Genomic DNA, 127,043 nt, shown 5'->3' on the forward strand with positions numbered 1-127,043 from the left:
AATTAGGTGTTTGTGCCAGGGTTTCTGCAGGTATTATGAGGGTAAATTAAAGACTTATTTTGCAATATCATTTTAGACCAACTAAAAATTTAAGTAAAAGGGAAAAACAGAAAAACCAATATGTTGAAAACTATGTCTAGAAAGAGCACATGAAGTGATGTATTATACAGATTCGAATGTTTTACTGGATTGAATGGACGTTATCAGTGGTTATCAGCTGATATGGGCCATTAGAAGCCTTCTGTGTGTACTGGTAGGCTTAGAAGGCTGTAATTATCCATCCACATGGTTAATCAGCTATGCTAATAGAGAAGACTCCAGATCCAGATCTGCTTTTACATTACTGTGAGGGTTGGGTTTAGCGTTGTGGTAGGGGTAGATGTTAACAAAATACAATTAATGGGAAATGTGTCTCACTTTAAAATGAAACATGAGGAAATAATTCCTTATGAAAATGAATCTTGTTATGAATTTAAGACTTCCTGCTCTAATTTAAGTTCTTTTTTTAAAGGCCCTAATTCACAAAAAAGAAGTGGAGTCAGTAGTCAACAACCTGTAACTATTCAGATTTTTTTCCTGTCTTGTTGACTTGTTATACTATACACTACCTGACAAAAGTCTTGTCGCCTATCCTTGTTGCTTAAGTTTTAGGAACAACAAATAATTGCTTGACTTCTAGTCGATCATTTGGTATCTGAAGTGGCTTATATGAAAGGCAAAGGCCTCTAGATTATGCTTATGTGACCCAAATAAAATATGATCATGCCTTGATTTTTAATTATTAATTCGGACAGTAAGGTCTGACTTTGCTTAGACAAAAGTCTTGTCACTTAACAAACAGAAATAATGTACAGCACACTCTCAGAAGTAAAGGTAAAATCTGTCACTGGGGCGGTACCTTTACAAAAGGAACATTTTTGTTCCTGACAGGTCCCTAAAGGTACATATTAATATCTAAAAATGTACAAATGTGTATCTCATAGTACTTTAAAGGTGCAAAAGTGTATCTTAAAAGTATGAAAGTGGGCCCTAAAAGTACTTTTGTACACCCCAGTGACAGATTTTGTACCTTTATTTCTCAGTGTGCATAGAATATAAAGTCATGGTGCAGTGGAAAAAGAATGAATATTGTGTATGACTCCCATGAGGTTGGAGGACTGCATCCATACTTCTCTGCAATGACTCAAATAACATTAATAAAGTCATCTGGAATGGCAAAGAAAGTGTTCTTGCAGGACTCCCAGAGTTCATCAGGATTATTTGAATTCATCGTCAATGCCTTCTCCTTCATCTTACCCGAGACATGCTCAATAATGTTCATGTCTGGTGACTGGGCTGGCCAATCCTGGAGCACCTTGACCTTTTTTGCTTTCAGGAACTTTGATGTGGAGGCTGAAGTATGACAAGGAGCGCTATCCTGCTGAAGAATTTGTACACTCCTGTGGTTTATAATGTAATGGGCAGCACAAATGTCTTGATACCTCAGGCTGTTGACGTTGCCATCCACTCTGCAGATCTCTAGCACGCCCCCATACTGAATGTAACCCCAAACCATGATTTTTCCTTCACCAAACTGGACTGGTTTCTGTGAGAATCTTGGGTCTATGTGGGTTCCAATAGGTCTTCTGTAGTATTTGAGATGACTGGGATGCAGTTCAACAGATGATTCATCTGAAAAATTGCCCTTTTGCCACTTTTCCAAACTACAAGTCAAGTTATAATTTGTTGCTCTTACAACTGGGATTGACGACAAGACTTTTGTTAGGTAGTGTAGACCTATTAACCAATGCATTGGCCAGACTGAAAAAAAATGATTCATTGGATTTACTAATTTTTTTAATGTAAGTGGTTGCAAACAATTTACATGGGCTGAATTTAAACAAATAAATTACATGTATTAATGTACTTAACGTAAACTTAATTTGTTTGTTTAAATTCAGTTTATATAAATTGTTTGCATCTACTTACCTTAAAAAAAAATATGTAAATCCAATGAATACTTTTTTCAGCCTATGAACGGTCAGCGTTAACCAGCAAAAAAGAGGTTTTTATCTGGATTTTAGTTATTCTGGATTATGCAGTTATTCTAAGTGCCTCAAAACTGTGACGATGCTTTGACAATAACGAGTCGTAATTTCACTTCTCGCCGTTTCTCTAAACGCCCAACGCATTTACTTCCTCTGCTGGAGGAAGTTTCGCCATTAAATCCAAAGAATGCAAAAAAAAAAGAGGCTCCAATTCACTTGGCCGGCCAAAAACCCTGCCTTGGCTTCGGCAGATCTGCATGTCTGCTCTCTCATTCATAAAAGGCTTGTCTTTACAATAATACCCCAGTGGACTGCAAGGACTTTTCCATAAAGCAATTTCACGGGTGTAAATTACTTACTTTTATATGACAGTGACACCCTCCACCCCTCCTGCTGGAAGTGAGGCCACGCTGGGTAAAGGGTATCTGAAAGGTAGCTGCTATTATGGAAGGGATCCAAGTGATTTAACAGAACTGAAGGACAGAGGGCCTGGCGCAGAGAGAGAGAGAGAGATAGAATGAGAAAAGAGCGGAAGTGGAGAGAGAGAAAGAGAGACAGAGAGAGTGAGAGACCATCCTGCAGGCTTGCCCGAGGCTCCAGGAGAAGGCAGGCAGATTAAAGAGGCCGTATTCCTTTTAAAGCCTCCAAAAAGCAGCCAACGACTCCTGCACCGGAAAATAAAAAGAGGGATACAGAAAGAGAAAGAGAGATAGAGAGCGCAGGGTGGGGGAGGGAGAGAGAAAGAAAGGGGTGGCTTCATTACCACTAAATCAATAACTCAAGCAGCAGCCTGATTGATTTAATGGCAGCGTAACTGAAAGGGGGTTAAAAAATAAGCCTCACCTGTGCAGACGTGGTGCCGGGCCGAGCTGAGCTGAGGGGACCTGCACATCAAATGCAATGCAGATTAGATCGGATTGTCAGGTTTAAAGGCAGGAGGGGACGTCCTGGAAACTAGTAGACAGTAGATGGTTTAAAGGAATCGCTCAGCCTTGTGTGCGTGTGTTCACAGATTGCGGCATATATGTGTGACAAAAGTACAGAAATTAATACTTAGTAAAAAAAATTTGATATGCGATCATTTGTTTTGCTGTGATTTATATTGCGATATGTATAAGTAAATTCCCCAGATAGCTTGAATAGCTCTGTTTAAAAATAATTCAGTAAATTAGACTGATTGGGATCATTTTAGAGCATTTTCTGGGATACTCTTAGTTATCATTTTCCCGGTGTTTGATTGCGGCTTCAAGGGCATCCGCTGCACAAAACATATGCTGGATAAGTTGTTGGTTCATTCCGCTGTGGAGACCCTTGATTAATAAAAGGACTAAGCCGAAAAAGAAAATAAATAAATGAATGAATTATTGTAAAGATAAGAGGAAAAGATTTAACTTCACAGTATTCCGGTATACAGAAATTGAATAATCAAATGTAATATAACGCAGTAAAGTTGAACAATTCTGTAAATGCATCTTTATTAGAGTTACAGACAGTACAATTTCACGTGTGCGAATATTATAAACTCTCGTGCCTGAATGCTTATACAGGCATAGGCCTTAAAAACAGATGCAAATGGTAAACTTTGACTCAATTATGGTTAAACTCTTCAGTGTCTCAAAATCTCCATCTCCATCTTCTGTGTTTTGTGGCTCCTGGTAAACTATAATCCCAATATATAAACTCAACATTGCACTTCCTGCAATGTGACTATTGTGGATGTGCACATTACGATATTGATGCTCAAACGTTACATTGTGCAGCCCTAATATTTATTCTGTCTGCCTCTCTGTCTATCTGCTGTAAAAAAAAATATATATGTATATATATATATATATATATATATATATATATATATATATATATATCTGTAAATGATCAGTTTTCTGTGTTCTGATTAATTTTTATATTTTTACATTTTTATTTATGCTTTTGACTTGAGTTATAGGACCTTTATCTTTCTTCCAGCAATGTTTAACCTTCGAAAAAGACTTTTATTAACATTGGTAATAGTTTATAGTGACATGTTGTCTGGGTTACACTGTAAAAATCCGTAATTTTACAGTTTGTTTCCGGCAGCTGCTAGATTACAGAAATTGATAAAACATTGAAAACCATTGTAGGAAAAACAAAGGACAACAATTTTCATAATATCTTCTTTTGTGTTGAACAGAATAAAAAACTCAGGTAATCAACATTAATATTAGTTATCAATATCAGTTATTAATATCAATATCAGTTATTAATATCAATATCAGTTATCAATATTAATCAGTTATCAATACCAATATCAGTTACTAATATTATTATCAGTTATCAATATCAGTTATTAATATCAATATCAGTTATCAATATTAATCAGTTATCAATACAAATATCAGTTACTAATATTATTATTAATATTATATAGTGTTATATATTATATAATTATTAATACCAATATCAATTGTTAATAACAATAAAAGTTATTATTTAGGAACAAGTAGTATGTAAATGGTGACAGTATTTTTATTTTGAGGTGAACTATCCCTCTAAGGTAGTATTTTTAGATAATATTGACAACATCTCTCTATCTATCTATCTATCTATCTATCTATCTATCTATCTATCTATCTGTCTGTCTGTCTGTCTGTCTGTCTGTCTGTCTGTCTGACTGTCTATTTAATCTTCAATTTATCACTATGAGAATAAATAAATATTTCAAATTAAAATGAATTAATCAGCCTCTATTAATATAGCACCTTAAGGCCTGCCCAAAGTGCTTTACAACAATAAAACAAAATTACACAATTAAAGCACATAGAAAAGTAAGAACTTAATCAAAACAAGCATGCCAAGAAAACAATTATGTTCATTTCTTCAATTAAAGGGACAGTTCGTCCAAAAAAATAAACATTTACTCAGTATTAATGCCACATCAATTGATTCCAAGCACAAAAGAAGGTATTTGGAAAAGTCAATGGAAACTATCTATCTATCTATCTATCTATCTATATATCTATCTATCTGTCTGTCGGTTGGTCGGTCGGTCTGTCGGTCGGTCGGTCGGTCTGTCGGTCGGTCTGTCTGTCTGTCTGTCTGTCTGTCTGTCTGTCTGTCTGTTTATCTATCTATCTATCTATCTAATGAGAAATAATTCAAAATAAAATCAATCGATCTGTCTTTATTCATATAGCACCTTATTACAACCAAAGAGCTGCCCAAAGTGCTATACAACAATATACCAAAATTATACAATTAAAACACTGTAGACAACTAAGAACATCATCAAAACAAGCATGTCAAGAAATCAACTATGTTCATCTCTTCAATTAAAGGGACAGTTCGTCCAAAAAAATAAACACACTAACACACATTTACACACTATTTATGCCCCCTCAACTGATTCCATACCCAAAATAAGATATTTGGAAAAATGTTGGAAACTGATAACCAATGACATCCATAATAGGAAAAACCAAGGAAGTCAATGTTTACCCGTTTCCAACATTTTTCAAAATATCTTATTTTGTGTTTGGAACCACTTGAGAAGGCATTAATAGTGTGTAAATGTTTGTTTTTGGATGTTTTAATTCAGTAATTCCTCTTTTATGGCAAAGAATAGGATATTTTCATCACTATTAACATGCAATAACTAAACATAAACATTAGAGGCTGAGAAAAATACTCATTGCATAAGAAATTCCAGATGCACTTCATATCTTATGTGTTTTGTCAGATTTGGAACAAAGGGTAAGAAAATAGTGACAGAATTGTCACTTTTGGGTGAACTATCCCTTTAAAATAATATTTTTAGGTAGTATCATGAGGTCTGTTGGTTTAAATGTGATATTTTATTTTCTATATACAGCTTTCCAACACGTTCACTTAGATAAATTTGATAAACCCCTCTATAGACTCTCAATACAAGGTAAACAAACTCAAAGGTTACTCAAGGGCATGCCCACTGGCCACAGCGAACAAGTCAGATAAACAACTTTCAGCTTTTTGTCTCAATGTTCTGAAGTTACAGCTTAGTTTTACATTTATTGGTACAGAAAGCAGTCTGTGAACTAAAGTCAATTATCAGAGCCTTTGGGACGGCTTCTTAAACAATGCTATTAGTCTGTAATGATTTTAATTACTAGACTTATTCTTATATAAATCATTCTTCTCAATGGACTCTTTTTATGGAAATGGCTATTTGTAGCTGTAATTAAACCCAGGATCGGAATTTACTGCCGTGCTCGGATTGCGACTGTTTCTGTTTTGCAGGAAAAATGATTAATGCAAATTCATATTATTTGAGATCGCCATTTAGCGCTTAATTTAGCCAAAATTATGGCAACTGCCACAGTGTCTTCACATGAGTAGGTCCAGACAAGGACACGATTACAAAGCACTTATCAAATAGTCACAGCGCCCTCTGCTGGTCCTTTGATATGAATGATGTTTAGTGTGTAAGAGTATCTCTTTTAAAATAAATAAAAGCATAGCTTTTAGCTTTACCTGGTCAACCAATATTAGATGTTATATATGAGTATATGTGTTATTGTAAGGGTCACCCGCTTTTATTGCCAGGCTTATACCCAGAGAATCAAAGTGTACAAGTAATTATAGTCCTCAGCTTGCTCTATGGAAAAAAGTGTAGCTTTGTTTTGGACAAGGATGCAAAGAACAAATGCTACTCAATGGATAAGACGGATGTTGTCAAACCTTCCATTAGAAAAGATAACTTACAGTGCTCAGCATAATTGAGTACAGCCCATATTGAAAATAAAAATTGTTATCCATTTCTCATAGGCAATGTATTTTGGTGGATTTAAACAACACAGATTTATTAAACAGATATATTTTTTTCAATAAAATTTTAGTCACCAAATATATCTAGAAACTTCTTTTTTTGCTTCTCTTGATTTGAAATTTGTTTCTATTATTTTTCTATATCATATAAATTTGGCTGTACTAGTTTTTGGACCGTGATCATAACTTATTTTGTTTAAGCTCCAGATTTGGTATCAGTACTGACTAATCTAATGTATATGCACAAATATAATATTGTATAGCTTCCTATTAAAAATATGAATTTAAAAGAGAGATTTGTGAAGGGTGTACTTGTAATGCTGAGCACTGTATATACTAAAAGCCAAACCGCATGTATTTGAAAATACAAAAAAATGAACAATGTAGTTCCTATCTGGCAGTTTTGTGCTGATTAACTCATCAATACTTATTTGTTGTCACTTTTAAATACATTACCCTGAAAAGAAAACGATTCAAAGATGATTTACTTTTGTTGTTGTTGTTGTTAAATGTTTGTAAACAATTTATTTGTTTTGAATTTAAACAAACAAATTAAGTTGAATATCAATAAATTTTATTTGTTAGTTTAAATGAAACCCATATAAATGGTTTGCAACAATTTTGCAGACATCATTATCACTAAACCTGTTATATACTTAATTGAATTTTTTATTTTAGTAAATGCAACAATGGTGTGCTTGTTAATTGATTTGTATGATTGTAAAAGACTGTTTAAGTGTAAAAACTGAAAACAAAAAAATGGTGTGTCAAAAAAAAAAAACAGGTCCTTTTTTAAAAACATTCCTGTGTAAAGGTACACTCTCAGAAATAAAGGTGAGGTGTCAATGGGGTGGTACCTTTTCAAAAGGTACACATTTCACATTTGTACCTTATAAGATCCATAATAATATAATATAATATAATATAATATAATATAATATAATATAATATAATATAATATAATATAATATAATATAATATAATATAATATAATATAATATAATATTTAAAATATTAATATAATATAATAAAAAATAATAATTACAATATAATAATAATAATATAATAATAACAATAATAAATATAATATAATTATAATTTAATATAATATAATATAATATAATATAATATGATATGATATGATATGATATAATATAATATAATATAATATGATATAATATAATATAATATAATATAATATAATATAATATAATATAATATAATATAATATAATATTAAGTATTTACTCATTTTTGATTTTTTTCAGAAATTCTCCAGAGCAAGTAACGTCCTACGATATCGTTATCCGGGCGGAGGCAGTGGCTTCGGGGATTCTCCTTGCTAGTTTAGGCTCTATGACTTAAAGAAGAGGTGTTGATTTTATTTTACAGATGTACAAAATGGCAGTTACCGTGACAGAAATACTGTTGAACATGTGAATGTTGTTTATATGCACTATGTATGTTGAAAAGACGTTAATAGCAATGCAGTTAGATACACAAACAACCTCAAATGAAGTGACAAAGATCAAAATTGACACTCCATTCTAAAGTAATTAACCTAACAATACATTTACAAATGTATTTATTTACATAAAGTCAGTAAAAAACAAACATTGAGGTAGTTTGACTGAGATGGAAAATGGCATCTGGAAAATTCTTCAGTGACTGGGATTCATGAATTTCCAGATGTTGGGAATAACACCACCAATATGGACCCGTTAAGTACAAATGTAATTGTAAAATGTTACATTTATCAAAGTCTTAATTTCCTCTTCTGTTTTTCCTCTTTTTCTTCCCGTCTCTCCTCTTTCTATAGTGCTGAATAAAGGTCAGTGTGTGACAAAGTATTACCGCTGGATTCAGAAGAACGGAGGTTATATCTGGATCCAGTCCAGCGCCACTATTGCAATCAACGCCAAGAACGCCAACGAAAAAAACATCATCTGGGTCAACTATGTGCTCAGGTATACTTGATGGAAATGCTGTATCTCAAGACTTCGTTCAGTCCCACACTGTAACCAAGATGAAGGTATTTCCCACTTGTGAGACTTAGCAATAGTCTGTTCTGCAAGATGACGAAGGCCAAACACGGCAATCTTCTCAAACTGCAGTGTGATTTTGGGTCTGTGTGTACGGGCTTAGAGATCATTAGAATGCTCTGTGGTTTGAGCCGCAGTGAATCAATCAGGATGTCTGGAACGTTCTAGAGAAGAGAGCGAAGGATGTTTCACACGGCTGTGAATGATTCTCAGCTGGCAAAGTGAATGACTTGTATCTTCTAAATGTGTCTTTTTTTGTGCTCTCTCTTTTTTAATGGCCAGTAATCCCGAGTACAAAGATACACCCATGGATATTGCACAGCTGCCTAACCTGCCAGAGAAAGCATCAGAATCCTCGGAAACATCCGATTCTGAGTCTGACTCCAAGGAGAACTCTGGTAAAGTACCACTGATCATCCAGTTTCATTGCAAATATGGTACTGTATACTATAAAACAGTACTGAATTAAAAGAAAGGCTATTCTCCATTAGTAAAACCAGTTTATGCAACAGTATCTGGATGCAGCCTTTATGATGCAAACTGAGATTGCATCACTTAGCGATGCAATCTCAGACACAGTGCACTCAATGGAGTGAGTGACGTCACTGTGACGGGTAGGGTTTGGGGTGGGGTTTGGGGAGCGCATTAAAAACCATTAGATGCAGCTGAGATTGCACTGCACTAGGTCTGCATCCAGACCCCTCTCAGTTTATGTGGCATCATAGTTGTTGTGTCGGTTTACGGGTACCAGGCAGCATTGGATAAATTACTTTAAAAAAGTAATTAATAAGTAATTACACCATTAAAATTGTATTTAAATTACTTTTAATTACTGTGTATGAAAAATAACTCAAATACTCAATAAGTCATTTAATTACATTACTCCATACTATTTAAAATCCTTATAAATCTACCCAGCATGCACATAACATCATAAGACATTAATATTTGGTTAGATTTAGGTGGTGATGTCAGATGACCAAACTTCAATGCCTGGCCAGTGTCTAAGTACAGTGGTTTTTTGACGTCCAATAACAATGTCTAATTGCGTTGATGTTTGGTTAATCTCGTGTTGAAAAGTGACCAAAATCCAACGTCTGATAGACGTCATAGTGATAACGTCCACACAACGTCAAGGTGAAATATGATTAGACATTGATATTTTGTTTTTAGGTTGGACGTTGGACATTGACGTTGGCCTGACATCGGGTTCTGATATTAACCCAACTATCACTTCCAAACAAAACCTGCGACGTTGGGGTATGTTGGGGTACAAATCAATATGAAATCATGTTGATGTCCTGTGCCTGCAGGCTAAACGCATAGATAATACAAATCAAAAGACCCACCCCTCTCTGACAAAGTCCAAAAGTTGTCCCATACAGGAGCTCATTTGTCCTACTTTGACTGCTACACCATCGTAAATTGTGAAAATCGTGAAATTGAGAAAGGCTTTAAGACCAAGCGGAATCCTCTGTTCGCTGCTGTGACTTCCGTTAATCGGTTTTGGCCAATGCAAACAATTCTTTTTCATGAGTCCAACATCCAGATGTGCAAGAAAACACACAATCTGACATGTGTGAAGTCATCTTTCGCTACTGACCAGCTGTATCGTTGTTAAATAGAAAAAACATTTTACAAGTAATTTTTATTCCAAATCTTGGACCTCCTTCTTAAAACAAAAAAAATGACCAATAAAAAGGTGTGAAGCACCAAAAGTGGCCCATATTAAAATTAATTTGAATACAAATTAGGCTATTGTTGTTATCTATGAATAGTTTTATTATAATGTTTTATTATTATTTAAATGGCTCAATTCTGACTGAGGACAGTTGATTGTGCTGGTTGGTTTGTTATTTGCCTAACAAATGACAATAGACTACGGTTTTTAATTTAAAACTTGAACAGATTCCTATTTTTTCTAATGATATTCATTCATTCATTCATTTTCTTTTCGGCTTAGTCCCCTTTTCTAATGATATATGATTTAATACATTTGTATTTAAAAAGTTTTTTAGATTTCTTTATTCTAAATCTTTAGGAAATATTTTTGGTACACCAAATAGTGTGGTTATGATGACAAGCTAATCTTACAGAGCTAGTCTACAAGCTTACAAGCTAATCTAGCTAAAGAATAGTGCTTAAAATGTTACCTAGCTAAAGAATAGTGCTTAAAATGTTACCTAGCTAAAGAATAGTGCTTAAAATGTTACCTAGCTAAAGAATAGTGCTTAAAATGTTACTAAATGCAGCATTTAAATCTCATAATTAAATAGAAAATGAGGCGAAGAACTGCAAAAAGGTCCACATTTTAAGAAAAAAAAAATTTTAATTAAAAGATTTTTAATTAAGACTAAATTTTCCATTAGTAAAACCAGTTTATGTGGCATCATAGTTGTTGTGTCTGTTTATGGATACCAGGCAGTGTTAGGTAGGTTACTTAAATGAATTAATAAGTAATTACATTTGTAAAATCGTATTTAAATTACATTTTAATTACTGTGTAAAAAAAAGTAACTCAAATACTCAATAAGTCATTTAATTACTTTACTTGATACTATTTATTTTTATTTTTAGGTTAAACAGTGAACTCAATTTCTAAATAAGTAATTGAATTTAAAATCTCTGTAAATCTAAATGTGGTGGCACTGTAGCTCAGTGGTTAACACTATTGCCTCACAGTAAGAAGGTCGCTGGTTCGAGTCCTTGATGGCTCAGTTGACATTTCTGTGTGATTTGCATGTTCTCCCTGCGTTTGCGTGGGTTTCCTCCGGATGCTCCGGTTTCCCCCACAGTTCAAATACATGTGTCACAGGTGAATTAAAAAAAACTAAATTGGCCGTAGTGTATGAGTGTGCATGTGAGAGTGTATGAAGCATGTATAGGTGTTTCCCAGTTCATTCTGCTGTGGCGAAGGAAAATGAATGAATAAATGTACATGCGTAGATAATACAAATTAAATTCTTTTTATTCTTTAAATTTTTGAAGCAACATGACCTATTAGCTTTAATAAAAATGTAAACTTAAAGAATATTAAATATGATATATATATATGATGTACTGTATATCCAATCTTATATCTAAGAATTTACATTATATATCATACATACTGTATACTGTGATTAATTTTTCAGTCAATTCATTGTTTCTTAGGCATGTTCAGTCTTTTTAATAAATGTAACCTTCTTTAGCTGAAAAGTATAATTATTCTGCTAAATATATGTGTATATATTTATTACTCCGCTTTTCTGTATGTATTCAACCAAAACTGTTGAATTTATTTTAGTATTTAGGGCAAGTGCATTGTACAGTAAGTAACTGTAATTCATTCATTCATTTTCCTTCAGCTTAGTCCCTTTATTAATCACGGGTCGCCACAGCGAAATGATCCAGCATATGTTTTACACAGCGCATGCCCTTCCAACTGCAACCCAGAACTGGGAAACATCCATACACACTCATACACTACAGGCAATTTAGTTTATTCAATTCACCTATATCGCATGTGTTGGGAAACCAGAGCACCCTGAGGAAACCCACGTCATCACAGGGAGAACATGCAAACTCCAAACAGAAATGCCTACTGGCCCAGCTGGGACTCGAACCACCGACCTTCCTGCTATGAGGCGAGCCACAGTGTCACCCCAACTGTGAATCTGACATCACATTCCACATTTTGAGTGGTTTACAATACAGTAGTACTGCACACACACACACACGCGCACACACACACACACACACACACACACCGTTTTCTTTTAACCAACTGCAGATATCTCATCTGAGGGTTCTTACTGTGTAAAACATCTTAATTCCAATAATTACTGGAAATTATGTAGGACAAGGAAATGTGGTGCTTTCGGTGTGTCCCTAAAACTGGTGTAAATAGTCAATTAAAACTCCACAGCCAGTTGGAGATATTAATTATACATTCCGAAAGAAGATGAAGTGAGATTCCAGAGATGGTGGAGGCTGTGAGTGAACAAGGCCGGTTGACAGTCTGGGGAAAGCGCCAACATATTGGCCCCTGGGCATCTCTGCCTGCCGAGCCTTTTGCCAGCCTTCATCACAAAGGTTACAGACAGTGCCAGCTGCAGCTGGACCAAACCATGCCCTCTTCTCCTCTCACACTCCCTACCTATCTCCATACCCCTCCTTCCCCTTCTGTCTTTCTCTGTCTCTTTATCTCTGTGTGTTTCTTTTCCAATGCAGACATGTTTTACCTAAGGCCAATATTTCCGAATTCCTATGAGATGCATATGTTTGACAGTTCAGATTCACCTTCTGTCACTTATAAGTCTCTGTGCTTTAAAAAGATTGAGCTTGTGTTGTATATAAGCACTCATATATATATATATATATATATATATATATATATATATATATATATATATATATATATATATATATATATATATCATCAAAGATATATAGAATATCTAAGAGTACTTTATGTCCCTCATGTAATTGTGTCCGGCTCTTAAAAAGCCTAATATATCCAACTGGACCACTTCCATCTGTCTACAATTTAAATGAATATCCTAAATGAAAAACTATGATTATTGTGCAAGGAATCTCACTTTGCCTTATGATGTATGAGGAGCCTTGTCCTCTAAACCTTTTTCCTTTTTCCCAGAAGACAATGAAAACTCCAAGTCAGATGGCAAGGGGAATCAGTCTTCTGAGAACAGTGAAGATCCAGAGGCAGACAGTAAGAAACAGACGGGCCGGCCGCCAGAGCAAGAGATGAGACGACAGGAGGAAGGGGACAGTTCCAGCAATCCCGAAAGTCAGGACAGCGATGACAGTCTGGAACCTTCCGACTGTGAAACCGACCACAAGGAGGGTCGTCTGGGGGGTTTACACATAAAGGTGGAGCATTATGGTGATGGCGAGATGGAAGGTCTGCAGGACTCGTCCTCTTCTTGCTCCTCTGAAGACGAAGAAGAAGATGATGTGGAAGATATTGTGAAGGACTGCAACAGTGGAGGAGAGCTGAGCGGGCCAGCGATGAGTAAACACCAGAAGAGAAAGAAGAGGAGAAAAAAGCAGAAGTGGGATGGTAGCCGCCAGCGTCTCCGTCTGTCTCCCTCAGCCGCTGCCACCCCCAGCCCTGGCAGTCTAGACCCCACCCTGGGAGACCAGCCGCCCCTCCTGCTTCCACCCTCCCCGACAAGTTCCTCCGTGCTGAAGATCAAGACTGAGATGTCGGAACCTATAAACTTCGACAATGACAGCAGCATCTGGAACTACCCACCCAACCGAGAGATCTCTCGCAACGAGTCCCCCTACAGCATGACAAAACCCCATGACACCTTCCCATCCCCCCCGCCAGCCGGCCTGCAGGTGTCCATTCCCGATTCCGTCCTCACTCCACCTGGTGCCGAGAGTGGAGGAGGCAGCAGAAAGCCAAACTTTAATGGCAACAGTAGCAGCGGCAACAATAACAATGCAGCCACCTCCGTGTCCAGTGCAACTTCGGGCAGCTTGGTTCCTCCTTCCAGTTCCACCACTGCTGACCCGCTTTCCCCACCTCTCTCGGCCTCACCACGGGACAAGCAGCAGGGTACGCCAACCTCCTCCGGTTCCCTGCTCTACACTAGTGATCTGGAAGCCTTGCAGAGGCTACAAGCGGGGAATGTGGTGCTTCCATTGGTGCACAGAGTCACAGGTACGCTTGCCGCAGCCACCAGCACAGCTTCCCCACGAGTCTACACCACTGGAACCATCCGATACGCCCCGGCAGACGTCAGCCTGGCCATGCAGGGCAACCTCCTGCCGAACGCCCACACCGCTGTGAACTTTGTGGATGGACCTGGCTTTGGCATAGACCCCAAGACACCCATGGAGATGCTTTATCATCATGTGCACAGGCTCAACATGTCCACCCCCTTTGGGGGTGCAGTTAGTGGAGCCGGGCTAACGCAGATGCCAGCTGCTAACGTCTTCACCACAGCAGAGGGACTGTTTTCCACGCTTCCATTTCCCGTCTACAGCAACGGCATCCACAACACACAGACTCTGGATCGCAAGGAGGATTGAAGCAAAACATCGAGACCATATTACTGTGTTCAACTGTGTTTAAAAGACTCTTCTGAGGCAAAAGACTGTGTATCAAAGTTGGGGAAAAGTGAGATGTTCTAGCACTTTGAATTTTGAGCAATTGAGAGCTTGTGTAATTGACATGAATGGTTTCTCTTCCTGTGTCTTTCTATCTTTCTATCTCTTTCTCTTTCTTCGTCCTCGCCTCCTCACACAAGTTCTTGATGACGGTTTCTCTAAAAGGACTAAACAGACTCATCTCTATTATAAAGAGTTCCTTCTGAGCCACAGGGAATTCATAGCACTGTAGCGTGTGTTTTCTCTGCGGTGAGCTTATTTGTCCAGAGTATGTAACGTCCTCGTTAGGATGTCCTAAAGGTATTGGAAGAAGAAAATTGACAAGAAAGGAAACTGTTCATATTTCTAACGGTATCTCGATGTAATCGAGATCCATGCTGACAAAAGGATGTTACCCAACTTGATGTAGTTCAAAGGGTTTTAAGGTTCTTTCTAAAGGGGGAATAGTATTTTACAAATAACGCTTTTTCTTGGTTTTTTATAGCTCAACTTAACTTGCAAATCATGCATTTTAAAAAAGCAATTTTAGCCGGGTATTGACCTGTGAATAGAATGTTATTACAAAATCCCAGGACATGGAACAGGTCAGTGTGAGATTTTTCCAGTTCCATCTTCTGTTTGCAGATCCATGGTGCTATCATTGAGTTACCCTCACTCAGCTGGCTGATGTAGGTACTGTTCCGGAACTCCAGAAACAAAATGGCGGCTTCAGAGCTTTTCTACAGAAAAGTCAAACCTCTAACAGACTTGATTTGTTCTCATTTTTATTAGCATTACGTTGACGGAGAGCATTTGAACTCAATCTGATTGAGTCCGGAAATGGATACCGAAAAGTTGATTGTTTCTTTCTTTTATGTTATCTCTCAGTGCAACTGAGACTAATTTTGCATCGCAAACTTGAAGATGAATGTTAAACTCCACCAGGCTTTGCTCAGAGCTTGTCTCAATCGTTTGAGAGATTTTACTATTCATTTTTTGGGCTTAATCGTTTACACTCCCTCTTTAGCTTAAAAGCCTGGTGTCCTTTCCGAAATCAGCTCCCCTTCATCCCTTACCCCTTAACTCTCTCTGAAAAATCACATATCAAACGGAGATTGTAATAAGGACATGCATTTTCAATCAGAAATGTGTTTTGAAGATCCACATTCCTAATTTTTATCCACTGTTGCCAAAAAAAAACTTTGCTCTCACAGTTTGGTGTTAAAACACTGTGATTTGATGTTTTAAAAGAAAAAAAAACTAAGTAATAATAAAACGGAAGAATACTGTCACTTCATCCTTTGACAGCCGTCCATCAAGTCATCTATTACGCAGCGTGATAACCGTAAACTTGTACAATGTGTAAGTGTCATTGGCTGTCAGTCTCCATAGCAACTTAAGTGTGTGTTACTATATGCAGTATATACTGAGCTAATGTAGCTGTTTTGTCCTTTGTCCTCTCTGTGCTAGTCCGGGTTTGTGTTGGGGAAACTTCCGGCTTCTCCTTCCGGCCCCCTTGCAGTCTTAGTGAACCAGTGGAGGTTAGTGGATTTTGTGTGGTGGCCTTCCAATGTAGTGTCACCTTTTTTGCTGCTTCCTTTTTGTACGTATTACTTTTTTCTGTTTCCGCTATTGCTTTGCTGTCGTGTAGTCTACAGACCTCTCTTTCTCTGTCTTCTCAGAGATAAAAGACTCTAAACTAGCTCAAAGGTTTAAGGAGCCATTTTTTTGCCACTGAGGAATTCTGGGATTGCAGTTTCCAGCTCATGAAGCGTGATGAGGAATATATATAAATATATATATTAAAAAACAAACCGAAGTAGCATTTAGCCGAGACTGGAACCTTAAAAGCCTCAGATGTGAAACATTCCCAGAGTCCCTTGTGCTTCTCTTGTGCATTGGGTGTATTTCATTGGTTTCCACCAAACCTGTTGACTTCAAGGACCCTGCAACTCACAGGAAATAATAATAATAATAATAATAATAATAATAATAATAATAAAAAGATGACGGTAGTATTTCAGGACAATAAACAATTTTAAAGATTTCTAAAGAGATGACAAAATATTTCGCACTATAAAATCTATTTTTATAGGTGTTTTGGAAATGCATGTTTACTAAGTTGATCGTTCGGTTTACTTGATTTTGTGTTCGGTCCAGCGGCTTTGTCGATGTTTAGTGTTTTTTAGTCTGTCCAGCAAAGGGAAAGGGGGAAGGGGGGCCTTCGTCTTTTTACCTAAATCAGGCTTTCCCCTCCCCCGACATCAGGAAACTTGTGTCTGTGGTTTCTGTGAAGACGTGTTGTTACTCAAACCCAGGTCATGATATCAATGTGTTTTTAAAAACGACGGGAACGGTTGCAGGTGCGCCGCTGCTCCAGGTTAACAGGATCCTAGATTTTAGCATTTTGTACATAGAGCAGAGGGTTTGGGGGAAGCTCCAAAATAAAATAAAAAAATAAAAAAACAGACACTGTGGACCAGGAAATACACCCATATGTTACTAACAGAACAGCCGGGCGAGCTGTCTCAATGTATCTGTGTTGTGTCAAAATGATTGCTGGTGATTTAATCTTAAACTAATCTCAGCTGCTGTCAGATAAATAGTGTTTAAAATTACAATATGAGAAATCACTTCATTACCTGTGAAGACTGTGTCTGTGTTTTTAACTATTTCTTGTACAATTATACAGATTCTTTTATGAGGAACTTGGTGCCAAGTAGAAGAATACGGGCGAACGGGGATTCTCTTAGTATCAGTGTTAACAGTGTTATAAAATTCTAAGTACGAACAAATTAAAGTATTAAAAAAGAGACAAACTATGGTACATTTTGATTTTGTTTTTATTTGTTTTGTTTTCCCAGACGAGAAAAAAAAAACGACTAACTGAAGCTAACTTTGAGTGCCTGGCTTATTTTCCTTTGTTCATTTATTTACCATGAATAATGCTGCAATTCAAAAATGTACATACTTCATTTTACAACAGGGTTATTTTATACTTTTGTAGGTTTTCATCAGTTAAAGCGACATGTCATACATGGTTGTCTTTCTGTAACACGGTTTTTTTACCATCTTACAGGTGCCATATTCATAATAAACTTTTCTTGGATTTGTTACTATCTGGCATCATTTCTTTTACATTCTCCTCATCATAAGTGAATGCCGAACATCAGTGCTTATTCTTTGCGTTCTTTCTTTTGTGTTCCTCTTTCCCTCCTATGTTTGTGTCCCGGTCTTTCTATGATCTGTAATCAAAGCCTTTTTTTAGTTACGTACAGGTTTCAGGTAAGGGAAATATTCCCATGTAGCCCTGCTGACTTTTGCTTCCACATACAATAAATGGCAATCCAGTGCACTTGTACCAAGGCCTTTGTTTTTCTGACATGTTTTGGCGGTGGCTGAGTGAATCTCCTTTACTTTGGACAGATTCTCACGGGTATTTCTGATATGTTTTGGGTTTTTTCCACCTCACGGTATCTTCACCAGGTTTTCAATTAGCAGGAATATTTCAATCTGTGTCTTCTATTATACTGATCTCACTGTAACTTCCTACGGCAAAGCTAAATAAAAGGGGAAAAATGCTTCCTTTTAAAAGTGTTTTACTTTAGATGTTTTATTTCTTGATCTGTGAAATCAAAGGGCGATTTTATTGATCAGAGATTGGTTAAGTAGCATTTGAGATCTTTGGTGCATTAATCCATTGGGAGTTAATCAGTCAGTGTGAATGCTTAGGATGACCAGCAACGGGGTATAAGCATAGCTAGTGTTTTTCAGCCACTGATAAACTAACAGTGAAAGCTTAATGTGACTATTTTCAATTTCATAAGGTTCCTTTTACAGCATCGATGTTGTAATGTAATTACAATACATTCAGTGAAATAGACTTAAGCATTCATTTAGTTGTTCAAAAAAAATGTGTAACCACTAGTGCCGTCAGGAGCAGCAAGCAAGCGCAGAAACTAGATTGAAATTTCTGAGAAGGGTCAGGCTGCAGAGTTGCGCTTGCATCTTCAGGCTTGCACTCTCGGGCTTGCACACTCAGGCACCCACGCTTCCTATGCAAGTGAAGTCATTTACAATCAACACCTGCACCTGTCACATCACTTGAAATCAACACACATAAACCAAAAGTAAGTTCAAGTTCATTTGCGTTTTCAGTGACGACGTTGTCAAATTATTCTAAGTACTTAAGTTGTACACCATGACAGACCACCAACTTCAACAGTCTCTACATGATCCCAGCCCAGTTTAATAGGTCTTCCAAACATAATGTCGAGATCGACTCGATAAGGGAATGTCTCGACTCGCTTAACGGAATGAAAGCGGCACAGATGATAGGTAACATTACTGCAAATCTGTTGTAAAGCAAGAATTCGTGGTTTGTTTCGATCTGTTTACATAACTATAGCAACTGTGGTGCCCGTTGCCGTATGTTGCCAGAAACTACAGTGAAACACTTAGAAAAAAAGGCACTTTAGTAAGGGTGACAGATAAGAAGTTCGTTGCAACGATCTTAATGAAATTTTTCCGCCTCTGGGACACCCTTAAGTTAAATTACCGAAGTACTTTCATGCAATCGGCCACAAGTGGCAATTGTAAATGATGTCACTTGCAGAGGAAGCGCGGTTGCTTGAGCGTGCAAGTCCGAGGGTTCAAGCCTGGAGGTGCAAATGCAAAACTGCAGCCAGACTCTATTGAAATTACTGGAGCAAAATCTTTCATATTTTAAAGACATGGTAGGGGGAAAGGAAATTTAATGCAGTGCTTCTTGTCCGGTCAGAGACACACTTCATATCATATATCTATCAGGCATTGAAGATCTCTGATTTTTAAAGAAATCAAATCTTAAAGGTCCATGAACCCTCCTCTTTTGGTACCTCAGAATCTTTTCAAAAAATGCTCCATGATGGGCGTGGAGCTCTGCGAGCAGAGCGAGGAGTGGGTGTGGTCTGCAGAGCAAAGGGGAAAGACGAGAGCAAACAACTTTTGTCATTCATCTCACAAAATGAGACACAAACCGTGAGGAGACCCATGATTTTACAGTTTACAAAGTTAAAATGCAAAAAAAAAAAACACTAGTTTAATGCCCTGCTACATATGTTATTCGTAATCTCCAATACACCTAACCACAATTTGTTATATCATTATAAAGATAATCAAATGAGGAGGTCTGAATGCAGACACAGTGGATATCAGTGCCGCAGGTCTCTTGCCCTGTCTAATCCAACCATTAACCCTGCAGGTAATCCGGAGGATTTTAAACAAATAGGCGAACACAGCAGCACGGACGTGGGCAATGTGTCTGAATGGTAACAAACTCAACTGATAAAAAACAAAGTCTGCCATTCTCCAATTCTCGTACAGCTCTCTCAACAAAAATGCTTCCAGCAAACCAACAGCTTTGCTGTATCGACCCTGACTGCATCGCGAGAAAAGCCATGCAACAAACCATGTGAATCAACAAATACATAACGTTACGACCCTTCATGAACGGCTAAATACTGCATGCCGTGCGCGGACGCAGTCTCACTCAGTCATTGGGTCTCACAACTTGGCAGGTCTGCCTTGCTTCAGAAAGCACGCGCTCTCATAAATAATTAAGAAGCAGGTTCAAGTCATGAGATAAGAAGTCTCAGCTGTGAATAATAAAGAGAAACCGAAGCGTCATCACTCCACTAGCAGATTCGCGAGATGAAAGGTGAAATTTGCTGACAAAAGCTCAAATTACCCACCATTAAAGCTAACAGGTGCTAACGTTGTCCTAACTGATGCTCAATACACACAAATCTGTAAAAAAAAAATTTAAGTACTCAAAGGTGTCTTGAACCTTTAATTGTGGCAATTTTATAATGAAAAGACAGCTCTCTAATTAATTGCTCCCAATAAAGGCCCTTTCACTTTGGGTGTGATTAAATAGTGCAAATGTGCAACACAATGGAGCACTTGAATAAAAACTAGATTCCTAATGGAGCGATTCACACCAGGCACGATCAGTCATGGCGCAACAAGATATTTTTGACCTGTTGATATTTCATTGCCCTGTGATAAAATTTGAAAGACAGATTTGAGTTTTAGATGCAACACAGGCTCATTGAGAATATGTACCCCTGTCTACATTTCTGGAGATCGCAAATCAAGTAGCCAAAGGTATGTCTGACTTCATTTCGCCTTTAAAACCAATGCTACGAGGTTGTATGATGCTGCTTCCGTTCCTTTTAGTGCAACCGACTGACCGCTTACCTCCGTATTTGCGGTGTTACCAGTTTGCCCAGTGGCTCGCAGTGAACTAGAGTTGACTGCGACGATGGGGTTCGTATCCAGCAAAAAAGGTTCTAGAAACTTGATAAAGCAAAAGCAAAATCTAAAAAAAGTAAGCAACAGGCTGAAAACATCAATACTTTGAGAAGACCTCAAGTATTTTAAAGTGTTCATGAATATTTGCATTACTATGCTGTTATATAAGCATGATATCAGGGATTCTCAACCGGTGGGCCACGGCCTCAGCGATCCTGCGAGATAGCTTAAACTTAACTTTGTTATTGTACTATAATTATTTGATTTCATGATTAAAGGTGATTTATATAAAAATCATTGGTGTAATGGCATTTCCCTTTTTCTGTTATTGATTACTTCGGAATCTGCAAAAAAAGCCTCACTATAAAATACAAACTTAACCGTGGCTGCACTTCCAACCGCTGCACGTCAACTAGGACAACATGCTCAGCTGTATTAAACGAACTGTCCATCAAATATAAAGGTAACAGTGAACAGTTCTAACCAGTTTGTGCATGCCTCACGTCCAAACTAGTGTTCCATAATGCAAGTGTGAGTGTTTTATAACAGATGCGCGCCCACATAGGAGAATCTAGCAAGACTTCAACCCAGGCTCATTCTGAAAACGTAGTCCATTGGACGTTTCTGGAGACTGCGAAATACATCCTGGGAGATATGTATTTGTGCAATTTTTGTTTTCGCAAATCCAAGAGAGGCCGCTGTGTGTGCTTTTTCGTATCTCGAACATCTCTCGCGACTGCCGTTTGCGCCCGCGCTGTTCTCGCGTCAACCCACCAGAGGCCACTGTCTTACTGACCGAATGATTGACTGCGCGACCGGCCAATCGGCTGAACCACCCTCCTCCTTCCCTGAACCCAACCAGTTTTATCGATTGACCAGCCCGCCTGCCCGCTCACTTCCCTAAACCCGAGGAACAATTTAGAAAAGCTGTCTAGAAAAATAAAAACCCTCATCTGTTTTTTGTTTTTTTTACCACGAACTCGCTTTATTTTTTGGATTCTGTTTTTGTCTTACCTGGTTTCTGGAACCGCTCTTCCCCGGACTCGAACCCGGACGCCTTTGTCAACTCCTCCTCTCTGCATCTGAAGTCCGCCAACGCACACGATTAGCTGACCGGACAAACTGACTGCAGTGGGAAAGCCCTCCACACGGAGGTAAGTGGTCAGCCGGCAAGCGCGAAAGGGAACGGCGTCACACCGCCCCGTAGCGTTCGCTTAAAAAAATGAAATTCAGCTATACGTACCTCCCGGGACATATTTCGCGGCCTCCAGAAACGTCCACTGGACTACGTTTTCAGAATGAGCCTGGGTTGCAAGACTTGGTGGTCAGATAGATGTGTTTCAACAGAATTAGAGTGTTTTTTCTGTATTTTACTTTTTTTTTTTTTTTTTTTTTGGATACGATCATTAGATGAATAGTAGTCCATAGTGTCCAATTCAAAGCAGCAGCTCTTTTTTTGTCATCTTTGTCCTGTACAAGTTAATTTATTAAAGACAAGGCCCAAATACTATAATATATATATATATATATATATATATATATATATATATATATATATATATATATATATATATATATATATATATATATAAACTTGTTTAGTTTTTTATCAAATGCTGTAGAAAAATAAGATAATAATAGTATAAGCAAAATATTATTTTTGCTAATAAATAAAGATTTAAAATAAGGATGTTCTCTAAACAATCAGTTTAATAAATAATGTCAGACGTGCGCCTTCAAAAAATTTTCGAAGAAGGAGGTGGAAATGAAAAAGGTTGAGAACCCGTGCATTATATAATCATGCAGTGACATAGAAATGATCTCAAAATGAAAATAATATCGCTGATTGCAACAATTTCTGTGACAATATATCGCACAACTAAAATTCTTTATCGTGACCGGCCTACACAGTGCGCCACTCCACTCCAAACAACACTGCTTTTTTGTTCAATGCTATAAGTAACACTGCACCTCGCTCTTCATTTCTTACTTCACCGTCTCCTATACACCTTTCCTCTTTGCCCTGTTTTTCTCTGCTGCATATCTTTCTCCACTGACTTCAGGCACTGAGGGGGAGGTCACTGAAGGAATCCAACCAACTTTAAATATTTCACGCAATTTTAAATGAAGCCCATGAATGATAGATCACAGGACAGAGATAGAGAAAGAGAGAGAGAGGAGGAGGAGGTGAAAAAGCCCAAACCTGAATCCTCCCTAATGATTAGGAGCTGTCCATCTTTCCTATACAGTCCTTATTGGAAATCAGGGTGTGTTTATATAGCAAAGAGCCTCTCATTAGGGCAACCTTCTGAACGCCTATAGGAATATGACATATGAACTGTCTCTCATCTGCAGAGGGCTGTTCATACACTGTTCAAAACTGATTTACACCTGCTTTTGATCAGACGGAGACACACTATTATATGCATTAACAATACAGAGACAGACGGACAGCCAGACCGATAAATAAATTAAAATTGACAGATGAATAGACAGACAGACAGACAGGGATGGATGGATGGATGGATGGATGGATGGATGGATGGATGGATGGATGGATGGATGGATGGATGGATAGATAGATTCAGACAGACAGACAGACAGACAGACAGATAGATAGATAGATAGAGATAGATAGATAGATTCAGACAGACAGACAGACAGACAGACAGACAGACAGACAGACAGACAGATAGACAGATAGATAGATAGATAGATAGATAGATAGATAGATAGATAGATAGATAGATAGATAGATAGATAGATTCAGACAGACAGACAGACAGACAGACAGACAGACAGACAGACAGACAGACAGACAGACAGACAGACAGACAGACAGACAGACAGACAGACAGACAGACAGACAGATAGATAGATAGATAGATAGATAGATAGATAGATAGATAGATAGATAGATAGATAGATAGATAGATAGATAGATAGATTCAGACAGACAGACAGACAGACAGACAGACAGACAGACAGACAGACAGACAGACAGATAGATAGATAGATAGATAGATAGATAGATAGATAGATAGATAGATAGATAGATTCAGACAGACAGACAGACAGACAGACAGACAGACAGATAGATAGATAGATAGATAGATATATAGATAGATAGATAGATAGATAGATAGATAGATAGATTCAGACAGACAGACAGACAGACAGACAGACAGACAGACAGACAGACAGACAGACAGACAGACAGACAGACAGATAGATAGATAGATAGATAGATAGATAGATAGATAGATAGATAGATAGATAGATAGATAGATAGATAGATAGATAGATTCAGACAGACAGACAGACAGACAGACAGACAGACAGACAGACAGACAGACAGACAGACAGACAGATAGACAGATAGATAGATAGATAGATAGATAGATAGATAGATAGATAGATAGATAGATAGATTCAGATAGATAGATAGATAGATAGATAGATAGATAGATAGATAGATAGATAGATAGATAGATAGATAGATAGATAGATAGATAGATTCAGACAGACAGACAGACAGACAGACAGACAGACAGACAGACAGACAGACAGACAGACAGACAGACAGACAGACAGACAGACAGACAGACAGACAGACAGACAGACAGACAGATAGATAGATAGATAGATAGATAGATAGATAGATAGATAGATAGATAGATAGATAGATAGATAAACAGACAGACAGACAGACAGACAGACAGACAGACAGACAGACAGACAGACAGACAGACAGACAGACAGATAGATAGATAGATAGATAGATAGATAGATAGATAGATAGATAGATAGATAGATAGATAGATTCAGATAGACAGACAGACAGTATTTGTATATTTGATGTAAGTATTTGAGAGGGGGTTTGATTTTTACCTCGGTGTGATCTGGGAACCGCAGGAGCTTTTCATTAGACCTGTAAAATTCACCGTGTGGAAAGAGTGACATCTAGTGTTTGTAGCCAGATTTAACGTCTATATAACTTTTGTTTGTTTCACATGGATCTTCTATACATTTGAGATGAAGAAAAGACACCTCGTGTGAACACTCGTAAGTCTCTTAGTCTCTTAGGGCTTTTTGATTTTCAAGTGACATATGCACATTTTATTTTTTGGTATTAAAAACAATTAAATTATTATTTTTAAATATTTAAAGAGTATTGATATTTAATATTATACACCCGACACTAGTATTATGGTATTACAAATTATTTCAATTGTAAGCAAAAACAATGGTCCCAACGTATTTCCTGTTTTACATATTTAACTTCTATAGTTTCCGACAATCAAAAGAGCCTCATATTGATAATATTATTATAGCTGTTTCACATTAAGTTATGATTGAATTGCCTCTGTTACACTCATGAAATAGTTTGAGAACTATTTATGGACCAATGACATGACCACATTGAAATGGTCTATATAATGGCCGCAAAAAAGTTTGGCTTCTGCCTAATCGCTATTAACAAACAAGGTTAAAGAGATTTTGTTTAAACTCCTTCACAGAATATATCCTGCCATACTTTATTTAACTAAATATAAAAAAAGATGAGATGTAGAGATGCAGAGGCCAGAAAGCGCTGTTGATTTACTTTGTAATTGGCCTTGTGTGTCTTTTTTGGGGGCCAAATGTAATTGGCTTTTAGGAATTTCTGAAGCTTAGACAAAAAGTCCCATACATTTTTATTATTTTCTTTATTTTAATGGCCAAATTTCGTATTTACAAATGTAGGATTTCAGGTAAAAATCAAAGTTTAAAAATTAAGTAAAACATTATATTGAGTCCAATATACCTCAAAAAAACTATTTGCATTGTACAAGCCTGTGATATTGTTTAATATATTCCTGTGATATTGATTATATCTTGCCCTAGTCTTTGAAATGTTCTTGACATTTGTTGTACTTGAATTGCATTGTATTTTTTGACGTTATTCAATAAAAAATAAAAAGGGGAAAAATGTTTACTAGAGAGAGAAAGTACTCAAACAAGACTGTAAAAGAAGAGAAAAGAAAAGAACTTACAAGAATAGAAAGAACCATAAAAATAGTTACAGCAAACTTGTTGCTAGAAGAGATACAGCTGTGGCCGGAGGTAAACAACAATTATTCATACTATTTATTGAATTATCTATTAATTGTATTTTATTAATGTCTCGGGTTTCCCCCACAGTCCAAAGACATGTGGTACAGGTGAATTGGGTAGGCTAAATTGTCCATAGTGTATGAGTGTGTGTATATTTATTTATTTACTTGCGTTTTAATTTATTTATTTTCCTATTTATTTATTTGCTTGTTTATTTATTCACGCAATTGTCAGTATTCTCACGCCAAAAATCCACTTTTTCACGCATGCCATTAACATTTTCCCAAAAATAAGCGGACTCTTTTAGCTGCAGCACAAACTGCTGCGCGAGGAGAACTGGAGGATTATTCTGCGTGTGGAGCGCATCTTCTTCGGACCAACGCGACGCGCTTTATCAATCACATCAGGAAGGCAGTCGCATTTTCTGCCAGTAATTTCTGATAAACACAAATTATTTTTTTACTCAAGTAAGTTACATCTAAAATGCAATTTCAAATGCGCCTGGAGGGCCCAAAGTAATAATGGTGACAGCTATCAATAAGGACATCACAAGCAGCAGAGCTAGCCGACGTTTCCGAATTAGCGGGCATTTCTTTTTCATCATACAATTCTTCCTTTTCTCATCAGCTGACATGTCTCCTAATCGACTGGGATGAGTGAAAAATACTTAACATACAACTGAGATGCAGAATGAAAATAACTGGGACCGTCATGTTGCTTAAAAGTAACTTTGTTGATGGGAGTTCTCTTTCATCATCTCGTGTTCGAGATCCACCTATGGGAAGGCATCCGTGCCGGACCTCTGCAGAAGCATCCAATTGCACCAAGTCTGGCTTGACAGACAGAAGCGCGTGCCCAATGGCAGGTAAAGAACCGCCCCTTTACCTGTGCGCATAAATCATTCTGCACGCGCTGCTATTCCTCAGTTAACATTCGCTTCTCGCTGACTCTGCAACTCTACAGCTCGGTTGGATTACTGCTGCTCATTTACGTGTCTTCAGGAGGACATATCTTTCGATCAGCCTCCACCAGACGTGACAGTCTGTTATCCGACCAGGTTAGTTGTGGTTTTCGCATCCCGAGCTGCCCACGCTCCTCTTACACCTGTCCCTGTCCACGGCTGCCCGCCTCGGATATGTCACTTTCTAAATCTGCCGCTTCTCCCGAGCACTCATCACGGGCCTGCCCGGCCGCGTGTGGCGCGCTTATTGCTGCAAAGGACCCACACCCCTTCTGTGTTGTCTGCTTGGGCCTCAAGCACGCTCAAGAGGCGTTGGAAACCCCGGAGAATTGCAGCCATTGTCTTAAATTACCGAAAAAGCTTCTGCGGCGTCGTATGAAAGTTGCAGCGACTCAATGTGTTGAATTTTCCGATTCGGATGGGGGACATGGTGACGACAGCGCGCAGCCGGGGGACTCCCGGGGCGCTATGTCTCTCGACTGGGCTGACCAGCCCAATCCTGCGTTCCCCGAAGAGGACATCTTCGTGGGTGTTCCGCCGTTCGCTGATGAACCGGCCGGTTCTGGCGACGATGACGACGCGGGTCTTCTGGGTGTTTCAGAGGACGAGGAGGCCATCCCGCCCTCTGGCGCTCCCCAGATTCACACTCCCGCGACCGTACCCCAGTCCATCCTCCTAGATGTGTGTGAGCGAGCGGCCGCTCGCCTCAACATCGAATGGCCAGCTCCACAGAGTGCCACCGACCAGGAGAGGGACATTTATGATGGGAAGTTGCTGGGGCCTCCACCAGGCCCGAGGAAACAACTTTTTCCCGTCCTCCCAGCGTGTGCGAAGCACATGAAGCACTACTGGGGCGACCCGCTCAACCTTAAACAAGGTCTCGCGGGTCTGGAGGTAAAGGATATGGCATCGATCGGCATGGGTGACCCACCCGTTATCGAGCCATCAATCGCTCGACACCTCAGCCCCATTCAGGGCGGGCTACTCGCCCCCCCGAAACCGGTCCTGCCAAACAAAATGGACCGCTTTTCTGCCTCTTTTCACCAGGCCGCCTATAGGTCCTCAGCCGTAACTGTGAGGGCTCTTAATGTCTCCTCGCTCCTCTCCGCTTACCAGGCGGAGCTGTTGGATGACTTGGGACAGCAACTGGACAAGGGAACCCCTTCCCCATCACTGTGGAAGGAGATTCTCACAGTTAACGACCTCGTTCTCCGTAACGCACGTCAGGCCGTCCAAGCCTGCGGGCGTTCCTTGGCGCTTTCGGTGGTAGGAGAACGCGCGCTCTGGTTGAATCTGTCGGGCCTCCCTGACAGTGAAAAGAGGCGGATTGCGGGCGCCCCGGTAGAGCCCGGACAGGCTCTCTTTGGCCCCGCTGTTGCATTAATGCAACAACGCTGCGACGACAAAAAGAAGGAGGATGAAGCCTTCAAATTATGTCTTCCTAGGAAAGCGGCTCCACGCCAGGTGCCCCCAGCGCGCGCCCCTATTCCCCCTGCCACAGGGCGGAATTTCCATCAGGGCAAGGATAAACCTCGCACCAGACCCCCTCCGCGACAGGGCAACCATCCTTCCGCAAAACCTTGGGGAAGAACAACGCCCGCTGCCGCAGGAAAACCCCCTGCCCAAACCCCCTCGGATCCGAAACGCAAGCGGCCGGCCTGATGTTCAGCCAATGGGGGCGCCGAGTCTGTGTTCACGGGCCACAAGCCCTACAGACTATTTTCCTGCCCCAGAGCTTCTGTCCAAAAGACGGAGAATAGCTCAAAAGGAGGTCGTTCACCCCATGTGTTCAGTGGACGTTGTGTGTTCTCGCCCCAGGTTCAAGGGGTCTGTTGTGAGGAAAAGTGTTCAAGCAGTGTCACCACACCGTTCAAACTTTGTTCCCCTCACTCAAATAAAGGCTCCGGCCCATGTGTTCCCAAACACAAAACACACAAAATACACCTCAAAACAAACGAATCAAATGAATTTGTTCCCAAAAGAGCACATTTCTGTGAACCCCTGCATGTCACCCCTAGTTTGTCCACTAGAGGGCGCCATTGCACCAGAAATGAACAAACCGGCCGAATTTGCAGTAAGCAGTTCTCCGGTGTGTGTGGGGTCACTTGCGAATCAGGTAACAGCCTGGCAGTCTGTGTCAGCACCCGAATGGGTAATTCACACAATAACCAGGGGATACAGGCTTCAGTTTGCCAAAAGACCCCCGCGTTTCAACGGAGTTCTCTCTTCTCAAACAGAAGAGAGCTCTGCTCACATTCTGAAAGACGAAATCTCCTCTCTCCTGCAGAAGGGGGCGGTTCGAGTGGTACCCCCGCACCTGATCGGGCAGGGGTTTTACTCTCGTTATTTCCTAGTTCCAAAGAAAGACGGCTCTCTTCGTCCTATTTTGGATCTCAGAGTGTTGAACAAACATTTGAGGAAATACAGCTTCAGAATGTTAACACACGGTTCTCTCTTACGCTCAGTAAATCAGAACGATTGGTTCACATCGATCGATCTGAAAGATGCTTTCTTCCACATAAGCATCTATCCTCCACACATGAAATTTCTCCGTTTCGCTTACCAGGGCGTTTGCTACGAGTTCACAGTTCTTCCGTTCGGGCTCTCACTAAGCCCGAGGACGTTCTGTCTGTGTGCGGAGGCAGGGCTTGCGCCGCTGAGAACAGCTGGTCTCAAGATCCTGACATACATAGACGATTGGCTGATCATAGCCGATTCGCGAGAGAAAGTAATTCAAAATACTTTCCGTGTGCTCACTCACATCAAAGCACTCGGTTTCCGGGTGAATGTGAGCAAAAGCAGTTTCACTCCATCCCAAAATGTGACTTTTCTGGGACTGGAGCTGAATTCAATTACGATGCGCGCGCGCCGGTCGCAAGAGCGCATTCTCTCTCTTCTGAATTGTCTCTCACAATTCAGGGAAGGAGCAAGGGTACAGTATCGTACATGTCTCAGACTACAAGGTCTCATGGCCTCGGCTATTCATGTCCTGCCACTAGGCCTTTTGAGAATGAGGGCGTTCATGAAGTGGGTTTTATCTCTTCATCTCAGCCCGTTATGCGATCTCTCCCTGTATGTCACAGTCTCGCGCGCGTTCACAACAGCGCTGCGCCACTGGAGGAACGCAGAGTTTTACGCTCATGGGAGCCCCCTCGGGGCTGTCATGATGCGCAAAGTGGTAACGACAGATGCCTCGCTGACAGGGTGGGGCGCCACACAGGAGGGCAGGATAGTGAACGGCGTGTGGTCCCACACACTTCACTCAGCCCACATAAATTATTTGGAGCTTCTCACTGTGTGGAAAGCTCTAAAACATTTTCTGCCCCGCCTGCAGGGGCATCATGTGCTAGTGCGGTGCGACAACACTACAGCTGTAGCACATATCAACCGCCAAGGGGGGATGCGATCCTCCAAGCTCCACGCCTTAGCTCACAAGCTTTTAGTATGGAGCAGGCAACATTTTCTGTCGTTACGGGCAACCCATGTCCCAGGCGTTCTGAACAGGGGTGCAGACCTTTTGTCAAGGGGGAACCCACTCTACGGGGAGTGGCGTCTCCATCCTCAAATAGTGGGCCTGCTTTGGAAGAGATTCGGCCAGGCAGACGTCGATCTCTTCGCCTCGCGCGAAAACGCCCATTGTCCTATGTTCTTCTCGCTACAGGACGAGGATGCCCCCCTCGGCGTGGACGCACTGGCTCATCCATGGCCCAATGTGCTGCTCTATGCGTTCCCTCCTCTTTGCCTAATAACCCCAACCCTATTCAGGGTGAAGGAACAAGGCTTGAGACTGATCCTGATAGCACCGAGGTGGCCCAGGGCTCCATGGCTGGCAGAGATAATCCCTCTTCTGCATGCACAGCCATGGCCCCTCCCATTACGTACGGACCTCCTGTCCCAAGCGAATGGGGAAATCTACCACCCTCGTCCAGACAGGGTGGCTCTCTGGGCTTGGCCCGTGAAAGGGCAAACCTAAATACACTGGGGCTTTCTCCACGTGTTATTGCAACTATTCAGAACGCTAGAGCCTCCTCCACACGGTCCCTTTATGACTGCAAGTGGCGCGTGTTTGAGGAATGGTGTGAGGAGCGCAGACTGATTTCATATCAGTGCTCAGTCGCTGATATTTTGGGCTTTCTGCAAGGCCTTATGGACTGTGGAAAATCATTTTCTACAATCAAGGTCTATCTAGCAGCCATCACTGCATGTCATGTAGGGTTTGATGGCAGCACGGCTGGGCAACACCCTCTTATTCGTAGATTTATGAAGGGTGCCCGTCGTTCCCTTCCAGTCACTAGAAGAGTTGTTCCTGAGTGGGACCTCTCCATGGTGCTGGATGCTTTGACTCACCATCCTTTTGAGACCCTAGAGGCTATTTCTCTGAAGCATCTGTCTTTCAAGACAGCTCTGCTGCTGGCCTTGGCTTCAGCTAAACGTGTCAGTGATCTACATGCACTCTCTGTTCACCCCTCGTGCATTAAATTCTCCCTCAGTGGAGAAAAGGTTTCTCTCAGGCCTAACCCGGCCTTTATGCCAAAATGCTTCCCTAATTTTTCTTGTGAGGGGGTAGAGCTTTCCGCTTTTCACCCTCCTCCATTCTCCTCCACGGAGGATCAGAGGCTTAATGCTTTATGTCCTGTTCGAGCTCTGCGGGCCTATATCAACAGGACCAGCTCTTTTAGAAGAAGTGACCAACTCTTCATTTCTTGGGCCCCCCCAAACAGGGGGAATCCCATTTCTAAACAACGCCTCTCTCATTGGCTTGTGGAAGCCATCTCTCTGGCATATGAATCTAAGGGAGTGCGGCCTCCAGGGGGCCTCAGAGCACATTCCACTAGAGGCATGGCTGCTTCTTGGGCTCTATTTAGAGGGGTTTCCTTGCAGGACATTTGTGCCGCTGCAAGCTGGGCTTCTCCACATACATTTGTCAGATACTACCGTCTTGATGTTACTCAGACTCCGGTAGCTCATTCTGTCTTAGGTGTGGGCTCTTCGTAGCCCTGTGCCGTATGCTTTTTACAACTTTTTGAGCCTAGTTGGTCTAACTTGGCTTAAATTTGTCCCTAGTGTTATCATACCCTCACCTGACACAAATTATATACATTTTATATGTACAAATACATATATTGTATATTGCATATATATATATGCTCTAGCATATTGTGTTTTCAGGTGTCCTTAAACGCATGTTACCACATGCTTTGTGACGTGTCATGCACCGCCTTTCAGGAGACCGTCCGCTGGCTTGGTGGGCCTCGCTGTGAGTGTATTGGGCAACCGGGGAGCTGTCCATATCTCCCATAGGTGGATCTCGAACACGAGATGATGAAAGAGAACAATAGGTTACTGTCGTAACCCCGGTTCTCTGAAACATCGAGTGGAGAGATCCACCAAGTTTGCCCCGCTTGCTGCACGAGAAGCGAATATGCTCACTGAGGAATAGCAGCGCGTGCAGAATGATTTATGCGCACAGGTAAAGGGGCGGTTCTTTACCTGCCATTGGGCACGCGCTTCTGTCTGTCAAGCCAGACTTGGTGCAATTGGATGCTTCTGCAGAGGTCCGGCACGGATGCCTTCCCATAGGTGGATCTCTCCACTCGATGTTTCAGAGAACCGGGGTTACGACAGTAACCTATTGTTATTGCTTTCACTTATGCTCACGACCCCTTCTTGCGTTACTCCGTCTTCAACGCATCTCATGACGAGATGCTCAGCAAGTTCCATCTGCATTCTTTAAAGCTCTTACTCTTCATTTCAGTCGTGTCGGTTCTTAAGGTGTTGCTGTTTGTACTTGACCAAGGTGAGTTCAATACCGATGGTACTAGTGGAGCCACGCCAATCTCACGAATTCCACTTCGTGAAGCTTCACTCGGGCCAGTCTGTGATGTAGTTTCTCGCGGTTTGCATACATAAACGCAACATCGTGAGGAATATTACATGTTTGTTGCTTGAAATGTGCCGCCGAGCTACATTCCGGGTACTCCAGCACGGACTGGCGCCCGGTTGGCTCGTGCACTCCCTGGGGCGAGGCAGCCGTGCTCCCTAGGCAGGGGGCAATACAGACTCTGAGGACCCTCACGGAAACACGGGAGGCCGGTGCTTCACATATCTCACGAAGTCCGCTTCATGAAGCTTCACTCGGGCCAGTCTGTGCTGTAGTTCCTCGCGGTTTGCGTACGTAAACGCAACATCGGGTGGAATATTACGTGTTTGTTGCTCGAAATGTGCCGCCGAGCAACATTCCGGGTACTCCGGCACGGACTAGCACCCGGTTAGCTCGTGCACTCCCTGGGGCGAGACAGCCGTGCACTCTAGGCAGGAGGCAATACAGACTCTGAGGAACCTCAGGGAAACACGGGAGGCCGGTATAGTGGGACCTGCTACGAGCGTTATGGTGGATGGGAGCAGCGTGGCCCACTTTAGCTTCTATTTTAAATTATAGTTTTAAACTTTAGTTTACTATAGTCTAAAATAGACAACAGGGCCTTTGTGTGAACTGTTGAATGTTTTGTTTTGCAGCTGACCTGTGTTGTTGAGCAAAGAAGCCTTTCAGAACAACACACAAGACACACGTGGATTATTTGAGCGTGCATTATAATGGTTTCTCCGGTTTCGGTCTTCCGGTTTGTTATTTTCAGATAAGTTTGCAAATCAAACACAATAATGTTCTCTTTCTAAACACCTGAATTGTGTTTTTATTTGTCCTAGAGTTCACTGTAGCCTACATTGTCAAAACATTGAATGCATTTGGTTGACAATAATAAAGTGGTCCAACAAATTAGTTACAAATATACCTCCATTTCTCTCCAGAGTATTAAAACGCTTATTAAAATAAATAAATAAGGTTTTTGAAAAATGTTATATGTAACTTCATCAGAATTACACGTGCTTTCTCCTGGGATATCTAGCTGTCAATTGTAGTTCTAGTTTAGAAATGTGTTTACCATAAGCTACTGTTTCTATAAAGGAAGCCTGTCAAGTGTTTAAGAAATGTCAATAATCTAACCAGTGAGGTGAATGCATTCACATTAAACTACATAATTCTTAGGAAGTGACGTTAAATCTACAATTAAAGTTGATAAGAAAAGCAGGAAGAACACAAACAGGGAAAAAATTAACTGCTTACCTTCAGGTGAGGTTGTTCTTACAGTGTTTCACACACATTTAATGGCTATAGTTTTACTCGTTTTTGTGACCTTTGCTAGCTATGAAATTTGAAGGGAGCTACAATATATGCTTTAGGCCAATATAAGCTCAAGACAGAGTAAATGTTAATAAAACTGATAATTAATTAAAACTATGAGGAAAATATGTTTGCCCTAAAACGCAAACCGAGTCAATATATCACTGTAGTATAGCAGTTCTTATGGTTGACCACGAGGGGGAGATCTTATGCTGTGGTTGGGAATACTGTTTACTAGAAAATCATCTGGATTAGACAACTTGTTAAATATCCAGCTTCTATTTGCAATATGATTCCCCTTCATATTTTATCTAGTTTGGGTGGCATAAATATTTTTTACTCGTAATTTTGATAACAAAATACCTGTGAAACTTCCGTCATTTCACTGTCAAGCTTTTTTTAGCAGCGAATTTGATTTACAAACGCAATTTTTCACTACATCGTTACTTTGTTTGGAATAACAAGGACATTTTATATGAACAAAAATCTCTCTATATATAGTTTGTATTTATTTTTTGATAACTGGTTTGGAAATACCATTGTATTGGTAAACCAATTATTTAATTCAGGTGGTCTTCTTTTCATATATGAGGAATTCTTAACTAAATATAATTTTCTCAGACCACCAGAGGAAATTACAATGGCTTTAGCACAGTCTATCCTAAAAGATGTATGTTGTATAAACATCAAAACAGATTAAATGATCAACTATTACCACAATTTGAACCCAGTGACTCTCTGGTAGGTCAAATGTGCTTTTCCTATAGTTGTAAGAATAATAACAGATCAATAAAAGCTCTTTTCCAAAATGATGCTGCATCAAAACCAAACGCAATAACATACTGAAATCAACCTATGACTAATGTTGTTTGCAGAAAAGTTTGGCTTCTGCCTAATCGCTATTACAAACAAGGTTTAAAGAGATTTTGTTTAAACTCTTTCACAGAATATCCTGCCAAACTATATTTAACTAAATGTAAAAAAAGATATAGATGTGAGATGTAGCTTTTGCAAACAGAGGCCAGAAAATGCTGCTCATTTATTTTGGTATTGCCCTCATGTGTCTTTTCTTTTTCTTTTCTTTTTGGCTAAATGTAATTGACTGTTGCTGTTAATACTGATGAAAAATATTACTTTACATTGGAAAGGTGTTCTTTGAGGAATTTCTGGTGCTCAGACAAAAAGTCCCAGACATTTGTATTAATTATTTTTATTTTAATGGCCAAATTTCATATTCATAAACGTAAATTTTTAGATTAAAAAATTTATATATTGAATCCATATATTATACCTCAAAAATATCAAAATCTTCTGTGAATTGTACAAGCCTGCATATCATTTAATATATTCCTGTGATAATGTTTATTTCTCCCCCTGTAGCCTTTGAAATTTTCTTTACATTTGTTTACTTGACTTGCCTTGTATTTTTGACGTTATTCAATAAAAAAATAAATAAGAGGCACAAAAAAATGTTTTCTAGAAATCACTTAAATAAGAGCCATAGACTGTTAGAAAAACAGGGATAAAGCTGCCAGAAGTTAATGAGTTATTTTGATTATTTATTAAATTATCCATTAATTGTATTAATGTCTATCCAGAACCCTAAAACAAACTCTGATAGTAATTAAAAATCACACTTATACTGAATAATACTCATATTAGTCATTAAATTACCCAATGAATTGTATTTTATTAATGTCTACCCCAACCCTCACAGTAACATAAACAAATACGTTAACTATTGTTATATAGTGTACAGTTGTGTATCCTGATATTTAGAGTGTTTAGTAACACCTTCCGTAGCCTTCAGTATGATATTTTTATCATATTTATCATAAGATATGATATTCTTAGTCCTTTTATTAATCCGGGGTCACCACAGCGGAATGAACTGCCAACTTATCCAGCAAATTTTTACGCAGCGGATGCCCTTCCAGCCGCAACCCATTTCTGGGAAAGATATTTTTCATAAAATAATAAAAATGAATCTGCATCATTAATCAATATTTTTAAAGCTATATTTTCTAGTTGATTTTAAAAATTAGCAAATAAATTAGTCCCTTTATAAGAGAAGGTTTGGGAACCCTTGGTCTGAAAGTCCAATAAGCACTTACACTAACACACAGGTGTCAAACTCAGCTCCAAAAGGGCTGCAGCTCTGCACAGTTTAGTTCCAACCCTGATTAAACACACCTGATCAAACTAATTGAGTCCTTCAGGCTTGTTTGAAACCTACAGGTAAGTGTGTTGGAGCAGGGTTGGAACTAAACTATGCAGGGCTTCGGCCCTCCAGGAATTAAGTTTGACACTCCGGCACGAACAGAATAACGAGGACACAGTGACACCTAGTGTTAAATCATGGCCAAAGGAACAACTTTATTTCTCAAACAAAACAACATAATACAAACAAGTAGATAATCATTGAAAACACTTTCATATTGTTTAGTTTGGCCATTTCATACAGTCGAACACCTCAGTTTGATTACAGTACACGAACCAAACTGCTCACACACTTCAAGATAAAGATCGTATCAAATTCTGTCAAAGAAACATTTTATAAAGCTGTAATATTTACTGAAACAACGGTCAAATGATATTGATCCAAGGGTGTGTTTGAGCAGCATTGCTGACCTGCATGCAAGCTGATTAAATGCTCACACTGGGACTGAACAAATATAGCAATATCATTTGACTAAGTGCTTTTAAAGACCTCTTTGTGAACACAGTACAGAACGACTCCATTTGAAAGAGTCTCATTCAACATCACAATTATAAAGCATCTATATATATATATACACAACTTCAAGTCAACTGATCATTTCAAACATCAATCAGTGTTCATCACTTGCGCAAAGAACGATAAAATATGTGCCAAAAAACTGCAACATAACAGCATATAACAACTCGGGACGTCTATGAAAAAAAATATCCATAATGCTTGTTGACATTTCTAATGCAAATAAAAACTAGTGTTATATTTCTCATTTATTCAATGTCCTTTAAATACATTCTCTAGACCGTATTCGCTCTCTTTAAAAAAAAAAAAATACAAACTTAATTACAATAAACATCTAATAGTATTAAGATTCTCACATTTCTCACAGAATTGTCTTTATATTAGCAGCGTGTTATTCAGACGACTCTTCAATGAGTTTTAAGGACTGGATTCAAACCAAGTAAATCACAAAAATAAAGTGAGGGGGAGAGGTACCATTAGTGCAACAAGCAATGCAAAAATATATTAAAAAAAGAAAGAAAGAAGAATTCCTCTCCGAGACGGGCTTGTGTGTTTAGACGTTAAGATGATGAACCTTCCTGTGAGATGGCTGAAATGTAAAGATTTGAACAGTTAGATATTTACAATCAGACACAGCTATGAATACTACTCATTTTAGCTGAACCAACCAACCTGTGAGATATTTTCTTTTTGCTTCAGCTCTTTCCTCTGAATCAAAGTACCACACAGTGATTGCATACCTGTAACACAAAAACACACACTTTTACATTATGCCAAACTATTCCTACAGCTACTCTACCTGACAAAAGCCTTGTCGCCAATCCCAGTTGTAAGAATAACAAATAATAACTTGACTTCTAGTTGATCATATGAAAAAGTGGCAGATGAATAATCTGCTGAACTGCATTCCAATCATCACAAATACTGCAGAAGATCTATTGGAACCCTCATGGAGCCAAGATTCTCACAGAAATCAGTCAAGTTTGGTGAAGGAAAAATCATGGTTTGGGGTTACATTCAGTATTGGGGTCTGCGAGAGATCTGCAGAGTGGACGGCAACATTAACAGCCTGAGGTATCAAGACATTTGTGCTGCACATTACATTACAGACCACAGGAGAGGGCAAATTCTTCAGCAGGATAGCGCTCCTCATACATTAGCTTCCACATTTAAGTTCCTGAAAGCAAAGAAGGTAAAGGTGCTCTAGGATTGGCCAGCCCAGTCACCAGACATGAACATTATTAAGCATGTCTGGGGTAACTGCACGTTCACACTGAAAGCGGCGAGAGCGTGAAAGTAGCTGGAAGTCAGCGGCGACAAGCGGCGAGGAGCAGCGCGGCACGTCTTCACTGGTGTGGGCATCGGGGAGAGTTGAAATCAAGTTAACTTTATGGTAATGAGCTATGAAGCGGTTCAGCGGCAAGCAATCAGAATGAAGAAGTCCACCGCTTGAGAGGAGTCCAGAAAACACAATCCTGTGAACTTTGGTTCCGACCACAGTTGTTCCCAAGCGTTTGATTATTGCGGTCGCCGGATTTTCATTCATTCATTCATTTTCTTGTCGGCTTAGTCCCTTTATTAATCCGAGGTCGCCACAGCGGAATGAACCACCGCCGGATTTTCAATTATTTCCTATGTTTTGTTACAGGAACATAATTTAAAAAGTTACTGGTGAATTAATGATGTTTTTTCTTTAAAAAAGCGGGAATGTCATGCAACAATACAAAACAGTATTGCTGCTTCAGGATATTTCAGACATATGGACACATTGGATAATTAAGTGGAGCAAGGCCACACCACATGCAACTTGATCTTCCATTGTTAAATGAATTTGATTATGAGTGTGCAACATTTTCCTGCTAGAAAGTATGTTTTTATGCGGGAATGTAACTGATATAATATGCTGCAATGGCCCCTTTAAATACGAGATCAATGTAGTGACCTTTGACTCTCTCGCCGCTTTCGGTGTGAACGTACAGTAAGATGAAGAAAGAGGCATTGAAGATGAAGCCAAAGAATCTTGATGATCTCTGGGAGTCCCGCAAGAACACTTTCTCTGCCATACCAGATGATTTCATTAATTACTGATCTGAATCATTGCAGAGATGTATGGATGCAGTCCTTCAAGCTCATGGGTGTCAGACACAATATTCATTCTTTTTCCACTGCAGCATGACTTTATATTCTATACTCTACATTATTTCTTTCAAGTGACAAGAGTTTTTTCTAAGCAAAGTTAGACATTACTGTCCTTATTAAATCATTAAGAAATCAAGGCATGATCATATTTTATTTTGGTCAAATAAGCCTAATTTAGAAGCCTTTGCCTTTCATATAGGCCACTTGTGATACCAAATGATCCACTAGAAGTCAAGTTATTATTTGTTGTTCCTAAAACTTGGATAGGAGACAAGACTTTTGTCAGGCATTGTACACTGTAAAAACAACATTGGGTTCCACACTATCTGTTTATGTTGGGACAAAATGAAGGAATTAAGTTAACTTATTACAGGGGTGTCCAAAGTCGGTCCTGGAGGGCCGGTATCCTGCTGATCTTAGCTCCAACTTGCTTCAACTCACCTGCCTAAGAGCTTGATAAGCTTGTTTAGGTGTGTTTGATTAGGGTTGGAGCTAAAATCTCCAGGACACTGGCCCTCCAGGACCGAGTGTGGACACCCCTGACTTATTAGTTTTTACAAATGTAAATGAATTAATTGAAAAACCGTTAGGTTGTCACAAAAAACTCAAGAATTTGCTTCAGCTCACTTTAAATAATGATGATAAGCCTTTATCTGTCACAACACTTACATGTAGAGAAATTGGACCCCAACGACCATACACAAATCTCACACATTTCAAGGTAAAGGTTAAGTGTAAGACAACTAACATCATTTATTGTGTGTAACATGAAAGCTAATGCATTCACCTTGTAGCATACGACGGCTGAACTTCATGAGGATTCCTTCGATCTGACCAGAAAAGCAGAAGCCGGTCAAATAAAGGCTCAATATCGGCTACGTAAGGTTTCCCTTCAGGAAAGATCCTCAGCAATCCCCCATGTTCCTAATAAAACACAGAGTGACATCTAATTATTAGTCATTTATAACATTTATAGATTTATACATCATATGAACGCTGAATAAAAAGGCTTTCCATTGACGTATGGTTTGTCAGGATAATATTATCTGAGATGTAACTATTTGAAATATGATTTGAGCGTTAAAAACATCTAAATATTAAGAAAATCCCCTTTACATCTGTTCAGATTAAGCTCTCGGCAATGAAAAATATGTTTTAATATAGTTACAGTAGGAAATTTACAAAATAGCTTTATGAAACATGATCTTTATTTGATATTCTAGTGTATTTTTGCATAAAATAAAAATAATTTTGACCCATATGGGCTACCGATGTGTTTTATGGTTATTTCCAGACATATATACAGACTGGATTTGTGGCCCAGGGTCATACATTTAAACTAATTAATCAATATATACTGATGTTTTAAGTTTAATAGAATTTCACATTAGTTTTACCTCTAGTTTTCAATTACCAATGTCAGCTGTAGTTTTACTTGTAGTTCTTTTTACTGGGAATTCAATCCAGCCACATTATTACCACAGGCTAGTTATAACTATAGATTAAAAAAACATAGTTATTTTTAATTCTTACATAAATTTGTACAGTTAAATGATTTGCAAATGGTGTTGAAATAAAGTAAAAAGTACCTTGGCATTCCAGTTTTTATTCAGATAGTAAATACAGGTGACGCAGCGGCCATCAGCATTAGGGTTATCTACATGTTTCACATATCCAGCTCCATTTCCAGGATAACAAGCCACCATTGCCTGAAAAACAAAACACATGAAACTAAGTTTGATGGATATTTTACATTACAATTTATAATTCAGTTATAATCCAGATAGCCTATGTTATCTCTTTGTTGCAATCTTTTACTTTATTTCAATTTATGTATTTGATAAATCAGTGGCTAGTAAATCTTTAAGGCTCTTTTTGAACAACTAAAAAACACAAGTAAGTTTGTAAAGTTGCAGTAAACAGTAAAGTGGCCCATTAAACAACACTAGATAAATCTTGTACTTCAAATGTACAATGTGTAATTTTCGCCACTAGATGACGCGTTTTCACAACAAACCAAGGCGTAGTTTGATGACGCCCGTGAATGAGTGTGGAATCATAGGAGTTGTGGTCTTCATTAAATACAACAGGACAGGTGCAGAAATCACGAGCTAAAGTATTCAACACTTTTATCATGGTAGTTTAAAGCAGGGTGAGGCAAAAAGAAGATCGCTGAAGCCACTGATAACGAGAGACGAACGCAATGTGTCACGCAGTGGAACTTTTATTATGCCGCAGTCCACGGCTTCCGGTTTGGTGTTTTCATGTTTCCCTCTTGGTTAGCATGGCGAAAAATATCTGGATTTAAACATTCTTGGAAACATTTCGGGTAAATGTAAGTACATAACTCATCAAAGTACATAACAGTGTTCTACTGTTTTTTGTATATGTTAATGAAAAAGTCGTATTGTGCCTTTAATCTATTTTGTTGGTTGTTTTAGTCTAAAATAAATGTATAATGTCTAAATATATCGGCTCATGTCACAAAATATTAGTCTGTTAGTGGATAAAATATACATTAGACTAAAATTGTTTCTAAAATGGTTTCAGTTGTAAACAAATTACACACACACACACACACACACACACACACACACACACACACACATACATATATATATATATATATATATATATATATATATATATATATATATATATATATATATATATATATATATATATTAAATCTAAACAACAAAAGTTTTGGGATCTTGTGACCACAGCAGGTGACAAACTTATTTTAAATCGTTTGCTTTTAATTAATTTACTACGTTGTAAACTCATTTCTCCAATACCTTTGCTGGTCAAACAAATGTTGAACGTAGATGTTCAATAGTTGTTTAAACAGTTTTATTGTTTAGACTTTCAAATATTTCTGTCTGGTCTATTTTTATCGTTAATAAGATATGCTGCTTTGTTTACAACTGAAATATCAGATTTTTTTGTTTGTTTTTACACTTTAACATATTTGCAAATGTTACACTTTGTAATTATGTATTTATATACAATCAGTGTATATACTTTTAGTGCTTTACAAATAATATACTTTTGATAATTCCCAAAATATAAACAAAAATTTATAAACAAAAAAGTCTTTCTGTGTGTGTACTACACACACACACACACACACACGCATACAGTTGAAGTCAGAATTATTAGCCCCCTTTGAATTTTCTTTATATTTCCCAAATTATGTTTAACAGAAATTTTTTTTTTTTTTCTTCTGAAGAAAGTCTTATTTGTTTTATTTCGGCTAAAATAAAATAAGTAAAAAAAATGTATTAACTATTTTAGGGTAAAAATTATTATCCCCTTTAAGCTATCCCCTTTAAGCTATATATTTGTTCTATAGTTTACAGAACAAACCATGATTCTACAATAACTTGCCTAATTAACCTGCCTAGTTAACCTAATTAACCTAGTTAAGCCTTTAAATGTCACTTTAAGCTGTATAGAAGTGTCTTGAAAAATATCTAGTCAAATATTATTTACTGTCATCATGGCAAAGATAAAATAAATCAGTTATACACACACACACACACTACCGGCTTCTCCTGCTCATCAAGACTGCAATTATTGGATCAAAAATTCAGTACAAATTGTAAAATTGTGAAATGTTTTTTGCGCTATAAAATAACTGTTTAAATATAGTTTATAATTTTATTTAATAATTTATTACAGTGATTTTAATGCTGAATTTTCAGCTTCATTACTCCAGTCTTGAGTCACATGATCCTTTATAAATCACTCGGTTAATTAAAATTGTAATAAATATTTAACAATTTAACTTTTTTTTTTTTTTTACATACAATAAATGCTGCCTCGATGAACGGAATAATTTTCTTAAAAAAAAAAAAACATGAAAAAACCTGACCATAAACTTTTGACCGGTGTGTGTGTGTGTATATATATATATATATATATATATATATATATATATATATATATATATATATATATATATACATATATATATACACACGTCTATTCTTAACTTTTGTCAAGTGTACTTCACTATTACAGATATACAAATACAAAGTTCAAAGTGAACTCAGTTCTTTATAATGTGTATAATTTCAATTGTCAACAAAGCGTTACTTTAAACAGATCACAAATACAATGCAGAACTCAACCAACAATAAAAGGGTTTAGAAACATTAAACATTTAACGAAAACAGTATTTCAGTCACATCAGTAAAGACTAAACATCTGTTTCACTAGCAAAAATATTTAAGAGAGGAGCTTTGTGTGCTTCATTGTAAAAAGCTAATTCTTTAGCATATTCTAATACAAATAATAATAATCATAGTGCAAAATCTGTAATTTACCATTACAAATAAAATGTTATAGTGCCCAAAACTAATGCACTTGATTGTCTAGTATTTTACATATCTATTATATAGAAAACAATATACACTGTAAACAAACCAAAAAGCACAATGCAATGTTTTGGCCTTGACGATTGGGCATTTAGACAGTCTAAACAACAATAAAACTGTATAAACCAGCAAACTATTAGAGCAAACCGTTTCCGACTCACTTCCATACATCCTGCATGATTGTTTAACAATCAAAAGTATTTCAAAAGTGAACATTCATGTTAAATTATTAAAATCTAATCACGTTCAGCTTGATTATTATCAACAAAAATGCAATGATTATTAAACAAAGAACATAATATCTGCAATTTACCATAACAAATATGTTCTTAAAGTGTTCAAAAAAAGCTCTTGATTGTCTATATCCTCTAAACAGATACTAGGTAGCCCTTCCCAATACGAACACACACACTCACACACACACAATATGGGCAACAGTCACCGGTGCCCGTGTTTACATTTCTGCAGAGCAGTCTTTATCACAGTCACATTTCCACAATAAGAGCGCATACGCAGTTTGTCGTCACAGTCATATGTAAACATGCAGCAGCAGAGCGCGCAGGAGGAAGTGTGTGCGTGAGTGTGTGTGTGTGTTGAAGAGAGTGAATCTGGCCATAAGCCAGAGCTCTGGGGGTTTAATGACAGAGCTACGTGTTGCGCGTGAGTCCACAGACACACACACACACCATACAGAGCTCTGATTCAGCACCATTTACTCCCATGCACTCACTGTCAATGTGAAAGCGTTCCAAAACACTGGCTTAGCAAAGATCATTATCACTGGAGAAACGAGATTTAATCACAGTTGTAAATGAGACAGATACACTTATAAGAAGTTGGTGTAGAATCCACTGTGAAACTTATACATTTGATTAAAGTGACAAATAAATCCAAAGGAAACACTGAATTAGAGCATTTATTTTGAAGTGAAATAGTAAACTACAGACGTTTTCACTCGGAGAAGTGGATTTAGTGCTTGATTCTGGTCTAATTGTTTATATAATGTACAATACTTTTTTTTTTTTTGCTATTTTTTAACATTTTTTCTACTTCAAAATGAGAAAAGTACATTGACAAACACTTTAATGCATTTCTGCTTTACAATTTAAAGATTAATTCACTGTGTTATCTGCCAATTATTTGTATTGTTTAGGATAAATTTTGTTTCTAAATCTGTTTTTCTTGTTAATAATGCTTTAAATGAATACATCTGTTATTAATATCATTATGTAATTCAGTTTATTTCAACTTTTTTATGTACCTAAACTACTCTGCTATCTAAAATACAATATTTACACTTTAGTAAACTACTAAAAACCTCATTTAGGGGATTATATTTAATTAACCATGTTTATTGTCTTACTCTAATCACTCCCTATTTTTAAAATTATCTTAATATTGTAATCATTATTATATATTTATACACTGTAAAACTTAATAAGTTAAGGTAACTCAAACCATTTGAAATAACCGATTGCAACAAACCATTTCAGTTCAAAAACTAATCCTAATGAGTACTTTGAACTTGATCCATTGAGTAAATGAAGCGGTTTTAGCACAGTGAAACCAAATAAATTAAGAAAAATCCAACCGTTTGAGGAAACCGATTGCTACAACCCAATTTGAGTTACAGTTAGTAAACTAATCTATATGAGCACTGTGAACTTACTCCATTTAAGTTGAAGTAATGAGGTATTTAATTAACTTGTTACCTTCAACACTGAGTTCAAAACTCTTTTCAAGTGAGTTGAATTAACTTCCAGTAAATTTTGTGTTAACTATTTCATTTGATAAAGTTGACTGTTAGGTTTTACTGCGTGCGTGCGTGTAAACACAAAACATTTATATATATTAGGCATGGGCTGGTATAGGTATCTAGTATGGTAACCTTGGATAAAAATATTACGGTTTCACAGTTTTCATGTTGTAAAATAAGTTCTTTTTAAATGTTTGGGAAAAAAAAATTCCCTCCATTTACCACAATATATTTCATATTATAAAACATTTATGATATTCATGCGTTTTTTTGCAGAATATTTTACCTTGACTTTTCCAAACCGCGATAAACCTTGAAACCAGTTATTGTCTCATGCCTAATATATATATATATATATATATATATATATATATATATATATATATATATATATATATATATATATATATAAACAATAAATTTTTTTTTACATAAATCATATAAATTACATAAAAATAAAGTGATTGAATTAATAGTTCTGTAGCTCCTGGTCAACAATAATTGATGTGACTATGCGGATGCGCACATTGCGATATCAATACAGAAACGATATATTGAGCAGCCCTTATATATATATATATATATATAGACAGACAGACAGATATATAGATAGATAGACAGACAGACAGACAGACAGACAGACCGATCGATCGATAGATAGACAGACAGACAGACAGACAGACAGACAGACAGACAGACAGACAGACAGACAGACAGACAGACAGACAGACAGACAGACAGACAGACAGATAGATAGATAGATAGATAGATAGATAGATAGATAGATAGATAGATAGATAGATAGACAGACAGATTGTTATTATTGTATGTGTGATTTTAAATGTGTTACTATTTCATTCAAAAAAAGTGTCTTTTTAACACAAACATTATACATTATATTTACATTTATTTAAAGCGACTTTAATACAATTGATGAGGTATTCAGCGATTCACTAGAGGAGGCAATACACACAAGAAGTGCCTGTTATATAAAGTAAGAAGTTTTTTTTAAGAGAGTGAGAGAGAAAAAGTGTTTCAAGATGTGGTTTTGATTTTATTTATTGGGGTTCAGGTTGTTCTTGGAAGGGATGGGTTTTAGATGTCGTTTGAAGGACAGCAGTGAATCTACAGTCCAAGTGGGAATGGGAAGATCATTACAACAGCATGGAACATTGACATTGGAACACTATATTAGGGCTGCATGATATTGGAAAATCTGATATTGCGATTTTTTTTTTAAACATTTTTCTGTGATAAATAGTGTTATGTGAATACAGTCTTAGAAAATGGTGAATAGCTCTATTTGGTTTTTCTAACAGTAATTAGGTACAGAAATTTGATAATCACAATGCAAAAATGCTTCTCCTACTTTGTTTTGTCTTGTTTCTAGTCCAAATATCAAAAAGAAAATCTTAGATCAAGTAAAAATATTGTTTAGTTTATCACCATCAAAAGAAATAAGTCAAAATCAAGAGTTTTAAGGAAATGATCTTGCAGTGGGGTTAGTGAAAAAATCTTGTTTTCGCTTTAAAATTCTAAGTAAGAACTTTTTATTTCCATAAATCTTATAAATTCCATATAAATACAGTAATTAAATACATTTCTGTAGCTTCTGGTAAACAATAATTTACATGGGACATTGCATATCTTTGCGATGTGATTATTGCAGATGACCACATTGCAATATCAATGACGAAACGATATAGTGTGCAGCCCTACATTATATCAACTCAAGTGTACAAGTTATGTTATTATTCCCAGATCTGCTTTTGTCAGCTGCTATTAAACCTGCAATATTCTACGAAAATAACCGGCTGGATGTACATTATACCTATCCTAACAAATGGAACTTTTGATTTTAATAATATATGAGCAAATATTGAAATTATATAATCGTATTAATAATTAATAACACTTTTTTGCATTGCTGTGTCATGTTAACTGCTAAGTGTTAACAAACAGACCTTATTGCAAACCATCATGTTACCGTTAATGAGGAAACCGGTGAAACAGAATCAGAAAATAGCCTATTTGTTTCTCAACTCCAGTGCAACTCTTGTATGCGCAGCTGACTAGAGTAAAAGTGTCTCTTCCTGTGGCTCCAGTGCAGTGAGAGCAGTCACGTATACTGTTCACAACAGCAGAAACTCAAAGCCTATCTCTGCCATTCATCACCAGCACAGTAAAGACAGTGTGTGCCAAACGCACTCTACTGTAACTGATCAAAACAAAGAGCCAAACAAAGACACAAACTAATGCCTGATGGACTGAAATCCTGCATTCACCCCAAAGAACAAGCAAACTCTATGCTGTGAAAAATAAACACAAATTTAAATGTCCATCCTATTTCAATTAGAGAATACTGGGTTGGTAAACTTGAAAATAAACCAATATTTTTATTTTGTAAATATGCTGTAAGTTGATCAAAATCGACAGCTTGCATTGTTATAAAGATTTCAGGCAAATTATGTTTTATTTTTCAAAGAACCCTAACAAACAAGTGTTATATGTGGAAAATAAATTTTAAAACTACTTGGGGTTTTTCCAGCCTGATCTCACGAGAAAACATAAGTATTTTATGTTTTGCCAGTTTAGTGGCAAATTTGTACGAGTTCAGTCGTACGAAATTGTACGATTTTAAAAAGTAGGCGTGGCACCTAACCCCACCCCTAAACCCAACCGTTATTGAGGGATGAGAAAATCGTACTAAATTTTAAGAATTAGATCTTACGAATTCATATGAATTATCCACTAAATGAAAAAGTTACGAATGGCTGTGAGACTGTGTTAGGTTTTTCTGGATTTACTAATTTAGCAGGTATGGGTTTGAGTAAAATGTTAATATTTTTATTACTATATATAGGTAATAATAGATTTATGTTTCACATGTGAAATAAAAATATTGCTATTCATTACTTTTTGTTTGTTTGTTTTAAAATGACAACTGGTCAGAAGAATAACAAAAGTTTTTCATTTGTTGTGAGTAAAAATCTGAGTTATTCCACCAAATGTTGACTCTTTACTTATTGTTTTGAAGTTATAACCAAGTTATAACATGAAAGTCTGAAAATGCGACCTTTTTTATTGTTTTCTACCACAGAAAGTTAAATGAAAATGAAATGGAATCAATATCAGTAGTTGTACTCAAACCATAACTCTTTTTTTTCTTATCTGCATGTATATGTTTTTATAAAAAATAGCTTATTGCTAATAGCATTGTTTTGTTAGTCATTATCAAACTTTTAACACTTGGTATGGGTAATTAACAAAACATAATGACATGTTTATTTATTTATACTTTATATATGTTTGTATATATGAATCCTAGTTTTGCAACACTTAAAACTATGAAGTTACAATAATAATATAATGTTTTATGTTCCAATTTTATCGATTAACAGTTGTTAAATAGTAATTGATTTAATTACTGATATATGATTCAAATTCATTTACAAATATATTTTCCAGCTGATAAAATATGAATATGAAAGTTTTATTAATCTTCAAACTTAAAGTTATTAGTCTTATAATATTTTATTTTTAATTGAAATCAATTAACAGTTGTTAAAATATTCAATTACTGATATATGATTCAAATACTTTTCCAGTTATGGGTTGCAGCTGGAAGGGCAGCCGCTGCGTAAACATATGCTGGATAAGTTGACAATTCATTCCGTTGTGGTGACCCCAGATTAATAAAATTACTCAAATACATTACAGACTTTTTATTTTCCAGCTGATACCTTTGTATTTTATGTTTGACTGTTATCGATTAACAGCTGTTAAACAGCAATATTCAGTTACTAATATATGATTTAAATACATTAAAACTTTTTATTTTCTAGCTGATACTTTTGCAAACACGAGGACAGGTATGACGATATGAGTTTTATAACATAAGTTATTACTCTAAAAATATTTTATGATTAACTTTTATCGATTAACAGCTGTTAAACAGCAACATTCAGTCACTGACATATGATTCAAATTCATTTCAAATATATTTTCCAGATAAAATAAGGATGCAAACAAACATGAATCCAAGTTTCATAACAGGACTGTTAGCGATTAACAGTTGATAATTGGCAATATTCATTAACTAATGACTAAAACACATTAAAACCCTTTTTCTTTTCCAGCTGATACTTCTGCAAACATTATAATATGAATCCAAGTTTCATAACACTTCAAGCTAAAAAAAGTTACCAATCTTATAATATTTTATGCTCGACTGTTATCGATTAGCAGTTGTTATACAGCAATATTAAATTATTGATATAACTGAAATACCTTAAAAACTTTTTATTTTCCAGCTGATACTTTTGTAAACATGACGATATGAGTTTCAGAACGCTTCTAAAAGTTACTAATCTTTCTTATGTTCGACTGTTATCAAATAAGAGTTGTTATACAGCAGGGTTTTTCAAAGTCTAAGACAGTGAGCCTCCCTTTTGACACAACTTATCCATTGGCGCCCCCCTCCTCCCAAACACGCACGCACACACACACACACACACACACACACACACACACACACACACATATATATATATATATATATATATATATATATATATATATATATATATATATATATATATATATATATATATACATAAAGACACAGACAGATGTCAGACTGTTAACTCACTTTTATCATCATTTGCATGAAAGTGCAATTATTTACAGAGTAATAACAAGTATTTTAATATAACGTTTTTAAAACTAGGATGATGGTTCAATATGAATAGAACAGTTCCAAGAACTGTCCATCCCAGTCAAAATAGTGGAAGTTTAGTGGGTCTAATGCTGTCATTAGCCAAAATATTTTGACAAACCACACATAAAGGTGGTTCATCAGCTGGTCCTGTCCACATAAATCATAAACTCAAATACTGATCATCATATCGTCGTCTTTTGGGTTTAAGCCCTGAATTTGAAAGCTTTTGTGGCGAGGGGGCGTGGCCGAGCGCCGTGGGAACGGAGTGAGGCCACCGCGTAAGTGGATACACTTGCGGTGCGCACCTGCCTCAGATCCCACGGAAGGAGCTCTGGATCATAAAAGGAGGAACAAGGGCAGAGGAAGCCGAGGGAGGACCGGACCCGGACATATTTTACTTTTGCTTTCAGTTTGACGGCAGTCTCCGTGAGGATCTGCCGTCCGTTTGTTTTGGTTTAGACGGAGCTGCCGTCACTGTCATTAATAAATCACTTTAAAACTGCTTCGGTTCTCCGCCTCCTTCCCGGCGGCCAAAGGGCCGTGAGCTTCATTACAGCTTTGAATCGGGGTGGGTCTCAGAAACCGACCCATTGTATTAGCAGGCATATACCTGTATTCACAGAAGCGAATTCACAGCTATGGCCTTCTGGGTAAAAAAGGTTTTCTTATATTTGACGTATTATTTTTTCTTTGTTTAATTAAAACGTTTAAATATAATAAAAAATACATATAATAATTAAACTTAATAATTATATTTTTATTATATTTTTTTCCCGCGCCTCCCCTGACATGCTCTGGCGCCCCCCAGGGGAGGCGCGCCTCACACTTTGAAAACCCCTGTTATACAGCAATATTCAATTACTGATTTGACTGAAATGCATTCAAAATTTACATTTTTGCTGATACTTTTGTAAACTTGTGAATCCAAGTTTCATAACGCTCTCATAAAACAAATCTGCCTACTTATATTTTATGTTTGACTGTTATAACAGATGTTAAACAGCAATAAGCCTATTTAATTACTAATATATGATGCTAATTAACTTAAATATATATTTTCCCAGATAGGCGACTCAGTGGTGCTGTAGGTAGTGCTGGCACCTCATAGCAAGAAGGTCGCTGGGTCGCTGGTTCGAGCCTCGGCTCAGTTGGTGTTTCTGTGTGGAGTTTGCATGTTCTTCCTGCATTCGCGTGGGTTTCCTCCGGGTGCTCCAGTTTCCCCCACAGTTTAAAGACATGTGGTACAGGTGAATTAGGTAGGCTAAATTTTAAACTGTACGAGTGTGTGTGTGGATGTTTCCCAGGGATGTGTTGCGGCTGGAAGGGCATCCGCTGTGTAAAAACGTGCTAGATAACTTGGCGGTTCATTCCGCTGTGGCGACCGTGGAATAATAAAGGGACTAAGCCGACAAGAAAATGAATGAATTTTTCCAGCTAATGTAGGGATGCAAACAAACATGAATCCAAGTTTCATAACAGCACTGTTATCAATATTCAATTACTGATATGATTGAAATACATTACAGCTGTTAGGTTACTTTTGTAAACATGACAATATGAGTACAAGTTTCATAACACTTCAAACTAACAAAAAATACTAATCTTATAACATTTTATGTTAGACTATTATAAATTAACAGCTGTTATACAGCATGATTTAACTACTGATTTGATGGAAACACATTTAAAATGTTTTATTTTCCAGCTGATACTTTTGTAAACATATGAATCCATGATTGATAACACATGTAAAAGTTACTAATATTATATTTTATGTTTGAATGTTATTAAACAGTTGTTAAACAGCAATACTCCATTACTGATTTGACCAAAACACATTAAAACTTTTTATTTTTTAGCTAAAACTTTTGTAAACATTACAATATGAATCCAAGTTTCATAACACAAATCTGCCTACTAATATTTTTAGTTTGACTGGTGTAACATTTGTGAAACAGCAAATAAGCCTATTTAATTACCTATAACCCTAACTCTAGCCCTGCTGATATGATCCTAATTAATTTTAAAATATATTTTCCTAGCTAACGATGGAAACAAACATGAATTCAAGTTTCATAACAGGACTGTTATTGATTGACTGTTGATAAACAGCAATATTCTTTTACTGATTTGATTGAAATACATTAAAACCTTTTTATTTTCAAGCTGATACGATATGAACGATATGACAAAACACTTCAAACTAAAAAAAGTACTAATCTTACCATATTTTATGTATCACTCAATTAACTGTAAAACAGCAATATTCAATTACTGATATAACTAAAACACATTAAAACTTTTTACATTTCCAGCTGATACTTTTGTAAACATGACGATATGAATCCAAGTCTCATAACACTTCCAACTAACAAAAAAGTGACTAATCTTATATTTTTTTATGTTTAACTGTTATCAAATAACAGTTCTTAAACAGCAATATTCAATTACTGATATATTAATTAATTCATTTTAAAAAAATGCTAGCTGATGGTATGTATGTAAACAAATACGAATGTAAGTTTCATAACACTGACTAATCTTATAATATTTTATGTTTAACTATTATCGATTGACTGTTGATAAACAGCAATATTCAATCACTGATGACTGAAATACAATAAAACTTTTTATCTTTTCCAGCTGTTAAGTTACTTTTGTAAACATGACTAAGAGAATTCAAGTTTCATAACACTTCAAACTAAACAAAACACTAATCTTATAATATTTTATGTTCGGCTGTTATCAGTTAACAGCTGTTATACAGGAATATTTAACTACTGATTTGACTGAAACGCATTTAAAGCTTTTTATTTTCCAGCTGATACTTTTGTAAACATGACAATAAGAATCCAAGTTTCATAACACTTCAAACTAAAAGGAATCTGCCAACTGCACACTTATATTTTACGGTCGACTTTTATAACAGTTGTTAAACAACAAGCCTATTTAATTACTGATGAATGATGCGAATTAATTTTAAAATATATTTTCCCAGCTAATGTAAGGATGCAAACAAACAATCCAAGTTTCATAACAGGACTGTTATCGATTAACAATTGATAAACATTCATTCATTCATTTTCTTGTCGGCTTAGTCCCTTTATTAATCTGGGGTCGCCACAGCGGAATGAACCACCAACTTTATCCAGCACATTTTTACGCGGCGGATGCCTTTCCAGCTGCAATCCATCCCTGGGAAACATCCACACACTCATTCATACACACACTCATACACTACGGACAATTTAGCCGACCAAATTCACCTGTACTGCATGTGTTTGGACTGTGGGGGAAACCAGAGGAAACCCACGCAAACGCAGGGAGAACATGCAAACAACACACAGAAACGCCAACTGAGCCGAGCCGAGGTTCGAACCAGCGAGCTTCTTGCTGTGAGGCGACAGCACTACCTACTGCGCCACCCCAATTGATAAACAGCAATATTTAATTATTAAAACACATTAAAACCTTTACATTTTCCAGCTGTTAGGCTATACTTTTGTGAACATAACGATAAGAATCCAAGTTTCATAACACTTCAAACTAACAAAAAAAAAACAATTTTATAATATTTTATGTTCAACTGGATTCACAGCTGTTAAACAGCAATATTTAATTACTGATATGATTGAAACACATTAAAACCTTTTTATTTTCCAGCTGACACTTTTGTAAACATGAAGATATGAGTTTTATAACCCTATATTCAATTACTTATGTAAGATTTAAATTCATTTAAAAATAAGTTTTCCATCTGATGGTAAACAAATATGAATCGAAGTTTTATAACACTTCAAACTGAAAAAGTCTTGTAATATTTTACGTTCAACTTTTATCAATTAACAGTGATATATGATTCAAATGCATTACAAACATTTCATTTTCCAGCTGATACTTTTGTAAACATGACAATATGAATCCAAGTCTCATAACAGTTATCTTATACTAAAAATAATAATCTTTTAATATTTTATGTTTGACTGTTATCGATTAACAGCCGTTAAACAGCAATATTCACTAATATGATTTAAATACATAAAAACTTTATTTTCCAGTTGATACTTTTATAAACATTTTATAAAACAAAATATGAATCAAAGTTTCATAACACTTCAAGCTAAAATAAAAAAAGCCTCTTTTACTCTTATAATATTTCATGTTCGACTGTTTTACGAGTTTTTGAACAGCATTTTTTAATTATGATTGAATGATTTTCCAGATGATGCATTTGTAATAACTTTAAAGTGACACTTAGCAGCATGAATCTTACCTTTGACCTCGCACGAATGCTTTTTCCCAGTCGTCCCACACACAGAGAAATGAGTTTGTCTATAAGGGTTAATAAGAAGTTGACGGCTTCGGTTCCCCTCTCGGTCCCATTAACCCACGTTATTTTATCTCCTCTGATGTTCCTCCGGCAAACTCCACTACTTTGCCCTGCCAGCTGCCCGTCGTTGAGAAGCCCACAGGAATGCATGCGTTTGACCTGCCCCAAAACCATATGTCCTGCAATGTCCCCCAAAAAATGGTCCACGTAAAAAAAGCCCTGATCCAACAAAGCCGGGACAACCTGCGCAAAAGCCAAACTCTCCAACTGCGTGTCCAGATCGTGCTGAAGAAACGGCATTTTGTCCTGAGGCTGGTGCATTCAAATGAAACTTTTTGTTTTGTTTTGTTTTGTTTTGTTTTGTTTTAAGAGAGAGATGTCTAAATTGTGTGTGCTCGTCCTTTGAGAGCCGGGCAAATAATGCCAATGTTTTATAGGGACTCTGAATGCGCGTCCATGAGCGCCGGAGGATCAGAGCTCTGCGCACCTGACGAGCATGTGAAACGTGCAGAATGTGTGTCGCGCTCCGATGGGCGGATATTCATATGAAAAACCCCATTCAGCGCACTTTACTCCAGCGAATGAGGCTCGAGAGCACGTATTTCCTATGATCGACACCTTGTTAACCTGTAGGGGGCGCTCGGCGGATCAGAGGGCCAAGCACTTCAAATAACACGACATTTGCTCACACTTACATCCTTGAAAATGCATGGATTTTAATCTAACGTTTTTAAAATGTCACAAGGGCTTAGATTTTGGATTTTAAAACAGCTTGACATTGTTAATGTGTTGCTTTCATAATATTTTGTACTAAACAGATATAGCACCAACACTGTAAACAATTATAAGATAAGTTAGTCCTGACAGCATGTGCTTTAGGTCATTATGACTCAGTAAACTGTGAATCGTGTTGTAACTTAATTACGCAAGCTGTTTTAAGTCATATTAACATAATACAAGTTCAATGGACTCATAAGGTTTATTTGTTTCAGCTTAAAAATTAAGGCAACCAGGATTTTTTTACAGTGTAGTATTAAAGAAGTAACATAAAAGAAATGTTTTTGCATGAAAAGAAAATTTTGGATCCTGTGAACATGTCTGCAGCATGATATGCTGGCTGTTTTAGGATGAAACTTTAAATAACATGATATTTGTTTACATATACATTCTTGAAAATGCACACATTTTAATCTGATGTTTTATAAGGGCTTAGATTTGTTATTTTGAAGCTGCTAGGATATGTAATTGTGTTGCTCGAATATTTTCTTACTAAATAAAGGTTAATAATGATTAAACCCACAAGGAATTTCCATGTGCAGATTTTTAGCCCATCATTAATTCTGTTTATTTACTTGTGTAGATGTGTGTAAATTTATATTTATTCAGTTTTTAAATAATTTTTTTGTAATATCGACTAATACAAAAAATATTCGTATGATTTTTCTTACAATACAGCTTGTAAAGTAATATTGTACGTCTGTCTTTTAGTGGAGATATTTTATGAGAGACTTTCTTTGTTTACCAAATAAAGTTTATCTAATTGGAATTTTATTATAAACACTAAATAAAAGTTAAAAAGGTATTTTTTAATTTATTTACTCCCAAAATAGTTTTGCATCCACATAAACCCGCAGATTTTTAACAAAATTCTGCACAGAAATAGCAAAAATTGTCCGCAGATTTTGTATGGCCCTAATTTTAAGTCAAATAAAAAAATGTTTTTTGCTTTTAAATAAAAAGAAAACTTTGTTTCCTGTGTACTTGTCTGCACCATGATATGACTGTCGTTTTTTAGGATGTGAGTTTAAATAACACAACATTTGTTTACATTTACATTCTTGAAAATGCATGCATTTTAATCTAATGTTTTCAAGATTTTACAAGGGCTTATTTGGGATTTTGAAACTCCTTGAATGTTATTGTGTTGCTTTTGTAATATATATATATATATATATATATATATATATATATATATATATATATATATATATATATATATATATATATATATATATATTTTTTTTTTTTTTTTTTTTTTTTTTAACAAATAGGTATAACATATTCACTGTAAACAAATATATGATCAATATGTTTTAGGTCATTGTGTCTTAGAAAATAAAGTTAGAACATGATTAATTTAGTTTAATAAGTTACACAAGCTGTTTTAGGTCAGTTTAACATAAGTCCAATGGACTCATAAGGTTAATTTTATTCAGCTTAAAAATTAAGGCAACAGGATTTTTTACAGTGTAGTATTAACTACAGTTACATACAAAGTCACATAAAAGAAATGGTTTTGTATAAAAAAGAAAACTTTGGATCATGTGCACATGCCTGCAGCATGATATGCTGGCTTTTTGTAGGATGGAAGTTCAAAGAGCATAACATTTGTTTACATATACATCCTTGAAAATGAATGCAGTTTAATCTTACAAGGGCTCATATTTGGGATTTTGAAACTGTCAGTACATGTAATTTTATTGCTTTAATGATAATTTTTTTTACTAATTTTAGCCTAATAATAATTAAATAAGTTAAATAAGAAATGTTTTTGCTTTTGCATAAAAATAAAGTCTGTGCATGTCTGCAGTATGATATGGCTGATATTTTACAGCATTATTAAAAAGTCAGTAACATGCCTATTTCTTTCTTAGAACATAACAAAAACGCATGTGTGTGTATGTAAATATGTAATTTACCACACTTGCTGGAATTAAAAATGCACCAAGGGCTTGAATTTGACTTTAAAAAAAATATAGTAGGTAGCTACCACAGATCTATATATTATCTATTATACATCAGTGACTAGGCTTACCATGTGTTATCAAAACATTTAAACTTCAAATTGCAATATTTTAAAATTTGTAATATTATTTATTCATATCCGATGTACAAATTGCGTTTAATCTCTGAAATCGCGATTAAATAAGCCTACTTTTAGAGCTTGATTCAGTCATCGTAAATAACAATGATTGGTCCATTTTGACTGTCGATAACAAATGGAACGAGGGTCACGTGATAAAGCCGCCTACGTGCGAGTTCAAGCAGTGCTCTGAAAATGATTTACATGTGAATTAATGGTCAAACTGAGGAGTTTATCTGCGGCATTAAAAACACATGGTGAGGTGTTAAAACAACGCATTGTGTGGGTAATGTTTCAGACATCTTAATTACGTTCAAGATGCTTTAAGAGGCAGAAAAAATGTTATATAAATGAGTTTTGTTAAATGGCCTAACCTTAAACAACTTTTTATTAATGCCTGTTCTTCTAATATAGATTTTATAATAATCCTGACGTTGAGCTGTTTATAGCCTCTATTTTGTACATTTTTATTTATTTATTGTCAATCCTTATTTGTCGTTTTAAAAATGTAAATCAATTTAATTTTAATCGAGAATATGAACACATAAGAACAAAAACACAAGAATAAATAGATTAAAATACAAGAAATGTGGAGCAAATGTAAAATATCAAGACTGAACAGAACATGTGACACATTAGATCATTATTTTGTTGGTTTAATAACGTTTGTTTGGATATAGGCCTAAATAAATATTTAATCTAATATAAATGTCACCCAGCCCTAAAATGTAAAAGCCATAGTCTATTTTTATATAAAGACCAAATATTCTAACATTAATATTATAAATTGTATAAAAATATTTCTAATATGTTTGTAATATCTTTATTTATTAATTCATTCGTGATCATGGATTTTACTAATAGCCTATGTATTTATTTATTTATCATCATCATCATTAATTCAAGTGTTTATTGCTGTTAAAATAAATTACATTTTGCATTCTTTTACTTCAATCCTATCCATAGACCCATCACTCGTTTAGGCCCCCTGAGGAACCCCAGACCCCCGTTTGCAAACCCCTGCCAACACTATACTACGTGACAAAGTCCAGTCCTGCAAGCCCCGCCCACTGAAGATCCCCGTTTCACACTGAGCGCCAGTCTGTTTGCTTGGTGAATTTCTCGGAGTTCAGCCGAAATGTGCTGATTTACTATCAGTGAAACCCAGCAGCTCAAACCACAGGCTCAACTCCTGTGCATTCATTCAAAGGCAAACAGTTTATCAAGAGGGAAATGTCACCATAAAGTAATCAAGACCGCCCTAGTTTAATCTCAAACAGTCTGCCTTTAGATGTAGTGTACGTGACAGCTCATCGTAAGATGTTTAAGCTCATTTAATAGTCATGCCCGACCCCGACCGCCATTGAGGAGCACAAGAGCCGCATGTACGCGCACAAACAAGGGGGGGTTTCCAAGAAGTGCATAAAAACAGCGCTTTACATCAATCACACAACATGCATGAGTTTTCTTTTTCTCTTCTCTTCTGCTCATAATTGGGAACTTTTGCAACAACAATCTTTTATTGAATCAGTGTAAAGCATGCACAATCGTTATTATCATTAAGTATTAATAAGTCAAGTCATTTAATCATAATTAAAATATTATTAATCCTCTTATGATCAAACTTTGCATTGCACCAGTTGTTTTTTGACGACGAATCTGTGTCAAATCAAAGCATAAAACCTCATGCACATTAAAAATGAATAATTAATATTAAGATTATCTCAGTTTCTGTATAGTGAAATGCATCCCTTTTGGACCTGTAAAATAACGCAGAATCTTTAACATTTCTTTTCAAGATGTGCATGCACTTTAAAAATGCTTTGTTATTGTAACCCAACATTGGGTAAATTAAAACAACCGCTGGGTTAAAATATACATGTAAAAATATACATTTTAATTTAAACTGTAAAAAAAATTATAATAATAAACCCCATTGTTGGGTTTGTCCATGTATATGTCAAATATGGACAAGCCTAACATTGGGTTACTTACAACCACTCATCGGTTTTTACAATAAAGTTTTGTAGTGGCAAATTTGAGCTCAGTCATAAAAAATGTGATTCTTAAAATGCGTGGCAGTAAACCCAGGGTGTGAATTACAGGGGGGTTTGGGGGGGATTGACCCTCCCCCCGATTAACGCTTGATCCCCCTGAATGACATCAAAACACGATGGGGATCAGCACTTTAATTGTAAGAAATAGCTTTCTCTGATCACTGGTCTACATCTTAAATAATAACAATTAAAAATGTTTAATATAAGTATACATACGACCCCCCCCCCCCCCCAACCCCATAATGGTTTATACCAGTGAATGCATAATGCGCCAATCAATGGAAAAATATCACCAGCCTGAAAACATGGCAGTTATTAACTTAAGTATTCACAAAACATTCATTCATTCATTTTTTTTTGTCGGCTTGGTCCCTTTATTAATCTGGGGTCGCCACAGCAGAATGAACCGCCAACTTATAGCAACTTATAACTTAAAATAGCTGTTTATATCTGCATGTAGCCTAGAAAATTAAAATAAAATAAAAATCATAGTTTCTATAGTTTGATCTACAGTAACCTCTAAAATAGTCACTAATATCCCTCAAATCACTGAAAACATATACATTTAATTAATAAATCTGATTTATTAATAAACTACTCCCAACCGTCATTGGAGGATGAGCCATATGAATTAGCCAGGAATTGCCACAAGCTGATTGTTCACTATTTGTTCACTTTAAAAAAGCTTTTTTTATTTCTTCAACTTTGGGTCAAACTGTTACATTCTCAGAAATAAAGGTACAGGAGCTGTCACTGGGAATTTAAAAGATTCATTGTACCCAAATAGCCCACAGTGGTACCTAAAAAGTGCATATTAGTACCCAAATGTACCTAATAAGTAGGCCCAATCTGATCATCATTAATTCTGTTTATTTACTTGTGTAAATGTGTGTAAATTCGTATTTATTCAGTTTTTAAATTAATTTTTGTAATATTATTGACTAATATGAAAATTTGGTATGATTTATTTACAGTACAGTTTGTAAAGTAATATTTTCTGGCTTTTAGTAGATATATTATATGGGAGACTTGTTTTGTTTACCAAATAAGTTGGATCTAATTTGATTTGCATTGTAAATATTAAATACAAGTTAAAAAGGTATTACTTTTTATTTCATATATTAAGGTTTTAGTTATGATACTCCCAAAATTATTCCGCACATCAGCAGATTTTTACCAACATTCTCTGCAGAAATGATAGAAAATGTCCGCAGATTCCGTCTGGCCCTAATAATAAGTAGGCTATACCAACCCTTCAGGTACAAGTATGTAGGCTACTTTGAAAAAGGTACTGCCCCAGCGGCTCCTGTACCTTTATTCCTGCGAGTGTAGATTAAAAAGTTTAATTTAAATGTTATTTACCAAAACAATGAACTAAACTTTGAGTTTGTCCATATTTGACCCAACATTGGATTGACAACCCATCATGTTTGCGCGTGTCGTCTTCCGTCTTCTGATCAACTTCGAAAATATGCATTGCAACAATTAGACCTGTTGTCTATAATTGGCCATGTTGCAACTTGCAGATGAAAGCATAGCTGCATTTCCAAATACAAGCACAAACACCTTCTGTTTGTGTATTTCTTCCAGCAATCAATTCCTTTGTGAAACTTAAACAGTTTTGAAACAAGCAGAAGATGAGTTAATGATGGCAGAATAAAAAGATTTGAGTATGTCTCTTTAGACACTGCCGGTGTTCATGCACCTTTCAATTTTGATTTTTTTTTAAACTTTTAAGTAGGCTTATTCATTTTAACACACTTTATAATGTATTTGTTTGTAGTCTTTAACTGTGTTACATAATCAAATTTTAAAAGTTCTGTTTTCGTGATGCTAATGGTCTCTCCTCACCTTGTGTCTGCCTGTGATTTTGAACTTGTCCAGTCTGCCGTCCGCGCACGTGATCAGTTTGTCCATGCGGGTCAGCAAATAGCCGATATTTTGGCAGCTGCCCTCGGTGCCACCGACCCACGCAATCTTGTCTCCGCGAATAGCTTTGCTTTTGTCCAGTTTTTGGCTCGCCAGCTGGCCGTCCTGCATGCCACCGCTCTGGTGAATGCGCCGGACCTCCTGCAAAACGCGCTCCCCGATCCGGTCCCCCAGAAACCGGTCGATAATACACAAGCCGTAGGAGTTCATGCACGGGACCACGTACTGCAGCACGAGTTTCTGCGCGTTTAAACGCTTGTGCTCTTTGCATTTAGCCCGGTTGCTGCGGGGGTTCCTCAGCTCTTTGGGCAGCTCATCTGGATCGTTTCTGCCGGTTTGGGGCCGGTTCGGGACCGGGCAGGGATTTCCGCGCTGATCTGCCATAGAGTTTGTAGAAGTGCGGCGCTCCTGTCAGATGAGATGAGAGGGAGAGTCTGAGTTACGTGAATATCATCACATGTGGCACAGCTTAAATTAGAGCACACACACACACATTAGAGATGCTCAGAGGAAACATCAGATTGGTCCCGAAGGAAAAAGCGTTAGGCTAAATAATGTCAGTGAAAAGTCAGCATGTCATAATTGTCAAAGATTGTATCATTAACATCTAACCATTTATTATTATTATTATTATTATTATTATTATTATTATTATTATTATTATTATTATATAAATTATCACCATTTAAAGATTGTCATAAACATCTGGCTATTTATTATCATTATTATTATTACTATTTTAAAAATTGTATGATTAACATCTAACCGTCTATTACTTGTATACTTATTGTACCAGATTTATATCAGCCTGCAGCCCGAGATTGGTTACTCACTGATGCTAAGCAGGGCTGAGCCTGCACTATACTGGATGGAAGACCACAGGGAAAACTAGGTTGTTGTTGGAAGTGGTGCTAGGGTGTACTCGCACTATGTACAGTTGTCTTGAACCGCGCTAAAGAATGCTTGTCCTCTCTCCTGACGACCTGCACTCAAATTACATTCGGGCCTGCGCACGCTTACGTCATCGAGGATGCGCTGTTCAGTAGAGAAGCCTTCTCGCTCAGCACAGTGGAGGTTTCTTTAGTTATATCGTTGTAGTTGTTTGGGATGCAGTGACACAGTCAAATATTTCACAGAACACATCAGCCACTTTTGGCGCTCATGAACAAGTCCTCGTGTTGCAGATATTAGGAGGTTTGCTGTAGGTGCAGCTGTCGTGCAGTGATGTGTTTGCATCTTTATTAACTACGTCAGTTTGTGTTCATTGAACAGTAATAAATCCATATGAAACAACCCTGTAAGAGTCACGTCTTGTCTTCAGTTTCAGGCTCAGGCGCGCTTTGCACTCACACTATAATCGTACCGCGCCAAAGCCCAAGTGAACTGCGCTCAGGCACACCTCTTCCAACCGTGCCTAAGCCCGATTCAGAGAACTCACAGAAACGGGCCTGGGCACGATTTGAATAGCATAGTGTGAGTAGGCCCTTAGAGAGGCCAGCAGGGGGCGCTCAACCTGTCATCTGTGTGGGTCCACATGCCCCAGTATAGTGAAGGGGACTACACTGTCAGTGAGCGCCATCTTTCAGATGAGATGTTAAACCGAGCTCCTGACTCTCTGTGGTCATTAAAAATCCCATGACACTTCTCGTAAGGAGGGGTGTAGCTCCAGGCCAAATTCCCTCCATCCACCCTTATTTTGTGCTATACTATATAAATCCACATTACCTATTTAATACTGTTTTAATGATTTTATTATTAACATATGACCATCTATTAATAATATTATTGTTTTAAAGATTATATTATATTATTAAAAGACCATCTATTATTGTTGTTGTTAATTAGCAGATGTAAAGGCATGTCAATAAGTTTATATATATATATATATATATATGTGTGTGTGTGTGTGTGTGTGTGTGTGTGTGTGTGTGTGTGTGTGTGTGTGTGTGTGTGTGTGTGTGTGTGTGTGTGTGTGTATATATATATATATATATATGTATATATATATGTATGTATATAATACCCATGTATATAATACACACCCCTATAATATATATTATAAAATAAAGTATATTTTATTATGACTAAAGATTATGAAGACATGTACACAGTGACACAATTAAATATTTTTTCTTTTTATTTATTTGTTTATTATTTATCTTACAGTATTATTATTATTAACAACAGTAATTATGTAAGTTAATTTATCAAAGCACATTGTAAATGTAATAATTCACTGTTAAGAACATTAGATCAGATCATCTATATCAGACAGATTAACATTGACATAATTTTATATTTAACCTAGAAATAAGTTTTTTTGTTCTTTTCAGCATAACATGTTGAACTTAATTTACTTTTACTTTACACTTAAAAAATAAGGAAAATACATTTTAGATTTATTCCTGTCACAAAGATATAGATATAAGATAAACATAAAATAAAATAAAACAAATTTGTATTTTGTTTGTATTTGTTTATCTTCACTAGTTTTGCATTTCTATGTTAATTAGTAAAATATACTTATGTTGATATTAATTTTTGATTATATTAATAATTTTTTGCAATGTCATCAGTGCCAAATTGACTTCTATGTTGCTTATGTGACCTCAGACATTCACATTTAGTTAATGATCAAACAAAATCATTTATTTAGTTTTTTGCATATCTCTCACTGTGTTCTCAGATAAATTTGACGTGGCTCTGAAATGTCTGGAAACACCACTGAATGCACGTTGATCGGCTAAAAATAGTACGGAAATAATTAAAGGCATATCGCAGACGTGACGTTTGTACTGACCCAGATGACAGATCTGCTGGCTGGACTTCTGCACAGAGAAAGGTCAGAGTGAAATGACATTTGCACAATGGACTATGACACGATGCTGTGGGGTAAATGAACATATCAGTTCAGATGGTAGAGTAAAAAAACTAGTTTATTTTTGTATGTTACAAACAAGTTTGGGTTTCTTTCTTTTGTTGAACACAAATATATATATAGAAAAGTGTATGTGTGCGTGTGTGTGTGTGTATACATACATTTGAAGTCAGAATTATTAGTTATAAATTAGTCAAATTATTTTTTTCTTTATTAAATATATTCCAAATGATGCTATTTTTCTTCTGGAGAAAGTCTTATTTGTTTTATTCAGGCTTAAATAAAAGCAGTTTTAATTTTTTTTAAAAACCATTTTAAGGTCAATATTATTAGCCCCTTTAAGCTACATTTGTTTTTGATAGTCTACAGAACAAACCATCATTATAAAATGACTTGCCTAATTACCCTAACCTGCCTAGTTACCCTAATTAACCTAGTTAAGCCTTTAAATGTCACTTTAAGCTGTATAGAAGTGTCTTGAAAAATATCTAGTCAAATATTATTTACGGTAATCATGGCAAAGATAAAATAAATTGGTTATTAGAAATTAGTTATTAAAACTATTATGTGTAGAAATGTGTTGAAAAAGTCTCTCCGTTCAACAGAAATTTGAGAAAAAAATAAACAGGGGGCTAATAACTCTGATTTCAACTGTATATATTCATTCATTCATTTCCTTTTTCAGCTTAGTCCCTTTATCTATCAGTTGGTCACCACAGGGGAATGAACTGCCAACTTATCCAGCTTATTATAAATTATTAAACTAAGTTAATCATGTTCTCAATTTTCTAAGTATGCAAGCTGTTTTAAGTCAGTTTAACATAATATAAGTTCAATAGACTCATAAGGTTAACTTGATTCAGTTTAAAAAATTAAGGCAAACAGGATTTTTTTTACAGTGTAGTGATCGGCCGATACCGAGTACCGATTGTTTGTCATGGTGATCGCTTCATACAGAATACCGATTGTTTGTCATGGTGATCGCTTCATACAGAGTACTGATTCTTTGTCATGGTGATCGCTCCATACAGAGTACTGATTCTTTGTCATGGTGATCGCTCCATAAAGAGTACTGATTCTTTGTCATGGTGATCGCTCCATACAGAGTACTGATTCTTTGTCATGGTGATCGCTCCATACAGAGTACTGATTCTTTGTCATGGTGATCGCTCCATACAGAGTACTGATTCTTTGTCATGGTGATCGCTCCATACAGAGTACTGATTCTTTGTCATGGTGATCGCTTTATAAAGAGTACTGATTCTTTGTCATGGTGATCGCTCCATAAAGAGTACTGATTCTTTGTCATGGTGATCGGCCAATACAGAGTACAGATTCCTTTGTCATGGTGTTTGGCCGATAGCGAGTCACAATTCCTGGTCATGGTGATTGGGCGATAGCGAGTACCGATTCCTTGTCATGTTATCATCTTCTTACACAAACACTTGCAATTGGTTCATGAGATCGGCCAGATCAGAGAGTACCAATCGAGTCATCTAATGTGATTATCAGCTGATACTGAACTCTGGCTGTGGTCGGAGCACCCCTAATCAATAGTTGTATTTGAAAGTTGTGTTTCTTTTGTTGACACATCAGAGCGAAAGTTTTATAATAATAACAATCTCCTTTAGTCACTCCATAATTTAAAAAATAAATAAAATTTAATTTATATTGAGGGAGATTCTGTATCAGTATATAATTAAAAATAATAATAATAATAAAAATACTGTGGAAGTAAATGCCTGTTTCTTTCCCCCAATAATCTTAATTATAACTTAATGTTCAACAGAAGAGACTAAAAGAGATTTTGCATCAAGTGGAGGACGAGTAAATAAGGGGTGAACTGTCCCTTTAAGCAACTGAAAAGCTTCTCAGTAAAGCACTACAGCTCTAACAGGACATCGCTGAACATCTAGAGTACAAACTCCAGCAGAGCAGCGATGGCCTACGTGAGGACACCCTCATCCTGGAGTTTAAACTGTAACCAGCTGCTATTCTCATTTTGACTCATGCCAATGATATGAGCGCAGGACGGAAGTTCATTGGTTGCTGACTGTAAACTAAACTGATTCATCCATATCTTCAGTTCCACCTGTTGGGCGAGGATCAATATTTATAGGTTATTTATAGCTCAGACAGGCATGCTGTAATATGTTTTATGATCTGTTTTAAGCTATTTATGCATATCTACTGTAAACAACTGATAAATATGATGATTATACTGAACAACATTTTGCTTAAGTGTTGAAACATGCAGTCATGGATATCATCCACCCCGGCTCAAATATCAATAACAAATAGGTTTGAAGTATTTACAGCAAATGTGTGTTGCATAAATAAAAGTTTTGGTGAATTATGAAAGTCTATATATCAGCAAGTAACTGAAAAAATGATTCAATCATGTCAAGTGGTTGTAAACAATTTATTTGGGCTGAATTTAAACAACTTAAGTTGAACATTACTACACATACATTGTTTGTTTAAATTCAGGCCATATACATTGTTTACAACCACTTGGCCTGATTGAATGATTTTTCAGTTACTTGCTGATATATAGACGTTTATTATTCACCAATGTTCAGTGTAACATGCTTAATTAAATGTGGAATTTTGAACACTAAAAGAAAAGTGCCGGGTTCCACACAATGGATTAGTGTTGGGTTAACTTCAGTTTATGCACATTTAAGTGGCTTGAACAAAAATTAAGTTGTCCAAAAAATTCAAGTTTTAGTTCATTTTAAATTGTGTTGAAAAAAAAAACAGCAAACATCCCTTTTGTGTAGTGGAAAGACTGAAATATTGATTATTGATATATTCATAGCTTAAAAGTATTTTGTGTTTAATTCATTTTTTACTTTAAAAAGTCTCACTTGATAGTTACTTGTGAAATTGGTCAAATTAGCAACTTCTGAGTTGATATGATTATATTGATTTTAAGTTTATTATTATTGTATTAGTTTTTGTTATTACCATCATGGCTGTCATTTTGATATTAGAGATTTCTGAAAAAAAAAAAAAACTTTAAAAATGTTTTTTTTTTATGGATTTACTGTCAGAAATGTACAGTAATATTTTTTTAAACTATATGTACAGTTGAAGTGAGAATTATTAGCCCCCCTTTGAATTTATTCATTTATTTTTTATATTTCCCAAATGATGTTTAACAAAGCAAGGACATTGTTACAGTATGTCTGATAATATTTTTTCTTCTGGAGAAAGTCCTATTTGTTTAATTTCAGATAAAATAAGTTAATTTTTAAAAAAACATTTTAGGCTCAAAATGATTATCCCCTTTATGCTATATATTTTTTTCGATAGTCTACAGAACCACCATTATAAATTAACCTGCCTAGTTAACCTAATTAATCTAGTTAAGCCTTTAAATGTCACTTTAAGCTGTATAGAAGTGTAAAAAAATAGATTGAAAAATATCTAGTCAAATATTATTTACTGTCATCAGGGCAAAGATAAAATAAATCAGTTATTAGAAATGAGTTATTAAAACTATTATGTTTAGAAATGTGGTGGAAAAAAAAAATCTCAGTTAAACAGAAATTGAGGGAAAAAATAAACAGGGGGGCGAATAATTCTGACTTCAACTGTATGTATATAATTATATGACAAGTTCTGATAATGTATACATTAATGTCAGTTCTCTTTGCAACATTTGTTGTTAATAATAATAATACTTCGAAAGTACTATTTAATAGATCAAAATGACCATGAACTAACAAAAATTGCCAAAAAATGTATATTAAAACAATTGGTTTTTTATTGGTTGGTTCATGCATTAACTAATGTATATTTGTGTTGCGAGTTTACAAAAAAGGTTATTAAGGTTAGGGTTAGGGATAGGGTTGACATTAACCAACAATAAGCAATTGTTTTTGTTGATATATCCATTATAGGAGACTTGACTTCATTGTTTCATAAATGTTGAAATATGATCTGCCATTAATAAATGCTTCAAATAACTTATTCATGTTTTGTTGCCATATATATATCAAATAAAAAAAGTGACTAACTTTAGGCTCACTTATTTTAAACCACAATGTCTCTTTTCATTTGTATGCTGATGATGTTCAGCTTTATATTCCTGTTCCACCAAACTTTTTAGATTCACTTGATTCTTTTACCAAATGTTTTAATGGTATTAAGATATGGCTGTCAAAAAATGGCTGTCTAAATGAAGACAAAACCGAGTGTATTTTGTTTGACAATTCTAAGGTCAACCATTTAATCTCCAGCACATCTGGCTCAGTTTCCTCGCTTCACCCATGTGGTCAAAAACTTGGGTGAGAGACTAGACAGCAGTGTAAAATATAAGATTGATTCTGTGATTAAAGCAAGCTTTTTTTTTTCCAGCTTCGCCTTCTCTCTAAAATCAAGCCCTTCCTGAGCAAGGCTGATCTTGAAAAAAAACCCTCCATGCTTTTGTTAGTTTGCGTTTGGACTACTGTAATGCACTTTATGTTAAGAGTTAATCAGTCATGTCTTCATGGTTTGCAGCTTGTGCAAAATGCTGCTGCTCGCATGTTGACCAACAGTCGGAAAAGTGAACGCATTACACCAATTCTCTACTCCCTAAAACTGGCTCCTCGTTAAGTTTAGTATTGATTTGAAACTTTTGATGTTTGCTTTTAGTGCCATCAATGGCCTTGCTCCTATTTATGCAAATTTTTGCATGTGCACAAACCCAGAAGAGCTCTGTGATCTGCTGACCAACTCCTGCTTGAAGTCCCTCGGTCAACAAGCAGTGGGGTGATCGCTCTTTTGCAGTGGCATGTCCTAAAGTCTGGAATACCCTCCCTGCTGAGCTTCATACAATCCCTGACCTGACACTTTTTAAAGCCCAGCTTAAGACCCACTTGTTTAAATTGGCTTTTAATGCAGGGCACTGATGCTGTGTTTTAATGTTTGTGGATTTTATTGATATTTTTTGTACTGTTTTGCATCGTCTGCTTTTCTGTTGTGTTGTATAATTTGCTTTTACTTGTGTCAAGCACTTTAGTCAGCCGTGACTGTAGTAAAGTGCTATATAAATAGAAGTTGATTGATAAATAACAAGATTTAATTCAGTATTAAAATGTACTTATTTTACCACAAACAGGACACCTGAAGTGTAAAAGAAAATCTTTATTACAAAACTATGTTAATCAGTTGAGAAGTCAAGAACAGACTAAAATAATTTAGATTCAACATTTTAATTGAGACATACAACTTGTTTTTCATAACTAGAGGCAAGATTAATGTTTACATACCATTTACAATCTTCTCCATAAAGTAAAAGACTTATTTTCTCTTCAGGATTTTACAGTGAATCTGCTGAATAATTGTTCCAGAGCTCGAAGATCAAGGTAGATTACAGAAGGAGTTTACTGAAGTGTGTTTATGACCCGAGCAACCGGTTCTGAATGATCAACAATGGCGTCACACATCCGTCCATGACTCACAATGTCAAATCTGATCAAAAGTAGATCCAAAACTATACCAGAGATAACTCAAACCACGTCATTTCAGGTCAATAAACCTCTATAAAAATCTTACAAACATGTATACAATTAAATATACACATCAAAAAATAAGAATCATCTGAACAAAGCACTGTCATGAAACAAAACTGAAGCATTATTTAAAAACAAAGTCGTCATCCTATATATATCTTATTTATAAAAGGATACATTTGCAGACAGGGCAGTGTGTGCTATTACAGCGGCAGACTGTGCTGTTTACTGTTGTTCTCCTTCAGCAAACACAAGTGTCCATGTTTGAAGTGTTCATTTTCTTTCACGTGGAGAGGAGTTTTGGAGCAGTTCATTTTCCCGCCAACAGACGGCGGTGGCGCGCAGGATGATGATGACGATGATCCTGCTGGCTGTCGTCACTGGACCACTTCAAAATAGTGTAATATAGCCATAATGTGCTGCGGCATGAACACATAACCGGTGTAGACCGCCATCGCTGCCACTGAGATAAGCAGAGAATCTGAGATCATGGTTAAGGAAACCTTTATACAAGAGAAAATTCATTTACAACAACTAAACTGGATAAAAGATGGAATTAAATGGGGAAAAGGTAATGAAAAAAAAAAGATTTAAAATATATATTAATGATAATTATTATATAAATGAATTCCCAGAGATGGGTTGTGGCTGGAAGGGCATCCACTGCGTAAAAATATGCTGGATAAGTTGGTGGTTCATTCCGCTGTGGCGACCAGAAAATGAATGAATATAAATAAAATGACAGTAAAATAAGTACACAAAATTACAATGAAATAAATATGAAAATTGTACTAATGTTTGTAAAAAAAAAAAATAACTGATGCATAAGAGGTCAATGATATATACTAGGGTTGTCATAATTCTGGAATTCCATACCAATCAATACTGGCATTTTAAAAATGTCCATCTCACTAATATTTGAGCGCTGTGGAGCGTTCTTAAACACTGCTGATTTGCCACTGTGATCACGTGCTCAACACAAATGACTGTGATTGGCCATGAAGCTCATCAGTTCACCAAACTCACCACAGTTTACGGAGTGTAACCACAGAAACAGGGACACTGAAGTGCTTCAAAGCCGAGCTTCATCAGCAGATCTCTCGTATGTCTGCTTATAGACAAACCAGCTGATCGACGTGACTTTGAAGCGCTCCAGTGTCCCTGTTTCTGTGGTCACACTCAGTAAACTGTGGTGAGTTTGGTGAACTGATGAGATTCATGGCCAATCAATGGCTGTTTCTCAATATGCGTTCTTCAGCGGTCTTGCGTCCTCGTGTTCTCGTGTAACGTCATCATCAGCTGCCCAAGTTCAGTTCCAATACTCAAGACCGCAAGTACGGAGGACGCGTGAAACTTCCCGGATGTGATCTTGATATCGAGGACGCACCGATGCAGACTTAAGCACCGAACTCGCACTGGAAGTCCCAGAAGTCATTGCGACTGGAGATGGGAAGCGCAGCATTTTATTTAGATTTATTAATAAAGTTCAGAGATATAACTTATTCACCTCAGGAGTTTCCCTAAATGACACCGTGAAAGTAAACATTATCATGGACATCTTAATAAAGAAATAAACACATTAAAGGTGTTTGTTTGCTGAAATTCGTATTAAAATCAGTTTTATTTATATTGTGCGACATATATTTATAATGTTTTATGCAATTTTGAAAAGGGGAAAAACAATAAATCGTTGTATGAAGGCTGTAATGTTTAAATAATTTACCATTTAAAACACGTGAAGGTCACGTGACCATCAGGAAGAACGCAGCATCTCAATTCTCAAAGGACGCATTCTCTGCCCTCGCGGTCTCCTGAGTTCGTTCTTCCGAGGACACCTGGCAAGACCGGTCTCCACAAGAACGCAAGTCCGTTCTCTGCGTTCTTGGAATTGAGAAACAGCCACAGTCATTTCTGTTGAGCACGTGAACACAATGACCAGTCAGCACTGTTTAAGCATTCAAATGCTCAACAGCGCTCAAATGTTAGCGGGAAATGGATGTTTTAAAAATGTCAGTATCAGTTGGTACCAAATTCCAGTTTCGTGACAACCCTAACAGATACACACACATAAATAAATACAAACATATACACACACGCACATATATATCACACATGGGACGATAACCGAATTCAAAGTTCACCATGGTTTGGAAAAGTCAAGGTTTTAAAATAGCAGAGGAATTCTGTTAGACAGTTTGTTTGTTTTTTTATGACTGTTTTGTTGATTTTTTTTTTTAGGGCAACAGCATCTCCAGCAGTAAAGGACCCTCCACATCAAAAGCTACAGTGGTCAGCTTATGATTTAGAAAACAAATCACTTATAAACCAGCATCCAAGCATGCTATAGACCTGAACAATGCTTCTGTATTTCCAAAAAAAAAAAAAAAAAAGATCTCCAAAGACGCCTTTTACAAGTTGTAAAGAAATCTGTGCTTTTTGAAACTAATGAAGACAGCAGAGGTTCATCCTTTATTTGGATTATTTAGTCTGACATGTCATTCATTTATTTACTTTTCGTCTTAGTCCCTTTATTAATCCGGGGTCACCACAGCAGAATGAACTGCCAATTTATCCAGCAAATGTTTTACGCAGCGGATGCCCTTCCAGCTGCAAACCATCTCTTGGAAACATCCATACACACTCATTCACACTGATACACTACGGACAATTTAGCCTACCCAATTCACCTGCAGCATGTCTTTGGACTGTGGGGGAAACCGAAGCACACTGAGGAAACCCACACAAATGCAGGAGAACATGCAAACTCCACACAGAAACGCGACTTTCTTGCTGTGAGGTGACCGCACTACCTACTGCGCCACCTACGTCGCCCATCTGCCATGTCTACTGTTGCAAAATATTATAAATATTTCTTAAAATAAAATAAATAGTGTTTAATAGGGGGAAAAGTTGTTGTTTTTTACTCAGACATTTAAAAAGAACTTATTTTACAGCAGCAATCACAATACTGTGATACTTTAAAATCACTGGAATAAATAATTAAATGATAAACTATTTTTGAAAAGTTATTTTATAATGCAATAACACTTCACACTTTATACTGTATTTTTGATTAAATAAATGCAGCTTTAGTGCTATAATTTTCTGTTACATCGTTCCTAAGATTTAAACAAGTTCTTTTTTTAATGTTTTTTATGCATCGTACATAAATGTGTTTTTGAAACCAATGAAGACAGCAGAATTCAATGTTTTCTTTTAATTATTAAGCCTGACATATGTAGTTCTAAAATATTATAAATGTTTTCTAAAATGAAATATCTTGTGTTTAATGGGGGGAAAAGTTGTTATCTTGACTTTTATGAACCGCGGTTTACCTTGAAACCAGTCCCATCATCCCATGCCTAACACACACACACACACACACACACACACACACACACACACACACACACACACACACACACACACACACACACACACACACACACACACACAACTAGTCAAGGTTTGGGGTCGATCTGATTTTTAAATGTTTTAAAATAAGCTTCTCCTGCTATATATATATATATATATATATATATATATATATATATATATATATATATATATATATATATATATATGGGCAATTCCATGCAAATGTCAACCTTGCCATAAAAGATAATTTAGTTTTCACCAAAATAGACAAACCGTTTCTACATTTTTTGTGTTAGCAAGTATTTTACAGTACTGTAAAAATACTCGTAAATGTATCTGTCAGTATTTCAAACTATTATATTTAATTTGCCAAAATCACACAAGTGGCTATTTCACAGCTGTCACATCCATAACGGAAATGTGTCACATCCATAACGACACTTTTTCTTCATAAATGCAAAAATGTCAAATAAAATAAAATCAATCATTATAATTTTATAGTGAGCCGATTCATACCTGTTTGATGAGCATTGTTTCTTTTGGGTTGTGCAGTTTAACTGTCAGAATTTCTAAATAATCTGTTGTCCATTGTAAAAAAATTCGCAAACTTTTTTTGTCACATCCATAACGCATGTTTATTTTCCTAATTTAAAATATAAAACATGTTTACATATTGATATTTTTCTGCTACCATAACTCTGTGGTGAGCTATTTTGGAAAATATAAAAAGAAGTTTCGATACAATGTCAACATATACTTTCTGTGTGAAATTATGTTTTGAGTTTTTACTGCAAATGTCACATCCATAACGCTGGAATTGCTTATATATATAAGGTTAATAATTTTGTTATCTTCTGCATTTACTGTAGTTATAAATTAGCTATTTTTAGTACAAACACTGTGCAATAAGTCATAATCATGATTTTTCAATTCCAAATAAACAATAAGGTACATTTATAAAACTATATTGAAATAACTGTTAAAAAAAACAGGCCAAGCAAAACTGCTGCTGTCTTGGGGCTATTATGTTTTCCAGTCTGGCAACCAAAAATTAATCCAATAATTAATGGATTAATTATTTTAATTAATACATATAATGTTTTTTTGTTTGTTTTTTTTAGCAAATGTATGCATTTCTTTTTATTTAGAAGAAAATATATTCTCTATTTGTCCCACTTGAATTTAATTTGGGCTACCAAAACAGACCAAAAGTCTGCCTGTCCAAACGGCTACCAGAGATTTTGAAATTTTGCAAGCGCTGGAAAAATATAACAGAAAATATCTTGTCAGGTTGTTTTTTGTTTTACTGTCTGTGGGTTAACCATATACAAACCCAGCACTAAAACACTGCTGTAAAGGTGTCAGGTGACATCATTTCCCAGGTGACCACAGAAAAATGTATTTCTCACGACAAAAAAAAAGGCATCAAGTAAAACAGGTTACAGTGAAACTGAAGATCAACATGTTCTCAGAAGACACCTGGAAATCAGGTCATGTTGTGTCACTGATTTAAATATCACACGTCACACCCACAAGTGCGACACACCACTCATTCATTCATTCATTTATTTCGCAAATACACACAGCTAAATACTTCCTGATTATCGTATATTAATTATAACCGATAATAAAAAACAATGACGATAATAATTTAGCTTAAAAGAGGAACTAAAATAATCAGCTGTTACGCAAACAAGTTAACACACCAGACTTCCAGAAACCACGCGTGTCGGAAATACATTATGTATTTTATTTTAATAATGTCAAAAACATGTCTTTGTATTAATTTATTAGTTAGTAGTACGCCACGAAAAAACAACTAACACTTAAAGAGCGAGGAAACAACTTCATACCTTCACCGGAGATAACAAGACAGCCCAAATAACGCTCCTTACGCATACAAAACTCAATGTTTTATGATAAAAGGATACTGAAGATAGTCCTCTCCCAAGGCTCCAGCATATACAGAGCTGTTACGAGCAAATACTGGTAATAAAACCAAGATAATTGTTTCCAGGCATCTCCAAACGCCATGTTTTCTGTCGGCTCGTGTTGGTCCCACCGCCGCTCCCTTCCGGATTGGACTAGAGCGTGACATAATAAAAGTCACGTGGTAAGGGGAAAATGTTGGCACTGAGTGTCAAAATAAAAGTCCGACTGAAATCCAGATCACAAAACAAATAATGTAATAAGCTGTTTTTATATTTGTTAGGGATGTTAACGCTTCGAGCTCACGATCAAGTGTTTACTTAACCCTCATAAGGCCTTTAAAATTATTGTAAGTATATTATACTTAATATAAGTAAATATGACCTGATTTTAAAGACTAATATAAGTAAAATAAGCCAGAATCAAGTCATAGATTAATTAATGGATTTTTATAAGTTTGTGAGAGAAAAGAGAACGGTTTTGAGACAAAATTAGAAACTGAATTGATATTTTAAGTCATTAAAAGTTTCTTTCAGTTGACAAAGAATTACATTTTAGCCTGGAATTAGGTTTAGGCATTGTTTGTGAAACTGGGGTACATAAACAGAGTATTTATCATTAAAAACTAAAAATATCAGAGTCTAAAATAACCAGAAAATCAAATGTTTCTTCAATACCAGTTGTGAGAGCAACAAATAATAACTTGACTTCAAGTTTATCATTTGGAAAAGTGGCAGAAGGTAGATTTTTAGATTAATTATCTGTTGAACTGCATCCCAATCATCACAAATACTGCAGAAGATCTATTGAAACCCTCATGGACCCAATAATGTCACAGAAACCAGTCAAGTTTGATGGAAAAATCATGGGGTTACATTCAGTATGAGAGATCTGCAGAGTGGATGGTAACATCAACAGCCTAAAACAGGGGGGTCAAACTCAATTCCTGGAGGGCCGAAGCCCTGCACAATTTAGTTCCAACCCTGCTCCAACACACTTACCTGTAGGTTTCAAACAAGCCTGAAGGACTCAATTAGTTTGATCAGGTGTGTTTAATTAGGGTTGGAACTAAACTGTGCAGAGCTGCGGCCCTTTTGGAACTGAGTTTGACACCTGTGGCCTAAGGAATCAAGACGTTTGTGCTGCCCATTACATTACAAACCACAGGAGAGGGCAAATTCTTCAGCAAGAACAGCGCTCCTTCTCATACTTCAGCCTCCACATCAAAGTTCCTGAAAGCAAAGAAGGTCAAGATACTCCAGGATTGGCCAGCCTAGTCACCAGATATAAACATTATTGAGCTTTTGTTAGGCAGTGTACATAAATTTATTATATGTGTATTTAGAGGGTTTTAAAGCACAATCTGCCACTTTCCCTAACAGACCAGCCATTCATTAGGAAGATTATATGCATTTCCAGCAGCAAGTAAATAATTTACATGTCACTTCAGTTTAATTCCCATCAATATCCTCTCCAGGTACAAAAATACAATAAAAAAAACCCTTAAAGAACATATCTTAAAGCCAATAGAATCAACTATGTGGAAATATGAAATGTCATTTACATGAAGCTGATCACTTGTGTGTGTTTGCATTTTACAACATCAGAAATCAAATAAAACCCTATAAATAAAATCATAAGTCTAACCCCATTCCTTTCCCTCCAAAAAAACATCTCCATATTTACTTTACAGTAAAATTGTCTACATCAAACCAACTGAAAGAAGTGGTTTGGATTGATTGTGTCCAGTAAATGTCTTTAGCAGTGACTGGCGAGGATGTTGAAGAAATGGTAAACCTCGTCTTTATCAAACACAGCCACTTCAGTAGAGCATTCAGTGCACTTGACCGGGTGATAAAGCTCTTCTTCATCCATTCCTGCCAATCGTGCGTCAGTCAGACCTGCATTCGACTCTCTTTCAGCCTCTGTGGATGTAGATGCAGACTCCTGACGTGCTTTCTTCCTGCTGCGGCTCTGCTTTCTCTTGTTAATGGTTTTATAGCGCAAAACTTCCTGTTTGTTGACAGCGCAGTTCATCACAAACATCGCTCTGTACTGCGTGTGGTATTTCTCATGCCTGTTGATTGAGATAAATGTTATTCTATTGTGATCGTAACAAGCATTCTGCCTAATTTATTTATACTTTACATTTATTCAGGGTTTCCACTCAAAGTTAAATGTCAAATTCTAGTAAAAAGCTGTATTTCCATAATCTATAATGAACAGAAAAACAGGCCGCTGTTGTGTTGAGCAGTCTCTAGAGAATTTAGCGATTTCTTCAATCAATACAAAATCAAGAAAATAGTGCAAAATATAGAGGAGCTTGCTTTTATTTTCAATTGCTACAGGTTTTTTCACAGATTTTGACCAAACACATACTTCAAATTCCTTTCATGCTATCTGCATTGTTTAATATTAAATAACATTATATTGTTGAAACTGCACCGAGCTGTATTCGAGATCTCTGACCCACTTTACGCCTCTCACACCACACGCGCATGCGGTTTGTCTTTCACACTGAACAAAGGTGCGTCAACAGCGCACATCTGACCGGCGCATCAATCTATCTCAGTCTATTCTATCTAGTTACCTATCTATATATACATCTGAAGTCAGAATTATTAGCCCCCCTGTGAATTGTTTTTCTTTTTTTAAATATTTCTCAAATGATGTTTAACAGAGCAAGCAAATTTTCACAGTATGTCTGATAATATTTTTTCTTCTGGAGAAAGTCTTATTTGTTGTATTTTCGGCTAGAATAAAAGTAGTTTTAAATTTTTTAAAAGGCATTTTAAGGTCAAAATTATTAGCCCCTTTAAGGTATTTTCTTTTCAATAGTCTACAGAACAAACCATATGTTATACAATACCTTGCCTAATTACCCTAACCTGCCTAGTTACCCTAATTAACCTAGTTAAGACTTTAAATGTCACTTTAAGCTGTATAGAAGTGTCTTGAAAAATATCTATTATAATATTATTTACTGTCATCACAGCAAAGATAAAATAAATCAGTTCTTAGAAATGAGTTATTATAACTATGATAAGAAATGTGTTGAAAAAATGTTCTCTCTATTAAACAGAAATTGGGGAAAAAATAAACAGGAGGGCTAATAATTCAGGCGGAATATATTATATAATTCTGACTTCAACTGTACATAAATACACATTTTATTTTTACTTTGCACCAAGACACACAGCACTTCCATCCATGCTGTTTCCTTAACCAGCTAGTCTTTATTTGACTAATTATTTAGATAATAAAGAACTGTCTGCTGCTCACACTCTATGAGGAGTGTCACTCATGTATTTTCATGTTCACTGAGGTGCACACAGAGCTTAATCGCCTGTGATATTGTGTAATTTTGTTTTTGATTGTCAGGATAGTAATGAAATATAATTAAAATGATATTTGTACATGATCAAACTAGTGTGCAACTTAAGCAAATTTTAGGTTTGGTTTTGTAGTCTGGGTCTCAAATAAATATTTGTTGCAGTTTTTAATCGTTTAAGTTCATTTAATTGAATCTATAAAAATCTGTGGATATTATCGAGGCTTTTATTGGGTAAAATTGCTACTTTTACTGTCATTCTATGTGTCTTTGGTCATTATCAATGCACTGTCACTTTAATTAAGCGCGAGCAGCACAGCAAAAATAGATCCAGCGCCAAAATGATCGCGACACTGCTGCTTCAGCGTCACTCATGCTCCGTACTGACGCACTCTGCTTCTGCGTGTGGTAAGAAAGCTTTAATCTGTTGAGATGGACACTGAAAAAAAACACGCACTGCTCGCATTCTGCTTGTGTGTGTGGTGTGAAAGAGGCGTTAAACGCATAGTGACATCACAATTCAGCCAAGGCCAATTTGAACAGGGCTAGGTTTGTTGTACAGATTGCTAAAATCAAATGTGAAATTTTGTAACAAACTTCTGTACATGTTGTTACGAGACATCAGTACCACAGTTGCTTAATTAAGACAATTTTGAAATAAAAAATATAAAAAGTGAAATTTTTAAATATTTTTTCTAATGCAATTGTTGAGGAGAGTTAAACACCTTTTGCTTGTTTTGATAATTTAGAGTCAATCATGTATCAATTTTATTTATTTTGTCAAATAAATCTGAAATTTTTCCTAAATATTCAAGGAGGGACTGGTTGAGGATGGAGCATTGACTGACAGTATTTTAACAGGTACAGCCTGATGACTGCATTGATTGTTGGTTGACAAGTGGGAAAAAAATAAAATGGCAGTGAAAAATAACCCAACCATTACAAAAGCAAAATATGTAAAACAGCGCGTTAAAAACACTATATAGAAAAAACACATTTTGATAAACGGCAAGTAAAGTTTAAAATCACAAATGAAAATCCCTGACTTGGACAATAAAATACAATTCCCTTATTTTCAATGTCTAGAATAGACCTTTTTACATGTAATGATTGTCCAGAAATTCCATAACTCTTGAGAACCTTGAATTATAAACAGACTAAGGTAAAATTATTAGCTCTCTTGTGAAATTTTAATTGTTTCAAAAATATTTTGCGAGTGTTGTTTAACAGAGATTTTTTTAACAGATTTTTTTTGTTCAGATCTTTTTATTAACATTTTGGTTAATAAAACATTAATTTCAAAAGTATTTGAAAAACAGAGACAAATTATCTTTGCTCCAACAGAGCCCCCCGCCCCACTGCACCATTTCTCTACAATATGTTATGCCTATTTATTTATCTGCTTTTCATCATGTCATAATATATACACACATACAAGTAGATAAAAGTTCTATTATATGTTCACTCATCTATTGGACATATATACGCACACAACGAGTCACATTAGGCTTCGCAAATGTAAAAAAAAAAAAAAAAAGAAAGAAAATAATTTAGATAGAAAATAAAATAAAATGAAGGAAAGGAAAAAAATGTGAGATACAAATAAACAATGGTCAAACTGAAAATATTAAGTCTGGATACATTAGTTTTATGTATGTCAGCACTGGCTGCCAAATAAGATAACATTTTTGACTGCAACCTTTGGTGGAGTACAGAATCTTCTCCATTGTAAGATGGTACATATATTTTAAACCGATTTTTTAAACAATAATTTAATAACAAATTTTTAATGACTAATTTCTGTTGTGTTTGCCATGATGACAGTGCACAATATTTTACTAGTTATTTTTAACAATACTAGTATTCAGCTTAAAGTGACACTTAAAGGCTTATTTAGGTTAGTTAGGCAAATTTGGGTAATTGGTCATTGTATAACAGTGGTTTGTTCTGTAGACAATTGAAAATAAATATTGCTGAAGGGGGCTAATAATATTGACTTTGAAATGTTTTACAAAATTTTTTTATCTGCTTTCATTCCAGCCAAACTAAAAGAATCCCTTCTCCAGAAAAAAATATATATTATATGAAATGCTGTGAAAACGTCCTTGCTCTGTTAAACATCACTGGGGAAATATTTGAAAATGAATAAGAATTTCACAGGAGGACTAATCATTTTGACTTTAACTCAAATTTTATCTATGAAGGTATTTTTTTACTCACTGCATGTCAACTGAAACTGGTGGAAATTTCCCTCCATATTAAACAGACTGTGGTATAACATAAAATAATCTGCACAGATGCACAACATGACATTACCTCTGACAGTCCAGACACAGTGTGGTCATACAGGCAGGACAGTTGAGCACAGCATCACTGCTGGGAAGAGCCTGGCTTTTGCCTCTTCTGTTCGCTGATGGCGGTAACGGTCTCTGACTTCTATATCTGTATTAAAAATAACAATAATAAGTTATTATCAAATAATAAGTTGTGAAAACCAAAATCATTTGAGCTCAATTCTGAGTGACAAAAACTCATTGGGGTAAAGCTGGTTTTTCATTTGCACATTCAGCCTTTCTCAGTAATATTATATTGTCAGAGAAGTATTGTTTGCAAGTTCTAAATAGGGAAATCATTTTGGCAGCCAATGACTAATAAAGTACAGCATTGCTTACAGTCAATTCAATAGTGATTATGTTGTTTTGAACTCATACTTGCAAATCATTTTGGCTTAAATATTCAAATAGTGTGGTAAACAATATAGGGAGCGTGTCACAAGTTGTCACCATTCAAAAATAAATGAATGTGCATATATAAAACCTCAATATTGTTCTGTTTAATTTTGCATCATAATGTAGCACTTTTTCCATTTTATAAAGCCAATAATCAGACTGGGGTACAGCTGGTTTTATATGTGCACATTCAGACTTTCTCCTAAATAGTGCTAATGCTACTTTCAAGTCATACTTGCATGCTACTTGTGACTGATTATTCAAAATAGCATGGTAAACAATACCGATCAAAAACGTTAATTACTTCATATATTGTTTTCTACATATATTGTTTTTAGCACTAAAATGTATTACATCTAACTGGCTCACATCAAACCCACCTACATATAAAAAGGATCCAAAATATTAGAGAAATTTACGAAACGGAAAGAATAACTTATTGCCTTTGACTCCAGATAAATATATTTAATACAAGATTAAACCCAATCCTAAGAATAATACTTAAACACCTTTAAACAACCACATTATACACATATCCAGTAAATGAAACATCTCCCAATGCACCCCTCTTCCGTTTTTTTTTTTACTCCAACACTATACAGTGGGGGGCAAAGTATTGAACATATCATGTTATTTCCTGTGAATAATATTTCTAAAGAAGCTGTTGACATGGAATTGAACCAGACTTTGGTAAAAACCCAATCAATAAAAGCATAAAAATAAAACAAAACCAAAAAAAAAGTATTGATGGTTCTGTGGGTCTTGTCTATCTAATCTGATGTTTATTTAGTATTCTCTATTGAATTCATGTCAGGTGATTGACTGGGCCATTCTACAGCTTGGTTTTCTTTCTCTGGAAGCATTTGAGAGTTTCCTTGGCTGTGTTTTGGATCATTGTCTTGCTAAAATGTCCACCCTGGTTTCATCTTCATCCTCCTGCTAATGTAGATGTTGGACTGAAGCAGATAATATTCATTTACACTGATGAACGGCAGAATGTTGCTGAAGAACTACTGAGAGATTTCAGCTGCTGTCTGGGCTTTCACTGCATTCCACACCTTCCTTTCTTCATGTGTTCAATACTTTTTCTCTGCGTCATTTCATTTTATTATGCATAACTTCATTTTTTAACTAATTAGTTTTGTTTTATTTGTATATATGGATTTCTTTGGTTGTTCCGAACATCCGGTGAACATTTCAAGTCAACAGCACCTTCTTTAGAAATATGTTTTCTGAGAAAAATGGTGACGTGTTGATTACGTATTTCCACCACTGTATATATTTTTTGTTCTTCCTAATTTTTCAGTATTCATCTGCATCCCTACTGAATTTCTCTGATGCATCGCTGACTTTGTTACTTTCTAATAATGAAAAATAAAAACGCACGCTTTTCTTTTTGCATCCACCCAAGCCTGGTCTCGGTCATCCTCATCTGGGTCGTACAACAGCTCGTCATTAGTGAGAAAAGTGCGCTGCTTCCTCCTCAGTCCCTGAGAAGCACCTGATAACCATGTTAATAACTGTTAATTATGCAGTTTAATGGCTGAAGCACAATTAAACATTTAGATGTTCATAAGTGAATACCAGCTGTAACATCTTCATCCGAGTCGGAGTCAAAGTAGATGCTGTCATACTCCTGAGTCTGTGGTTTGTTTGCTGCAGAAGTGCTGTCATTAGTCCCAGTTGCTTGACCTAGAATTAAATATTGATTAAAGCATTACATCGTGTACTAACAACACGTGACATGACAAGATTCCAGCAACAAGCAACTTATTATTATAATTTTGGCTTAGAAAACAGAATTTAAAACACATGATTTGTGGAGTCAGCGCAACTTTAATCTAATAGTGTGTAAGTGTTTTTAAAGGTGCAGTAGGTGACTGTCTTTAGAAACCTTTTGGGTTGTGCTGGTTGAAAGTCTCTTCACATTCCAATAGTAATGATTAAAGTAAATCAGGGGTGTCCAAACTCGATGTCCTGCAAAGTTTAGTTCCAACCCTAATCAGACACACCTGGGCTAGCTAATCAAGCTCTTACTAAGCTTTCTAGAAACCAACTTGCCTCAACACACCTGCAAGGATGAGCTAAAACCGGCAGGACGCCGGCCCTCCAGGACCAGGTTTGAATACCCCTGAAGTAAATGATCTAAATTTATTTTTATAATCTGGGTAAGGCATAAAACAAAAAAACAAAAAAATTTCCAATTAAATATTGTCGAACCGACAAATAACTCAACAGGTTACAACTGGTAACTCAAACTGTCCACAAATTTAAATTAAAATTTCAGCGCAGCCTCTATAAGCAGACAGATATGTCACTCACGCGCATACATGAAGCACGGGTCTATCGCTGATAGAGAGACATCAGGCAAACTCCACATCAACCTGAACTTCTTTCTGAAAGACCGTAGCCTTGTATGCATAAAAAGAAATAGTGTTTCTGAAAGAGCTTCTGCCAAAAATGCAGAATCAAAACTTCTAAACTATGAATCAATATCAGTATTACTTTTGCACAATGAAAGTGAATGACGTTATGCAGTTCAAAACAACAATCTGAAGGGCGACACCACGGCTGGACTATTTCTTTTAGACAGGTATGTTTTAAAAATATTTTAGCCACGCAAAGCTAATGTAGACTGTGTTGTTGTTTATGAATGGGTTTATATGCACAGTGGTGTTGTTCAGCTACTGAAAACGTCCAGCAGAAGATTGGCTATTTTTAAGTTCATGGAGAACCTTTTACAGCATCGATAATATAGTCTGTTAAATAGACCTGAGCATTTGTTTAGTTGTTCAAGTGTAAAAGAAGAAAAAAACAAGCGATGTGCGAGGATCAGCGAGCACAACTGAAAATGAAAAGTCCCTGGTTGTCTTGGTAACATAAATATTAGTGTAATGTAAACGGATGACAGGATATTTCAGTTTTTAGCACTGCTTTTTTCAGACCTCATTTTTATTTAGTTTAATAACAAAACATCAGTAAATGTGCTCTTCCGCCTAACCAGCTTTACTGAGGTGAAGTTTGATTTATATTCATTCACACATTCATTCATTGAACAGTGACAGCCTGTGACACAGTTTTGGGGAAATATAATCCTGCACCAGCTGACTTGTCCACAACTACGCTTGATAAAGCGCGTGTAGAGTTTTCTAACTGGCGAATGACATGATCTAGTGTTCCATCTAATCAGTGCGCGTTCACGTGTTCCTGACTTAAGCAGGCTTGGCTTTGGACAGCAGGGAAGGATCGTAAAATTTCTAAGCTATTATGCTAATGCTAGCATTCTGGCAGATCACCTACTGCACCTTTAAGGCCTGTGAGTTTATGATTTCAAGCTAATTTAAAGCATTTGGGCACAGGGAACTTAAATTCACCACTTTAAAAAAATATGAATTGTGTTTAATTATTTAAACAACGAGAACTATACAGAGTCATTGCAAATCTGATAGTGTGAAAGTGTTTTTATGATTAAGCTAATTGGCCACAAGAAATTTTAAAGAAATTTGACACTTTATGTTTTCCACTAATGAAACTACATATGAATTGTGTTTAATTATTTAGATTTGATAACTTATTTTCTGTAGCTGAATACTGTTAGACACCACTGAAAACCTTAAAGCACTGTTATTTCTTTTTTATTTTTGCTCTATTGTTTTCGTCTCTGCTTTAATTTGTTTATTTTATTTTGTATATTTTATGAAAAATCGTCCCAATCAATGTTACATTATAAGTTCTAACAAAACAAAGCTCCTGCTGTTTATTTTTTCTCCAATTTCTGTTTAATGTAGAGCAGATTTTATCAACACATTTCTAAACATGTTTTAATAACTCATTTCTAATAAATGATAACTTATTTTATCTTTGCCATGATGACAGCACATAATATTTGACTAGATATTTTTCAAGACACTAGTATTCAGCTTAAAGTGACATTATCCCCCGGTTTCACAAACAAGGTTTAATGCTAGTCAAGATTAAATTGCATGTTTGAGCTGTCTCAACTCAAAATAACTTGCAGTGAGATGTCTTACAATACGTCAGTGTCATTTTTCGTCTCCGGGTGCACACCAGTAAAATATTTTTCTAAAGCCATTTTTATGAATGTGCCTCAAATAGCCTAATTTAACTAAGGCCTAGTCATGGTTTAATCTAAGCCCTGTTTATGAAACTGGACATTAAAGGCTTAACTAGGTTAATTAGGTTAACTAGGCAGGTTAGGGTAATCAGGCAACATGCACATGTCTAGTCATAGGAAGAAGAAAAATGTCTCTACCATAATCTCTGCAAAAGTTATTGTATTCTAACTGATAAGAGGTGCTGTACAAGCCACAGAAATCGATCATTGATCATATGAAAATTACCCAATGTTCAATATCCAGCTCGGGTATCCAAAATACTGTGTATTTAAATGTAAATAACTTTTGTACAGTAGAAAAAAAACCACAGTGATGCATCCACTCAAACGAAACTACTTAAGAGGGTCTGGTGCAATGCTAATCCTTTAAATCTTAAAGCGAAAGTTGATGACGTCGATGATGGAGTTTAACTGGTTAAGGGGGCTAATAGTATTGACCTTAAAATGTTTTTCATTCTAGCCGAAATAAAACAAATAAGACTTTCTTCAGAGAAAATACTGGGGAAAATTCCTTGCTCTGTAAAACATAATTTAGGAAATATTTGAAAAATGTACACGATGGCAAATAATTTTGCCTTCAACTGTCGCAATGTCAGTTTTTCCCCAATATCGCGCAGCCCTATTTGTTGCATGTTTAGGAGTCATTGTTTTAACCCAGAGGTGCACAGATATTGTGAGTGAATGAGTAAAACCTTGTGTTGTAGACGCAGTCCAGCTGCCCTCCAGGCTCTTCATAGTGCTGCTGAGCTCAGCCTCCATCTCCTTCTCAAACTCATCTCCACTGGAGGACTCGCTCTCCCCCGTCAGATATTCTCTGATCAGCTTCCTCTTCTGCTCCGGCGTCCCGTTCAGGAGGACATCCAGCTCATCCTCAGAGCTGAGGAAATACAGATGAGGTGAAGTTAGTTTGACGCTTGAGTTTGGAGTTTCATAATCATTAATAAATCACTCTGATCATCTCATGAGATTTGAGCTCAGAACAACTAAAATATACAGCTGAAGCCAGAATTTTTAGCCCTCCTAAATGATTAGCCCCCCTGTAAATGTTTCCCCAATCCCCAATTAAAGGCTTATGTAGATTATTTAGGTTAACTAGGCAAATTATTATATGAGTGATTTGTTCTGAAGACAATCGAAAAATTACTGCTTAAGAGAGGCTAATAAATAAAATATAATTTTATCAATAATAAATATTGTACAATTCCTTTTTTAAACCTTTTAAACAGCTAAAAAAGACTTTCCCTTAAAATATATCTTGAATTAAATGGTTCTCTGATATATATATATATATATATATATATATATATATATATATATATATAYATATATATATATAYATACATATATATATATATATATATATATATATATATATATATATATATATATATATAAACAATTAAAATGTTTATAGTCAAAATATTTTTACACACGTCACACATTTTTCTCTTTCAATAAATATTAGCGTGTAAGTCTTGAGTGCCCAATTCTATATCCTGTATGTGCAACCTGGTCATGTCGGTTTTCAAAATGGTAATACTGTTTTTTCAAACTGTAAATTAAACAACTAAACATTGTAGCAGTATATACCTGATGGTGGGTTATGCATTTTACATATTTTATATTATTTCTAGACCTTTGCATGCGTGCCTCAACACCGTTTGGTCTAAAGGTAAAGTTAACGTTATGTTAACAAATGTAAACTTCTCACAATATTATTCCTTTTAATAGAAAAGTCTTGGGTTACAGTATTATATATATATATATATATATATATATATATATATATATATATATATATATATATATATATATATATATTATACACAATAAATCCATTATACTCATACACCGTTTGGTTTAAACAAAAGTAATATTATTCTGGACAACTTCCAAACGCCACAACTTTATACCATAGTGTTTGGAGTTTGTAATGAATTTATATAGTACTCTACATAAAAATATATGACTACAAAAATAGGTTATGAAGGTATTTATGCTGATAACAGTGTATGATGCTACCAGCACAAAAAAACAGCCCACGTTAGTTTGTTTACATGCTGTGTGAATAAATGAGTGTTTTGGCATTTACCTGCTCGCGGCTCCTTCCTCATCGCTCGGCTCTTCAATCTCGTATGAATCATAATCTTCCTTTCGGTTCATTTTCTTAATTTCGACTAAAACACAACGACTAAAAAACGTGTTTTTGCTTCACAGACACTGCAACATCAGAAAACGTTGAGGAATGTTTCCGGGTGTCTTCTTTCTCAATTTCAAAATAAAGCTGTTAAAATAAAAGTCCTGCAACAATACTTAAATATTTACTTTGGTCAATCAAGGGTCTGCTAAACAAAGAATTTGTTAGAAAGGAAGGAAGGAAGGAAGGAAGGTAGGTAGGTAGGTAGGTAGGTAGGTAGGTATCTGTCTGTCTGTCTGTCTGTCTGTCTATCTATCTATCTATCTGTCTATCTGCCTATCCGTATCCAACTGTCCATCTCTCTATTTATTTAATATTTGTCCATTTCTATCTGTCTATCCTTTTCTGTTCATCTACCCTTCTGTCTGTATATTTGATATTTGTCTTTTATCTATCTGGCTTTAAATTATGTTATACAACTGGATTTTCTCTATAAAAGTCTAATAGCAATATTGTCATTTTAAAGAAATCCAGAAAATTACAGCCAGAATAAATTTTTTTTATATGGAATTGAATAAAATGTTACAATCAGGTTTATTCTATTTAAAAATGATAAAAATTATACAGATTTTTTTCTTCTGACAATTACAATGGTGAGATTAACATTTACATTTGTTTAGTTTGAACTCGTCTGAAGTAAAAGTTTCTTCCTTTAAAATTTTTTAATTGAATAAAAACTTTCCTAAATCATGGCACCTTTTGATATTTTACACACAAAAAGTAAAAAGTAAATAAATTGTAAATACATTAATTAAATATTTAAATAAATGTAATTAATATTTTATATAAAACACAAATGAAAAAAAAAAAGAATTTTCAAAGTCTCCATTTCTTCCCATCGCTATATATTACCAGTAAGCGAACACTGCTTTGATAATTTTCTTCTTTCCCTGCTTCAGACCAATCAGTCCTTTGTTCACATTTAAATAAAAAGAAAACGTCACTTAAAGTAAACAGCATCATTTATTTAGTTATTTTCATGGTCATTTTATCATTGTTATCACCAGCGTTTATATCAGCATTCCTCCATCTGAATAAATGGAAGCTTTGGTCACATATCGTGAAAAACAACATTCATATACAGTGCACTTTAAAAAAAATCTGGAGAGAAAAAAAAATGCATCCATGTATAATCTTTTTTTCTTTTCTTTTTAAACAATATATGATTCTACATTAAGGCAAACATACCAAAGCGTTATTCATCAGGAATGAAAACAAAGAAAAATTAGTCTGATTACGATGATCCATATAGAAGCTATACGATGAAAACTAACACATGTACAAGGCTTTTGAGTGACCATACACTTTAATCGTAATAACAATCAGCTCAACTTGAACAAGATATCAGAGCAGCGTCCACACACAGATCACCAAAAACTAACTTTAAAGATTACAACAGAGGGGAAAAACAAACAAACAAAAAACATGCGGAACAAAGTAGTAGAACAAAACAAAAACAGAACAAACAACAAGCAGAACAAAAACAACCTAAATCAAGATAAACAAAAACAAACAAACAACAATATAACAAAGAAAAACGAGAAATAAAATAAAACCAAAACAAACAAACAAACATGCAATACAAACAAGCAGAACAAAACAAACAAAAAACAAGATACATAAAATAGGAACCAAAAATAAACAAACAACAATAAAACAAGATAAACAAGGAACAAAACAGAACCAAAAACAAACAAACAACAATTAGAACAATATAGAAAAAAATTTACATGTGGAACCAAATAACAAAAATAAAAAGCAGGACAAAATAGAACCCAAAAACAAACCAAAACAACAACAATTAGAACAGCAAAAAAAATAATAATAATAACAAAACAGAGCCAAAATAAAACAAAAACAAGCGGAACAAAATAAAACAAAACTGAAAACAAACAAACAACAAACAAGCGAAACAAATTAGGGAACAAAAAAACAAGCAGAACAATATAGAAAAAAAACATAACAAAAAAAACTAACAAAGTGCTATCAAAACTGAAAAAACTAAAACAAGTGCAACAAAACTGGACAAACAAACAAACAAACAAACAAGCGAAACAAATTAGAGAAAAAAGTGGAACAAAAACACTAAAAAAAAGCACAATAAAGTAAAACAAATAAAAAAACTAAAAGTGTTAACAAAACTGAAAAAACAAACAAACAAACAAACGCAACAAAACAAAAAAAACAACGGAGCAAAACAAATGAGTAAAAAAACATAAGTGGAACAAAAAAGCAAAACAATACTGAACAAAAAAAAAAACTAACAAAACAAGGGGTTAACAAAATAGAGAAAAACAACAAACAAGTAAAAAAAATTAGGGGAAAATGAGGTGGAATAAAAAACAGAAAAGCAGCACAAAATAGAACAAAAAACTAGTGTTAACAAAACTGAAAAAACAAACAAACGAACAAACAAATTGGGGGGGAAAAGTGGAACAAAAAACAAAAAAAGCAAAACAAAACAAACTAACAAAACAAGTGTAACAAAACTGACCAAAACAAACAAACAAAGCACAAGCAAAACAAAAAAACAGAAACAAAGCGTTAAACCAGACAAGAAACAAAGAGTGACGAAAGCGAACCCCATGGAGAAAGGATGAAGAATTAAAAGCCAAAAAGGTGTGAATAAATGAAGCCGTGTATCGTGTGGATCTTCCACAGTGGACTGCCTCTCTGTAGGGGTTTGTGGAGGGAGTGTGTGGTGTCTCTGGTAGTGGTGAGTACAGACGTCTCTTTAGACAAACTGACCCCATTATATGTTCTCTCCTCCATCTTCTGAATGAAGACGAGACCAAAGCAGGGACCAAGCCCTCTATCGAGAGCCCACCTTGGGCATCTAAGTGTCCCCTTTCAGGACTCCCAGGCAGCTCTGCAGCAGTTGTAGATTCCCCTGCAGAGAAAGAGAAAATGGTCAGGATGTATGGAGAGGAAGATGTTTGGATATCACTGAATGTAAAGTGAATGTAAACCTTGGCATGTTTGAGTTCCAGCTCTGCCAGTTCCACCAGGTTCTTTCTGAACGCTGCTACTCGCCGTGTCTTGAAATCTATCAGTTCTGTAGGGGAAGCCATATTATATTTATTATATTATATTATATTATATTATATTATTACATTATTATATTATATTATATTATATTATATTATATTATATTATATTATTACATTATTACATTATTATATTATATTATATTATATTATATTATATTATATATTATATAGTAGTGTATTATATTATATTAAATTATTATATTATAACATTATCATATTATATTTTATTATATTACATATTATTGTTATATTATATTTTAATATATTATATTATATTATTTAACATTATTATTTTATATTATATTTTTTATATTATACTTTTATATTGTATTATATTATATCATGTTATGTTAGATTATAATGTTATATTAAATTATATACTGTAAAAATATTTTTCTGTTATCATTTAAATGCATTTTACTACTAATATTAAAACAATTATTTTAATACTATTATTAACTACTACTACGACTAATAATGATAATAAAAATAATAATAATAATAATAATAAAACAACACTAATATCTGTACCAATGCTACTACCAATAATAATAATTTTCTAATAATAAATTATATTTTAAGATATACTCATTACACACACTGTATTATTATTATAAAATAACAACAATAACAATAGTAAAGTTAATAAAAGTTTTATTTTTAGTTACAACTGGGTTTCAACAAGTTAAATTTAAGCCTTTAAATACATTTTTAAGACCATTATAAATGAAATTTTAGACTCATAAAGGGCTAAAGGCTAAGTTTTTTTTCATGGCCCAGATGGAAACGATTTTTATTTGCCTTATCAAAATAAATATTATCATTTAACACGTTTATTAATACAATAAAATAATTATTATAAAAAATATAAATACTTTAGATAATTCTTAGCTAATTATTTTAAATATTGTGTAAAAACAAAGCAAGCTCTACTTGTACCCATACACTTTTTTTTTTTTAATAAAGAAATGAACAAATGCTTTAAAAGTTTTAAAAACTATAATAAACTAAATCTATGCACAACAATCTGTCCAGGTTGGTGTCCTCAGCATTAAATACATGGAGCACTTTTAAACAAATAAGATTGAAAGGAAAATAATTGAACCATTATGTAAAACAGAATTGAAAATGACCTTTTTTTAAGAAAAAAGTTTAAAGTTTTATTGAGATGATGGTTGGTGATTGAATGGGTTTAAGCTAGATTGGGTAGCAATACATGAAGGAAAATTAAGACTTTAAAAGACTTTAAAAGTTTTAAGACCCTATAACACAATATTTCCGTACATTGAAGACTTTTTAAGGCCTAAAATTCTGCTTTTGGGATTTAAGACAATTTAAGACTTTTTAAGACTGTACAAAGAGAACATTTATGGCTGCAATATTTTTCACATTAATTCACACTATTTTTATTTCTTTTCAATAATACATCCCACCCTAATCTAACAACATCTAAGACAGGGTCCCCACGCTTTCACGAAAAGCAGATTCAAGGACTTTTCAATTTGAAATTAAGCACCTTTGAAATGTATACCTCTGCATATGTAGTGCCATGAAAGTCCTCACTACTAAACATTTCACTTACAGCTAATATTTACATAGAAAAAAAAATCATGTTCAAAGAACTTTAATAAAATTCAATAGTGCTGATATTCATATGTGGTTTCTGAAATATTGATAAAATGTCCATTATTTGTCAGTGTTGTTGTACAAGATTTAAATGCAAGATTTGTAATTTAAAGAATTTCTCAGCTTTTTCAGTACAATTGTTGAAATTAAGCCAGAAACAAGTTTAATTTCAGATCTAATTGAAACAATTTAAGGAACAATGTTTGTTTTTAAGTACTTTCAGAGCCTTGAGTCCATATGTCTGGAATTCAAGTAGATTTAAGTAATTTCAAGACGTGTAGAAACCTTGCTAGGAATATATCAGTAATTTCATTTTTTTTTTTTAAGTACCTTGTTTTGCAGATTCAGAGATTTTCTCAAACTTCTGACAGCACACTTGCTGTGTGGTTTCTGCTTGAAGGACGTCCTTGTTTTTAGCTCTGGCTTTGTCCAACGCTTTATTAGCATTCTCATAATCAACTAATGCCCGTCCTCGTCTGTACAGCAGGTCCTGTTGAAGAGATCATGCCATTCTCAAATAAAGACAAAACTTTTTTCACAAACAATAAATAAAAGAAGAAGAAGATGCGATAAACAATCAACATTAGGGATTTAATGCACATTAAACTGTTTTGATAAATACAGTTGAAGTCAGAATTATTAGCCCCCTGAATTTATTGCCCCACTTTTTATTTTTTTCCCTAATTTCTGTTTAAAAGAGATTTTTTTTCAACCCATTTTTAAACATATTAGATTTAATAACTCATTCCTTATAACTGATTTATTTTATCTTTGCCATGATGACAGTAAACAATATTTTACTAGATATTTCGGAAGACACTTCTATACAGCTTAAAGTGACATTTAAAGGCTTAAATAGGTTAATTAGGTTAACTAGGCCGGTTAGGGTAATTAGGCATGTTATTGTATAACGATGGTTTGTTCTATAGACTATCGAAAAAAAATAGCTTTGAAGGGGCTAATAATTTTGTCCCTAAAATGGTTTTTGAAAATTTTTAAAACTGCTTTAACTCTAGCCGAAAAAAAAACCTTCTCTAGAAGAAAAAATATTATCAGACATACTGTGAAAATTTCCTTGCTCTGTTAAACATCATTTGGGAAATATTAAAAAAAAAAAAAAAAAATCAAAGGGGGGCTAATAATTCTGACTTTACTGTATACAAGTCATGGTTCAGTAAGTTTAGTTAAGGCCAAGTAAAAAATATTGTAATCTTTTTGGCTTCTATTTAACAGAATTCATAATATTTCATAATAACAACAATAACTATTTATGATGATCATTGTTACAAAAAAACACCTGACTCAATTGAAATATTCTAAATACAAATATTATGCAAACATATTCACAAATTAAAATGAAGATATTGTTTTTTTAATAGTATTATTATGAAATAAAATTAAATAAATGAATAAAACACTACTTTTGTTACTTCACTTTAAAATAGTCATGGTTCAGAGCATTATTGGTATGGGTCAAACAACATTGCTTATTTTTTCTATGCAATAATTCAATTAATGAAATAATTGAGTCTTATAATAATAACAACAACAAAAAATTAATAATAATAATAATAATAATAATAATAATTACAATAATAATCATACCAATAAACAAAACAATATTACTATTGTTAACTTTAAAATAAAATATTATTTAAAAGCAACTAAGAAATACAAAAATGATTGACAATAACTATTATTAAACAAATTATATTATGAAATAAAATACTAACATTTTACATGACAATAATAATAATATTTATTATTATTATTATTTCACTAAACTGTGTTCACAAATTCAGCCCATACCTTTAAATAAAAACAATAATTACGTTACAATTAAAACCTTACAATTTCAGCCAATGCTTGCACATTACCATAATCTACTACTACAAGTTCTTATTTTGAGATCAGGTACTCAGCATAATTGAGCAGACCCCATTTTGAAAATGAATATTTTTTTCCATTTCTTAGTGAATATGGGTAATACATTTTGGTGCATTTAAACAAAACATATTTATTAAACATATATATGTATTAAATAATATTTTAGTCACAGAACACCTTTAGAAATTAAAAGATAATACAATTAAAAGCAAGCAAAGTATTGCAAAAATTGTATACTCAACAAAATTGTGTTTATATTTTGTTTCTTTTGACTTTTGCCATTTTTGAAAATTTTATTTTATTTTTTTTTCTAACATATAAATTAATTCTACTAATTTTTGGACCATTATTGTAAGTTATTTTGATAGATAAGCTACATATTTGGCTCAGTACTGACTAATCTAATTATATGCACAAATATAATATTGCAAAGCATCCTATATATGCCTGTATAACAGCTAACATACTTGAATATATTTCTAAACATGTTTGCTGTCACACTTTATCAAAACAGTTTACAAATATGAATCATAAGCTTCAGGTTTTCCTGCATTTTTGCCTCTGCCAAGTGCGAATCTGTGCAGACTGCATTTACACTGCATGGTTAAAGTGACCCAATTTTCTCTCATGGAACACAGATGGTATATGGCCCACATACATGCAAGCAGGAAAATATAATATAAAAATCACACAAATTCCTATTTACTCAGATCAGATTCAGGCCTCGTTCATATGTGGAAAGTTATCCAATATTAATAGGCTGTGTCTCCTCATGTCTGCAGTATAAGCAGGTAGATTTCCCAGTAGAGCTGCACAATTAATGGAAAAAAAGATCTCGACTCATCCCAACACACGATCTTAATCCAGCTTTTCTACAATTCAGCTAATTATATTTTCAAGGTCAGGAGAAAAGCATAAAGGCAACACACAAGTCTTCACATTGTTTTATATACGTTGCTCAGAAACATAGACACCTGCAAATGGAGTTAAAAGTGTCACATACTGTATTTATAAGGTATAATTCAACCCAAAATGTCATTTCTGTCTTCATCTAATGATGTATTCGAGGCCATGAAATCACACGTGATGCACTGTTTACTACTAAGAGGATACGTGTGCTCGCCAATGATATCTACTTTAGTGAACAGAGGCTGTGAATAACAGGTAATAAAGTGGCCAATAACGTTCAGTTTGTTGCACAGAGCGATTGTTTGAGAGAGTTTTTTTTTCCTAAGGGTGACGGCAGCCATGACATGAACAGCATTCGGCAGTGAAAGTGAAAGCGCGCGTACATGTTTTAAATGATCATATCGCCTTTTAGAGTTCTGATTACAACAAATATTTGATGTTTTTTTCTTTCATAGCGAACACAAAGTGTTGTGCATGAAAATAAATGTTTAACATAAAAATAAATGCCTATATATTGAATATAAACCAGGATGGAATTTGACAACAAATGTTTCATTTTACCAGTGAAAAAAATTGTCTAATTATGTTGTCTTTGACAAATGGCACGCCTATGCCTCAAACATAAGAAGGCCCCGTTTACACTAGTGCGTTTTAGTTTTAAAACGGCGTTGTAGAATGAAAACGATCCACGTCCACACTAGCGTTTCAGGACCTAAATTATTCAGCTACACGACGCCTCAACATTTCTGCTGTCTGTTAAGTTGCTAATATCAAAATAAAAATAGGCAGTTCCCTCACATCATGTTTTCATTTTATTGTTAAGGCAGTGAAACAGCAAAGCCAGGGTGATGTGAATAACTTTATAAAGTACACTCCATATCAAACTTCATAACTTGATGATGTCTGAACTTACAAGGAGAGGATGCAGGACTGAACTGTGTGTAGGCTACTTAATATTGAGGAAAAAGCCGAAGGCGAATGTCTGCAGCCCCGCCTTCGTTTTCAGATGTCTCCGTTTTCCCCCATCCACACTGAGACGGAGCAGCAGCGTTTTAGAATGAAAACGGCCTCTCCAGCGTTTCCAAAACGCTCCGTTTTCGGGGCTCGAAAACTCCGGCATAGTGTGGATGGATGGCGTAACTGTAGCAAAACTTAAGCGTTTTAAAACTAAAACGCATTAGAGTAAACGGGGCCTAAATCAACTTCAGAATTATGAATAGTTGTATTCTGATGTCATCACTTTACTGTGAGTTAACAAACAGGATATATTTTAAGTCCACCATTCAAAGTCTATACAAAACTTTCAACTGTAGACCTACACACAGGCCTAATATTAATATTATTGTTGTTTTACCATATATTAGAGAAATAACTATTATAATAGCCTACTCATGTTAACCTTTATATCATAGAATCTACAGAATCAAGAGAAAATCATGATCTAACTTTTAGCAAAAAAAAAATTGTGATTCTCATTTAAGCCAGAATCGTGCAGCCCTAAATGAGTCACATGTCATTAAAAAAATTGGAAAAACTCTGACGCTTTCATTTCAGAAAAGAGTTCTGCAAGAGTCCCAAACCTTAAATGAACCTTAAACCTCATGAACAAGAACAAATGTATATTGTCATGTAGCTTAATTCAATGCATTCAAGCATTTTAATAATAGGGTGAGAGAAACAAAAAGCAAAACATCCACCATATAAACAATATAAACCAATATAAACTACATACATCACGTGCATAACTCATGCCATGGACACAAAATTAAAACTCCTACTGGTTAAAAAAAAAAAGCCTAGATTTAAAGAAGATGACCAAATTAGAACTTTTCTGTCAAGCAAGAGTGAGGCCTAAATCCACAGTATTAACAATTCAGCCTAAAATAAAACTATTGTATAAATGATGTGCACAAACCAAACCATGAAGTCTATATTAAAATAAGATCTTTTTTTTCATAACTTATTGTAAAACTACTTGACAAAAAAAAAAAAAAAAACTCAACTGTGCAGATTAAATACTAGAATGGAGAAAAGAACGGTCTTTTAACATCAGCTGTCAAGTCAGCGCCCGCTCTTTTTTTTTTCAGGGTCATTTGTGTTTGCATGTGCAGCGTAAATGCAGACATCAAGTCACTTTTAAAAGAAGATCTAAGAGGGTCATCAAAAAACATAAATAAATAAATGAAAAAAAAATAATAATATTAAATAAGTAATAAATCTAAAAAAATTAATAATAAAAATAATAAAATAATTAATAATAATAATAATAATAATATATATACCAGACACAGTCACAAAATCAAAATTGACCATCAGGATCTGTGGTGTAAATGTATTCTTCGACTGTATGGCAGTGTAACTTGTCTCCATCGATGGAGAAAATACAAGTCACTTTTAAAAGATGTAAGAGGGTCATCAAAAATAAATAGATAAATAAAATAAATAATTTAAAAAATGATTTTAAAAATTCTTAATAATAATAATACTAATAATAATAAAAATAACCATAATAATAAGAACAATAATAATAATAATTTTATATATATATATATATATATATATATATATATATAAATCAGATACAGTCACAAAATCAAAATTGACCATCAGGATCTGTGGTGTAAATGTATTCTTGGACTGTATGGCAGTGTAACTCGTCTCCATCAATAAATCAGTGAGTAGTAAAGCAGCTGTATTGAGCCTCTGTCAGCTCCTCATACTAATACACAAGACTCTACCTTTGCCGCCTGAGACTCTCGGAGGTAATACTTCAACAGGTCTGCAAGCTTCAGGTCCTCATCGGCCGCCACACGCGCTTCAATTTTCTGCACAGGAAACAGAGATGAAAAACAGGAAGTGCCGAGTCTTTTATTCTGCTTTCTGTTTTGATCAAATCTGCTGAGGTCAGAAACACCTCTGCAATTACAGTAGCTGGACAGAAAACAAGAAAACATCTCACACACGTTCACACAAAATGTTCATTTAGTTGATTATTAACTAATGACAGTGTAAATTCTCCATTCATCAGAAAAGTTTGGTGACAATTAATTGTAACGTTCGCTTGCAGAACGTATTTTGGATAGGTGTGTGCGTTTGTTTGTATGTGGGTGTGTCATTTCATGCGTGTGTTACAGGTAAGAACGGCATTGGAGGATCTGCATTTAATGCTGATGACGTTGGCCGCTGACGCTGGGTTTGCGCCACCAATCGCTGGTTGGCGTAGCGTTTAAAAGCAGAGCCCAAACTGCAATGGCGATCTCTCTCTCTCTCTCTGTCTCTTTCCTTCTCGCTCTTACTTTTTCTGTGGGTCTCTGTGAGGACAGTCTCTCTTGCGAGGGCTAGTCTGAGAGAATGTGTTTAGCTTGTGTTTAATGCTCTTGTCTAAAGCTTTGAGATTTGATAATGCAATGTGTGTTTGCTTGTGAACTCGTCCAGTTAACTGACATGTTTGAGTGATACCTCGGAGAGGTGTAGGAGTGAGTAAGTCGCGCGATATACATATACAACACTGACAAACATAATTTGTATTAGTTCAATAGGTTCAGGAGGATGTGCTGTTTTCTGTATGTTTTGTTTTTAGTTAGAGTAGTTTAATTAAGACGTTTGGTACGTTGAGCTTTTTTTCATATTTAGTTTAGTTTGTTGAAAACCGTTACTGAGTTTTGTTATATTTATTTCTTTGATTTAAGCACATCTAACTACTTCCTCTCCCCCAGGTAATTGATCATGTAATCATTGTAAATATTTTAGTTTCTCTGTACAATATATTTTCACTAGTTTCACTGGAGGTATGGGCAATAAATAATTGCAGTGATATTTGGTTTTCAGTTCATTTCTCTCTCCATCGGCTTGTCACACACATGAAACTATTGTATGTTATGTCACATACTCTTAGTTTAAAATTAACATCTGAAAGGACGTAACATAATAATAAAAAAACAACAGTCAAAAGACACATCACTAACTTAAAATAAAAATAAAACAAAACACATAAAATGAAAGCTAAATTATACATTCATATGATATAATAGTCCATAAATAACATCACAACACAATGAGTTAACAAAACTCACTATGACAAAACTAAAATGCAATGTTAAGCATTAGTATTCATTATTAAACATCTACTAAAACATAATTTGTAAGCTATTTTGCAAGACTTTTTTACACTACATTTCTTTTCTTCTTTTTATAATGCCAGAAAGTGTTGTTGTTTTAAATGTGTTGTGATTAAATAAATCTTAAAAATGAGGTTATAAGTCTTAAATGTGACTTCATAGGGTAGTACAACAAATAATTACTTCAAATATTAAAACCCATATACACGACCTGACAAGTCTTGCCCAAAAGTCCATGTTTATGAACAACAAATAATAACTTGTTACTCATTTGGTATCAGAAGTGGCTTATATGAAAGGCAAAGGCCTCTAGATTACGCTTATTTTACTAAAATAAAATATGATCATGGCTTGATTTAATTATTTAATTAGGACAGGGATGTGTGACTTGGATAAGACAAAAGTTTTGTCACTTAACAGAAATAATGTCCAGTATAGAATATAAAGTCATGGCGCAGTGGAAAAAGAATTAATATTGTATATTGACTCCTATGAGCTTGGAGGACTGCATCCATACATCTCTGCAATGACTCAAATCACTTATTAAAATTATCTGGAATGCCAAAGAAAGCGTTCTTGCAGGACTCCCAGAGTTCATCAGGATTATTTGGATTCTCCATCTTGGGCCAAACATGCTTAATAATATTCATATCTGGTGACTGGGCTGGCCATTCCTAAAGCACCTTGACCTTCTTTGCTTTCGGGAACTTTGATGTGGAGGCTTAAGTATGAGAGGGAGCGCTATCCTGCTGAAGAATTCACCCTTTCCTGTGGTTTTTCATGTAATGGGCAGCACAAATGTCTTGATAGCTCAGGCTGTTGATGTCGCCATCCACTCTGCAGATCTCTCACATGCCCCCATACTGAATGTAACCCCAAACCATGACTTTCCATCACCAAACTTGACTGATTTCTGAGGGAATCTGGGATCCATGCTGGTTCCAATAGGTCTTCTGCAGTATTTGTGATGATTCATCTGAAAAATCTACCTTCTGCCACTTTTCCATATGATCAACTAGAGGTCTTGTTATTATTTGTTGCTCTTACAACTGGGATTGATGACAAGACTTTTGTCAAGTGATGTATATTAAAAGTGCTATGAAAATGAAAGCACTTACCCGTGTTTTCTCAAAAAGCTCTGATACTTTCAGGAAAAATCTGTTTGGGGAGGAAAACAAAACAAAAAGCACATTTGAGAAACCCATTTGTCTCCATTAGCAAACCGGCTAAAATGCTTCGATCGGTGTCGTACTTGCACAGATCTGTGGAGTCTTGAGTTCCTAAAGTGTAGAGCGTGGAGGCGATTCTGTTGATGTCATCCGCTGCACCTGAAAAGCACACACATATACAAACAAACAAACAAAGACAGAGACACACACACAGACATACACACAAACATGCACACAAACAGACAAACACGCAAACAGACACAGAGGTCAGTCAAAGCTGCATATCCAGCCCGAATCACACCGCTTCAAAGCTCTTTCCGCTCTTCCAGATCAGGTTTCCGTGTTGTGCCAATAACACTCAAAGCACTCAAGAAAAAGCCTAAACATTTGGCTCAGAACAGGAAAAACACAACACAAAAGAGTCACAGGAATGATAAAGATGAACTTCTGAATACTGCATCTGAAGAGAAGTCACCATTTTCAGCCATCTGAACTATGTGCAACATAATATTATAATGCAATTAATTTCCAAAAAAAAAAAAGGTACAACTAAAACGGTAAGAGCCGTCAGAAACAGTGTTAACTGATAAAGAGAATTACTCCCTTTTGAAGCGATTTGTGCCTGATATTTGTCTGTTTCTTCAGGAAAACTTGAAAGAAGATTTTAAGCTAAATCTGTGGTGCATGGAGATTAGTGTAATGCAATTCACTGGTTATCGTTTTTGAGATTAAAAATAAACACATACAAATAAATTCAAATCAATCACCATGGCTCTTAATGATACACTGATGTCTTATGATGTAAACGATCAGTATGTGCACGATGTTGAACATTATTAACAATATTATTAGCTTTAATCCACAGTCTAAGAGTGAGAGTAAAGCTCTGCTCATGATTTGGTAGTCTGAGACGAATTTGGGAAATCCTAATGCTTGTTGATTGTTAAGGTGCATCTCAAATTGCATACTTATGCACTGTTCTATGCCAACTTGTAATATAAATAGTGTAAGTAGTGTGTTCACACTGAAAACTCTTAAAATAAGAAGTGCACTTTAATTACCCGGATGATGCACTCATTCAACCGGTGAAACGAAGTGTGGAATTATGGACAGTTCATGCACTCAATGGCAGCTGGTTTGCTCATTTAGCAGAAGGGGCGGAGCTATCAGGCGCACATGTTGGATTACTTCATTTATTTTGGATTGTGAAAGCAAAAGTCTCCTTAGAGAGTGATTATGGCGCCTCCCGATGGTGAATGCGGTTATCCTCATGGCAGGTATTATTTGATAGTTTGGTCATTTATTTCACTGATTTGGCAACCGTCATCAGGGAAATGGTTTAAATTTCCGCTAAGTCAAAAAATATTAGTGCTCTATTTTGGACGACACTACATACATAAACTATGCTGTTGAGTGTGTAAGTGCATAAGTACACCGTGCATAAGTGCATAGTGAGCCATTTTAGGACACAGCTTTAGTTTGACATTGACACCAGCAGCTGGTTTATGAGGACTACTTCTTAAAAAAAAAAAAAAAAAAAAAGAGAGAAAAGACCCTGTTAAGTATGTATTTTAAGTGTCTTGGATTACGAGGACACAAGGTACAGTTGAAGTCACAATTATTCACCCTACTGTGAATTTGTTTTTCTTTTTCAAATATTTTCCAAATGATGATTAACAGAGCAAGGACATTTTCAAAGTATTTTCTACAATGTTTTCCTTCTGGAGAAAGTCTTATTTGCTTTATTTAGATAAGAATAAAATCATTTTAAACCTTTTTAAAGTCAATATTAATAGCCCCCTTTAGCATTATTTGTTTTTGATAGTCTACAGAACAAACCATCGCTATGCAATAACTTGCCTAATTACCCTAGTTAACCTACTTAAGCCATTAAATGTCACTTTAGGCTGAATAAGAGTATCTTGAGAAATATCTAGTCAAATATTTTGTATTGTCATTATGGCAAAGATAAAATAAATCAGTTATTAGAAATAAGTTATTGAAACTATTATATTTAGTAATGTGTTAAACAGAAATTGGGGGGAAAAGAATATAGGGGGGCTAAAAAATTCTGACTTCAACTGTATGTCCATGTAAACCACCTTAATAGAGTACATCTAGATCATTCCTATGTCATTATACAAATCTCTGTTCATCTAAACCACCACCACACACACACACAGACAGCACTGTTCCTGTGACAAGAGAACTTTGACCTTGCCTTTTCCTCAATGCTTTTGTTGTCACGAGACCCAGCAGAATCTATAAACGTGTCATGATTTTACTCACAAAAACGAGACGGAGACGAGAGAAACTTACTTTTGTGAGACCTGATCATTCGGTCGGATTTGGCAGAGGAGTCTTTGACTCGGTTGTGATACTCTAAAAGGAATGTCTTCTCATGTTCAAAGAAATCATCAACGTCCTGTCATTGAAAAATAAAAACAATGCAGAGTCACATAAAAAACATACTTTTCACAAATAACTATATTATTTATATTAAAATAGAAATAAAAACATTGTATTAATTATATACAGGGCTTGACATTAACCCGCCAGTGCTCCAAATGTGGGGAGATTTCAGCTGTGGTGGGTAAGACAGTCACTCCCACTAGCCACTTTGGCCAGTAGAAATTTTTTTTTTTTAATGGTAGTTTTCCTAAAAGCAGGGTTCGACAATATTCATGCAAATGCAATTTTAAAATAAAGAAGCAGCACGACTGACAAAAAATATCATCAGCGCAAGCAAACCAAAGCAGGTGAATACCAAATGAAAGGATGATCACTTGCAGGAGATGTGATGCACGCTTTTTAAAAAAGCGTGCGCTCCCATTTGCTGGTGCGAAGCAGTCATGCCTGGAAAAGCAACTGCGTTTGGTTCTCTTTGAAATAGACTGGACAGCAAGTGCTTGTGCACTCACAATACTGCTGCTTTTATTAATGTCTCTTTGCAACCAACACCAGCTGCCACTTTTTCTTTAACCATTCTTTAAACTGATTATTATTGGCCTAACCATATACATGCGATCATGTGTTCATTATCACAAATAGTAGGACCACGTTTTTCACCAGCTTTCTTTTTTGCGTACAGTTTTTTTTGTTAATGGTTTGATTTTTTACAATAACATTGCTTTAATAGGAGATTAACTCCCCATTTATGTTTAGTTAACTAGTGGTCTGAGAGACCTAGCCATTATTTTAGATACATGGCAATACTTTTATTTTTTTTAAACGTCGATTGTTTGTTTGTTTGTTTTTTAAGAAAAATATTGTTGTATTAAAAAGTGCACCTATACAGCAGTATTTTGCATGTTTTGACACATTATTTAAAAATTGTGGCTAAGAAATAATTATTTATTTTCGGTGTGATCTGAAAAAAATTGTGATAGAATTTGAGAAAATCAATCTTAGTGTTGAGCCCTGAAAAGTCATGTGAAATAAAGCTAATTGCAATGAGACACTATGAAAACACAGCCCATATGCTCATGCTCACTGAGCAAGCTTAACACAACACAAAACAGTGAAATGAATGAGGCGGCATGTGAACATAACATCTAAATCAAGTAATTTTAGCATGCCAAAGTCAAATATAATTTTCCCAATAATAAAAGTGTGGCTAGTGAACATGGGGAGTGACTGATGTTGGAAAACTACTAGACACAGGGGCTGGTGATCAAAAAAGTTAATGTCAAGTCCTGCTTATATACAATATTACCGACATTAAACTGGCAATATTTCCTATTCTAAATACAAATATCATGCAAACGAATTTGGGAAACAGAATCAAAATATTTCTGATTTTTAATATCATTATTATGATTAAATAAAAACAATATTTATAATATATATATATTCAATCATTCATTTTCTTGTCAGTTTAGTCCCTTTATTAATCCGGGGTCGCCACAGCGGAATGAACCGCCAACTTATCCAGCACGTTTTTACGCAGCGTATGCCTTTCCAGCCGCAACCCATCTCTGGGAAACATCCACACACACACATCCAAACACCCACCCACACCCACACCCACACCCACACCCACACACACACACACACACACACACACACACACACACATACACACAACGGACAATTTAGCCAACCCAATTCACCTGTGCAGCATGTCTTTGGACTGTGGGGGAAACCGGAGCACCCGGAGGAAACCCACGCGAAGGCAGGGAGAACATACAAACTCCACACAGAAACGGCAACTGAGCCAAGGTTTGAACCAGCGACCTTCTTGCTGTGAGGCGACAGCACTACCTACTGCGCCACAGCATCGCCACATAACATATATAATTATATAATATAATAAAATAATCATAAATAATAATAATACTATTGTTACTTCACTTCAAAAAGTCATGGTTATGGTATGTTACTGGTATATATATAAGAAAAAATGGCTTTTTTGATGCAATAACTCAATTAACAAAATAATTGAGCCTTTGGGATGTAATGACAGCAACAATTTCAACCTGTATTTCTGACTACATGTGTCATGGCCATCCTGCATTCCTCTACTAGTCAAGCATTCACCAGAGACTCATAAACTGTCCTTCAACCACAAGCTGAACTCAAAGCCAAAGTAAATAATTCCTTAGAAGCGGTGCTGGCCGCAGTGGCCTCTCTTTCCTCCCCCTGATTTCTAAAGCAGAGTCACATAAAAGCGTCACATGATGCAGATAGAAAAAAACAACTGACCTTCACTCCAGCCACCAGAACCCCGTCTGCAGATTTCACCACGTTCTTAAAGAAATCCTCCAGTTTCTCCTTCTTGTTCTTCCCTCGTACACTCAGCTGTAATGTCAGCAGAAAAAGACAAGGACAAATTAAGAATTAAAGTCGTAGACATTATTTTTAGCAACTACTCAGAATCAGTTAATACTCAGCTATTATTTCAAGTCACAAATCCAAGGTCAAACGAACAATTACATGCTCAGGAATATTTTTACACAGTATTTACTAGAGCTGCACAATTAAATCGTTAAAAGATCACGATCTCGATTCAACCCCTTAGACGATCTTAATCCAGCATTTCTACGGTTCTGCCAATCATATTTTCAACTTCAGGAGAGAAGAAAAGGCGGCTGCACGAGTCTTTTCATTGTTTTACACACGTTGCTCCGTGAAATTGACACCTCTAAAGGATGTTGAATGAGCCACATACTGTATTTATAAGGTATAATTCACCTAAAAATGTCATTTTTGTCTTAATATAATGATGTGAGCTGCTGACCGGGAGCTGTTATCACAGAGAGGGCGCGCGCTCTACTTAGTGAACAGAACCTGCATATGTTGCGAGTAACAGGTAATACAGTTGTAAATAATATTTAGTTTGTGGCACAGAGTGGTCGTTTGGGAGCCGCGTACGAAGTATGAACAAGCACTTAGCAGTCAAAATGAAACCGAAAGTGTGCACTTCATTTACATGATCATTTCGCATTTTAGAGTTATGATTACGACAAGCATTTGATATGCGTTTTCTTTCATAGCGAACCCATAGTTGTGCATGAAAATAAATGTTTACAATGTCAGTATAACTACTCTAGCCTGTATAATGTTGACTATAATCTGATAATGTCAAATGTCTGATTTTGCCAGTGAATTAAATTGTCTAATATGACAGATTGCAAGCATATATCTCAAACATAATAATTCAACAAAAGAATTATTATAAGAATAGATAGAATAGAATTATTTATAGAAAGCAGTAGACCTACACATAATATTATTATCGAGATTGTGCCATATGTTTTTTTTTGCTATACCTTTATTTTACATCTATAGAAATCTTTTACATCTATAGAAATCGTGAGAAAATCGTGATCTTTATTTTAAGCAAATAAAATCACGATTCTCATTTTAGCCAGAATCGTGCAGCTCTAGGATTTACTGAATTTTAGGGATGCAACGGTTCTCTGTAAAAAAAAAAAAAAAACATATTGTCCCGGTGTCCTTCCATGGTTTGGTGCGCCCTGTGATCCGCAGTTCAGAATATGCATTATTAATATTGGTTTGTTGTGCTCAATTATCAAGATGTGTTGACATAATTATTATCTGCATAATTGGTGGAGACTGTTGAGTCAAGATTTAAATATTTAAATATCCTCTTTCAGAGGATATTTATTTATTTATTTATTTATTTACTGTTCCTAAAGTGCGGACTGAGATGGGGAAAAAGGCTTTTAAATACGCAGCACCATTTGCATGGAATAATCTACAAAGTGGCAGTTTAAAGAATTGATTTCACTAAATGCTTTTAAAAGAGTATCAATGACTTGAAATTGAAACACAGGCTTGTAGTTGTTTTGAATAGTTTGTTTGTTAATGTGTGGTTCATGTTCACTGTAAATTGTTTTTTGTTTGTTGACCCATCTGACATGTATACTGCATAATCTTGGCCAGGATGCTCTTGTAAAAGAAATTTTTAATCTCAATGTGTCTATCCTGGTAAAATAAAAGGTTATAATAATAATGATGGTAACAATAATAATTATAGTTATTATAATAATAATAATAATATCAGTAAATAATAAAAGAAAAAAGTCAATTATTTTAGAATGGCTAGATTTAAATAAAAAATAATAATTACTGCAATAATTACAATAGTATAATCATTGACAAGACTTAAAATATAGTCATTGCAAAACATAAATAAATAAAGGAATTGTCAAACTTACGTCTTGGTTGTACTCTAAGAAAACGTGAAAGTTCAAGTCTTTGCGCAGGACAGGATGGGCAGCAACGCGGCACAGAAAGACCTCATGCATCGCCACAGTCTTCTTGAAGATGGCCAGATATTCACTGCAACACATTTTCATATAACACTTTACAAGGAGGTTGTAATAATTTATGTATTTACTTACACAAACAAACAATAAATAATACATTTATTCAAGTATTTATTGATGTTTGTTAAAGTTAGCCAATAGAAATACAGTTGCAAGTTAGAACAATTAGGAAAATCATTGTATAACGATGGTTTGTTCTGTTAAATATAGCTTTGGGGGCTAACAATATTGACCTTAAAATGATTTTTAGAAAGTTAAAAACTTTTTATTCAAGCCGAAATAAAACAAAGACTTTCTAGAGAAGAAAAATTATTATCGGAAATACTTTTAAAAAACAAATTCCTTGCTCTGTTAAACATCATTTGGGAATATTTCTTTAAAAATTTAATAAATAAATAAATAAATAGAAATTATTAATTGACAGGAGAGCTAAAAATTATTATAATTATAATAATTTTGACTTCAACTGTAAGATGATGAGCGACTCACGCCTCCAGTTCCTGCTTCATCTTGGTGAACTCCTCCTTCGTCATCGATCCTTCACCTTCTCCGAGTTTCTGGAGCTTCTCCCGTGAAGCGTCGAAATCCGGTCTCGGAGGGGCAGGAGGAATCTACAGGGAAAGACCATAACTGAGACTCCCAAAATAATTTCGCTTTTAGAGGGCAGGGTGAGAACTACAGGGTGGTTTGGTGGGGATTGACCCCTTTAAATAACCCTTGATTCCCCCTTGAAAGACGTCAAAACAAGATGTATAGGGAGGTTTCCCCTAATAGTGAGAAATAATTTCCTCTGATCTGTATCATAAATAATAATAATATTATTAATTAAAATAATGGATAATATAAATATACATGGACAAAAAAAAAAATCAATCAACAGCCTGAAACAGGCAGATTTAGAGCACCGATGGACATAATAAAGATTCACAAGACATTTTTATTGTAAAATAGCTGTTGGAATTTACATTGAGCCTAAAATAAAGTAAAATTGGATGCATAGTTTGTATAGCTGGACATACAGTAACCTTTAAAATAGCTAATCAGAGGTCAAGATACACTTAATATCCCTCAAAACACTGAAAACTATGTTTTATTAATACATTAGATGCATAACCAAAAAAGTCAATGTATAATTTGCATTCTTCTATTAAGACTCTGTGATAGATAATATCACCATTTACTGACTGTGAATTCTCAGTGTGGTGTCTAATGCGAAGAGCTATAAATAATTCAGAGCCTTTAACTTTTGTACCCTGACAATAGTTTCAAAGGAAACTGTAGCAAATATCGTTTCCCCTTTTTTCTTGCACCTGAACTGAAAGATATTAATACTGCGACAACAGATCTACTTATGAACAGCAGGGCTATAAAAGGACATTAAGTGATGATTTCAGCTTTGGCAAGAGTGGCTGGAGTGTTTGCTCTCAAACACACACACATAATGGAGCAGTGTTTAAAGAGAGCATGAGCCCGACAACTTAAACAAGTGTCCAGTGTAACTCAAATGAAGGAATTACTTTACAAGCAGAACTGCAAACTGCAGGCCTGTGATGGCGATTAGCCATCAGTTACATCACTAACAGTGAAAAAAATTTGGATCAGTTTTTAAAAGACAGCTAGTTTGCTTATCAATATTGCATTGCATTGAAAAAAAAAAAAACAGAAAAAAGTTCTATTGTGAAATATTTGTATTTTTAATGTTTTCTTGATCAGTGTACTTTAAAATTTTGAAGGAAAGCTGAGTTTTAAGCATGAAAGCTTTTTTTTTTTTTTAAATGTAAGGGGGGAGAACCAAGCGGCAACCTCCCGCTCTCTCTCAGGAAGCCAATACGGAAGTAACTAAAACTGCAATTCATCCGAAATTCCGCTAGTCCTGGCCGCTCCTGGCTCCAAAACAGAGCAAATTTCAATTGAGCCCACTGTTAGAATGGCCAACTTTACAGCAGAAAAAAAGGGTGTTTACACCCTGGTACAAAAAAAGATTTTGGTTAATACAGCTAATATTACCCTTCATGACAACTGTGAGGGGGGTGAATTTTTTTATAACTCATCCGTTTCCTTTATATTAAGTTATATTAAGTTTGCATAATTAAGGGCGTGGCCACTTGAGTGACAGCTAGGTCTCGTTGGTCGCCATCACGTCACTTCAGCTGAATCCTGCAGATTAGCCACTGAACTCGGCATATTTATCGTATTTCTGTGTTGTTTTATGTGGCTTTACACAGTCAACTGCCTTTTGGACTTGTTTCCTACAATTATTAGATGGCATGGCATGCTGAGGGCACTTAATTGAGCTCACAAACCATTCACGTGGCCACCGTTTCCCATGTGAGTAACGTTATGTACTTATATACCATCTCTATATATGTATTTTTTTATTTAAGATCATTTATCGTTTATATTTATATTTAGAGCTGTAATGCACTTCAGAATCTGTCAGATTGATTAGCTGTAGGCTCTAGAACAGTCATCTGAAGCGTTGTCATACAGTGTTATGCTGGATTTCATCAATAGTCTTACATTAACACAGACTATATCTGAAGTGTTTGGAAGTAATTCGCGTTTTCCTCCTGTTGAAAAACGTCATAAGAACAATGTTTAGTGGCTCAAAACACTTTATTGATATAGTATACAACCAAGCACAAGTGCTCAGAATACAAACGAGTCACAGGTGATAAAGTATTAAGCATTTCTCTCAAAGCAAAGTGTGTCTGAACCAGGTCCAAGCTAAATGCTAGCAGGTGTCTGAAGCTCCGCTCACTCTCCGCCTCTTTGCCCTTGTTTGGTATCCCGCCGTGGGTGTGATGACGGGCGAACAAAATGGCGACGGTTTGCCGCGCCTACTTGTGGCTTCTTTTGCGCTCTTTAGAAACCTATGGGTGACGTCATGGATACTACGTCCATATATTTTACAGTCTATGGGGAGAACTCGCTTTATAAAGTATCTGTGTACATATGGACATGGCCTTAAATCACTCGATGGGCCCTATCATACACCCGGCACAAAAGGGCGCAAGGCCTGTTTGCCCCGTTATGTTGTTATTTTTAGACCAACGCAACCTTAATTTTCCAGTTTTCCGCCACGTTGTTTAAATAGCAAATAAAATTTGCGCCACTTTGTGGACTCATGGGTGTTTTGGTCTAGTAAAGAGGTGTGTTAAGGCGCATTGTTGGTGCGTTGCTATTTTGAGGATCTAAAATAGACTGAGAAATAGACCAGCTGAAAGCAGGTCTAAAATCCAGCGCAGAGCGCGTTAGTTGTGCGCCTCGCTTACACATTGCTTAAAACATATCTTTACAAAGGAAGAAGAATTAAATGATTAAAATATTACAAAAATTTATATTTTGTACATAAATATAAACACCACTGCCTTTATGCTTTCTTCTCGGGGGGCCTTTTTTTTTTAGTTTATTAACGACATCTTGCTTTTGTATAACATTGTTGTTATTATTTATTATTTTATGCATATTTCTATTTGTTTTATTAAAAACATACTCAGATTTGTGTGTTTGGATATAACTCCGTTTTTTGACCACACTTCGTTATTATTGTTCATTTACTCGTTTGCTGGAAATTAGAACTGAATTTAGAAATAGTTTTGAAACAAATCTTTGCGCTTAAACCAAATTAATAAAAAAATTATAAACTAAATCATCATAGCACAGGTGCTGCTGATGATGTGACAATAAAAGGGATTTGATTTGATTTATTTATGTAGGCTAAAAGATGTCTGTACGTACAACACACTTTCCTTATCCACGAAAGAGAGAAAGTGAAAGACCGATAGGAGGAGGCTCGTTCTTTATCCTCTCGCTGCAGATCTTCTGGTTAACTGTTTTCTCACTAGTGAAGCGTTCAGTTTTATCACTTACAAAGTCCACCATGTAAATAGCAAATGCGCCATGGCCAACATAACTGACTCATAAATGTAATGGGAGATGAGACTCTGATTGGTTTATGCTCAAAATATTCCCATAACACATTAAGACAATAAGCTAAACCCTGTGAGACCATGCGCCGGGGCGCAGAGCATATTTTTCAGTCCTTAAAATAGTAAAAGTGAATTCGGAGACTCCCTTAATGCTTTTGCACCATGCACTTTAGACTTTGCACCTAGATTGTTAAAAGAGCCCGATATGTTTAAGAGAAAAAAACAAAAGCAAATTCTAAGCTTGAATTCCACAATGGATAAAGTTAGCAAGTGGCTGGAGGTCGACAACAACCCTTTCTTGACATTGAACATCAGCAATGTGACTATTGTAGATGCGCACACTGTCCTACCAATGCTGAAGCAATATATTGTACAGCCAAACACATAATAATATAGAAAATACTTACAATATATCCTGCATATTCTTCATTTTCCACAAACGAGTCGTGGAGCCAGATAAATTCTTCATGCTGTCTGACCACGGAAAATTCATTCTGCTTGAAATTAGGTAGAGTGCTCTGGGGAAAAAAAACAAAACAATGTAATGAATGAGTGCAGTAAATGACATGCACACACAGCCAGCTGAAATCACAAACACACAGTTGTGGATTTCTTCCATCACTGATGTTGCATACCTTTGTGTGGACGGTGAACTTGACCTTGTCTCTCTCACTCAGAGCGTCTGAAATGTCCACCTGTAGTGTAGCGTCAGTCTGAAGATCCACATTCACCGCCCTGGGCTGTTAATACAACAATAAATACAGTGTAATCAATACAGTTTCCATAGGTCATTTAGTACTGTAGAGCTGTGCAATATGGGGAAAAGAAACCCATCGCGATTTTCTTGACCAATGTTACGATTTCTATCTTAATCACGATTTTCACACAGAAATTTTAGTGTGAATATGAAACATATTTCAAAGGAAGATTAGATTTTTATCAAAGGCCTGTAACATGTCTATAAAACAGACTTAAGGCAAAAAATGCACGAACAAGTACATTATTTCCAATGGAGATGTACGCATATTCCAGGCGCCCCTAGTTGAAAACATCTGAATTTTTTAAAATGCCAAGTCACGTAACAAAAACTGACCAATCAGCTTCATACTTTACATAAAATACACACATTTTAGTATTAATGGTAGACTAATTACCTCAGACAAACATAGAACACCCAAACACCCAGTGCTTTTTAATTTTCTCCATGAATAAAACTTGTATCAGAGCTGCAGCAATGTTTTGCTGTTTGTCTTCCTCTGTGAAAATAATTTATGGTCGCCCAGTAATGAAAAAGAAGCACGAGTGCAAAAGTGCGTTGAAAATGCTAAAGGAAGCAACGCGCCTCACACTTTCCAAATGCTTTTAAATGTGATATGTGACTGGCAGAATACATCAGCCTTCAGATATCCAAAGTAATCCCACACCACAGATTTTGACTTTTTGTGGGCACCAAGCCCCTTCTGTGCTGAAGTCATCATCCCTGTTTATGCAGGCTATTTGCCATTAAGCTTACCTGTTCTCTCACTCTTAGGAGCACTGTGTTATGATTGGTTCAAATAGCAAACTAGGGGAGAAGCATTAGTCGGGACTGGAGTGCACAAAAATTTTGAATAAATAAATCATTTGTGATTTCGATACGATATTAATTAATCACACAGCCCTATAGTATAGTATAAATGTCAACCTTGCCATGAAAAAAAATTACGTTTTTACCAAAGTAATATAATTTCTACGTTGTTTGCTTAGGCTTGTATTTTACAGTACTGTAAATATACTCAAATGTCTCTGTCAGTGTTTTCAAACAATTATATTTGATTTACCAAAGTCACACAAGTGTCAATTTCACATCCATAACAAAGCTTTCTCCTCATAAATGCAAAAATGTAAAATAAAATCAATGATTTTTGTTCTATATAGAGCCAACCCTTATCCTTTTTAATAAGCATTATTTCTTTGGGGTTGTGCAGTTTACCTCACAGCATTTCTACAAAGTATGTTATATACTGTAAACTTGCAGACTTTGTCACATCTATAATGCATGTTTAGTTTCCTCATTTAAAATATAAAAATAAATTTTAAGTTATTTAAAATGCATATTAATGCTGCAACATAGTAAGTGAAATGAACATTTTAACACACACTGTTGAATACCAGACAAAACATGACAAGAACAAACAACAGTGTCATACTATGGACATACAAATAATACTTTTAATGGGACTTTAAGCTTTCAAGTACATTTGTAGGTAATAATAAAAAAACTTTCTCTGATATTTTAAGCATCAAGGAGTGCAATACATTAAATTTACACTTAATTTACAGCCTAATTTTCCCCCACATCCTCTCACTATGGTTTTAGTATAGCAACAGCCTTTGCACACACAAAAAATATACACACTACGGTCAAAAGTTTGGGGTCAGTATTTTTTTTTTCATGTTTATTTTTTTAAAGAAAATTATTGTGTTAATCACGGTGGCATTTATTAAATATAAATAAATTGTTAAATATTTATTACAATTTTAAATAGCTGTTTTCTTAATGTGTGTTCCAATGAAATTATTCTCCAGTCATTATTGCTTTTATTACTATTACCGTTAATAATAATAATAATAATAATAATAATAGCAATAATAATAATAATAATGTTAGTAATAATAACAATATTAATAATAATATTAGTAATAATAGTGATGATAATAATAATAATAATTATTATTATTATTAATATAAGAGCGATTTCTGAAGGATGTGACTCTAAAGACTGAAGTAATGAAAATGAAAATTCATCTTTAAAATGACTGAATAAATTATTAGAATCTTATTTTACAACATTTAAAAATCAGACTGACCCTAAACCTTTGACCGGTAGTGTATGCACACATACTGTTAAATTTAACACAAACTAGACTCATTTGACTCAAATACTTTATTGAACGATCACAATTTGGCCCAAAATGACAAATTAAATGTAATTTTAAATCTGTATAATCTGCCAATATCCCTCAAAATCCCTATATGTATGACACAATAGTAAACTAATATTTATATGGCTGAATTAGTATAGTTTTTTTATTTTAACAAATTTTGTTTCAAAGTAGACCATTTATTTGCATTTATTGTCTTTTTCTGTGCAAATTGGTAATTGCATGGCCTATATGAGTCATGGGCAGCACGGTGGCGCAGTGGGTAGCACAGTCGCCTCACGCCTAACCAATCGCTGGTTCGAGCCTCAGCTGGGACAGTTGGCATTTCTGTGTGACGTGTGCATGTTCTCCCCGTGGGTTTCCTCCGGGTGCTCCGGTTTCCCCCAAAGTCCAAAGACCTGTGTTATAAGTGAATTGGGTAAGCTAAATTGACAATAGTGTATGTGTGAGAATGGGAGTGTATGAGTGTTTCCCAGCATTGGGTTGCAGCTGGCAGGGCATCCGCTGCGCAAAACAAGTAAGTTGGAGGTTCATTCTGCTGTGGCGACCCCAAATTAATAAAAGGACTGAGCCCATGAAAATGAGTCATCTCTGCTTTGACCTACATTTAATCATTCAAAAATTCAATTTGTGTTATTTGCCTTTGACAACATACAAACAGCACTGCAGAGAAATATCAGGCTATTATTATTATTATTTTAAGTAAAATAATATGCGACTTGGTCACTTATTTATCTGGGGTTGCCACAGCAGAATGAACCGCTAACTATTCCAGCATTTGTTTTACGCAGCGGATGCCCTTCCAGCTGCATCCCAGTACTGGGAAACACCCGTACACTCTCACATTCACACCCACACTCATGCACTACAGCCTATTTCGTTTTACCCAATCCAGACTGGGGGAAACTGGAGCATCCTGATGAAAACCCACATGAACAACTGGGCCAGCCGAGGCTCGAACCAGCAACCTTCTTGCTGTGAGGCGAACCACTGAGCCACCGTACCACCAAAATAACATCATTTCATATATTATAATCTTACATTAATGAACTCACTGTCAGAGTTACAATAGCTATATAAATTGTGGTAATAATTAAGCAAATACTATGGTTAAAACATGGTTGTGACTTTAGAATAAAGTATTTTAATTCTAAAAAACACTTGTCCCCAAAGACCCACACATTTTCTGCTACAATATTAAAGACTTGTATCTGGCTCCTGGTGATGCATCAAGGTAGTATGAAGTGAAATGATCAGTCTGTTAGAGAAACCAAACAGTATGTACAGCCTCTACAGTCTTTTCTTAGTGTGTTCGCGACAGTCTGGAGCAAGTCATGTCGCATAATAATGATGTATGCAATTCACGTGTGAACTGACCCTTTTTGTTTGCAATGAAGAGAGAGTGACAACGTGCCTCATCAAAATACTGGTTTACCTGGTGCTTACATCAGGGTTCTTACTTTTTTTTTAAAGTATTCTCAAACTTTTACAACACTTTACAAGTGTGTGAAATTACATATACAATCTTCATCACATTATATCAGATGCTAATCCTCGTTTTATTCTTTAGTTTAGTATTTTAAGGAAATGTTTTGATGTCATGTTTGCCCCAAGCCCAATATTAAATTACTGTCATGCACGATCTACAATTTCCTTTACTTGCATCTTAAATGCATCATCTTTAGTAAATATTAAGTAAAATAAAATCAAATAAATTAATATGAAAGCAACACTATTTCAAAACCTTGAATCTGAAGTTCATATTTCTCAAACTCCACAGTCTACATTTTATGCTAAAAGATTTGTTTTATTTTATTTTAAATAGTTACCTATTATTATTATAATTATTATCATCATCATCATCATCATCATCTATTAAGAATATGAATATATATATTCTTAATAGATATGAAAGTAAATATGAAAGTATTACTTAAGTAATATGAAATATATATATTCTTAATTGATATGAAAATAAATATGAAAGTAACACAATTATTTAATTTACTTGCATCCTAAATATATTTAATTTAATTTCAAAGGGAGCAGATGAGAAAAGATCATTCACATGCACAAGTCCAGTTTACATTTTATGCAAAGCAAAAATATTTCTTTTATTTAATTTAAATATTTTATTATCATTGTTGTTTTTGTTGTTGTTATTATTTTTATTATTATTATCTAATAAGTAAAACAAATAACTGAACATGAAAGCAACAATATTGTATTTCCTTGAATCTGAAATTCATATTTATTTTAATTTCAAAGGGTGCAGATAAAAAGATCATTCACATGCAAAAAAAAACTCTACAGTCTACATTTTATGCAAAAACAAAAAGATTTGTTTTATTTTATTTAAATAGTTTATTATTATTATTATTATTATTATTAATTTATATTTATTTTAATTTCAAAAGGTTGCAGATTACATTTATGCAAAAGCAAAAATATTTGTTTTATTTAAATTGTTAATAATAATAATAATAATAATAATAAAATAATAAATACTATTATTATAATTATCATCATTACCTATTGAGTAGAATAAATTAAAATATTATTATTATAATTATTATTAGCTATTTAGTAAAATAAATAAATAAATATGAAAGCAACACAATTACTTTATTTATTTCCATCTTAAATTCATATTTATTTTAATATCTAAGGGTACAGATTACATTTAATAAAAAAAAGAAAAAATATTAGTTTTATTTTATTTAAATAGTTAATTATTATTATTATTATTATTATTATTATTATTATTATTATTATATGCAATAAGATTAAAATGAAAGCAACATTTCCAAGCCGCTTAATATTTCAAAACTTGAAAATTGATTAGGGTAAAGTTGGTTTATTTTCACACATTCTGACTTTTTCTCTTTAATAATATATTTCAGAATATTATTCTTTGCGAATTATAAATGGAGAAATCATCTTAGCAGCCAATGACTATTAAAGTACAACATTCATGATAAAATATTTTTGCTACTTTCTCTTTACTGTTACTTATTATTTAAAATGAGCTGTGCAACACAGTTTCTGAGGGGTTTTTTAGTGACAACTTGACTGTTTGTTTGTTCAATTAACTTGAAATTGTAAAAACCATTGAGTTAACTTAATGGATTTGTGATGAGAGGAGATGAAGGGATTGTGTGGAACCCAGTATTTTTTAAGTCCATTTAATAGTGCTAATGTTGTTTTGAAGTCATACTTACAAGCGATTTTAGACAGAATATTCAAAGTAGTGTGGTAAACAAGATATGGAGCATTTCAAATGTTGTGAACGAATAAATAAAACCAACTTCACCTCAACATGTTTACATTATTCTGTTTAATTTTGCATGATGATGTAGCACAGTTTCTATTTTGTACACCCAATAATCAGACTGGGCTGAAGCTGGTTTTATCTTCGTACATTCAGACTTTCTCTTTAAAAACATTATTTCAGAAAAGTATTTCTTGCAATTTCTAAATAAGGAAATTATATTAGCACAATGATCAAAGTATGACATTGTTTACAGTCAATCAAGGATTTAGGATGTTTCTAAGGGCCCATACGATCTACCATCGATCCTTTGTTTGGGCATGAAAACACTTTGAAATAAATATAAAAACGGCAGGATTCCCTTGTCTCGTCTCGCCTTCATATGCAATCCTAAAAACAATCATGTAGCAGTGCGTGACTGTCAGCTGACCGGCTCAATAGTGCTAAATAGACGCTAGGTATGTACACGCGATTTGAAGCGGAGTGAAAGTCTGGGTTTTCGGTGCGTGTTTCAACACATATACACATAATTAATAATAATCTAAAGATGTCGATCTTGGTGGGTTTTTTTTCAAACACAACTAATTTCATCCTAAATGAGCATAAAAAGTTAGGAAAGCAATCAAATGATTTCATTATAACTTTAGATGTGTGCATTTTTAAAGTAACATCTGTTATTTAATGTAAACAAACGAAAAAATCTAAATAAATAAGTGATTCATTCGCTGCTTTTTACAGGGTTATTACACCTTTTCCAACTTCAAATTCCAGCACTTTCAAGATGCATTTGTATGCTTTTCCAGCACTTTGCTATTTTAAAAACACAATATATGACACTTCAACTTAAATTGTTGAATACTTTAGAGCAGTGGTTACCAAACTTGTTCCTGGAGGGCCGGTGTCTTGCAGATTTGAGCTCCAACCCTAATCAAACACACCTGAACAAGCTAATCAAGGTCTTACTAGGTATACTTAAAACATCCAGGCAGGTGTGTTGAGGCAATTTGGAACTAAACCCTGCAGGGACACCGGCCCTCCAGGACCAAGATTGGTGATCCCTGCTTTAGACCATAGATATATTGTGATAGTTCACCCAAAAATTATTAAAAAATAAATTTTAAAAAATTCAGTTATTGGATGAAGTATGTTTTTAAGTTTGGTCTTTTTCTACCTAAAGTTGATATCTCAAGAAATGAGCTCACAGTCAGATTTTGTTTGGGTGTAGTACCAAACTTTCATGACTAGTCGTTCATGATATTTCAAGTGCATTGCTATTTTTTTTTTTTAACAGTCATTGAACTGGCGTTTCAGGTGCAAAGATGCATTCTGGGTGAATATGTTCTAAATACGCATGAAGCTAATAGTGCCAAACGAATCTGAATTTGAATTGTGTTGGTTTAAATTTTTAAAAACTTTAACTGTTTTTAACGTCCCAATATCTACAGTCTTTGAATTCAGAACCAAAACAAATCTGAAGTTTGAAAATATGTCTATAAAAATCTGCCTTAAAAAATTAAGCTGTCTTAAATTTCAGATGTTCATTAATCAAGTTAAGAAACTCCAGTTAACATTTTAATAGCATATAATCAGCTTTATTAACTTACAATTGTTAATTCCATTTAACACGATTCAAATTCAGATTTTGGGATATTATTAGCTCCAGAAATACATGCATGCCGTGAACATTTTGCAATGAAAACTGGTCGCACGACAACAATTCATGCACTCGCACATATGCTCCCAAATATATTTTGAGGTCACAAGGACAAAATTGTGCGCATATGCAACCAAAACAGTCACAATTTCGAGCCCAGCAAGTTCAAGCACTTTGTCCAAAAATCCAAGCACTTTTCTAACCTTGAAAACACTATATTAAAAATCAAGCATTTTCTAGAATTTCCAGCAGCCGTAAGAACCCCGTTTTTAATCTGAATGTGTAAGTGATGAGATTTGATAGCTTGATTCTATTTCATTATAATAGCTTTTAATTTTAATTAGCTTAACTGTTTGCTAATGTATTTGCTGCTAATTTTTCTTTTCATTCATTCATTCATTTTCTTGTCGGCTTAGTCCCTTTATTAACCCGGGGTTGCCACAGCGGAATGAACCGCCAACTTATCCAGTACGTTTTTACGCAGCGGATGCCCTTTCAGCCACAACCCATCTCTGGAAAACATCCACACACTCACTCATACACTACGGACAATTTAGCCTACCCAATTCACCTGTACCGCATGTCTTTGGACTGTGGGGGAAACCGGAGCACCCGGATGAAACCCACGCAAAGGCAGGGAGAACATGCAAACTCCACACAGAAACGCCAACTGAGCCGTGGTTCGAACCAGCGACCTTCTTGCTGTGAAGCGATAGCACTACCTACTGCACCGCCTCGCCCTATTTTTACTTTTGTAAATAATAATAATAAAACATATTACTGACCATTTAACTGTTTATTTATAATGAAACAACTCCAAATGAACATATTTAGCAATTTGGGATTTATTAAAGAGGGCTTGGGAAGTCGGGGCAATCTCTTATTAGGGTGGGCATATCCCTTATTTTCACATGCCAATGTTGACAGGTATGGTTTATATATCTAATCAATAGGCTTCAATGTGGTCAAAGAGGCTTGTGACCATGATGTATGACTCCGAAACAACATTTAATTGCCTGTGAACAATGTTGTACTCTGATAGTCATTGGCTGCTAATATGACTTCACTATACAAAATTAGCAAAGCACACTTTCCTGATGTTATATTATTAAGGAGAGGGTCTGACTATAAAACTTTAGCTAAACATCATGTTTACATATTATACACACTATAATCAGTCAAAGAATATGACTAAAACAACACTGGCCACATCATTTGCACTACATAATAAAGCAACAGCTCGATGACAGACACTGACACACACACAGAGGTGGCTTATTCTTTAACTTTAACAGGCTAATTAAACAAGCTAACATCAAATCTGTTCGTGGCATAATGTGGCTTGCGGGTTCTTGTCCTAGTTTCAGCCTAAACATAAGACTACAGGGTGTAAAAGGCGAATTATTGTGCACACACACACAGGTTAGTGTGTATGTGTGTGAGGTTTGTCAGAAGGAAGTGAGCGGACGGACTCAAATAGGACACACACACATATATATTATACACACACACAGGCCACAATGACACCAGCAAACACACACACTCTCTTAACACGACAACAAACGAACACGACTCGGAATAGGAGCACAAAAAGGCAATAGAAATAAGGAAAAAAGGGGAAAACTTACTCCTCTGTCCTCTTCTGAAAGAAAATCGGGACCGTCGTCCAGCCCTTCTTGCTGTGGAGAGACAGACAGAAAGGTGAGACATGGACGATTGGGGTGTAAAGACGACAGATGCGCGTTATTTCTCGACGCATTGGGTGAAATCTGGTGTAAAGGATGAAGGTGGAGGGAGTGAGAGAGAAAGGCACCCACCATCATGGCTGCTGCGGGTGGAGTATGAATGTGGCGGAGCGCGTGACGTCAGCGAGGCAGCAGATCTGAGAGGCGGAGTCTTCAAGTGCTCAAGACAAGAGCACATTAACTTTTATGTTTGCTATGTACACTACCTCAATAAAGTCTTGTCGCTTATACAAGTTTTAGGAACAATAAATAATAACTTTTAGTTGATCATTTGGTATCAGAAGTGGCTTATATGAAAGGCAAAGACCTATAGATTACGCTTATTTTACCAAAATAAAATATGAGCATGTCTTGATTTTTAATGATTTAATTAGGACAGTAAGGCCTGACTTTTCTTAAAAGTCTTGTCACTTAACAGAAATAATGTCCAGTATAGAATATAAAGTCATGCTGCAGTGGGAAAAGAATGAATATTGTGTATGACTCTTATAAGCTTGGAGGACTGCATCCATACATCTCTGCAATGACTCAAATCACTTATTAATAAAGTCATCTGGAATGCTAAAGAAAGCGTTCCTGCAGGACTCCCAGAGTTCATCAAGATTCTTTGGATTTATCTTCAATGCCTCCCCCTTCATCTTAGCCCAGACATGCTTAATAATGTTCATATTTGGTGACTGGGCTGGCCATTCCTGAAGCACCTTGACCTTCTTTGCTTTCAGGAACTTTGATGTGGAGACTGAAGTATGACAAGGAGCGCTATCCTGCCGAAGAATTTGCCCACTCCTGTGGTTTGTAATGTAATGGGCAGCACAAATATCCTGATAACTTAGGCTGTTGATATTTCCACTTTTCAGATCTCTCGTACGCCCCCATACTGAATGTAACCCAAAACAATGATTTTTCCTTCACCAAACTTGACTGATTTCTGTGGGAATCTTGAAACTGCACTTTCTTTTTCCCTGGTGTGTCTGTGTTAAAAAAGTAATTAATTAACTAATTAGTAGATAGATAGATCTCAATGCACTGTTTCCATATTATTTATTCATTAATTAATTTTCCTTCAGCTTAGTCTCTGATTTATTAGGGGCCATCACAGTGGAATGAACCGCCTGTTTTTATATTATACACAATAATCTGTCATGAGATAGATAGAATAAAAATACAGACTTAAATAATAATAATAATAATAATAATAATAATAAAATTATAACAAATTACTTTACAAAACTTTACAAAAATATTGTGTTTTAATTACAATTAGTCATTAATTATTTTTGTATTATTTGTTCCTTTGTTTATTATTTTTTGCCTTTTTTGTCATTTATACTTAATTAATTTATTTTATAACTTTATGTTTGTCTATTTTTGTATTTACTTATTTATTTATTAATTAATTGATTCATTTTTAATTTGTAATTTTTGCAGGTTTGGCACTCCATAGTCTAAATATCCTTGTGATTTATTTATTTGTTTGTCTTTATTCTTTGTGTTCTTGTTATATTATTGATGAGTTATGAAGATTTGCATACACATATACAGAAACAAAATTAAAAATTATGTAATTATTATATTTAATTATTGTCATTATGTAATGTTCAGTCTATGGTCTGTACAAAACAAAATTTCTTACCGTCAACGTTTGTGTGTTGATGTGATCACTGAGCACTAGAGGGCGACAAACACTCCTGTTCTTCCTCACCTGATGGAGATCTATTGAAATAGCCCACTCAGTCATTCAGGTCACACAAGTTTAAAAGACTTCAGCAGAATTGAACAGCTATTTTTATCACAAATTTCCAGATAATATTCATGCCGTATCACATATTAGTACGGCCTATAGTTTGTGGTTACTGACAGACTGGCAAAACTTAGACCTAGCAAAGGCCAGACCTCCAGAAAACTGTCCATCATAAAATTGCAGCCCACCTGTAAGTGATTCCTGTACACAAAATACCCCAGGTAGCAAAGAATTCTGGCCCAGATTTGGCATAAATCTGGCACAGCAGGCATTCATCCGGCACTGGCATACTGCATGTGGACCAAACATGGCCCAGAGGTGTCACTATCTTTAAGGTGGCACCTATGGGTGGCACACAATAGATGGGCCAGATATAAATTGTAGTATTTGGCCCAGATGTTAATAATTGATATGTGGCCCATGTAAGCTTGGCCTATCTTGACCCAAATTAAAAAAAAAAAAAAACCTTGTTATTATTTTCAAATAAAAATATATCAATTCTACTAATCAAGTCACTTCAAGACAAAGCACGCCTATAGTGTGCCTAAAGCACAAAGATTCATGGGTTTATCAATTTCAATTGCGGTCATGACACACCAACATCAGTTATGGGTCATTAATTTGGCTGAGACTTGGCCCAGATATGGTCCATGTTTGGCCCTTGTATGGAAGCCAGACTTGGTCCAGGCATGTACCGTAATTCACTGCGGCATGTGGGCCAAGCAAAAGCTGATGTTGTGGACCAGAGCTGGGACAGAGATATTTTGCTATATGAGACATATATTATATGATTAAAAAGCCCATTAACATGCAAAAAACAAACAAACGTATTCGAAAATCATTTAACCTCTACATTTACATTTACATTTAGTCATTTAGCAGACGCTTTTATCAAAAGCGACTTACAAATGAGGACAAGGAAGCAATTTACACAACTATAAGAGCAACAATGAAGTGCTATAGGCAAGTTTCAGGTCTGTAAAGTCTAAGAAGGAAAGTATTAGTTTTTTTTTTTTTTTTTTTTTTTTTGGGTACAGTTAGTGTGATATCCAGAGAGGCAATTGCAGATTAGGAAGTGAAGTGGAGACTAAACAGTTGAGTTTTTAGTCGTTTCTTGAAAATAGCGAGTGACTCTGCTGTTCTGATGCAGTTAGGGAGTTCATTCCACCAACTGGGGAGATTGAACGCGAGCATTCGGGAAAGTGATTTCTTCCCTCTTTAGGATGGAACCACGAGGCGACGTTCATTCACAGAACGCAAGTTTCTGGAGGGCACATAGATCTGCAGAAGCGAGAGCAGATAAGAAGGAGCAAAGCCAAAAGTCGCTTTGTAGGTAAACATCAGAGCTTTGAATTTGATGCAAGCAGCAACTGGCAGCCAGTGCAGACGGATGAGCAGCGGAGTGACATGTGCTCTTTTAGGTTCATTAAAGACCACTCGTGCTGCTGCATTCTGGAGCAGCTGAAGAGGCTTGATAGAGTTAGCTGGAAGCCCAGCTACATTAACCTCTAGTTTACATCACTTTTTTTGCAATTAAATCTTAATCGACAAATGTTTCTTTGGAAAGGAATGCATATATTACTATTGTTTTTATTTAGTAGGAAGTTTAATAGATTAAAACACAATTACCTTCACCCTAAATCCTGTTGCAGCTCTTATGGTTACATATTTAAACCTTAATATTGTAGTAAAAAAATAAAGCAACCATGACAAACCATATATCAGTTGAAAGCTTAAAAATAATAGTTTCCATATCTGACTGATTATGACAGTTATTATTAAGCAACAATTATTTATTGATTTGCAACAAGGATACTCATCATAGCCGTAAAGCATTACTTTGCTACAGCAATCCACATGTAAAAATGTTTTTTTTTTTTTTATTAGATGTTTTGGATGTTTTTTAGAGACTAAATACAAATCAAATACCACCAATCTCCCCCTACTATTTCATAATTGTATGTCTACTTTACAAATATTGTCAGAAGTATGAAAAATGCGATCACATAGGGGGCGCACTTTTATGGTCATTCATTCATTCATTCATTTTCTTGTCGGCTTAGTCCCTTTATTAATCCGGGGTTGCCACAGCGGAATGAACTGCCAACTTATCCAGCACGTTTTTATGCAGCGGATGCCCTTCCAGCCGCAAGCCATCTCTGGGAAACATCCACACACTCACTTATACACTATAGACAATTTATCCTACCCAATTCACCTGTAATGCATGTCTTTGGACTATGGGGGAAACCGGAGCACCCTGCGAAGGCAGGGAGAACATGCAAACTCCACACAGAAACGCCGACTGAGCCGAGGTTCGAACCAGAGGCGACAACACTACCTACTGCGCCTTGTATGGTCACCTCTGAATCTCACCTGGTGGTGATGTCTGGTACTGCAGCCAAACTAAATCTTACCTATTACTGAAAGCAATTTTTTTTGAGATACCAACTTCAAATGTGGATTATAATTAATTCAGATTGCTTTTAACCTGTTTGCTACTGCATATACCTACTGTACTCTGGGCTATAATACAAAAAAAGTGATAAGTTATAAATAAATAGGCTAGTCTTGTGTAGCCCATGAACATTTCCTGCTTGTTATCAAACTATTTCATAACTGTAACAAGAGGCAATTCAATCATAACTTAATGTTTAAACAGCTATCATAACAATATCTATCAATATGTGGCTCTTTTTGAAATCTCGAAAGGTATAGAAATTAAAAATGTAAAACAGGAAATATGTTGGGACCGCTGTTTTTGTTTACATCCCTTAAAATGGTCTATAAAGCGTACACTTTTGGCTTTTATATGATGATGAAATAACAAAACACCAGCTCAGGACATAAACAGATATTGAGAAATTAAATACAGGCATCAGTATCACAGACGTGGGCATTCATATAAACATATTGAGTAACATTGTCCTCGAGTAAAATCTTGTGACCCTGCAACAAGCAATACTGATATTCCCTCAGCAGGTTATGTTTCACCGCATTAGACACAGCAAGTTCACACAACTGACCATATAGTGTTCTGTTAACTAGAATGACCATGAAATACCCTCGTGATGTGCTACTTTAAAAGTTTGTTCGTTTTGTTTTGGAGGTACACAAGGTTTACATTCATCCAAAGTAAAAAAAAAAAATACTTAAATTCTCTTGCATTGAAGCATCAGCTTTTCACTCTGTGTCTAAAATGGTTTGTTCAAGAAAGTGTTTTAAACCCCCCTTTCCAGAGTCTACTCTCCTTTGATTGGTCGATTCATGACACAGTCTATTTTGATTGGTCAACCACTTACTGCTAGCATGCTGAATCATTTAAAAAAGTTTGCTGCCACCTACTGGCAGGTTTGATTATTTATAGTCGACAGACATAAAACATCCAAAAATATCAGTTAAATATCATTTCATCATCAATAAAAGAAAAAAACACATTGATTGTGTGTAACCCCACCAGTCCTACGCCACCCAACCCGTTCCGAGCTGGTTTTGAAACGGTGACCTTCCGCAAGGGAGTAGGTTGCTCTAACAAGGAGGCTTAAGACCATGGCCTCTAGCATCTGCCGCTAGAGCACAGGAGTGAGGTTTAACTGCACAGCACTTACTAGCTGGCCTCCGTTACACGTGCAGGAAAACAGAATAAATTACTGACGACTCGTTTCAGGGAGTCGGATCTTTCTATTGGTAGACAACAACAACATTTAACCTGCGTTTTGAGGTTTGAAACTGCAGACTTTTCAAAACAGCTATTTAACACACTACATCAGCCGTTCCCAAACTGGGGTGTTTGCACAGTCTGACCACCAGGGGTGATTGAGAGAATGTTTGTAATGGCAGAAAATTGTATCTTTTATTATTTTTATGCATTTATCCTGGGAAAACTTCACGTCACATTTTTGAGAGAAAAGAAATTCACTAAGAAAGAAAAAAAAATCACATTCCAGCTAACTCTATCAAGCCTCTTCAACTGCTCCAGAACGCAGCAGCACGAGTTGTCTTCAATGAACCTAAACAAGCACATGTCACTCCACTGCTAGTCCGTTTGCACTGGCTGCCAGTTGCTGCTCGCATCAAATTCAAAGCTCTGATGTTTGCCTACAAAGTGACTTCTGGCCTTGCTCCTTCTTATCTGCTCTCACTTCTGCAGATCTATGTGCCCTCCAGAAACTTGCGTTCTGTGAATGAACGTCGCCTCGTGGTTCCATCCCAAAGAGGGAAGAAATCACTTTCGCGAACGCTCACGCTCAATCTGCCCAGTTGGTGGAATGAACTCCCTAACTGCATCAGAACAGCAGAGTCACTCGCTACTTTCAAGAAACGACTAAAAACTCAACTATTTACTCTCCACTACACTTCCTAATCTGCAATTGCCTCTCTGAATATCACACTAACTGTACCAAAAAAAAAAAAAAAATTACTAATACTACTAATACTTCCCTTCTTAGACTTTACAGACCTGAAACTTGCCTATAGCACTTATTCATTGTTGCTCTTAGTTGTGAAAATTGCTTCCTTGTCCTCATTTGTAAGTCGCTTTGGATAAAAGCGTCTGCTAAATGACTAAATGTAAATCTAAGTGTAATTTACAACCTATGCATACTCACTCATCCCGCCCTCACAATAGCCCTGCCCTTTCCCATTAGACGCTAACTTATAGTACATTCGCATTTTTTTCTGCTTATTATTTAATCAAAATTAAAATAACTGCACTGTAAAGGTGTCAAGTGACAGTAGGGATGAACCATCT

At 35.4% G+C, this 127,043-nt stretch overlaps 6 protein-coding genes and 2 long non-coding RNA genes across 18 annotated transcripts in view; 3 read left to right on the top strand and 5 right to left on the bottom strand.

Moving 5' to 3' along the window:
* The window catches only part of npas3 (neuronal PAS domain protein 3), a 608,964-nt gene extending 590,904 nt beyond the window's left edge, over positions 1–18,060 (top strand). For 5 of the 10 annotated variants that reach the window (XM_017351762.4, XM_017351763.4, XM_017351764.4 and 2 more), the window contains 3 exons: positions 8,625–8,772; positions 9,130–9,245; positions 13,484–18,060. In XM_017351762.4, coding sequence (XP_017207251.1) covers positions 8,625–8,772; positions 9,130–9,245; positions 13,484–14,889 — 1,670 coding nt within the window. In that variant the 3' untranslated portion in view covers positions 14,890–18,060. The remainder of the gene's footprint in view (positions 1–8,624; positions 8,773–9,129; positions 9,246–13,483) is intronic. The other 5 variants (XM_009292848.5, XM_068214528.2, XM_073928173.1 and 2 more) reach the window with 1 other exon arrangement.
* On the bottom strand, positions 2,387–2,929 carry LOC108179743 (uncharacterized). Its single transcript, XR_011006957.2, has 3 exons — positions 2,871–2,929; positions 2,600–2,692; positions 2,387–2,516 (listed from the first exon to the last, which is right to left on the bottom strand). It is a non-coding gene; the product is annotated as an uncharacterized lncRNA (long non-coding RNA).
* A 12,102-nt stretch (positions 18,061–30,162) lies between the features above and the next one.
* On the top strand, positions 30,163–32,380 carry LOC103909016 (uncharacterized). The gene has a single exon (XM_021467298.3). It carries the CDS (start codon positions 30,245–30,247, stop codon positions 32,291–32,293), a length of 2,049 nt encoding a protein of 682 aa, XP_021322973.1. The 5' UTR covers positions 30,163–30,244; the 3' UTR covers positions 32,294–32,380.
* A 4,444-nt stretch (positions 32,381–36,824) lies between these two features.
* Positions 36,825–61,999, bottom strand: egln3 (egl-9 family hypoxia-inducible factor 3). 2 transcript variants are annotated; one of them, NM_213310.2, is made up of 5 exons: positions 54,486–55,067; positions 40,944–41,063; positions 40,142–40,278; positions 37,888–37,955; positions 36,825–37,804 (listed from the first exon to the last, which is right to left on the bottom strand). In NM_213310.2, exons 1-5 carry the CDS (start codon positions 54,840–54,842, stop codon positions 37,776–37,778), a joined length of 711 nt encoding a protein of 236 aa, NP_998475.1. In that variant the 5' UTR covers positions 54,843–55,067; the 3' UTR covers positions 36,825–37,775. The 2 variants fall into 2 exon arrangements, with proteins under 2 accessions (NP_998475.1, XP_005169871.1); XM_005169814.6 differs by lacking the exon at positions 54,486–55,067 and adding an exon at positions 61,314–61,999 and having other exon boundaries at positions 36,830–37,804.
* On the top strand, positions 41,610–72,187 carry LOC108179745 (uncharacterized). Its single transcript, XR_001796288.4, has 3 exons — positions 41,610–41,689; positions 64,078–64,233; positions 72,012–72,187. It is a non-coding gene; the product is annotated as an uncharacterized lncRNA (long non-coding RNA).
* On the bottom strand, positions 69,391–75,224 carry sptssa (serine palmitoyltransferase, small subunit A). The gene is given in 2 exon segments (NM_001093727.1): positions 69,391–70,254; positions 75,083–75,224. Coding segments are annotated over 2 exon segments (207 nt in total). The 5' UTR covers positions 75,186–75,224; the 3' UTR covers positions 69,391–70,150.
* A 1,289-nt stretch (positions 75,225–76,513) lies between these two features.
* On the bottom strand, positions 76,514–87,513 carry eapp (e2f-associated phosphoprotein). The gene is given in 6 exon segments (NM_199784.1): positions 76,514–77,157; positions 80,728–80,853; positions 82,527–82,641; positions 82,725–82,832; positions 85,968–86,152; positions 87,368–87,513. Coding segments are annotated over 6 exon segments (924 nt in total). The 5' UTR covers positions 87,439–87,513; the 3' UTR covers positions 76,514–76,838.
* Positions 87,514–88,416: 903 nt separating this feature from the next.
* snx6 (sorting nexin 6) lies at positions 88,417–120,650 on the bottom strand. The gene is made up of 14 exons (NM_001030217.2): positions 120,625–120,650; positions 120,436–120,486; positions 111,593–111,697; positions 111,365–111,475; positions 107,515–107,636; positions 106,915–107,038; positions 104,936–105,031; positions 102,551–102,656; positions 100,315–100,390; positions 100,181–100,220; positions 97,683–97,769; positions 92,479–92,638; positions 90,442–90,527; positions 88,417–90,362 (listed from the first exon to the last, which is right to left on the bottom strand). Exons 1-14 carry the CDS (start codon positions 120,628–120,630, stop codon positions 90,309–90,311), a joined length of 1,224 nt encoding a protein of 407 aa, NP_001025388.2. The 5' UTR covers positions 120,631–120,650; the 3' UTR covers positions 88,417–90,308.
* Between the last annotated feature and the right edge of the window lie 6,393 nt (positions 120,651–127,043).

The sequence above is a fragment of the Danio rerio genome, chromosome 17 (genome assembly GCF_049306965.1).
Source record: "Danio rerio strain Tuebingen ecotype United States chromosome 17, GRCz12tu, whole genome shotgun sequence".
NCBI lineage: Eukaryota > Metazoa > Chordata > Actinopteri > Cypriniformes > Danionidae > Danio > Danio rerio.

What these genes read in the sequence shown, in the direction of transcription:
- LOC103909016 (XM_021467298.3), top strand. Translation starts at nt 30,245, where the DNA reads ATGTCTCAGACTACAAGGTCTCATGGCCTCGGCTATTCATGTCCTGCC.
- egln3 (XM_005169814.6), bottom strand. Translation starts at nt 61,775, where the DNA reads ATGGCAGATCAGCGCGGAAATCCCTGCCCGGTCCCGAACCGGCCCCAA. An exon ending in ATAAAAACTGGAATGCCAAG is followed by an intron (nt 40,279 to 40,943) that starts GTACTTTTTACT and finishes GTGTTTTATTAG; the next exon opens with GAACATGGGGGATTGCTGAG. An exon ending in CAGCCGTCGTATGCTACAAG is followed by an intron (nt 37,956 to 40,141) that starts GTGAATGCATTA and finishes TTTGTGTTACAG; the next exon opens with GTATGCAATCACTGTGTGGT.
- snx6 (NM_001030217.2), bottom strand. An exon ending in AAGAATATGCAGGATATATT is followed by an intron (nt 107,637 to 111,364) that starts GTAAGTATTTTC and finishes CTTTCCCTGTAG; the next exon opens with ATTCCTCCTGCCCCTCCGAG. An exon ending in TTCTGGTGGCTGGAGTGAAG is followed by an intron (nt 102,657 to 104,935) that starts GTCAGTTGTTTT and finishes TTTCAATGACAG; the next exon opens with GACGTTGATGATTTCTTTGA.